The sequence below is a fragment of the Rattus norvegicus genome, chromosome 7, assembly GCF_036323735.1.
Source record: "Rattus norvegicus strain BN/NHsdMcwi chromosome 7, GRCr8, whole genome shotgun sequence".
Lineage (NCBI taxonomy): Eukaryota > Metazoa > Chordata > Mammalia > Rodentia > Muridae > Rattus > Rattus norvegicus.
Genome location: NC_086025.1, coordinates 87,765,850 through 87,910,028, shown reverse-complemented (window position 1 = coordinate 87,910,028; position 144,179 = coordinate 87,765,850). Strand labels below are relative to the sequence as shown.

Sequence of the window (144,179 nt, the reverse complement as noted above, 5' to 3'; positions counted from 1 at the left end):
GTTTTGTTGCTAAGCTGTATTCTCAAGATACATTGCTCAAGCATAATTAAGCCATATTTCATTCTAACTGGGGAGAAAAGAGTGGGCTTTAAATGAGATTTACTTGGAGATATTCAAGGAGCCATGTATTATATTCTTCTACAGATGTCAACAGGATGAGGGGAATGTACACTTGGACAATTTAAAGCTATGCTTGAAATGGAAACCCCCATTTTCTCAAGTACTTTTGCATCTCAAAGCACTCACAAAATACATGAGGCTAAAGAATTGAGGCTATCACACAGGACCCTGGAAAGGCGATCCAGTTTTGTGACAAGAAAAAGGAGGTCAAAACTCTTCAAATCACGGATATGAAGGAGAAATGGAAGATGCTCTAAGACCTGGAGAATGTGCTTACATGATCCCCGAGAAGCTCTGGGAAGGTGGGTCAGTGGTGATGCCTTCTGTCTTTCCTTCCTGGCCACATGGTTAGTCCCCTTATCCTCATTCTACCACTTAACCTGAGTACAGTAAGCAATTCATGACATATTCCCTTCACTGTGTCACAGTCCTTAAGGAACAATTAATAAACTAATGAAGTAAGTTATTTTACAGGCTATTGCAGGAGTCTGAAATGTTTGTTCTAGGAAAGGGAAGTTTGAAGCTTTCTGGAATATGTTACCCAATGTGGAGGAGGAGAAGAAGAAAAGAAGAAGAAGAAGAAGAAGAAGAAGAAGAAGAAGAAGAAGAAGAAGAAGAAGAAGAAGAAGAAGAAGAAGAAGAAGAAGAAGGAGAAAGAGAAAGAGGAGGAGGAGGAGGAGGAGGAGGAGGAGAACAATAAGAACAACAAGAAGAAAGGTGAGTGAAGTTTCAGTGGCTCAGTGTGGCATGAGCTGGGAGGTCAAATATTGTGATGTCTACAAGGATGAGCACTAAGTGCTATAAGGTGGTCAGAATCTCAGGCACTTGGAACACTGAGGTTGAATTTTGATTCATTGTGAAGAATAACATTCTTTCACTCCCCTAATCAATGGAATCGCTTTTAAGTAAGATCCTTTAAAATCACTTCCTTCTCAGTCTTTGATTATGTCTGCTCTAGAAAGTGGACACATCTCCAAGCCCAACTTTAGTACTTCCATAGTATATCAATAGCTTTCTGGGGTTATTCCAGTGATGGCCGTGCAGGGCTGACTTAAGGACCAGTGGCTCTCATATTATGGCACTTTTCAGAAGACCTTAGATGGTTCTCAGGAGAGACATCACTAGAAATTACTCCAACATTTACAGAGGGGTTGTTTTGAGATGGCATTGAAAAGAATTTGGAAGAGTATCACCTCATGGGTGTGACCTTAAGGTTTATGAAGTGCTTGCAAAATAGAGCAGTAGTCCAAACAAAATGAAAGAGGTTTTGATTTTGCCCTTGTCCAACTGTTTCAGGATACAGTATTTTGGTTCATGTTTCAATGGTTTGGGATTAACTGTGGCTTCCACTTGTCACAGTTATTTTCTAAGTAATAGTCATTCACCATCTTCCTAAAATTTTTCTAATAAAACCTCTTTTTATGTAGAGATTCAGGAAACCCAATATCTTCTAAATACATTGCCATAGTTATGTAGGTCTTATATTAAGATTCTTCAAGGAATAAACAACATATCTCAGTAAGATAGCATCAAACATGTTGAGGACAACTTTGAACATAGAATCATGGAAAACTCGTACTAAGAACCATTCCAAAAAATTGTAAAATTTTTGACTTGGGCTTGGAGTCTGTGACAAACATAATGAACGTGATCAAAACCATGAGTTTGGTGCAAAATAATATTGCATAAAAGTCATGAATTTTACACAAAATAATATTGCATGAAATTTATAGTTTTACTAGTTTCATATTTTACTCCTCTTCCAAGCTTTCTCAGGATTATAAAGTATAGAGGTTGTTATGACATAGGTTTGGGTGTCTGTACTATTACCAGATAATACATATGAATTTTGTTAAACCTTTCCAGTAGACTTAAGGAAAAATAGGTACACAACATGAGAAAAATCAGTGCCATGACATATTTCTCTTCCTGTGTTTTGGAAAATAACACAAAGAGGCAATAGTAATAAGAAGAAGTGTTCAGTGAGGGACGGAAGAGATGGAGCTCCCTTGCAAACCCTTCCATATTATGTATCAGTCCTGTGTATGATTCCTGTACTGTATCTCCCTGTAATCCCAACACACGGGAAATGGAGTCTATTTGAACAAATGCCTGGGAAGGTAGAGAATGTTCTGATTCCATAATGAACACATGTTGAAAATGGTGTCTTTTGTGAAAATTCTTTTAAACGAGGTACTCCTGACGTCTTTCCATGAATAATGTTCCCCTACAAGCTGAAGACCACTGATTTCTTGTCCAGTAGCTACCTCTTCTTTATTTTCTCTCTGATATATTCATTATTCCAAATCTTAGTTCCACATCTTCTTTCCCTCAAACTGTGACATTCTCCTCTTCTCTAATCATGTACTGTCTTTCCCTCAGTGCCTTCCAGGTGCCAACTGCCACAATCCATTTCTCCTATCAGTGTCTGTCTGTCACTGTCTGAATGCAGCATCCAAAAAAGTGGATGTGGAATCTGCACTATTGATAATTGAAAGTGGCAGAGGGTAGGCGAAAAGAAACTTGAAGCAAAGAGGCTTAGAGTTTTAGAATTTCTCTTTATGTGTATATATGTGTGCAGATGCCTGCAGAAGGTAGGAGGGACATTGGACCCTTTAGACCTGGAGTTACAGATGGTTGTAAGCTCTCCATCCTGGGATCTAGGATCTGAGTTTGTGTCCTCTTGAAAGGCAGTCAATGCTCTTCATTGCTGAACTATTTCTATAGCCTGGTGCTTGGGTTTGTGTCTACTTGTCCTCCTAATGGATGTACACACTTAAGGAACTGGCACGGCCCCTGTGACTCACTTTAGTCTTTATAAAATGAAAATTTCTGTCTTTGAGATTAATTATGAAGATTACCTGAGGACATGTATACAAATTATCCATTAAGTACTTGGCATGCAAAGCAATGTAATAAATGTTTACTAAGAATCTATTCCTATTTTTTCAAGCTGTACCCACTGTCATATATCTATGACCTTACCCATCGCTTGAAAAGTAGGGCTTATATGTCGCGCCCAACCTCGACCAGCAAGGAAGACACGACCAGCGAAGATCTTCAAGCAGTTTATTCAGGAACCTTGTAAAAGCCTCTGACCACGGGGAACACCCCCCCCCCACCACCACACTTAAATAACTAGAGCTGGCCAATCCTAGCAAGCCACGTGGGGATAGCGGCTAGGCTGTATCTATGCAGAAGCGACCAGGCTGAGCAGGCCTAGCCAAATAAGGACTTGTTTATCTCAGGGAGCGCTCACCATCAGGAAGGTGGAAGGTGGAAACCGGTGCCATCTTTGGGGTGCGGGACTTCACAGCTCCCTACACTTATATATGTCATGATACATAGAAAACAATAGAAAGAAAGTTTTTTTTTATAGTCAAATTTAGCTTTTTCCTTTACAGACGTTATGTAAATTCCTGCACTAATACCCATTGAATACTGGAGTTGTGGAATAGATTTGAAAAACACTGGAATCATAATATCCAGGGGCAAAGAACAGCCACAGGGACCTCGGAAGCTTTTCAGATCTAGGATAGTGGGAAACTGTTATGAATCCATGTCATACTTAAACTTAGTTCTAAATAAAGACAAACACTTGTACACTGAAAACAAAACCCTGTGCTTTAAAAAGCTGATGAAATGTATATGCTGGGGCCAGTCTTCATCTCAGTCTCTGTCTGCTTGTTGGTATACGTTCTGTGTCTGCAAAAACTGATGCATTCTTTTCTTGCTTAGTGTTTTCTTTTGAGTAGACAAAGAAGTCAAGCAGGGTAGAAGTTTAAAAGGTAAGCAGGCGATGGACATAGATGCCTTCACCTTTCTGGTAATCATGAGGTTGATAGTACAAAAAAAATGGTTGTTTAAAACTAAAGCTAAAAAAAAAAAAAAAAGAAATCATATGATTGTCTCCATTTTGATAATTGTATCTTTTACAGATCTTTCCTGTTTCCTACTTACCCAGTGGCTGGACATTAAAACAGGTCACTCTGAATTTCCAAGCTAATAAAATACACTAACTTAATGAGATATGAGCAGATCTTTTCAGAAAGGCACTTGCATTACTCTTGGAATGGAAGTGAAATTAAACCAGGTTTTATGGCATGGAATTATGGGTACAGGCTTGCCCTGTTTACAGATTGGGCTAAAACAGAAAATATCAGCATCCAGATTGGTCCCAGCAGATACATTTAAACTTGTGATAATACAGGATGATTCTCCCCATTTAATACAAATATTTTCATTTTTATGTAGATTAAATGTATTGGGTTATATTACACGCTGTATGATTTCTTAATGGTCTTTAACCAGACTCGCTTAATCTGCAATTTTTCAGTAACTTCTTTCTAATGCCATTTGTTTGCATTGTTGTCAATCCTGTTTTGATGTAGTTACCTCCAAACTGTGTTTGAATACAGTTATTTCAGAAAGGATTCATCTGGTTCGTATTTGTCTATCCAAAAGCAGCAAAATCCGATTTCAGGGTTTCTTGGACGTTACTTCTTGGACGTAGAATATGAGTTTGTAAAAAAACACGTAGGGTTCATACTAGACTTTACATTTTAGTCTGTGTTAATTGTGATTGATACAATCCTAGGGGTAAGGAGCATCGTTATGACCTCCAGGCTGTTGCCAGATGTACCGCTAGATGGCGCCACATCCACCTCCTCCCTAGTGCCATCATCATTTGGTGAAGAAGACTGATATAGCTATTGGGGGTTTACTTTTATTTTATTTAGAGGAAAGTTTTGAAAGGGATCCGCATGTAGGAAGGGGTATGGTGATTTCATTTTTACTAGTAGAGACACGAAGAAAAATTATTTGTGGTGCTCCAATTCTTTGTTTTTGTTGTTCTCGAGACAAGAGTTTCTCCGTGGAGAGCTGGTTGTCCTGGAACTTGCTGGCCTCGAACTCAGATATTCGCCTGTCTCTGACTCCTGAGTGCTGAGATTAAAGATGACAGCCACAACCGCCGGGCTGGTGTTCCATTTCTTAAAGACTGGATGTCAAGACATGACTGACATGGAACAACACACAACTGTAGGAATTACCTATGTTTGTTGGCTCATTAGTACAGGGTTAAGAAGCTTTCTCCGTTCATCTCACAGTGACGTTCACAGGAGAAATCTGGTGCGACTTTTGAAGATTTGAGAGGATAAGGGTTCAGTCACCAGAACTACAGCAACTGTGTAGACCACTCCGAATCCAGTTTTGATAAATAGCCAGTTTATAGAAGTTCGGCTATTGTCTTAGTCAGTGTTTCATTGCTGTGAAGAGACATTATGACCACAACAACTCTTATGGAGGAAAGCACTTTATTGGGGCTGGCTTACACTTCAGGTTTAGTCTACTGTCGTCATGGCAGGAAAAACAGTTATCCACAGGCAGGTATGGTGTTGCAGATTTACCTGAGTATCTATAGCTGGATCCACGAGCAGCAGATAGAGAGACAGACATTGGGTATAACATGGGTATTTGAAAAAAAAAAGCCCACACCCACTGACACATTTCCAGTAAAAAGGCCACTCCTCCTCCAACAAGGCCGCACCTCCTAATATCTGTCAAGTAGTGCCATTTCCTAATGACCAACCATTCAGACCTATGAATCTACGGGAGCCATTCCTATTCAAACGACCACAGTTGTGTAGAGCTATGGATTGCTTTTGTCTGTTTAACAATCTTAATATGTATTGTGTTCACATAAATGGGTCTGTAGGTTGACTACAGGTTGCCGTCCACAGGGGAGACTCTAAAGGCATTCAGAAAAGAAAGGTAGGGATTCTCAGGATGGAGTGCTTCTGCTCTCCAAGTCCACAGAATGCAGAACTCCTGTTAGGGGGCTCCATACACCCAGAGAGTGATTTATCTTTTCCAAAATCAAATCCAGAGCCTGGTGGTTGATGCCTATCTCTCTTTATACACTATTAGAATAAATATGAGTAGCAATAAACTTTGGTATCATATCTATAAATACTTCAAAAGATTTTAAGTTTTTCATAATCACTTAACTGCCTAAGGATGCCTTACCCAACACTGAGCAATAAGAGCCACACTGTTTATATGCACACACCGAGCAAAGGCAAAGACAGTGAATTTAGTGTACTATTTCTTTTAAAGCAAGGTGACTGTAGTCAATAAGACTATTTACTTAAAATGTGATGGAGGTAGATTTTAAGCACAAGTACACACATACACACACACACACACACACACACACACACACACACCACAAAACACACACACTGTCTCAAGTAGGGTTACTGTTGCTGTGATGAAATCATGACCAAAAGCAAACTGGAGAGGAAGGGGTTTATTTCACTCACAGTTTTATATAACAGTTCATCCTCAAAACGATAAGGTAAGGACAGGAACCTAAACAGGGCAGGATTCTGGAGGCAGGAACTGAAGTAGAGGCTATGGAGGTTGACATCCAGAGGAGAGACTCTAAAAGGTATTCTGAAGGTGTTCAGAAAAGAAAGGCAGGGACTGCTTTTCTAAAGGCTTGCTCAGCTTGCTCTGTTGTAGAACCAGGACCACCAGACCAGGATGGTATCACCCACAATGGGCTAGGTCATCCCACATCAATCTTTAGTTAGGAAGGTGCCTTTCAGGCTTGCCTACATAATCTAATACATGCCCACATACATTCATACATACATACATACATACATACACACACACATACATACATACATACATACATACATACATACATACATACATACAAACACACCTAATATTATGGAGGCATTTTCTTTCTTTCTTTCTTTCTTTCTTTCTTTTTATTTATTTTACACACCAATCACTGTTAACCCTCATGGTGCCCCCGCCCATGCTCCCTTCTCCTATTCCCTATCGCCCTCTCTGACAGAGTGGATATCCCCCTGGGTATCCCCCACACATGGCTTATCAGGTATCTGCAGGCTAGGTCCATCCTCTCCTGTTGAAGCCAGACAAGACATCTGAGTTAGGGGATCAGTTTCCACAGACAGGGAACAGCTTTAGGGACAGCCCTTGCTCCAGTTGTTTGGAATCCACATGAAGGGAGGCATTTTCTTAATTGAGGCTTCCTCCTCTTAGATGACGTCAGCGTGTGTCATGTTGACATAAACTATACACCACAAATTGTAACTATGGTGGTGATCTGTGTGTCAAGCAATTTGACCATTGTAATCAATACACAGATCACCACCATGCTCTACATGAATGTCCACTTCTGATGCTTTTAAATCTCAAGGAATATTTCCTAGTTGAATCTGAATTCTTTGAACTGAGTGTACTGGGTATCCCCAGTGACTAGGAGAGCTCAGTGAAGGTCAATTATGATTTTTTTTGAAAAAACTTTGTGCATTTTATGTGTGAGTGTTGTGTCTGTACATATGTCTGCACGCCAGAAGATGGCGTCAGATCCCATAGGACCACAGTTATAGATGGTTGTGAGCTGCCATGTGGGTACTGGGACTTGAACTCAGGACTTCTGGAAGAGTAGCTAGTACTCTTAATCACTGAGCCATCTCTCCAGCCTCCAGTTGTGTTATCTTTGTTCACTATTTCCGGGTGATTGAGTGTCTCCCTTAATCACCTCATCTTCAATAATGTGTGGCTCCAATGTCTTGGTATAAGTGTGCAAACACATGGTGCACACAAAAAGTAACCATGTAATCTCAGTTTTGGAAGGGATGTTAAGGAGCTTTGTAGTCTAGAAAGCCTTACTTGGTGATAAGCACTCTCCAAAACATTTCCAATTCTCCATAATATCTGAGCCCACCAGAAAAACACGCAGGAATGTGAACCTAACCTTCCCCCACAGTTATCAATTTCAATTATAATGTCGAATGTATTTTGGTTTGGCTGTGTTTATTAGAATTCTGTCTCTTGTGAACACCTCTCTGGGACCTAATGAACAGTTTTTGAAATAGAGATAGAAAAAATAGAAAAAAAAAACACTGAAGATCCTTGGGGAAGAACATTTTTGAGGGGGGCCTCTGGTTTTAACTTACCTGTCAATCCCTTCAACTCTTTCCATAACTGAACTGAACCCCCAGTGGACCCTCAGGGTAGAATATGAAGCCTCATGAAATTAGCAGATGCAGAAGGTTAGAAGAACATGGAGGCTTGCCACGACTAGACTTAGGGGAGTCATAGCCAGACACGGATGATGTGGATTTCCCACCTCTCTCTGATGTTCTTGTTGACAGACAATGTGAAGCTGGCCTCCCTCGAGCCCACGTCGAGCCTGCATCAACTGGACATGCAGGTGTTTGGCCTCATCCCACTTGTGGAAAACAATATAAATGGTTTCCCAAGGCACGCTCGGCACAGAAAGGTCTCATGTATCCTAGAAAACCAGAATGTTAGCGCGAACAGGAACTTCAAAGATGTTCAAGGCCCTTCTTGATTTGAGCTGCTTTTTATTTATATATTTTTATTTCTGTTAGAATTCTGTTATCCAGTGCTGACTTGATGCTGGTTTCTGTTGTGTGTGTTATCATTGGTCTCAGTACTCTACTCTTATTTCCTGTCATCAGTTCCTAGCTTAGAAGAGCTTCCCTCCACTCTCTCCTTTCCAGAATAAGTGCTCTTATGTATGGATGGAATGATGTATGGCTCCTGGGGGATTACCTTTTTATGTGAACGCATGTGCTAAAGTTTTATACAGAATGCTTCCTATCTTCTCCATTGGTGCCTCTTTGTGTGTTTATTTTCTCCACTGCTCCTAGCAGTTGCTTGCTAAGCCTGTGAATTCTCTTAGCCCTTTCTCCTGGCCACCCAGCCATCTGGGGAGTGCACGCTATGCTGTCAGTCACTTCTCATTTCCATGTAGAATGCTGGGGTAAATGTCTTGGATGTAGCTCCTTATGGGCATGTGGCTGATTTTCTTTTGGATACATAGGAAAGAGTGAGTTTTACAGAAGCAGGGACTCTACCTAAACCCACTGCCTGGCTGCCTGTGGATCCTGCTCCCCTAAAGGCCTTGTTTGGCTTTAGTGGGAGAGGATGTGCTAGTCCTCTAGCAACCTAGATGTGCCAGGTAGTGGGGAGATAGAGAGGGAAGGTGCAATACCTACAGGGGGCTCCCCCTTCTCAAAGGAGAAGAGGAGGGAGGATCAGGGCAGGGTGGGGAGGTTCTGTGTGAGGGGGTACTGGAAAGAGAGGGGGACCTGATATTAAAATGTAAAGTTAATAAATAAATAAATATTATAGAAAAGAGTGGGTTTTAGAGGTTTAGTGGCATGTTCCTTCATTACACATGTTTTAAAATGGCTCCTCAGGGTGGCCTTTATGAGATGTATGAGAGATCTATTCTTCCTCTCTACACTGATCTATTTGGCATTACCTTGTGTCTAATTGCTACAAATGGTACTTTATCCAGTGGGTATAAAGTATGGGAAGTAGTCTGATGGCATTCTGGGCTCTCCTTCTCTAGTTGTTCTTAGATATTGTATCCCTGGCCCTTATCTGGGACGCAGCACTCAGGAAGCTCCTCTCCAGTTCCATGATTGTAAGGACGTCCTATCATACTCCTGGCATCCCTTTTCAAGGTTAGCCTTAATCCATGTACTATCCACGGTGTGAGGGAGAAGTAGAGCTTTTCCTATTGTGGACCATTTTATTCACTCTTTTCTTAATAATTCATCTTTCACATTCCTTAGCGAGTGCTAACCTGATGACAAGTCAGCTCCCTGTCTTCTGTTCTAGGCTTCCCTTCGTGTTCTCTGTGTCTTTCACATTTTTACACTTCACACTAAGACCTGATGCTATGGCTGTGGTAGTTCGTCCGCCCAGATTAATTTCGACCTGCTCCTTATTTAAAAAAAACAAACTGGCAACTACTTGCATAACTTGCTATTTTTGCTTAATTTTAGAATGAGTCTATGAGCAATTTTGATTGGAATAACATTTGATTTGGAAATTATTTTCAGAACATGTAACATGTTTATTTGTAAAAATTAATCTTATTATTAAACAGACTATATGCTACCATTTTGTGCAAATTTTCTTTCAAGTGATTAAATATAGGTTAAATATTTCTCTGTGGGTACTTGATCAGTTCTTGTAAAGTAGCTGGTCTTCACAGAGTGTTTTAATTTTATGGTTTTACCTAAGATCTGGTGTAGCCCAGGTTGGCCTCAAACTTCCTACATTAATGGAGGATAGTCCGGAACTCTCTGAATCCCTTGCTTCCAGTGCTCCAGTGCTGGATTACAAATGTGGGCCACACACTCAGCTTTAGTTTAGTTTTCATATGTTGTTGTCGACAGAGGAAACTGTCTTCTTCATGTTAACTTAGATTTCTTTGGATGCAGTTTGCATCTTGAAATATTAAATTTTGGACATAAGGTGTATCTTGATAAATTCCATTATGTATTTAATAAAGTCCTAATAAACTCGAAGTTTTTAAAAAAATAAAAATAAACTTATTTTAGTATGGAATAGAGTTTACTTTGGGCATGGGAAGGAGAGTTGAGGGGGTAATAGAGAGAAAGGCAGAGAGAGAGAGAGAGAGAGAGAGAGAGAGAGAGAGAGAGAGAGAGAGAGAGAGAACACAGGACAGGAGTAGAGGCCAGTCATGAAAACATGGAGAGAGGGGGGAGGGGAATGGGGAAGGAAGAGGCAGAGGGAGAAGAGGGTAGGACAGCAAAAATAAACATTTTTGATGAGTGCCCATGTAATGGAAATTTAAAATTCTATTATAACCCCATCCTCTTTACATTTGAGATCTAGAACTCATGTGGTCTGCCTCTTCTGTTTTAGATCAGTCAAGAAGCTTATCACAGTACAGCTCATGAAGGAACTGTGCAATATATTAACTTTAAAGTAAATGTTATTGAATAATAAAATATTAGATGTAACATGTATAATGCTTTTTCTAGGTAAGCAATATAAGATAAATTCAGTTAAAAACATTTAGATTGTACTGAAAAGGATATTTTTGTCTATGAAAGAAAAATGTATCTAAGATATGGAAATGAAATGTAACAGATGCAGCAACAGTAGCTATGTCTGGATTATGCATTATTTTTTTATATTCACAATTTTTCTACATTAAAAATAAATGTTACTCAAATAAAAAGAGAATGACTTCAAAAATAAGCAAACTGTTTGGCAATTAAACTATTCATGAGGTCCCAAGAACATGAAGTTCCATTTTACCCTATTTATTTCCAGTTTAACAATCCTTTACTGAGCAAAGCATGATGCCAGACACCAGGAAAGAAGCAAAGGTGAGTGGAACCCCAGCCGTGCCCTTAAGAGGGTGCATAACCCGAAACGCTGCCAACTGACGCCTGTGCACGGCCTTGGCACTCCTGGCCCCCTGGCTCCACACTGAGATGCTGGCATTCATTTGAGATTTCCATCCCAGGAGAATGGCTGATGTTATTCCTCCCTGGAATAAGCGAATAAGAGCTGCTATCTAGGAAGAACACTTAGGAAGGAGCTCACAAATCTTCATGAGATGGAGCAAGGGAAGAGGGTTGGCGGGTGCATCGGAAGGTGACTTGACCAGATGGTTTGATGGGTAACTGCATAGAGAACATAAAAGGAGAAGTATATGGCCTTGGGCTATTGACTCTCATCTTCCTCCTCTTCCTCCTCTTCTTCCTTGTCTTCTTTCTCTTCCTCTTCTTCCTCTTCCTCTTCTTCTTCTTCCTCCTCCTCCTCCTCTTCCTCCTCCTCCTCATCATCACTGTTATCTGAGAACACATTTGTCCTGGTTAGTTTTATGTCAACTTGACACAAGCCAGAGTCATTTGGAAACAGTGACCCTCAACTGAGAAAGTGCCCCATTTGATCTGCTTCTAGGCAAGTCTATAGTCTATTTTCTTTTCTTTGTTTTACTTTCTTTTTTTAATGGTGCATTCTCTTGATTAATGATTGCTGTGGGTAGGCTAAGCTCACTGGGGGTGCTAGCACCTCTGGGCAGAATGATATAAGATGGCAGGCTGAGCAAACCATGGAGAACAAACCAGTAAGCTGTGCTTTTCCATGGCCTTTCAGGACCTCTATCCTCCTCCATCCATTGGAACAGTGAGGATGAGGTTGGATGAGGAGTGGTGAGGAATTGTTTAGGATTGGACAAATCAATCAAATATTTAAATTACAGAATCTCTGAAGCTCAACATTGGAGGAGCTTGTGAGAGATCATATGGTTATTCTTTCATCTGCACATAAACAATCCATCTTTTAAGACAGGAGTTATTTTAACCAAACCATTGAGTGCTTACCAGCACTTTACAGCAAGAGTGGAGTGAACATGTGAATTCATTACATAATTATATCTCCATTTTCTAGAAAGGTTAGTGAGACCTTATGAGGTTAAATAACCTGTCCAATGTTACAAAGTCAAGTAACTAGTCCAGTGTGGCAAATAAGAAGGGACTCACAAGATTTAAATCACCTGATCCAGACTTAAAGGTGCTATATATAGATCAGGCTTTTCACAAGATCTCTGAGTCCTTCCATCTTCCTAACCATCTTACTCAGATGTTTGTCTCTGAGCAGACCTTTTCCTCATTTCAGCCTTTCCTGTGAGAAAAGCAGCAGCCTTCTTAGGACAGCTGTCTCTGTTTCTCTAACTCAACCTCTAAGTCTCCTTCCTTATCAGTCCCAGGATGGAGATTAGGCCATCTGGTTGCATGATAAGCACCTTCACTGGACCACAAAACCATTTCATGAAGCTCAAGAAGAAGAACCACCAAAATGCGGATGCTTCAGTCCTTCTTAAATGGGGGAACAAAAATACTCATGGAGGAGATACAAAGACAAAGTTTGGAGCAGAGACTGAAGGAATAGCTATTTTGAGCCTGCCTCATCTGGGGATCCAGCCCATATACATATAGCCACCAAAACCAGACAATAGTGCTGATACCAAGAAGTGCATGCTGATAGGAGCTTGATATAGCTGTCTCCTGAGAGACAGAGGCGAATACTATCAGCCAACCATTGAACTCAGAATGGGGTTCCTATTGGTGGAGTTAGAGAAAGCTGAAAAGACGTTCAATCCCATAAGAACACCAATACCAACTAACCAGAGCTCCCAGGGACTAAACCACCATCCAAAGAATACACATGGACAGACCCATGGCTCCAGCTGTGTATGTAGCAGAGGATGGCTGTGTTGGGCACTAATGGGAGGAGAAGCCCTTGGTCCTGCCAAGGCTGGATCCCCACAGTGTGGGTGGTTGGGTGGGGGAATATCCTAATAGAAGAAGGGGGAGGGGGAATAGAATAGGAGGTTTATGCACAGGAAACCGGGAAAGGAGATAACATTTGAAATGTAAATGTAATTTGAAATGTAAATAAAAAATATCCAATAAAAAGAAGCCATTTCATGCCCTCTAGATTACACCTTTACAACTACTGCCAGCCTGGCTACCCTCCTCACCTCAACTTCAGGCATCTTTGTTCTACACAATTAGAAGTTAAATTACAGTCAGTGGGAATTTGTGTAAGTGCTGGGTGCATGAGTTTTGAGTCTCTTTATGTGTCTATGAAGGGCTGAACATGCTGAATTATACAGTAAGAATATAAAATTTTATTTTATGGAGACTTCCACATCATTTTACAAAGTAAGTGTACAATTTTGCATTCCACTAGCAGTGAAAAAATTCTATGTCCTGCATCCTTATTGCATTCTGTTCTGGTAACATCTGTGACTCATCCAAGGCTTTGAATCCCTAGTTGCTGATTCTTGGTAACTTGGTTTGATGTTTGCAGTTCTTTCTTGGATGGACTAAAATGCTTTGCTTCTATTTGTTTTCCATTCCGATACCACCTTAGGTGAGATGCACAGTTTGCCCTTTGTTTAGGCAGGCTATCTAGACTATCCATCAGTTTCCGAAGTACTCACTAATTGGCATTGGTATCTATCAGGCATTGACTTTTCTCTCTTTTCCACAGTGTCATTTTAATTTTTGCTGTGCACCAAAATGGAACCAGTGCTTATAAACTCCACTTCACAGAAGCATAAAGCAAAAGTATAATTTGCATAAAATTCTTAGGGTCTCATTGTGTACTGCAAATGAACACATCCAGTCTCTCCACGCACTGTTGGATTCTAAGCTTGCTGGGTCTATGAATGCTTGGTATTACGGGGGAGTAGATACTATACAGGTGGCTGTTAACAGTGCTCCTAAAGCCAGAGAAAGAGGATGAGATGTTTTTTTTTTTTATTAACTTGAGTATTTCTTATATACATTTCGAGTGTTATTCCCTTTCCCGGTTTCCGGGCAAACATCCCCCTCCCCCTCCCCTTCCTTATGGGTGTTCCCCTCCCCACCCTCACCCCATTGCCGCCCTCCCCGCAACAGTCTAGTTCACTGGGGGTTCAGTCTTAGCAGGACCCAGGGCTTCCCCTTCCACTGGTGCTCTTACTAGGATATTCATTGCTACCTATGAGGTCAGAGTCCAGGATCAGTCCATGTATAGTCTTTAGGTAGTGGCTTAGTCCATGGAAGGTCTGGTTGCTTGGTATTGTGGTACATATGGGGTCTCGAGCCCCTTCAAGCAGGATGAGATGGTTTTAATCCCAATTTTAAACATCCAGGATTATGGAAAATATAACACATGAATACTGGGCAATGGGGTTGAAATTGTCTGACCTCAGGGGGGCATGGTTTGGTAGCATCTGTTTCCATAGACACCCGGTGCTAGGCAGTAACCATGTCAGAAACTGTCAAAAGTGGCAGAGCTTCATCAGTGATGTGTTTCCTGCAGCCTTGTGGGAAGAAGGCCTTGGGCTTTAATCCCAGAAGGGTGAGGAGTGAAGTTGGGAGTTGGGTAAGTAGATTTTATTTGATACTTTCCCTTAGGAGTCCCAAATGCATTCCATATGGATTTTATGCTATGGTATATAAGAAAACTCTGGCACTTCAATTTTTACTTACCACAATGATCCCTCTAATTAAAAATAAGAGCAAATGATAAGGAATAGCACAAAATCATTACTTTAGATTGGTTTGATGTGATGCCACATAAACTTCAAATGTGCAAAAGAAGAAGGTAAGGTATTTATAGATGCAGACATATGGGACCAAGTGTACAAAGCTTCAGAGTTAATTTTCTTGGGAAAGAAGGGAAGAAACAGAGATCGGGAAGTCTCACACAGGAACCATGCCTCTCAGGTTGCTTTTCTTTCAAAGTAAAAAGCATTCTGTAAAGAACTGAAGCCGATGTGGCAGATGTGGCAAAATGCCGATCTTTGAGGAATCTGGGAGAAGCTGCAGTGGTTTTAGTTGTTCTCTAATTAGAAATGCACTTGAAATGTCTACATCTCCATTTCATCTCATTGTGCTATATATTTGAAATGATATAGAACAGGCAGGCATGGTAGGAAATGCCTTAAATCTCAGCATTTCAGAAGCAGAGGCAGGGGAATCACTATGGGTTCAAAGCTAGCCTGATTTACATAATGAGTACCCGGACAGCCAGGACTACATAGAAAGACTTTGTCTCAAAGCCAGAAACAGACAAGCAAACAAAAACATAAAAAATGAAAGCAAAGAGCAGAGTGGGTAGCCACTGCTCTCCAGCCTGTGTGAGGGGCAATGATAGTCTGTTGGTATTATTTACGAGCAGATCACGAAGAGAGGAGAAAGAATTAAACTTCAGCTTGCTTTAGAGACATCAAGTGAATATTCATATCTTATACCGCATAATCTATTCTTGCGTCTTTCTTTTCTTATCCCTTTATGTTTTTATGAGTTTTCTTGATGGCTAGGTATATGAAAATGGATGACCTTGAAAGGCTGTGTACTACTTAAAATTGGCTTTTATAGAATCTTCTTACTGCAAATGATAAGAAAAGTTTTATAGACCAGACGTCATGGTTGATAATGAAAGCTGATGTTCACCGTAAGAACCCTTTGAATAAGCATGTTATACTCTACTCATTTCGTCACTGTGGTGTTATGTAATAATCATTACATATTTGGTCTCTGATCCTGATTCCCAAATGTGTTCAGGGGTATGGAAAGAGGTTGGTACAGTACTATCCTTCAAGGTAAAATGCCACCATCTTCAGGAGTTCAACTGGATCTTTTCACAAAAGACCACCACAGCCAGGCCTGTTGACTGTCTGCTTCCCTCACAGAAGAAAGAGGTAGGGAGGATCATGGGTCAGCCACTCGTCCCAACCAGAACACTGTATACCTTGAGTTCTTGAGACTGAGGCTAGGAGATATAGGTGGGAAAGGACGAAAGGAGGAGCTCCATCTATACAGTCATCCCTGCTGGGTGCAGACCTTCCAATGTGGCTGCTTTGGGTTATTTATGTCCCCCATCCCTAACTTCTCACCCATTGTCCTGTAAGGAAATTTGATAAGCTTATTGCTTCCCCTAAGACTTAGACCCTAAGCAAACCCAGGTGGAATTGTATCTCAGTTTGTCACCTAAAGAGGAGGTGTAGACATTGTGTGTGCCTACCCCAGGTAAAGAATGATAGCAACAGTACATGTGTATGTCATGTTTAAGTGTACATGTGATGTGATGTAATGATGTTGAAGTGTGTGTGCTTGCATGTACTCCCCTCAGCAAGTGCTCGTGGAGACCAGAGGTTGGCTCAGGTTTTCTCCCTCTATTGTTTTACATCTTGCTTTAAAGATTTTTTAAATCATTTTATGTTACTTATACAGGTACAGATATGGAATCATGTGCATGTATGTATGTGTATCATGTGTTTATGTGAAGAGAACTGGAGAAGAAAACATGAGAACTGGAACTGAAGTTACAGATCATTGTGAGCTCTCACGTAGACACTAGGACTTGAACCCAGCTCCTCTGGAGAAGCAGCCAGTGTGCTAAACAGCTAAACAGCTGAGTGATCGTCTACATCCCCATTGCATCTCATTGTTCTGCACTAGCATGTCTCACAGAACTTGGCGTTCACAAATTTGGCTAGGCTGGCTGTTCAGGAACTACCTGGGATCGTTCTGTGTCTAACCTCCAAAGATGAGGTTACAGAACTGTGCCACCACACCTAGCTTTCACACAGGTGATGGTGATTGAATATAGGTCCTCATGCCTGTGCATCAAGCACGTTACCCACTGAGCCATTTCTGGAACCTGTTCCTAGTTCCTGGCACTCTTTCATCTCCCACTGCCCCCAGAAGCTCAGTGTTAAGGGTAGCTTTTGGATGAAAATCAGCCAGCTAGTAGTGAGGACTCCTAGGTAGCTTCTTACAGAGGAATGCTTTTCATCAGAAAGTCCCAAGCATGATTAGAGGGTTGTGACTTACAGTCCCATCTCTACCTTGTATATGGTAAATGGGCAAAAGGCTGATCCAATTAATGATGCAATGATGGTTCATAAAATCCCTTTATATGGCTTGGGAAGCTTCTGGACACAGGTTCCTGGCTGGCGGTGTGAACAGAGAAGACATGTCACTGAATACACCTTTTTCCATGCCTGGCCTATTCATAGGAATCTCATTGGTGTTTTCTGAGCTGTTCTGGAAAATTAAGAGAATTCAAGGCTCACACGAGTCTCCAGTTTAGAGGTGGGGATCATGTCATATGGGGTCGTATACATGAGTATTGGATTGGCACCTTAAGTGGTGCACAGCCAGTCAAGACTACATGTGACACCATCTTCAAGTGAATGGTATCAGAATCGATGTGAATTATAAGACACACAGCTAGTATGTATTGGGGAACTATTCAGTAATCAGCAGTGAAATGTTTGTTTTAACTAGTATGTCCGGTTAAAACCAAAAGGAGTCTTCCTCCTTCATTTTTAGAAGAACTAAGAAAACAGAGAGAGCTTTTGTCATTTGCTAAGCCTATTAAATAGTTTATATATTTCCTAGTTTAGTCGCCATTTCCTAGATGCTGCACCGAGAGGCAGTATAAAAGATGGTTGAAACAATGCCAAGCAACCAGAGCTTCCATGGACTAAGCCACTACCTAAAGACTATACATGGACTGACCCTGGACTCTGACCTCATAGGTAACAATGAATAGTCTAGTAAGAGCACCAGTGGAAGGGAAAGCCCTGGGAACTGCTAAGACTGAACCCCCAGTGAACGTGATTGTTGGGGGGGAGGGCGGCAATGGGGGGAGGATGGGGAGGGGAACACCCATAAAGAAGGGGAGGGGGAGGGATTAGGGGGATGTCTGCCTGGAAACGGGAAAGGGAATAATACTCGAAATGTAAATAAGAAACACTCAAGTTAATAATAATAATAATAATAATAATAATAATGATAATAATAATAATAATAATAATAATAATAAAGGTAGGCAGCACCCCATGAGCAAACTTGAGCCTCAGGACCACAGGTAAGACCAACTTTTCTGCTGCAAGAGACCTGCCTGGTGAACTCAGGACACACAGAGGCAAAATTCCTCTAGGACCGGGCACTTCTGGTGTTTACCAGGAGTCCCAAACCAGCAGATCACTGCCCGCAGCAGCTCTCTGCTCCCAAACCCCGTGGGAGAGAGACCTCACCGCCTGGTCAGGTGGGCACTCCTGAGGCTGCAGAGCAGAAGAGACCACCAACACTGCACACCCCTGCTCACATCCCTGGCCCAAGAGGAAACTGTATACGTCCTCTGGGTTCCCGTAGAGGAGGGCCTAGGAGCAGCAGGACTGCTGCGTCTGAGACACCACTAGAATCTGAAGGGACCTACCAGATAAACAGTTCTCTGCACCCAAATCCCGTGGGAGGGAGAGGTAAACCTTCAGAGAGGCAGACACGCCTGGGAAACCAGAAGAGACTGCACTCTGCACACATCTCTGATGCCAGAGGAAAACACCAAACGCCATCTGGAACCCTGGTGCACGGAAGCTCCCGGAAAGGGCGGCGCAGATATTCCTGGTTGCTGCCACCGCGAAGAGCTCATAAGCAACACCCGACGAGCAAACTTGAGCCTCGGGACCACAGGTAAGACCAACTTTTCCGCTGCAAGTGACCTGCCCGGTGAACTGCAGACACAGGCCCACAGGAACAGCTGAAGACCTGTAGATAGGAAAAACTACACGCCTGAAAGCAGAACACTCTGTCCCCATAACTGGCTGAAAGAAAAGAGGAAAACAGGTCTACAGCACTCCTGACACACAGGCTTATAGGACAGTCTAGCCACTGTCAGAAATAGCAGAACAAAGTAACACTAGAGATAATCTGATGGCGAGAGGCAAGCGCAGGAACCCAAGCAACAGAAACCAAGACTACGTGGCAACATCGGAGCCCAATTCTCCCACCAAAGCAAACATGGAATATCCAAAAACACCAGAAAAGCAAGATCTAGTCTCAAAATCATATTTGATCATGATGCTGGAGGACTTCAAGAAAGACATGAAGAACTCCCTTAGAGAACAAGTAGAAGCCTACAGAGAGGAATCGCAAAAATCCCTGAAAGAATTCCAGGAAAACACAATCAAACAGTTGAAGGAATTAAAAATGGAAATAGAAGCAATCAAGAAAGAACACATGGAAACAAGCCTGGATATAGGAAACCAAAAGAAGAGACAAGGGGCTGTAGATACGAGCTTCACCAACAGAATACAAGAGATGGAAGAGAGAATCTCAGGAGCAGAAGATTCCATAGAAATCATTGACTCAACTGTCAAAGATAATGTAAAGTGGAAAAAGCTACTGGTCCAAAACATACAGGAAATCCAGGACTCAATGAGAAGATCAAACCTAAGGATAATAGGTATAGAAGAGAGTGAAGACTCCCAGCTCAAAGGACCAGTAAATATCTTCAACAAAATCAAAGAAGAAAACTTCCCTAACCTAAAAAAAGAGATACCCATAGGCATACAAGAAGCTTAAGAACTCCAAATAGATTGGACCAGAAAAGAAACACCTCCCGTCACATAATAGTCAAAACACCAAACGCACAAAATAAAGAAAGAATATTAAAAGCAGTAAGAGAAAAAGGTCAAGTAACATATAAAGGCAGACCTATCAGAATCACACCAGACTTTTCTCTAGAAACTATGAAAGCCAGAAGATCTTGGACAGATGTCATACAGACCCTAAGAGAACACAAATGCCAGCCCAGGTTACTGTATCCTGCACAACTCTCAATTAACATAGATGGAGAAACCAAGATATTCCATGACAAAACCAAATTTACACAATATCTTTCTACAAATCCAGCACTACAAAGGATAATAAATGGTAAAGACCAACATAAGGAGCCAAGCTATACCCTAGAAGAAGCAAGAAACTAATCATCTTGGCAACAAAACAATGAGAAGAAAAGCACACAAACATAACCTCACATCCAAATATGAATACAACAGGAAGCAATAATCACTATTCCTTAATATCTCTCAACATCAATGGCCTCAACTCCCCAATAAAAAGACATAGATTCACAAACTGGATATGCAACGAGGACCCTGCATTCTGCTGCCTACAGGAAACACACCTCAGAGACAAAGACAGAAACTACCTTAGAGTGAAAGGCTGGAAAACAACTTTCCAAGCAAATGGTCGGAAGAAGCAAGCTGGAGTAGCCATTCTAATATCAAATAAAATCAATTTTCAACTAAAAGCCATCAAAAAAGATAAGGAAGGACACTTCATATTCATCAAAGGAAGAATCCATCAAGATGAACTCTCAATCCTAAATATCTATGCCCCAAATACAAGGGCATCTACATACGTAAAGGAAATCTTACTAAAGCTCAAAACACACATTGCACCTCATACAATAATAGTGGGAGATTTCAACACACCACTCTCATCAATGGACAGATCATGGAAACAGAAATTAAACAGAGACGTAGACAGACTAAGAGAAGTCATGAGCCAAATGGCCTTAACAGATATTTATAGAACATTCTATCCTAAAGCAAAAGGATATACCTTCTTCTCAGCTCCTCATGGAACTTTCTCCAAAATTGACCATATAATTGGTCAAAAAACGGGCCTCAACAGGTACAGATAGATAGAAATAATCCCATGCGTGCTATCGGACCACCACGGCCTAAAACTGGTCTTCAATAAAAATAAGGGAAGAATGCCCACATATATGTGGAAATTGAACAATGCTCTACTCAATGATAACCTGGTCAAGGAAGAAATAAGGGAAGAAATTAAACACTTTTTAGAATTTAATGAAAATGAAGATACAACATACCCAAACTTATGGGACACAATGAAAGCTGTGCTAAGAGGAAAACTCATAGCGCTGTGTGCCTGCAGAAAGAAACAGGAAAGAGCATATGTCAGCAGCTTGACAGCACACCTAAAAGCTCTAGAACAAAAAGAAGCAAATACACCCAGGAGGAGTAGAAGGCAGGAAATAATCAAACTCAGAGCTGAAATCAACCAAGTAGAAACAAAAAGGACCATAGAAAGAATCAACAGAACCAAAAGTTGGTTCTTTGAGAAAATCAACAAGATAGATAAACCCTTAGCCAGACAAATGAGAGGACACAGAGAGTGTGTCCAAATTGACAAAATCAGAAATGAAAAGGGAGACATAACTACAGATTCAGAGGAAATTCAAAAAATCATCAGATCTTACTATAAAAGCCTATATTCAACAAAACTTGAAAATCTGCAGGAAATGGACAATTTCCTAGACAGATACCAGGTACTGAAGTTAAATCAGGAACAGATAAACCAGTTAAACAACCGCATAACACCTAAGGAAATAGAAGCAGTCATTAAAGGTCTCCCAACCAAAACGAGTCCAGGTCCAGATGGGTTTAGTGCAGAATTCTATCAGACCTTCATAGAAGACCTCATACCTATACTATCCAAACTATTCTACAAAATTGAAACAGATGGAGCACTACCGAATTCCTTCTACGAAGCCACAATTACTCTTATACCTAAACCACACAAAGACACAACAAAGAAAGAGAACTTCAGACCAATTTCCCTTATGAATATCGACGCAAAAATACTCAATAAAATTCTGGCAAACCGAATTCAAGAGCACATCAAAACAATCATCCACCATGATCAAGTAGGCTTCATCCCAGGCATGCAGGGATGGTTTAATATACGGAAAACCATTAGCGTGATCCATTATATAAACAAACTGAAAGAATAGAACCACATGATCATTTCATTAGATGCTGAGAAAGCATTTGACAAAATTCAACACCCATTCATGATAAAAGTCCTGGAAAGAATAGGAATTCAAGGCCCATACCTAAACATAGTAAAAGCCATATACAGCAAACCAGTTGCTAACATTAAACTAAATGGAGAGAAACTTGAAGTAATCCCACTAAAATCAGGGACTAGACAAGGCTGCCCACTCTCTCACTACTTATTCAATATAGTTCTTGAAGTTCTAGCCAGAGCAATCAGACAACAAAAGGAGGTCAACGGGATACAGATCGGAAAAGAAGGAGTCAAATATCACTATTTGCAGATGATATGATAGTATATTTAAGTGATCCCAAAAGTTCCACCAGAGAACTACTAAAGCTCATAAACAACTTCAGCAAAGTGGCTGGGTATAAAATTAACTCAAATAAATCAGTAGCCTTCCTCTACACAGAAGAGAAACAAGCCGAGAAAGAAATTAGGGAAACGAAACCCTTCATAATAGACCTAAACAATATAAAGTAACTCGGTGTGACTTTAACCAAGCAAGTAAAAATTTGTACAATAAGAACTTCAATACTCTGAAGAAAGAAATTGAAGAAGACCTTAGAAGATGGAAAGATCTCCCATGCTCATGGATTGGCAGGATTAATATAGTAAAAATGGCCATTTTACCAAAAGCGATCTACAGATTCAATGCAATCCCCATCAAAATACCAATCCAATTCTTCAAAGAGTTAGACAGAACAATTTGCAAATTCATCCGTAATAACAAAAAACCCAGGATAGCTAAAACTATCCTCAACAATAAAAGGACTTCAGGGGGAATCACTATCCCTGAACTCAAGCAGTATTATAGAGCAATAGTGATAAAACCTGCATGGTATTGGTACAGAGACACACGGATAGATCAATGGAACAGAATTGAAGACCCACAAATGAACCCACACACCTATGGGCAATTGATTTTTGACAAAGGAGCCAAAACCATGAAATGGAAAAAAGAGCATTTTCAGCAAATGGTGCTGGTTCAACTGGAGGGCAACATGTAGAAGAATGCAGATCGATCCATGCTTATCACCCTGTACAAAGCTTAAGTCCAAGTGGATCAAGGACCTCCACATCAAACCAGATACACTCAAACTAACAGAAGAAAAACTAGGGAAGCATCTGGAACACATGGGCACTGGAAAAAATTTCCTGAACAAAACACCAATGGTTCATGCTCTAAGATCAAGAATCGACAAATGGGATCTCATAAAACTTCAAAGCTTCTGTAAGGCAAAGGACACTGTGGTTAGGACAAATCGGCAACCAACAGATTGGGAAAAGATCTTTACCAATCCTACAACAGATAGAGGCCTTATATCCAAAATATACAAAGAAGTCAAGAAGTTAGACCGCAGGGAGACAAATAACCCTATCACAAAATGGGGTTCAGAGCTAAACAAACAATTCAAAGCTGAGGAATGCGGAATGGCTGAGAAACACCTAAAGAAATGTTCAAAATCTTTAGTCATAAGGGAAATGCAAATCAAAACAACCCTGAGGTTTCACCTCACACCAGTGAGAATGGCTAAGATCAAAAACCCAGGTGACAGCAGATGCTGCCGAGGATGCGGAGAACGAGGAACACTCCTCCATTGTTGGTGGGATTGCAGACTGGTACAACCATTCTGGAAATCAGTCTGGAGGTTCCTCACAAATTTGGACCTTGAACTGCCTGAGGATCCAGCTATACCTCTCTTGGGCATATACCCAAAAGGTGCCTCAACATATAAAAGAGACACGTGCTCCACTATGTTCATCGCAGCCTTATTTATAATAGCCAGAAACTGGAAAGAACCCAGATGCCCTTCAACAGAGGAATGGATACAGAAAATGTGGTACATCTACACAATGGAATATTACTCAGCTATCAACAACAATGACTTTACGAAATTCGTAGACAAATGGTTGGAACTGGAAAATATCATCCTGAGTGAGGTAACCCAATCACAGAAAAACACACATGGTATGCACTCATTGCTAAGTGGCGTTTAGCCCAAATGCTTGAATTACCCTAGATGCCTAGAACAAATGAAAGTCAAGACGGATGATCAAAATATGAATGCTTCACTCGTTCTTTAAAAGGGGAACAAGAATACCCGTGGCAGGGAATAGAGAGGCAAAGATTAAAACAGACACAGAAGGAACACCCATTCAGAGCCTGCCCCACATGTGGCCCATACATATACAGCCATCCAATTAGACAAGATGGATGAAGCAAAGAAGTGCAGGCTGACAGGAGCAGGATGTAGATCGTTCCTGAGAGACACAGCCAGAATACAGCAAACACAGAGGCGAATGCCAGCAGCAAACCACTGAACTGAGAATAGGACCCCCGTTGAAGGAATCAGAGAAAGAACTGGAAGACCTTGAAGGGGCTCGAGACTCCATATGTACAACAATACCAAGCAACCAGAGCTTCCAGGGACTAAGCCACTACCTAAAGACTATACATGGACTGACCCTGGACTCTGACCTCATAGGTAGCAATGAATATCCTAGTAAGAGCACCAGTGGAAGGGGAAGCCCTGGGTCCTGCTAAGACTGAATCCCCAGTGAACTTGATTGTTGGCGGGAGGTCGGCAATGGTGGGAGAATGGGGAGCGGAACATCTATAAGGAAGGGGAGGGGGGAGGGGGATGTTTGCCCGGAAACCGGGAAAGGGAATAACACTCGAAATGTATATAAGAAGTCCCACACCCCCGGATCCCGGCCCCCAGCAGCTCTCTGCCCCCAGACCCTGTGAGAGAGAGACCCAACCGCCTGGTCAGGTGGGCACTCCTGAGGCTGCAGAGCGGAAGAGACCACCAACACTGCTCACCCCTGCCCACATCCCTGGCCCAAGAGGAAACTGTATAAGGCCTCTGGGCTCCCGTGGGGGAGGGCCCAGGAGCGGCAGGACCCCTGTGCCTGAGACACCACCAGAACCAGAAGGAAACAGACCGGATAAACAGTTCTCTGCACCCAAATCCCGTGGGAGGGAGAGCTGAACCTTCAGAGAGGCAGACAAGCCTGGGAAACCAGAAGAGACTGCTCTCTGCACACACATCTCGGACGCCAGAGGAAAAAGCCAAAGACCATCTGGAACCCTGGTGCACTGAAGCTCCTGGAAACGGCGGCACAGGTCTTCCTGGTTGCTGCCTCTGCAGAGAGCCCGTGGGTAGCACCCCACGAGGGAACTTGAGCCTCGGGACCACAGGTAAGACCAACTTTTCTGCTGCAAGAAAGCTGCCTGGTGACCTCAAGACACAGGCCCACAGGAACAGCTGAAGACCTGTGGAGAGGAAAAACCACACGCCGGAAAGCAGAACACTCTGTCCCCATAACTGACTGAAAGAGAGGAAAACAGGTCTACAGCTTTCCTGACACACAGGCTTATAGGACAGTCTAGCCACTGTCAGAAATAGCAGAACAAAGTAACACTAGAGATAATCTGATGGCGAGAGGCAAGCGCAGGAACCCAAGCAACAGAAACCAAGACTACATGGCACCATCGGAGCCCAATTCTCCCATCAAAACAAACATGGAATATCCAAACACACCAGAAAAGCAAGATCTAGTTCCAAAATCATTTTTGATCATGATTCTGGAGGACTTCAAGAAAGACATGAAGAACTCCCTTAGAGAACAAGTAGAAGCCTACAGAGAGGAATCACAAAAATGCCTGAAAGAATCGCAAAAATCCCTGAAAGAATTCCAGGAAAACATAAATAAACAAGTAGAAGCCCATAGAGAGGAGACACAAAAATCCCTGAAAGAATTCCAGGAAAACACAATCAAAAGTTGAAGGAATTAAGAATGGAAATAGAAGCAATCAAGAAAGAACACATGGAAACAACCCTGGATATAGAAAACCAAAAGAAGAGACAAGGAGCTGTAGATACAAGCTTCACCAACAGAATACAAGAGATGGAAGAGAGAATCTCAGGAGCAGAAGATTCCATAGAAATCATTGACTCAACTGTCAAAGATAATGTAAAGCGGAAAAAGCTACTGGTCCAAAACATACAGGAAATCCAGGACTCAATGAGAAGATCAAACCTAAGGATAATAGGTATAGAAGAGAGTGAAGACTCCCAGCTCAAAGGACCAGTAAATATCTTCAACAAAATCAGAGAAGAAAACTTCCCTAACCTAAAAAAAGATATACCCATAGACATACAAGAAGCCTACAGAACTCCAAATAGATTGGACCAGAAAATAAACACCTCCCGTCACATAATAGTCAAAACACCAAACGCACAAAATAAAGAAAGAATATTAAAAGCAGTAAGGGAAAAAGGTCAAGTAACATATAAAGGGAGACCTATCAGAATCACACCAGACTTCTCGCCAGAAACTATGAAGGCCAGAAGATCCTGGACTGATGTTATACAGACCCTAAGAGAACACAAATGCCAGCCCAGGTTACTGTATCCTGCAAAACTCTCAATTAACATTGATGGAGAAACCAAGATATTCCATGACAAAACCAAATTTATACAATATCTTTCTACAAATCCAGCACTACAAAGGATAATAAATGGTAAAGCCCAACATAAGGAGGCAAGCTATACCCTAGAAGAAGCAAGAAACTAATCGTCTTGGCAACAAAACAAAGAGAATGGAAGCACAAACATAACCTCACATCCAAATATGAATATAACGGGACGCAATAATCACTATTCCTTAATATCTCTCAACATCAATGGCCTCAACTCCCCAATAAAAAGACATAGATTAACAAACTGGATACACAACGAGGACCCTGCATTCTGCTGCCTACAGGAAACACACATCAGAGACAAAGACAGACACTACCTCAGAGTGAAAGGCTGGAAAACAACTTTCCAAGCAAATGGTCAGAAGAAGCAAGCTGCAGTAGCCATTCTAATATCAAATAAAATCAATTTCCAACTAAAAGTTATCAAAAAAGATAAAGAAGGACACTTCATATTCATCAAAGGAAAAATCCACCAAGATGAACTCTCAATCCTAAATATCTATGCCTCAAATACAAGGGCATCTACATACGTAAAAGAAACCTTACTAAAGCTCAAAGCACACATTGCACCTCACACAATAATAGTGGGAGATTTCACCACACCACTCTCATCAATGGACAGATCATGGAAACAGAAATTAAACAGTGATGTCGACAGACTAAGAGAAGTCATGAGCCAAATGGCCTTAACAGATATTTATAGAACATTCTATCCTAAAGCAAAAGGATATACCTTCTTCTCAGCTCCTCATGGAACTTTCTCCAAAATTGACCATATAATTGGTCAAAAAACGGGCCTCAACAGGTACAGATAGATAGAAATAATCCCATGCGTGCTATCGGACCACCACGGCCTAAAACTGGTCTTCAATAACAATAAGGGAAGAATGCCCACATATATGTGGAAATTGAACAATGCTCTACTCAATGATAACCTGGTCAAGGAAGAAATAAGGGAAGAAATTAAACACTTTTTAGAATTTAATGAAAATGAAGATACAACATACCCAAACTTATGGGACACAATGAAAGCTGTGCTAAGAGGAAAACTCATAGCGCTGTGTGCCTGCAGAAAGAAACAGGAAAGAGCATATGTCAGCAGCTTGACAGCACACCTAAAAGCTCTAGAACAAAAAGAAGCAAATACACCCAGGAGGAGTAGAAGGCAGGAAATAATCAAACTCAGAGCTGAAATCAACCAAGTAGAAACAAAAAGGACCATAGAAAGAATCAACAGAACCAAAAGTTGGTTCTTTGAGAAAATCAACAAGATAGATAAACCCTTAGCCAGACAAACGAGAGGACACAGAGAGTGTGTCCAAATTGACAAAATCAGAAATGAAAAGGGAGACATAACTACAGATTCAGAGGAAATTCAAAAAATCATCAGATCTTACTATAAAAGCCTATATTCAACAAAACTTGAAAATCTGCAGGAAATGGACAATTTCCTAGACAGATACCAGGTACTGAAGTTAAATCAGGAACAGATAAACCAGTTAAACAACCGCATAACACCTAAGGAAATAGAAGCAGTCATTAAAGGTCTCCCAACCAAAACGAGTCCAGGTCCAGATGGGTTTAGTGCAGAATTCTATCAGACCTTCATAGAAGACCTCATACCTATACTATCCAAACTATTCTACAAAATTGAAACAGATGGAGCACTACCGAATTCCTTCTACGAAGCCACAATTACTCTTATACCTAAACCACACAAAGACACAACAAAGAAAGAGAACTTCAGACCAATTTCCCTTATGAATATCGACGCAAAAATACTCAATAAAATTCTGGCAAACCGAATTCAAGAGCACATCAAAACAATCATCCACCATGATCAAGTAGGCTTCATCCCAGGCATGCAGGGATGGTTTAATATACGGAAAACCATTAGCGTGATCCATTATATAAACAAACTGAAAGAATAGAACCACATGATCATTTCATTAGATGCTGAGAAAGCATTTGACAAAATTCAACACCCATTCATGATAAAAGTCCTGGAAAGAATAGGAATTCAAGGCCCATACCTAAACATAGTAAAAGCCATATACAGCAAACCAGTTGCTAACATTAAACTAAATGGAGAGAAACTTGAAGCAATCCCACTAAAATCAGGGACTAGACAAGGCTGCCCACTCTCTCACTACTTATTCAATATAGTTCTTGAAGTTCTAGCCAGAGCAATCAGACAACAAAAGGAGGTCAACGGGATACAGATCGGAAAGAAGGAGTCAAATATCACTATTTGCAGATGATATGATAGTATATTTAAGTGATCCCAAAAGTTCCACCAGAGAACTACTAAAGCTCATAAACAACTTCAGCAAAGTGGCTGGGTATAAAATTAACTCAAATAAATCAGTAGCCTTCCTCTACACAGAAGAGAAACAAGCCGAGAAAGAAATTAGGGAAACAACACCCTTCATAATAGACCTAAACAATATAAAGTAACTCGGTGTGACTTTAACCAAGCAAGTAAAAATTTGTACAATAAGAACTTCAATACTCTGAAGAAAGAAATTAGAGAAGACCTCAGAAGATGGAAAGATCTCCCATGCTCATGGATTGGCAGGATTAATATAGTAAAAATGGCCATTTTACCAAAAGCGATCTACAGATTCAATGCAATCCCCATCAAAATACCAATCCAATTCTTCAAAGAGTTAGACAGAACAATTTGCAAATTCATCCGTAATAACAAAAAACCCAGGATAGCTAAAACTATCCTCAACAATAAAAGGACTTCAGGGGGAATCACTATCCCTGAACTCAAGCAGTATTATAGAGCAATAGTGATAAAACCTGCATGGTATTGGTACAGAGACACACGGATAGATCAATGGAACAGAATTGAAGACCCACAAATGAACCCACACACCTATGGGCAATTGATTTTTGACAAAGGAGCCAAAACCATGAAATGGAAAAAAGAGCATTTTCAGCAAATGGTGCTGGTTCAACTGGAGGGCAACATGTAGAAGAATGCAGATCGATCCATCCTTATCACCCTGTACAAAGCTTAAGTCCAAGTGGATCAAGGACCTCCACATCAAACCAGATACACTCAAACTAACAGAAGAAAAACTAGGGAAGCATCTGGAACACATGGGCACTGGAAAAAATTTCCTGAACAAAACACCAATGGTTCATGCTCTAAGATCAAGAATCGACAAATGGGATCTCATAAAACTTCAAAGCTTCTGTAAGGCAAAGGACACTGTGGTTAGGACAAATCGGCAACCAACAGATTGGGAAAAGATCTTTACCAATCCTACAACAGATAGAGGCCTTATATCCAAAATATACAAAGAAGTCAAGAAGTTAGACCGCAGGGAGACAAATAACCCTATCACAAAATGGGGTTCAGAGCTAAACAAACAATTCAAAGCTGAGGAATGCGGAATGGCTGAGAAACACCTAAAGAAATGTTCAAAATCTTTAGTCATAAGGGAAATGCAAATCAAAACAACCCTGAGGTTTCACCTCACACCAGTGAGAATGGCTAAGATCAAAAACTCAGGTGACAGCAGATGCTGCCGAGGATGCGGAGAACGAGGAACACTCCTCCATTGTTGGTGGGATTGCAGACTGGTACAACCATTCTGGAAATCAGTCTGGAGGTTCCTCACAAATTTGGACCTTGAACTGCCTGAGGATCCAGCTATACCTCTCTTGGGCATATACCCAAAAGGTGCCTCAACATATAAAAGAGACACGTGCTCCACTATGTTCATCGCAGCCTTATTTATAATAGCCAGAAACTGGAAAGAACCCAGATGCCCTTCAACAGAGGAATGGATACAGAAAATGTGGTACATCTACACAATGGAATATTACTCAGCTATCAACAACAATGACTTTACGAAATTCGTAGACAAATGGTTGGAACTGGAAAATATCATCCTGAGTGAGGTAACCCAATCACAGAAAAACACACATGGTATGCACTCATTGCTAAGTGGCGTTTAGCCCAAATGCTTGAATTACCCTAGATGCCTAGAACAAATGAAAGTCAAGACGGATGATCAAAATATGAATGCTTCACTCGTTCTTTAAAAGGGGAACAAGAATACCCGTGGCAGGGAATAGAGAGGCAAAGATTAAAACAGACACAGAAGGAACACCCATTCAGAGCCTGCCCCACATGTGGCCCATACATATACAGCCATCCAATTAGACAAGATGGATGAAGCAAAGAAGTGCAGGCTGACAGGAGCAGGATGTAGATCGTTCCTGAGAGACACAGCCAGAATACAGCAAACACAGAGGCGAATGCCAGCAGCAAACCACTGAACTGAGAATAGGACCCCCGTTGAAGGAATCAGAGAAAGAACTGGAAGACCTTGAAGGGGCTCGAGACTCCATATGTACAACAATACCAAGCAACCAGAGCTTCCAGGGACTAAGCCACTACCTAAAGACTATACATGGACTGACCCTGGACTCTGACCTCATAGGTAGCAATGAATATCCTAGTAAGAGCACCAGTGGAAGGGGAAGCCCTGGGTCCTGCTAAGACTGAATCCCCAGTGAACTTGATTGTTGGCGGGAGGTCGGCAATGGTGGGAGAATGGGGAGCGGAACATCTATAAGGAAGGGGAGGGGGGAGGGGGATGTTTGCCCGGAAACCGGGAAAGGGAATAACACTCGAAATGTATATAAGAAGTCCCACACCCCCGGATCCCGGCCCCCAGCAGCTCTCTGCCCCCAGACCCTGTGAGAGAGAGACCCAACCGCCTGGTCAGGTGGGCACTCCTGAGGCTGCAGAGCGGAAGAGACCACCAACACTGCTCACCCCTGCCCACATCCCTGGCCCAAGAGGAAACTGTATAAGGCCTCTGGGCTCCCGTGGGGGAGGGCCCAGGAGCGGCAGGACCCCTGTGCCTGAGACACCACCAGAACCAGAAGGAAACAGACCGGATAAACAGTTCTCTGCACCCAAATCCCGTGGGAGGGAGAGCTGAACCTTCAGAGAGGCAGACAAGCCTGGGAAACCAGAAGAGACTGCTCTCTGCACACACATCTCGGACGCCAGAGGAAAAAGCCAAAGACCATCTGGAACCCTGGTGCACTGAAGCTCCTGGAAACGGCGGCACAGGTCTTCCTGGTTGCTGCCTCTGCAGAGAGCCCGTGGGTAGCACCCCACGAGGGAACTTGAGCCTCGGGACCACAGGTAAGACCAACTTTTCTGCTGCAAGAAAGCTGCCTGGTGACCTCAAGACACAGGCCCACAGGAACAGCTGAAGACCTGTGGAGAGGAAAAACCACACGCCGGAAAGCAGAACACTCTGTCCCCATAACTGACTGAAAGAGAGGAAAACAGGTCTACAGCTTTCCTGACACACAGGCTTATAGGACAGTCTAGCCACTGTCAGAAATAGCAGAACAAAGTAACACTAGAGATAATCTGATGGCGAGAGGCAAGCGCAGGAACCCAAGCAACAGAAACCAAGACTACATGGCACCATCGGAGCCCAATTCTCCCATCAAAACAAACATGGAATATCCAAACACACCAGAAAAGCAAGATCTAGTTCCAAAATCATTTTTGATCATGATTCTGGAGGACTTCAAGAAAGACATGAAGAACTCCCTTAGAGAACAAGTAGAAGCCTACAGAGAGGAATCACAAAAATGCCTGAAAGAATCGCAAAAATCCCTGAAAGAATTCCAGGAAAACATAAATAAACAAGTAGAAGCCCATAGAGAGGAGACACAAAAATCCCTGAAAGAATTCCAGGAAAACACAATCAAAAGTTGAAGGAATTAAGAATGGAAATAGAAGCAATCAAGAAAGAACACATGGAAACAACCCTGGATATAGAAAACCAAAAGAAGAGACAAGGAGCTGTAGATACAAGCTTCACCAACAGAATACAAGAGATGGAAGAGAGAATCTCAGGAGCAGAAGATTCCATAGAAATCATTGACTCAACTGTCAAAGATAATGTAAAGCGGAAAAAGCTACTGGTCCAAAACATACAGGAAATCCAGGACTCAATGAGAAGATCAAACCTAAGGATAATAGGTATAGAAGAGAGTGAAGACTCCCAGCTCAAAGGACCAGTAAATATCTTCAACAAAATCAGAGAAGAAAACTTCCCTAACCTAAAAAAAGATATACCCATAGACATACAAGAAGCCTACAGAACTCCAAATAGATTGGACCAGAAAATAAACACCTCCCGTCACATAATAGTCAAAACACCAAACGCACAAAATAAAGAAAGAATATTAAAAGCAGTAAGGGAAAAAGGTCAAGTAACATATAAAGGGAGACCTATCAGAATCACACCAGACTTCTCGCCAGAAACTATGAAGGCCAGAAGATCCTGGACTGATGTTATACAGACCCTAAGAGAACACAAATGCCAGCCCAGGTTACTGTATCCTGCAAAACTCTCAATTAACATTGATGGAGAAACCAAGATATTCCATGACAAAACCAAATTTATACAATATCTTTCTACAAATCCAGCACTACAAAGGATAATAAATGGTAAAGCCCAACATAAGGAGGCAAGCTATACCCTAGAAGAAGCAAGAAACTAATCGTCTTGGCAACAAAACAAAGAGAATGGAAGCACAAACATAACCTCACATCCAAATATGAATATAACGGGACGCAATAATCACTATTCCTTAATATCTCTCAACATCAATGGCCTCAACTCCCCAATAAAAAGACATAGATTAACAAACTGGATACACAACGAGGACCCTGCATTCTGCTGCCTACAGGAAACACACATCAGAGACAAAGACAGACACTACCTCAGAGTGAAAGGCTGGAAAACAACTTTCCAAGCAAATGGTCGGAAGAAGCAAGCTGCAGTAGCCATTCTAATATCAAATAAAATCAATTTCCAACTAAAAGTTATCAAAAAAGATAAAGAAGGACACTTCATATTCATCAAAGGAAAAATCCACCAAGATGAACTCTCAATCCTAAATATCTATGCCTCAAATACAAGGGCATCTACATACGTAAAAGAAACCTTACTAAAGCTCAAAGCACACATTGCACCTCACACAATAATAGTGGGAGATTTCACCACACCACTCTCATCAATGGACAGATCATGGAAACAGAAATTAAACAGTGATGTCGACAGACTAAGAGAAGTCATGAGCCAAATGGACTTAACGGATATTTATAGAACATTCTATCCTAAAGCAAAAGAATATACCTTCTTCTCAGCTCCTCATGGTACTTTCTCCAAAATTGACCATATAATTGGTGAAAAAACGGGCCTCAACAGGTACAGAAAGATAGAAATAATCCCATGCGTGCTATCGGACCACCACGGCCTAAAACTGGTCTTCAATAACAATATGGGAAGAATGCCCACATATACGTGGAAATTGAACAATGTTCTACTCAATGATAAACTGGTCAAGGAAGAAATAAAAAAAGAAATTAAAAACTTTTTAGAATTTAATGAAAATGAAGATACAACATACCCAAACTTATGGGACACAATGAAAGCTGTGCTAAGAGGAAAACTCATAGCGCTGAGTGCCTGCAGAAAGAAACAGGAAAGAGCATATGTCAGCAGCTTGACAGCACACCTAAAAGCTCTAGAACAAAAAGAAGCAAATACACCCAGGAGGAGTAGAAGGCAGGAAATAATCAAACTCAGAGCTGAAATCAACCAAGTAGAAACAAAAAGGACCATAGAAAGAATCAACAGAACCAAAAGTTGTTTCTTTGAGAAAATCAACAAGATAGATAAACCCTTAGCCAGACTAACGAGAGGACACAGAGAGTGCGTCCAAATTAACAAAATCAGAAATGAAAAGGGAGACATAACTACAGATTCAGAGGAAATTCAAAAAATCATCAGATCTTACTATAAAAGCCTATATTCAACAAAACTTGACAATCTTCAAGAAATGGACAATTTCCTAGACAGATACCAGGTATCGAAGTTAAATCAGGAACAGATAAACCAGTTAAACAACCCCATAACTCCTAAGGAAATAGAAGCAGTCATTAAAGGTCTCCCAACCAAAAAGAGCCCAGGTCCAGACGGGTTTAGTGCAGAATTCTATCAAACCTTCATAGAAGACCTCATACCAATATTATCCAAACTATTCCACAAAATTGAAACAGATGGAGCACTACCGAATTCCTTCTACGAAGCCACAATTACTCTTATACCTAAACCACACAAAGACACAACAAAGAAAGAGAACTTCAGACCAATTTCCCTTATGAATATCGATGCAAAAATACTCAATAAAATTCTGGCAAACCGAATTCAAGAGCACATCAAAACAATCATCCACCATGATCAAGTAGGCTTCATCCCAGGCATGCAGGGATGGTTTAATATAAGGAAAACCATCAACGTGATCCAGTATATAAACAAACTGAAAGAACAGAACCACATGATCATTTCATTAGATGTTGAGAAAGCATTTGACAAAATTCAACACCCCTTCATGATAAAAGTCCTGGAAAGAATAGGAATTCAAGGCCCATACCTAAACATAGTAAAAGCCATATACAGCAAACCAGTTGCTAACATTAAACTAAATGGAGAGAAACTTGAAGCAATCCCACTAAAATCAGGGACTAGACAAGGCTGCCCACTCTCTCCCTACTTATTCAATATAGTTCTTGAAGTTCTAGCCAGAGCAATCAGACAACAAAGGAGGTCAACGGGATACAGATCAGATAAGAAGGAGTCAAATATCACTATTTGCAGATGATATGATAGTATATTTAAGTGATCCCAAAAGTTCCACCAGAGAACTACTAAAGCTGATAAACAACTTCAGCAAAGTGGCTGGGTATAAAATTAACTCAAATAAATCAGTTGCCTTCCTCTATACAAAAGAGAAACAAGCCGAGAAAGATATTAGGGAAACGACACCCTTCATAATAGACCCAAATAATATAAAGTACCTCAGTGTGACTTTAAACAAGCAAGTAAAAGATCTGTACAATAAGAACTTCAAGACACTGAGGAAAGAAATTGAAGAAGACCTCAGAAGATGGAAAGATCTCCCATGCTCATGGATTGGCAGGATTAATTTAGTAAAAATGGCCATTTTACCAAAAGCAATCTACAGATTCAATGCAATCCCCATCAAAATACCAATCCAATTCTTCAAAGAGTTAGACAGAACAATTTGCAAATTCATCTGGAATAACAAAAAATCCAGGATAGCTAAAGCTATCCTCAACAATAAAAGGACTTCAGGGGGAATCACTATCCCTGAACTCAAGCAGTATTGCAGAGCAATAGTGATAAAAACTGCATGGTAGTGGTTCAGAGACAGACAGATAGACCAATGGAATAGAATTGAAGACCCAGAAATGAACCCACACTCCTATGGTCACTTGATTTTGACAAAGGAGCCAAAACCATCCAATGGAACAAGATAGAATTTTCAGCAAATGGTGCTGGTTCAACTGGAGGGCAACATGTAGAAGAATGCAGATCGATCCATCCTTATCACCCTGTACAAAGCTTAAGTCCAAGTGGATCAAGGACCTCCACATCAAACCAGACACACTCAAACTAATAGAAGAAAAACTAGGGAAGCATCTGGAACACATGGGCACTGGAAAAAAATTCCTGAACAAAACACCAATGGCTTATGCTCTAAGATCAAGAATCGACAAATGGGATCTCATAAAACTGCAAAGCTTCTGTAAGGCAAAGGACACTGTGGTTAGGACAAAACGGCAACCAACAGATTGGGAAAAGATCTTTACTAATCCTACAACAGATAGAGGCCTTATATCCAAAATATACAAAGAACTCAAGAAGTTAGACCGCAGGGAAACAAGTAACCCTATTAAAAAATGGGGTTCAGAGCTAAACAAAGAATTCACAGCTGAGGAATGCCGAATGGCTGAGAAACACCTAAAGAAATGTTCAACATCTTTAGTCATAAGGGAAATGCAAATCAAAACAACCCTGAGATTTCACCTCACACCAGTGAGAATGGCTACGATCAAAAACTCAGGTGACAGCAGATGCTGGCGAGGATGTGGAGAAAGAGGAACACTCCTCCATTGTTGGTGGGATTGCAGACTGGTAAAACCATTCTGGAAATCAGTCTGGAGGTTCCTCAGAAAATTGGACATTGAACTGCCTGAGGATCCAGCTATACCTCTCTTGGGCATATACCCAAAAGATGCCTCAACATATAAAAGAGACACGTGCTCCACTATGTTCATCGCAGCCTTATTTATAATAGCCAGAAACTAGAAAGAACCCAGATGCCCTTCAACAGAGGAATAGATACAGAAAATGTGGTACATCTACACAATGGAATATTACTCAGCTATCAAAAACAACGAGTTTATGAAATTCGTAGGCAAATGGTTGGAACTGGAAAATATCATCCTGAGTGAGCTAACCCAATCACAGAAAGACATACATGGTATGCACTCATTGATAAGTGGCTATTAGCCCAAATGCTTGAATTACCCTAGATCCCTAGAACAAACGAAACTCAAGACGGATGATCAAAATGTGAATGCTTCACTCCTTCTTTAAATGAGGAAAAAGAATACCCTTGGCAGGGAAGGGAGAGGCAAAGATTAAAACAGAGACTGAAGGAACACCCATTCAGAGCCTGCCCCACATGTGGCCCATACATATACAGCACCCAATTAGACAAGATGGATGGAGCAAAGAAGTGCAGACTGACAGGAGCCGGAAGTACATCGCTCCTGAGAGACACAGCCAGAATACAGCAAATACAGAGGCGAATGCCAGCAGCAAACCACTGAACTGAGAATAGGTCCCCTATTGAAGGAATCAGAGAAAGAACTGGAAGAGCTTGAAGGGGCTCGAGACCCCAAAAGTACAACAATGCCAAGCAACCAGAGCTTCCAGGGACTAAGCCACTACCTAAATACTATACATGGACTGACCCTGGACTCTGACCCCATAGTTAGCAATGAATATCCTAGTAAGAGCACCAGTGGAAGGGGAAGCCCTGGGTCCTGCTAAGACTGAACCCCCAGTGAACTAGTCTATGGGGGGAGGGCAGCAATGGGGGGAGGGTTGGGAGGGGAACACCCATAAGGAAGGGGAGGGGGGAGGGGGATGTTTGCCCGGAAACCGGGAAAGGGAATAACACTCGAAATGTATATAAGAAATACTCAAGTTAATAAAAAAAACAAAAAAAAAAAACAAAAAAACAGAGCCTGCCCCACATATGGCCCATACATATACAGCCACCCAATTGGACAAGATGGGACAGGATGAAGCAAAGAAGTGCAGACCGACAGGAGCCGGATGTAGATCGCTTCTGAGAGACACAGCCAGAATACAGCAAATACAGAGGCGAATGCCAGCAGCAAACCACTGAACTGAGAATAGGTCCCCCGTCGAAGGAATCAGAGAAAGAACTGGAAGAGCTTGAAGGGGCTCGAGACCCCAAAAGTACAACAATGTCAAGCAACCAGAGCTTCCAGGGACTAAGCCACTACCTAAATACTATACATGGACTGACCCTGGAGTCTGACCCCATAGGTAGCAATGAATATCCTAGTAAGAGCACCAGTGGAAGGGGAAGCCCTGGGTCCTGCTAAGACTGAACCCCCAGTGAACTAGTCTATGGGGGGAGGGCAGCAATGGGGGGAGGGTTGGGAGGGGAACACCCATAAGGAAGGGGAGGGGGGAGGGGGATGTTTGCCTGGAAACCGGGAAAGGGAATAACACTTGAAATGTATATAAGAAATACTCAAGTTAATAAAAAAAAATAAACAATTAAAACGAAAAAAAAGAAATGTATATAAGAAATACTCAAGCTAATAATAATAATAATAATAATAATAATAATAATAATAATAATAATAAAAGATGGTTGAATTTGAGTTTCAGTTTGCCATCAAATAACCCTGTGGTCCTAGGAAGACAATTGCTCTAATTTTCAATTTTCTCTGTAAGATTGACTGCAACAAAAAAGTGCTTGTTTGTGAAGAAAAATGAGGGAATTTCTCACAGAGCACTTAACACACTTTGAGTTCTGGCTATGACACTACAATGCAATGTCAAGAGTGAATGACGAGCTATTGAGAAAATAATTTTGCCTGGGACTCTTGAGGTTAGATTTTCCATGTCACTCCCATGTTTGGACTTGCTTTCTGTCAATTACAAGGGGAACGACAAGCTTGAAGATCATTTCAGGATGGACTTCTGTTAGCTTTCATGAAGTGGAGAGCCAACTTCTTGGCCTCCTTTCTCTTATTCAGAGTCTGCTAAGTTCGAGACCAAGTTCCTTTTGACTTTGGGAGAGAGGTGGAAAGGGATAACCCTGTTGATGGCTAATATTATTCCATATATTCGGTTTTAGACAAGTAATTCCCTTACAGTGGATGTACTGTCACTGTTAAGCAGGACATAGTGGGGAAGCTCCCAATAATTCCGTGACAGATTCTTCTCTCAGAGAAACTTGCCAAGCTTACTTGGGCCCAAAGGAATAGTTAGCATGCAGCCAAGGGGAACAGCTTAAAGCACTTAAGAGCTTTTAAAATACAACTTTTCTCTTCATAAATATAAAATAATGTTTATTGTAGGAAATTATAAAACAGATGCTATGAATTAATGTGTCCACTAAAAGTTCATGTGTTAGAAACACAATGCCCTAAATCACATGTTAGGACTATCTAAAGACAGGCCACTGGAATGCAATCATGATTAAAGTCATGGAAAATCAGGAAAGCTGGACTCATATGATGGCTTTGCAAGAAGAGGAAGGGAGACCTGAGCTGACACATATGCTCACTGTGTTTTACCATGCAATACTCTCCACCATATTACGATGCACTAAGATGACCATACCCAGATTCTACACAGACACAAGCAGGATGTTTTTGGCTTTCCGGTCTTTAGAAATATGAATATAACATCTTCTATTCTTGGTCACTTACCTGGTCTGGGACATTTTGACACACCAATAGACTTCCTGTGTGTTTTAAAATAAGGACACTGTAAGTCAGTTTTTGTTATCTTACAGATTTATTTGGGCTACACAGCTAAGAGGAAGAAGTATTATTTTGAGAATCAATATTCCAGATGCTTATATGGCTGCTGCATATTTTCAAGTTTTCTGTGTTGGAAAACTTCTTTATGGCATGGTATAAAGGCAACATAATATAGATTCTCTATCTATCTATCTATCTGTCTGTCTGTCTGTCTGTCTGTCTGTCTATCTATCTATCTATCTATCTATCTATCTATCTATCTATCTATCTATCATCTCTCTCTACATTTATTCATTGTCTTTCTAGCCATCTACCAAACCTTTTTCAATTTATACCTGTCTCCTATCATTTATATCTATCATCTACTTACCTATTTATGTACCTATCTATCATCCTTGGCGTCAGAAAAACATGCTTACCTTTAAAAAAATACGTAATGAAAACTTTTTTACTTATTCACTTTACATCCCATTTACTGCCTGCCTCCTGGTCACCCCCTCCCATAATCCTTTCCTTTCTCCCCAGTCCTCTTCTCCTCTGAATGGGTGGGGTATCCCCCCTACCCTGGCACTTCAAGTCTTTGCAAGGCTAGGTGCTTCCTCTTCCACTGAGGCCATAGAAGGCAGCCCAGCTAGAACATATCCCACATATAACCAACAGCTTTTACAATAACTCTGGCTCCAGTTGTTCAGGACCCACATGAAAGTCAAACTGCACATCTGCTATGTATAAATCAGGTCCAGCCTGTGCTTTGGTTGGTGGTTCAGCCTCTGAGAGTCCCAAGGGTTCAGGTTAGTTGACTCTGTTGGTCTTTTTATGGAGTTACTATCTCCTTTGAGACTCACAATCCTTCCCCCTTATTAGAATCTCCAGGTTCTATCCACCATTTGACTGTGTGTGTGTCTATATCTGTCTGAGTCAGCTGCTGGGTGAAACCTCTCAGAAGACAACATGCTTCTATGTGCAAGGATAAGAGAGTATCATTAATAGTGTTAGGGATTGGTGCTTGCCAATGGATGGATCTCAACTTGGGTCAGTTATTGGTTGGCCATTCCCTCAGCCTCTGCTCCCTCAATCTTGAAAACAGGTTTATTTTTTAAAATGAAAAAAGAAAAGAAAAGAAAGAATGTGAAGTGATAATTTTTTTATCTGGAGATACCAGAAGATCATATTTTACAAAGTAATCATAAAACACATTATGAATTGAGTCCCTCAAACAGCCCAACCATTCAGAATGACTTCATTGCTTGACTTTAAGACAGAATGTGCATTCAGAATGGCACAAATACTTGGTTTTCCTAAAGTTTGAGAAAATTATTCCCAGGGTACATGTTTTAAAACTTATCTTCCATCAATTCTGTTTTCATTGCCCAGAAAAAATCTTGGAAAGCTGGAAATTAAAATCTTTCTTTCAGATGAAAAGTTTGATTTCTGTTGGGTCACTGACCCTGGTCTCTTCCCTGGGCTGCTGTCTACTCTGAACAAGCAATGGATAGCATTCAGAGTCATCTGTCAGGTACCAGGGGAGAAGGGGTGCTTTCAGACTTGGTAATGCCAGGGGCATGTGCTTTATAGAAATCCAAGATTTTCTATTTAACCCTGTAGCAATAAAAAAAGTCAAAAATGAAAAATGTCAATGTATAAAGCACACAGGTCAATCTTAAGGAAGCTTTGGGAAAAAGGAAAGGAAGACAAGGATTTAATGGAAACAATTTTAAATAACTTAGTGATTTTCTTAACATATTGCTTTACCTGTAAGTAATCCCTTTTGGGTGACAATTTGATCCTCAGTTTTGTCCAGAGGAAAAGGCTGTAGCAATTAGCTAAGTTTGTTGACACATGGCTTATTTTTAAGACTCTGCTGAACTCCAAGTCTCATTTGCCTTTTGAGGAAACTACTTGAACTCATGTTTATCAGTGGAAGATAATAGAATGATAAAGACAAGGCTGCCATTTATAACTATTTCATTTTAAACTATTTGTTATCTCAGGTCAGAGTCTTTGAATATGGATGACAGGGAGTGCAAAATGAAGTGAAAAGAAAATAGACTTCTCAAAATGAATGAACTAGGTGTCAGGTCAAATATTTCTCTCATGACAACTAAGATGAATCAATAAAGGAAATTAAAGACAAAACGAATATGGGATCTTCTGAGGCTTTGGGGTTTTGTGAATCCTGGGAGATAGGATGGTATGAGAGCTCAACAGTAAGTACCACTTTCCTTTGTAGCAGAATCAGGGATGAAGTGCATTTTGGTTAATCATGGGCTTGGCAGCGCCATTGATGGAACCTGGAACTCAGCTGGTTATGAACTGAAAACAGAATAAGTCTCCTAAGACAAAGACCCAGCTTCAAGTGTAGTCAGTGCCCAAATAGACCAGACAAGATGCCAGCCAGTGATAACTGTCTTCCTGTTAAACAGTTCCCAGAGAGGCCAAAGTCAACACCTCCCTTGGGCTTTGTTTGCTGTCGTCTCTTCAGCCTACTCTGTGAGTTATCCTTTCTCTCTCCTGTACTCAGTGCCACACTGTATTTTTTCCCAAACATTTGTTTTAAAATTCGTTTGGTGGGTATTACAGCGTTCATGTGAACAGATTTTTAACTCATCAATTTTTTGAGTTAAGGTATGGCTGCATATATACCTTAGCTTGTGTCAATATCAAAATCTACGTCAGACTCCTGCATGCTAGGATGTGTCACCATGCCTGGCCCTAGGGAATTTTCTTAAGTTGATCTTCACAAAAAATGTGTCTTTCAATAGAATGGCAAGGTAAAGAGACGTAGGGATTTCTTGGAGCTATCATCTTCTTCCCAAGACAATGTTCTCAAATATGTTTTCAGATATTATAGCATGCTTGGCATCTTAATTAAACATACTGGTAGATTGATAAAGTTTGATACCATTGCATATGCGCTTAGCATTTAGTAGCAAGGCTCTGCGTTCAGTCCTCAGCACCAGAAAAAAAATTGACAAGTTTCTTGTTACTCTCAGCAGAGATCAGCATGTATAACCCTTATTCTACCTAGTACGTTCTCACAAGTTAGCTGGAAGAGGAGCAAACGGGGCTCTGTTGAGCATCACCATTGTAAACGCTGCTGATGGAATACCCCCATGTCGTTCAGTTTTCCTTCTGGATACAACTGCGGGCAACAAAGCACATGCAGAGGTTGCATTTGGGTCTGAGTATTTAGATAATAGTATTAACCACGAATGACACAGCTTGCTCAACAATTCACAGTATAATGGGGCATTGGATGGGAAATCTAATTGCTCATAAGCAAGCTTATGATTCTCAAAATGACAGCAATGTAGGTTACTGACTAATCCTTGCGAAGAACAAGGTAAAAGCCTGAAGAAAACCAAGGTAAAAGCCTGAAAAAATTTAAATTTCTAAGGCTGAATCAAATTCTGGTGTATTCCTCTTGCTTGTTTCATTGTGCACAGTTCTTGAACATCTTCAGTACAATCTACTTTATATATCAGCATGCCAGCAGTCAGGAGAGTGGCCAGATGTTTAAGAAATATCCCAGGCCCTACAAACATGTTCTCTTTCTTGGACTCTAATTGGCTAGCCAATGCTCACGAGTGGGCACCACATCACAGTTCCAAGGGTGGCCATCTTGCCATCTTTCAGGTGTCTGCCCCACATTACATCTCTGAAATCTGAAAACTTTGATCACTTGTTGTCTTCTCTTCTATTATTACATTTTTGAACATTCATTTTATTATTTTACATAAATTATAAATTATGCACATATTATTGTATCTTTATATTTTGTTATTATATATTTTATGTTTTACATGTATTACATATTTTGCTTGCCTGTATGTCTGTGTAACACATGCTTATCTATTAGCTTGGAGATAAGACAATAGCACTGGATCCTCTGAAACTTGAGTTGCAGACAGTTCTGTGCCACTTTGTGGGTGATGAGAATTAAACTTAGGTCTTCTGCAAAAGCAGCATGTGTTCTTAATTGTTTGACCTAATCTTCAGTCCACCATTTTCATAAATAAATTATAGATAAATAAAATTAAAATATAATACAAAAACATGTAATATAAGAATATAAATTATAATACAGTATAATATATGACATAAATATAATTATACATAAATATAACATGTTGTAATGTGATATAAATATAATATAAAATATACAAATATAATATACAGTATAATGCAATAAATATAACATTTTATTATTATATGATTATGTTATAATTTATTGTAATTCTATTATATTATAAATTAAAATAATATGATTTAATGTAATAAATATATTATAATTATATTATATTTTATATGTACATATTTTTTGCAGTGTTGATCTGGCTGTCCTGGAAGTCACTATGTAGAATGGGCTGTCTTGCAACTCACAGAGATCTTCCTGCCTGTGCCTCTCAAGTGCTGGGATTAAAGGTGTGTGCCACCATCTATGGTTTTGTTTTTATATTTTCAAAAAGTTTTCTCTTCCTGCTTTGGTCCCAGATTCTTTTCAACTCCTTTGCATTTAATTTGAAAATTTATCGCATATATAGAATGTATTATTCTGAAATCATCCCTTTTCTCCCTTTCAATTCCTCCAAGTCCACTTACCAACTTCATGTTCTTTTATCATGACCCTCTTCCCGTTCCTGCTGAAATTTTGACTGGCCTAAGCAGGTAATCAGAACTTCCGTTCATGATTCCAACAACCATGTCACATCCATCGCCAGAACTCCTGTCTGTCTTCTGGTTCCTACATTCTCCCCACCTCCTCTCCCAAGATGTCCCCTGAAACACGTGGTTTGAGTAGACACAGTCTACTGTGTACTTTTTCCATTCACTCGGCCCAGATAGCTTTAACAAAATTACTTCAGGGGTTCCTCCTAAGAGGGATATTATTTGTTATGGCAAATTGAGTTTGATCATCTGTGCACAACGTTCAATCTATGTTTTTGACCATGTAGTTGCTGCAGAACTCCAGATCTAAGCCACTAGTTACCCATCTGTTCCTATCACCGCTAAGGGTACCACACTGCTCCCTCGTAAGTCAGTGAGAAGGTCACCACCTTACTAATTACACAAACTTAATGTGCAAGTGCACCATGGAGTTTCATCTTTGTCCCATTCACTGTCCACATCCAATTCTCCATCAGGAGAATGTGATAAAATGCCCGTCCATCCCATTTCTCTTTACTTCTTGATATTACCTTAATTTGGGGTCTTAAAATAATTTGGTGCCACCTCTTCTCACATTTTGAAATAATTACCCTCAAATGAGTCTCACCTGGAGCTGGAAGAATATTTTTAAAAAATTAAATCTGATTATAGAATTTTCCTAACCCAGTCTATATTACCTTTAGAGTAACACACTGACATGAGACTATTTTAACTCTGTCCTTCTTGGTTCCAACTCTTTTCCATTCTCATTTTTTCTGCTTCAACCATTCTGAAGCATTATATCAATTTCTGAGTAAATCATTCTTTCTCTTACCTCTAAGGCATAAATAGAAATTCTGAGCAAGAAGTCTCAACTCGATTTGCATATTTGAGACAATTCATCCTTTGCCAATAACTGTTAGTCAATTTGTTCTGGTGAACTCTACCCCTTCTGGGAAATGAGAAATCAAATCATGTCTCAGACTCATCAATAAGTTCACATTTGCTTCTTAGGAAAAGCAATCTGAAGTTGGGATAGCCAGCTGACTAACTGCTTTCTTGGGCAAAGGTTGGGCATAGCTTCTGTATGCTATGCTTATTGGCTGGTGTTTTCTGTATCACTGTGTGTAGATTGACTTTAATGGTAGCCCTTGCCTTTTCACTGTCTTATTCTGAATGTACTGGTAGCAGTGCACAAAGGGATGTGTGTGTGTGTGTGTGTGTGTGTGTGTGTATGCGCGCGCACGCACGTGCCCATTTCCAGTGAGTGGTATTGTGGTCAGGGTCCAATCTTCTAATAATCACTATTTCTTTGTTTTGTGATTTTACAACTTGAAATATTATTGGGGAAGTTGGATCCCTAAATTATGGCTACAGTCACAGTTGGCTTTTGAAATGTCCTCTGCATAAATCAAGACTTGTTTGTAAGTAAGAAATTAAAAATATCCATGTATATTTATTTGAGCCTAGGATTCACTCCTGTAGAACCAATTTTCCCATCTAGACTGTTGGCTGATCGCGGCCAAGAATTTACTGATAAGACAGTGGTGTGGTTTGTCCCCTCTAGTGTGATCTGACTTGGTAACCCAAGAAATCCAGAGCTCACGGAAGAAACATGTGTTTTTCTTCCTGATGGTATTACATTACTTTTTAACTTGAGATTTCCACTTTTATTAGTTTGCCCCATTAAATGGAGTTAAAGCCATTTGAGATAATGAGAAAAAATTCCATCAGGAAAATGAAAGCATGGCTCTGGAAGATGTTCCTTCTCCTGAGCATAGCACAGACTTTAAAGGTCAACAGCTTGAGTGGATGCTCTAGGAGCTCAATAAACTCTCCAAAGTAACTTATACATCGGCCCCAACTCTATCCAACTTGGTATATGCTTGATGTTCATTATTTAACATTTATTCCTAGTACATTTTACTGAACAAGGAGAAGAGATAATTATTCAGCTTCCTGATCCTCCTTGAATGTACAGGTGGGCATGTGAGAAAGAATTGGTCAATGAGATAAGTACAAAGCCTTAAACCTCAAAGCAAAGGTTCACAACAGGAAAGGATTTTTCCCACCCCTTCAACCTTTGTTCCCTGCAGCAGTTGGGAAAGCTGACTCCAGGGTCACAAGAGTGGGATAGCTGGACCTGTGCCTCACTAACTGTAGCACTCAGGAGAACAGGCCCTGCACCTTACCTGGGTAGCACAGCAGAGCTGTCTCTGGTGGCATGGCTTCTGTATGCTGTGCTGATTGGATGTTGTTTTCTGTATCACTGTGTGTAGATTGACTTTAATGGAAGTCCATGCTTTTTCACTGTCTTATTCTCAATGACTGCTGAGTTAGCCCAAAGGCATGAGAGAAGGGGAGCTGGCCTTGCCCCTTGAGGCCTGCAGCATTAGGTAAGCTAACTGGGACAGTACTGGAAAGCTCACCCTGGTGGTGCAGGGGTATAGGAGAACAACTCAGCTACCACACAGGCTTGGATCCAGAATTTAGAGTTAGCTCACCCCAAAATCTGACTCATCTGTGAACTGCTGGAGTGTGTGAAAGGGCCAGTCCTGCAGATGCAATGCTGCAGGATCTCCATGACACAGGGCAACAACAGGAAAGCCTGGAGGAGTCCCAGGAAGAATCCACTATTGATGGTGTAGCAGGAGCCAGAGGCCTCCAACCAGAGTACTGATGCATTTACAAGTAAAGAAGTGTGGACAAAAGGCTATATGGTGTGACATACTGTGACACACTATAGATTCCACAACTCTGCCTTGTTTTATTTTGTTTGTTTTTTTTAATTTTCTTTTAGGTGGGGGAGATTGCAAAGCAGAGGGTTGGAGATGAAAAGACAAGGAGATGAGTCAGATTGGGGTACATGGCATAAAACTCACAAAAAATTAATAGGTTCTTTTTAAAAAGTGTTTTTTCTTTTTCCCTTTTTATTCTATTTAAAAATGAAATATTGTATTTAGAAAGGAAGTTTGATTAGCAATCCCCTTTGACAATGTGTCCATGAAAAAGCCTAAGACGCTGTCTTGAATCATTGCTAGCAGCAGCAGTTAGTAACCCTGGGATTTCTGTGAGTTGAAGACTCTATGCCCCTTTTTAAACAATTATATGGAGTTGCTGTTATTGTAGTCAATGTAATCAGGCATCTAGACTGAGGGACCCATAAACCATTAGATCCACTATCTTAGTTGGAGTTTCCATTGCTGTGATAAAACATGACGGCCAGCTGCAGAGATAGCCCAATAGGTGAGTGTGCATGCCACCTCCAGAAGATCCAACTTCGATTCCCAGTAGCATGTCATATGGTTAACAACTGTCTATAACGCTAGCTCTAAACCAGAGTCTCTGTGGACAACTGCAGTCATGTGTATGGAGACTTACACATAAATAAAAATAATAAAAAATATTTTATTAAAAAAGGTAAGGCATGCGATACACATCTTAATCCTAGCACTCAGGAGGCAGAGGCAGATGGATCTCTGAGTTCAAGGCCATCTTGGTTACAATAATAAATTCCAGGACAGTCAGGACTACATAGAGCGACTCAAAAATCCAATCCCAAGCCAACAATATTTTTTTTACCATGATCCAAAACAACTTGTAGAAGAAAGGGTTTATTTCACTTATACATTCATACTACAGTCTGTACTTGAAGGAAGTCAGGGCAAGAATTCAAGTCAGGAATTTGGAAGCTGAAACTAAAGCACAGGCAATGGGAAGTTGCTACTTACTGACTTTCTCCTTATGACTGTCTTAGAGTACCCAGGACCACCATCCCTGTGCAACTGCCCTCTATGGTGAACTGGGCTCTCCCACATCAATAATCAATCCGGAAAATGCCCTGAAAACCAATGTGGTCAGGGTATTTTCTTAAATGAGACTCTCTTTTACAAAATGACTCAAGCTTGTGTCAAGTTGACATAAAACTAGCCAACATATCTGCAAACACTCTCTTTATTATTATAGAAAAACAATAACTTTCTAAGCATGGAGATGGAGGCTTGAAGAATTTTGCTTTTGCATTAATAGAAATTAATATAGAAGTTGCAATGTTGTGGAAGCTTTAGAAGTAGAAGCCTACCTGTTGGGAAAGGGACATAACCTGGCTCCGCTTTGGGTGGAGACTTTTGCTTCCTGGTCCACTGTGGTGTGAACAGCCTCTGGCAGATGCGCCCACCACCATAAATATACCTTTCTGTTATGACAGACTGAAACCTGACACCATAGACTTTTTCTCTCTTGGTTTGTCGAGTATGTTTGTCACAATGATTTAGACATAACTCATGCAGGGCATATAGCTCCTTTTAGACAGCTCTCCACCAACTTTCTTCCCTACTAGTCTCTTTCCAACATTCATGTCTGTTTCACTTGTGTCTCTCCAGATATAGCCAGCGCTGTCTATATGTCCTTTGGGGCCAGAGTCTAAGGGTGTCCCAGTGGGAACAAAACTCAAGACAGCTGGTACAGAATCCATCAGTAGCCTGTAGTTCAGCAGTAAGAAGTGTCCCATAAGCTCTGCCTCCATTCGGGTCTGGCTGTGGAAGAGCTTCTCTTAGGTAGACCTATAGCTGGAATGTCAGATTACTTCGGTTGCATCCCATCTAGAGTACAGTTTTCCAGTTCCTCCTTGCCTTTCAGCTGCTCTTTCTTTTGCTGATTCTTGCTCTCTTCCACAAATTTCTCTGCGCCTTGGATGGGCAGTATAAATCACTTCTTTAAGGCTCAGCCTTCCTCTGTCACTCTCTCTCAGCATCTGTGGCAGGCATGAGTTTCTGCATTCACAGCAGTTCACTGCAAATAGCTTTTTGATTAGGGCTGAGAGTAGCTTTTGTGCAAGGCTATAGACATAGAGAGTTAGGAGGCAGATTGACGTCCATTTAGTTAACCATCACTAGTAGTGTTTTTTCTCTTGGGGCATGGGTTTGTTTATTTTTTAACCAGGCCTCAGTTAATTTTTTTTGTTTTTATTTTTTTAACTTTCTGGTGGATCCTCGATCTTGGCTTGTGAAAACAAAACCTCAAATTCTCTGTTCACCTTCCCATAGCTTTCACCCTGAGTTACCATATCACACCCCTGGATCTTAATATCATCTGGAGTTCTGAAATATATTTAATTTACTTTGTGAGTGTGTAGTGTGGGAAGGGAGGGTTCCATGGAACAGGTGTTGTTAGAAGGCAATTTGAAGGAATTTGTTTTCTCCTTCTATTATGTGGGTCCCAGGGACTGAACTCAGGTTTGCTCACAGATTGGATTTAGGGTGATTTCTAATTCTGGAGCAGGATTTCTTCCCATGGACTACATAGATTAATTATGTTTAAATGAATCTTTATGTGCAGATATCAGGAATTAGGACCAGTATATGTTTTAGACACAATTCATCCCTCTAGGGTGGGGATTTCTAGGGCTGGGATTTCAGTGTTTTCCTGGGTCTACTATGAGCCTTGGGTTTATCTGCCCAGAACAAAATGATTTTTAACGTGTTTCAACTGTCTTTGTATTCATCTTTAGATTAACTGGGGTTAAAGGTAAGGTATTTACCACCCCTATGTATTTAGCCCAGTGTCTGGAACATAGAAGAAAATTGATAAGTATTACTAAAATAACGGGTTTCAACCAGTATGTATAAACACCGAGGAGGTACCATTCGGGCTAATTAAAGTTACACGGAGAAATATTTTTTTACTTTAAAGCTAACTATGGTTTTACTTGACCCTTGTTTGCGCCAATGCTAGCATTAATGAAAGAAAAAAGCATTTCTTTGCATACAAATTCCCCAAAACCAATATGCAAATACACATTCCCAAACTAATCTGCACAGAAGGTGGACTGTGAGATTATCTCTGTTAGTAAAAGAAGACTACATGCTGTTAGCTGATAACCATGGCCGTGGGAGAGAGAACATGGGAAGGAACGCTGGCAGAATGGGTGGGGGAGAGAGTTGCAGCACAGAGCATGAGCAAGAACACGGGCAGTAGGCTCAACAGAGTTGCTTGATGAGCAAGAGTTAAACCCCATTGTTGCATTTGGGTAAGGGTCTGTCTAACTGGACATTCTAGTGGCTGTCCGGTAGCCCTGCCTGCCTTTTCATACTTTGTGCTTTGGGAAATGAAATGTAGGCTAATCCCTGCACAACTGTAACATAATTATGTAGCAAGTTGATAGCAGCTTTTGTGAACAAGGTGAACAGATGTCCATGGTGCAGTCAACCTGAGCAGGCATCCAGAATGAAGGAAAGGACATTGCAAACATATGAAATAGGAGCTTGAGACATCTTGCTTTTACATTAATGGGAATTTGTACAATGGCTATTCACTACTAGAGATTTAAAAGATGGTTTAATTGCATGTGTGAACATATGTGTGTACACACACACACACACATGCACACACATACACATGGCACACACACACCTTTTTCTTTTAATTTTTAAACAGTCTAAGATGTATTCAGGAAAAAGATGCAATGGATGCTTTATCACTATAGGCAAACAAGCACAACTAAAAGACAATGGATAGGGACATCGTGTTGGGTGTGGTGAAAAGGAAGTCTGGGTATAGGCCAAAGACAGATGCAGAGCCCTGCTATTAGGACATTCATGTATCTGCTGCTGCTTTGGGAGGGTTGACCTTATTCAAAAGATTTCAAACAATCCCTTTAGGCAGTTAGAGGATAGACGGAGAAAACAGTCAGATGGTTTCACATGACATAACTTTGCTTTTTTTCATCTCCCTCTTTTCAGTATGAAACACAACACAGGCAAGCATTGCAGACACAGAGACTAACCCAACTTGCCATTGCTCACAACTACCTCAGATATAGGTTTCTCCCTGATCAGTCTGTGACTGACTGGGTTAGTCCTATGCTACTTTTTTTGGTTGAATTTACACTATACTGATAGAAACACTTCCGGCAGGGAATTGCATATTTTCTTGTTCTGTGATAGAGACTGAACGTAAGTCTCACATTTGCTAGGTAAGTGTGCAACATGCATCACACCCTGACTCAGGCTGTTGGTTTTTTAATACTATTAACCATGCTGCAGTGACTCTAAGATCCTAGGGCTCGGCCTGGGAGGCCAGAGGAGACTGCACTCTGTGCACGTCCAGACGCCGGAGGAGGGTACCGAGCGCCATCTGGAACCCTGGTGCACGGAGGCTCCTGGAAAGAGCGGCGCGGATCTTCCCGGTTGCTGCCACAGCGGAGAGGACTTAGGCAGTACCCCACGAGCAAACTTGAGCCTTGGAACTGCAGGTAGGACCAACTTTTCCCCTGCAAGAAACCTGCCTGGTGAACTCAGGACACACAGAGGCAAAATTCCTCTAAGACCGGGCACTTCCTGTGTTTACCGGAAGTCCCACACCCGCGGATCCCGGCTCGCAGCAGCTCTCTGCTCCCAAACCCCGTGGGAGAGAGACCTCACCGCCTGATCAGGTGGGCACTCCTGAGGCTGCAGAGCGGAGGAGACCACCAACACTGCCCACCCCTGCCCACATCCCTGGCCCAAGAGGAAACTGTATAAGGCCTCTGGGTTCCCGTAGGGGAGGGCCCGGGAGCGGCAGGACCCCTGCGCCTGAGACACTGCCGGAACCTGAAGGAAACAGACCGGATAAACAGTTCTCTGCACCCAAATCCCGTGGGAGGGAGAGCTGAACCTTCAGAGAGGCAGACATGCCTGGGAAACCAGAAGAGACTGCACTCTGTGCACATCTAGGCGCCAGAGGAGAACACCAAACGTCATCTGGAACCCTGGTGCACGGAGGCTCCCGGAAAGAGCGGCGCAGATTTTCCCGGTTGCTGCCACAGCAGAGAAGACTTAGGCAGTACCCCACGAGCAAACTTGAGCCTTGGAACCACAGGCAGGACCAACTTTTCCCCTGCAAGAAACCTGCCTGGTGAACTCAAGACACAGGCCCACAGGAACAGCTGAAGACCTGTAGAGAGGAAAAGCTACACGCCCGAAAGCAGGACACTCTGTCCCCATAACTGGCTGAAAGAAAACAGGAGAACAGGTCTGCAGCACTCCTGACACACAGGTTATAGGACAGTCTGGCCACTGTCAGAAATAGCAGAACAAAGTAACACTAGAGATAATCTGATGGCGAGAGGCAAGCGCGGGAGCCCAAGCAACAGAAACCAAGACTGCATGGCATCATTGGAGCCCAATTCTCCCACCAAAGCAAACACGGAATATCTAAACACACCAGAAAAGCAAGACCTAGTTTCAAAATCATATTTGATCATGATGCTGGAGGACTTCAAGAAAGACATAAAGAACTTCCTTAGAGAACAAGTAGAAGCCTACAGAGAGGAATCGCAAAAATCCCTGAAAGAATTCCAGGAAAACACAATCAAACAGTTGATGGAATTAAAAATGGAAATAGAAGCAATCAAGAAAGAACACATGGAAACAACCCTGGACATAGAAAATCAAAAGAAAAGACAAGGAGCTGTAGATACAAGCTTCACCAACAGAATACAAGAGATGGAAGAGAGAATCTCGGGAGCAGAAGATTCCATAGAAATCATTGACTCAACTGTCAAAGATAATGTAAAGCAGAAAAAGCTACTGGTCCAAAACATACAGGAAATCCAGGACTCAATGAGAAGATCAAACCTAAGGATAATAGGTATAGAAGAGAGTGAAGACTCCCAGCTCAAAGGACCAGTAAATATCTTCAACAAAATCAGAGAAGAAAACTTCCCTAACCTAAAAAAAGAGACACCCATAGGCATACAAGAAGCCTACAGAACTCCAAATAGATTGGACCAGAAAAGAAACACCTCCCGTCACATAATAGTCAAAACACCAAACGCACAAAATAAAGAAAGAATATTAAAAGCAGTAAGGGAAAAAGGTCAAGTAACATATAAAGGCAGACCTATCAGAATCACACCAGACTTTTCGCCAGAAACTATGAAGGCCAGAAGATCCTGGACAGATGTCATACAGACCCTAAGAGAACACAAATGCCAGCCCAGGTTACTGTATCCTGCAAAACTCTCAATTAACATAGATGGGGAAACCAAGATATTCCATGACAAAACCAAATTTACACAATATCTTTCTACAAGTCCAGCACTACAAAGGATAATAAAGGGTGAAGCCCAACATAAGGAGGCAAGCTATACCCTAGAAGAAGCAAGAAACTAATCATCTTGGCAACAAAACAAAGAGAATGAAAGCACACAAACATAACCTCACTTCCAAATATGAATATAACGGGACGCAATAATCACTATTCCTCAATATCTCTCAATATCAATGGCCTCAACTCCCCAATAAAAAGACATAGATTAACAAACTGGATACGCAACGAGGACCCTGCATTCTGCTGCCTACAGGAAACACACCTCAGAGACAAAGACAGACATTACCTCAGAGTGAAAGGCTGGAAAACGATTTTCCAAGCAAATGGTCAGAAGAAGCAAGGTGGAGTAGCCATTCTAATATCAAATAAAATCAATTTTCAACTAAAAGTCATCAAAAAAGATAAGGAAGGACACTTCATATTCATCAAAGAAAAAATCCATCAAGATGAACTCTCAATCCTAAATATCTATGCCCCAAATACAAGGGCACCTACATATGTAAAAGAAACCTTACTAAAGCTCAAAACACACATTGCACCTCACACAATAATAGTGGGAGATTTCAACAACCCACTCTCATCAATGGACAGATCATGGAAACAGAAATTAAACAGAGATGTAGACAGACTAAGAGAAGTCATGAGCCAAATGGACTTAACGGATATTTATAGAACATTCTATCCTAAAGCAGAAGGATATACCTTCTTCTCAGCTCCTCCTGGTACTTTCTCCAAAATTGACCATATAATTGGTCAAAAAACGGGCCTCAACAGGTACAGAAAGATAGAAATAATCCCATGCGTGCTATCGGACCACCACGGCCTAAAACTGGTCTTCAATAACAATAAGGGAAGAATGCCCACATATAGGTGGAAATTGAACAATGCTCTACTCAATGATAACCTGGTCAAGGAAGAAATAAAGAAAGAAATTAAAAACTTTTTAGAATTTAATGAAAATGAAGGTACAACATACCCAAACTTATGGGACACAATGAAAGCTGTGCTAAGAGGAAAACTCATAGCGCTGAGTGCCTGCAGAAAGAAACAGGAAAGAGCATATATCAGCAGCTTGACAGCACACCTAAAAGCTCTAGAACAAAAAGAAGCAAATACACCCAGGAGGAGTAGAAGGCAGGAAATAATCAAACTCAGAGCTGAAATCAACCAAGTAGAAACAAAAAGGACCATAGAAAGAATCAACAGAACCAAAAGTTGTTTCTTTGAGAAAATCAACAAGATAGATAAACCCTTAGCCAGACTAACGAGAGGACACAGAGAGTGCGTCCAAATTAACAAAATCAGAGATGAAAAGGGAGACATAACTACAGATTCAGAGGAAATTCAAAAATCATCAGATCTTACTATAAAAACCTATATTCAACAAAACTTGACAATCTTCAGGAAATGGACAATTTCCTAGACAGATACCAGGTATCGAAGTTAAATCAGGAACAGATAAACCAGTTAAACAACCCCATAACTCCTAAGGAAATAGAAGCAGTCATTAAAGGTCTCCCAACCAAAAAGAGCCCACGTCCAGACGGGTTTAGTGCAGAATTCTATCAAACCTTCATAGAAGACCTCATACCAATATTATCCAAACTATTCCACAAAATTGAAACAGATGGAGCACTACCGAATTCCTTCTATGAAGCCACAATTACTCTTATACCTAAACCACACAAAGACCCAACAAAGAAAGAGAACTTCAGACCAATTTCCCTTATGAATATCGACGCAAAAATACTCAATAAAATTCTGGCAAACCGAATTCAAGAGCACATCAAAACAATCATCCACCATGATCAAGTAGGCTTCATCCCAGGCATGCAGGGATGGTTTAATATACAGAAAACCATCAACGTGATCCAGTATATAAACAAACTGAAAGAACAGAACCACATGATCATTTCATTAGATGCTGAGAAAGCATTTGACAAACTTCAACACCCCTTCATGATAAAAGTCCTGGAAAGAATAGGAATTCAAGGCCCATACCTAAACATAGTAAAAGCCATATACAGCAAACCAGTTGCTAACATTAAACTAAATGGAGAGAAAATTGAAGCAATTCCACTAAAATCAGGGACTAGAGAAGGCTGCCCACTCTCTCCCTACTTATTCAATATAGTTCTTGAAGTTCTAGCCAGAGCAATCAGACAACAAAAGGAGGTCAAGGGGATACAGATCGGAAAAGAAGGAGTCAAATATCACTATTTGCAGATGATATGATAGTTTATTTAAGTGATCCCAAAAGTTCCACCAGAGAACTACTAAAGCTGATAAACAACTTCAGCAAAGTGGCTGGGTATAAAATTAACTCAAATAAATCAGTAGCCTTCCTCTACACAAAAGAGAAACAAGCCGAGAAAGAAATTAGGGGAACGACACCCTTCATAATAGACCCAAATAATATAAAGTACCTCGGTGTGACTTTAACCAAGCAAGTAAAAGATCTGTACAATAAGAACTTCAAGACACTGAAGAAAGAAAATGAAGAAGACCTCAGAAGATGGAAAGATCTCCCATGCTCATGGATTGGCAGGATTAATATAGTAAAAATGGCCATTTTACCAAAAGCAATCTACAGATTCAATGCAATCCCCATCAAAATACCAATCCAATTCTTCAAAGAGTTAGACAGAACAATTTGCAACTTCATCTGGAATAACAAAAAACCCAGGATAGCTAAAGCTATCCTCAACAATAAAAGGACTTCAGGGGGAATCACTATCCCTGAACTCAAGCAGTATTACAGAGCAGTAGTGATAAAAACTGCATGGTATTGGTACAGAGACAGACAGATAGACGAATGGAATAGAATTGAAGACCCAGAAATGAACCCACACACCTATGGTCACTTGATTTTTGACAAAGGAGCCAAAACCATCAAATGGAAAAAAGATAGCATTTTCAGCAAATGGTGCTGGTTCAACTGGAGGGCAACATGTAGAAGAATGCAGATCGATCCATGCTTATCACCCTGTACAAAGCTTAAGTCCAAGTGGATCAAGGACCTCCACATCAAACCAGACACACTCAAACTAATAGAAGAAAAACTAGGGAAGCATCTGGAACACATAGGCACTGGAAAAAATTTCCTGAACAAAACACCAATGGCTTATGCTCTAAGATCCAGAATCGACAAATGGGATCTCATAAAACTGCAAAGCTTCTGTAAGGCAAAGGACACTGTGGTTAGGACAAAACGGCAACCAACAGATTGGGAAAAGATCTTTACCAATCCTACAACAGATAGAGGCCTTATATCCAAAATATACAAAGAACTCAAGAAGTTAGACCGCAGGGAAACAAATAACCCTATTAAAAAATGGGGTTCAGAGCTAAACAAAGAATTCACAGCTGAGGAATGCCAAATGGCTGAGAAACACTTAAAGAAATGTTCAACATCTTTAGTCATAAGGGAAATGCAAATCAAAACAACCCTGAGATTTCACCTCACACCAGTGAGAATGGCTAAGATCAAAAACTCAGGTGACAGAAGATGCTGGCGAGGATGTGGAGAAAGAGGAACACTCCTCCATTGTTGGTGGGATTGCAGACTGGTAAAACCATTCTGGAAATCAGTCTGGAGGTTCCTCAGAAAATTGGACATTGAACTGCCTGAGGATCCAGCTATACCTCTCTTGGGCATATACCCAAAAGAGGCCTCAACATATAAAAGAGACACGTGCTCCACTATGTTCATCGCAGCCTTATTTATAATAGCCAGAAACTGGAAAGAACCCAGATGCCCTTCAACAGAGGAATGGATACAGAAAATGTGGTACATCTACACAATGGAATATTACTCAGCTATCAAAAACAACGAGTTTATGAAATTCGTAGGCAAATGGTTGGAACTGGAAAATATCATCCTGAGTGAGCTAACCCAATCACAGAAAGACATACATGGTATGCACTCATTGATAAGTGGCTATTAGCCCAAATGCTTGAATTACCCTAGATCCCTAGAACAAAGGAAACTCAAGACGGATGATCAAAATATGAATGCTTCACTCCTTCTTTAAATGAGGAAAAATAATACCCTTGGCAGGGAAGGGAGAGGCAAAGATTAAAACAGAGACTGAAGGAACACCCATTCAGAGCCTGCCCCACATGTGGCCCATACATATACAGCCACCCAATTAGACAAGATGGATGAAGCAAAGAAGTGCAGACCGACAGGAGCCGGATGTAGATTGCTCCTGAGAGACACAGCCAGAATACAGCAAATACAGAGGCGAATGCCAGCAGCAAACCACTGAACTGAGAATAGGTCCCCCGTTGAAGGAATCAGAGAAAGAACTGGAAGAGCTTGAAGGTGCTCGAGACCCCAAAAGTACAACAATGTCAAGCAACCAGAGCTTCCAGGGACTAAGCCACTACCTAAAGACTATACATGGACTGACCCTGGACTCTGACCCCATATGTAGCAATGAATATCCTAGTAAGAGCACCAGTGGAAGGGGAAGCCCTGGGTCCTGCTAAGACTGAACCCCCAGTGAACTAGACTATGTGGGGAGGGTGGCAATGGGGGGAGGTTTGGGAGGGGAACACCCATAAGGAAGGGGAGGGGGGAGGGTGATGTTTGTCCGGAAACCGGGAAAGGGAATAACACTTGAAATGTATATAAGAAATAGTCAAGTTAATAAAAAAAAAATAAAAATTTGCAAAATCATGATGCAAAAAAAAAAAGATCCTAGGGCTCACTGCAATGCAAAGTAACTTTTAATTTCCATTATTTCTATGGGTTTACTCTAAAATTAGGTAATTTTTGGGACATAATAGCAGAATGGAGGATGTAATACCTTTCCACACGTTGAAACAAGGTCTGAGTTTGTCCTGTGTGCAACCCCAGTCTATATTGTTTATGGAGTGTCTACTCAGTGAGTTACTGGTTCCTCAGGAACCTTCAGTGGGTTTGAGTTCTGCATGCAAAAATTCCTGGTAACTATTCCTTCCATCACAAACAAAATTCTATATTCACTTTCTCTGAGAGAGACTCACAGTGTTCTACAAATTCCGCCTGGCATTCAAAACAGACTTAAAATAAAGTTCCAGATGGAGACACCTACATAAATGTACAGAGTGAACAGCTAAAGAAAACAAGTAAATGTCATCACCACCTTAGGAGTTAGAAGTTCTGTAAAATATTGCATTGGTAAGTTGAGGGCACATACTGAATCTGTAGGTTATCCTAGGTGGTGTGGACATTCTAAGAACATTAAACTTTCAACCCACAGGCATGGGATATCTTTTTACTTATTTATATGTTTATTCACTTTTAAAACCAGTTTTATATATTTCAATACATGATTTCCCTGAATCTTAGATTACGTTTATTTCTAAGAGATTGACTTTAGTTTTTCACTATTGAAAATGGGATTATTTTCTTGATTTTTGAATAGTTCATTAGCAGTATGCAGGATAACTATAGAAATGCACTGACTTTGTGTCTTATAATTTTGTTGCTCTCAGTTACTAGTGGAGAAAGAGAATGATACACACACATACACACAAATATGGGGAGGGGAGAGAGAGAGAGAGAGAGAGAGAGAGAGAGAGAGAGAGAGAGAGAGAGAGAGGAACTTCAGTGTATCGTATGTGTGAAAGCATGTACTCTAACAAGATAATTTCATTCTCCCTTTTTAGACTTCCCCGTTCCTCATTCCTTTCCCTTGCCTAATAATTCCTAATAGTTCCAACTGGGACCAGTCTAGCATTATAATGACTGTTTAACTGGCAAGAATGATGAGTCTTTTTCTGATATTAGCAAAATAACTTTGAAGTTTTTATCATTTCATGTGATGCTGTCTGTGGGCTTGTCCCATTTGGCTTTTGTTGAGGGGGAGGTTCCAGCACTTGGGGACATAGCAGGAATAAGAGAAGCAGCATTGTAGAATGAAGGGAGGAGAGTGTTGAATGATGTGTGTTATCTCTCCCCTTATCACAGGCTGCACAGAATACGTCCTCCACCTAGGAGAAGAGAGTGTGATGAGACTTTTCCTTGAAGTCTGAGGCTATCTCAGTGAAACTCAGCATTGGACAAACCCATGTCCTCAAACTTCAGAGCAGTCCCTGAAGGCAAACCTCCCAGACACATCTCACCGCCATATTAGATACCGTAGCCTTTTGTAGCGCCACCTTGTATACAGAAGCCACCCAATGTATCAATGCTTGAGACTGGAAAACCCAGACCAAAGGAACTACACTGTCACCATGATTACAGACTTCATTGGTCTACTCGCCAGCTAGTAACAGAAGAGCCCCTGGCAGGGATGACACGATGGCTCGGGACGCTCTGTGCTGGGAGGAAGCAACATGAGACAGCAGCTCCTCAGTTCCTGGAAGACAAGGAAGCAGAGAATGCAGGTCAAGAGAGAACCAGGGACAATTCACCCATGAACACACTCCAGCAGCCCACTTTCTCCAGCTAGAGGAAGGCTGTGCTGGATAGCTTTATGTCAACTTGACATAAGCTAAAGTCATCTGAGATGAGGGAACCTCAATTAAGAAGATGCCTTCATAATATCGGGCTGCACACCAGTCTGTAAAGCAGTCTTTTGGTGATTGATCAGGGAGGGTCAGTCTATTGTGGGTGGTGCTATTTCTGGGCAGGTGTTCCCAGGTTCTATAAGAACGCAGGCTGAGCAAGCCATAAGGAGTAAACCAGTAAGCAGTACTTCTCCATGGGCTCTGCGTCAGCTTTTATCTCCAGGTTTCTGCCCTGCTTGAGTTCCTGTCCTGACTTCAATAATGAACAGAGATGTGGAAGTGTAAACCAAATAAGCACTTTCCTCCCCAAGCTGCATTTGGTGATGGTGTTTGATCTCAATAGTAACCCTAATAGAGACAAAGTTCAATGTAATATCACCATCTGGGTGACAAAGTTTAATTCATGTGCCTTTCTAATTCAAACCATATCACTGTGCATGGGAGAAAATAATGTCATATTTTTATTTCTTGCCCTCTCTAATGTTACCTTCTGTCACCCTGAGTTAGTCCTCCTCAGGTATAGACTTCTCTCCCTTCTTCCCTCTTCTCCCCCTCTCTCTGTTGCTGTCTCTCTCTGTCTATCTCTGTCTCTGTCTCTCTCTCTCTGCACATGTGCATGTCCATGCATGAACACTGTGTGTATAACAGAAAACATGAGCTGTTTGTCTTTCTCACTTTGTCTTCTTTCATTTGTCATGATGCCCTCCAGTTTCATCCATACTTCTGCCAATGAGATTGCCTAATTCTTCTTTACGACTGAATAAACACCATTGTGTTGAAGGAATTGTTTCAAGTTAAGAACAGGAAAGTTGGGTGTTTCTATATTTTTAATGGTAAAAAAGACCATTACACTATTTTGAATATATACCACACTTCTTTTATCTATTGACCTGTTAATGGGAATCTAGGCAGATTCTACAACTATACTATTGCTGAACATGCAGCAATAAATACAGAAGTGCAGGTATGTCTGTGGAACCCTAACACACACACACACACACACACACACACACACACACACACACACACACACTACTACCTAGTAGTAGGGGGAGGAGGGGAGAAAGATTCGGTATAGCTAGATTATATAGAAGCTCTATTTTTAGGTTAAATTTATCTTGATTTTTTTCAGAAGCAGATTGCCCTCTATATACATATACATATATATATATGTGTGTGTGTGTGTGTGTGTGTGTGTGTGTGTGTGTGTGTGTGTGTGCTTTGCCTATGTGAATGTTGTTGTGTGCCTGGTATCTACAGAGCCAGAAGAGGGCACAAAATCCCCTGGAACTGTAGTTAAGGACAGTTGCAAGCCACCTAGTGTGTTCTAGAGATTGAACTGGAGTCCTTTGCAAAAGCAAGGACCACTCCTAGCGGCTGAGCCATCTTTCTGGTTCTCTTGGCTTTTAGTTTTTTGATGACCTTCCATACTGACTTGCACAGTAGTTATACTAGCTGTGTCTTAGGGTTCCTCTTTCCCTGCATCTCCACTAGTATTTGTTTCCTCATGGCTGCCACTTCGAACTTTGTTAGGTGGACTCTCAGTTGATAAGGTTATTGAATAGTTTTTCAAATAGATGTTAGTTTATATTCTGAGAACTTTCTGCTCAATAAATTTTTGTTAACTTCTTTTTTTAAATGAATTGACATTTCCATTTTAAATTAAAATACAATTATATCACCTCCTACTTCCCTATTTCCTCCCAAACCTTCCCTAGTCTACCATAGACTCTCAAAGTGAAAGCTTGTTTTTGGTTATTGTTACATATGTATTCTTCTAGTCAACTTTCCCTTTACCTGTTCTAGATTTTCCACTGGATGATATTCCTCCTTTTCTACATGACAATCAAGTTGTTTCCAACCTGGAAATACAATGTACTCAGTTTTCTACCTTATATTCAACAATGAGGCACTCCTGGTTTATTTCCAACCAATTCCCTGCTATCAGAATAAAGGAAGACTGCCATAATTCTCAGCCACAAAGTACCCAAGTACCCGTATGGGATGTCACCTGAGCCATAGACACTTAACCTATCTTTAGTAGAAAACAAGAGGCTTCAGAATAATAAGCCTAAAATTCTCCAAGAACCCCCAAGAACAAAACCAGCCTAGGCTGGTCTCCTGACTTTTTCTATGGCTGCTTTCATGAAGGAATGCAAAGTATTTTATGGTGATGAATTGTGGTAATTTGACTTGGCACTTTGGACAAAGACTGTAGGGCTTATTTTTATGAAGGGATAAAATGTTGAGGGCTGAGCTTGGGTAATTCATCCAACACTTACAACAAACTGGCTGCAGGAACCTCTGTGGAGTCGGTCTTCTGACCTCCATTTTCTCACCTTTTCTGTGAGTTCAACCACTCTCCCTTTTCTGAGACTACCCCCTCATTGGCAGGTTGATAGTGTGAAGCTGGATGACTAGGAAGTCACAGAGAAAAGTCCTGGCTCCAGCTTGTCTTCTAGAGACAGCCGAATGAGAGCTGTAAGTAACTCACTGGTTTGCTGGTCACTCCGCCTGCAGCCAGTTCCTCTACCCTGCAAGTGGCTTACAAAACATGTGTGCAGCCCATTTGTTCTTGTTCTCAAGGAGACAGCCATAGATATTAGCAAAGTACATTGTAGTAGAGACTCTATTTTAAAAGCAGCAGTTGGATCAAACTATGCTGAAAAATCCTTGGTAACCTGTCATACATTTAATACTTGTGAGTACAGTCAATACTTTTCAAATGCTAAAGGTATAAAATATGGTAAAAAGTTTGATAAGTATAGTTCTTAAGGAAGACTCTTGTTTTCTCCTAGCTGTGGAATCCTTATCTCAACATTGTGGACTAAAGGAGCTGGTCTATAGAAACCATGTAGACTGACGATGTGAATGAGCCTTTCTCGGCTGCAGATGTGGATAGACTACCTTTGCTATTTGTAGATCTGTTGGGCATATGGAATCCTTTTTAGAGCTCTGCACACCAAGGATTCTGTCTTTGTTTCCTTCCAGACTGAAACTATTTCGACTTAATAATTCTCAAGAAAATCCCTTTTTTACTTTTAAATACAAACTTAACATTTCTCTCAATGGAAGCAAAGTGGGAAGGAATTAAAGAACTCTCTATAGAAGCAGTGTTTGTTTTTTGTTTGTTTCTTTTCTTTTTATATTCAGGACAACCAAATCAATTTTGTATAAAAATCAACTAGCAACCCTGGTCAAAATACAAGTTATTTTGTTTTGATATCTTATGTTGAAGTTTAGTGATTGAAACATGTAAGTGGGTTTGCAAGTGGTTGCCTTCAAGAGTATGAAAATGAAATTATACTAGTGATGCATATGCTTAGAAAATATATTTTATTTATTCACCATTGTGCTTATTACATCTCTATAAATTGTTGCTATATATGAGAAGTTCACTGAGATGCTGTGCTATCCATCACTGTGTGTTTGTTGTCCATGGTCATATATTAAAGAAATGGGCAATCAGGGTGCAAGAAGAGAATCAGCTCTACAATGCTGCCCATTGGCCTCCACCTGGGCACCACGGCATGCACACACCCCGGGATAAATACATAAACAAAGTAATAAAAAATTTTAAAATAGGCAATCATAATGTGCACTGTTAAAAGCCATGTGAGGGACACATGCAGAGTGCAATGGACTCTGGCAACATAGCAGAGCACGTTCATGCAGTTATGTTATCATTCTCCTGTCCTTCCAGGCATTCCTCCTGCCACTCAAGGACTGTCTATACAACAGGCACTAATCAAGGGGCTGGAGATACCTCAGTGAACACAAAACCAGTTCCAGTCCTTGAATAAAATGGAATAATAGACAAAAGTAAATTATATATATATATAATACACACACACACACACACACACATATATATATATATATATATATAATCATTATAAGAGGTGCAAAGGAGTTTATCAGAATGCTATGCTATAAGATAGAATAATAATGTACAGGATACTGGAATATCAAGCTGGGGACCGAACCCAGGGCCTTGTGCTTGGTAGGCAAGCGCTCTACCACTGAGCTAAATCCCCAACCCCCAAAAGAGCTTTCTAATATCAGGGAAGGCTTGTACAAAGGCCCTGAGGTATGAAGAGTTTGACAAGATCAAGATATGGTAAGGGATATGATATAATAAGAATAAGAAAGTAGAATTAGAGAAGCAGTAGACATAGACTTACGCTTATGCCCTCAGGCTTAACCAGGGAACCCTCTCTTCCCAGTGAGTAGTGGTGACTGCTGAGACTGTGGCCGTAAAAGACGCTGGAAATGTGTGATGGAGCAGTGTTCAGTCTCAACAGAGATATTTATACAATCTACTCTAAAGCCCCAGGGACTACTGCGGAAGGGGTGGTGGGGAGAACGTAAGAACCTGAAAATAGGGAGAAGGGTCGTGAAGAGCCATTCTCTGGGTAACACAGACACGCTACAATCATGAGCTCAGAGCAACTACAGAGGTGAGCGCTGGAACTGGCCAAGATCAGACAGACCAGGAGTAAGGCGAGGATGACGAAGCAGCTCCTGAGTCTCCAGTTCTCAGTAAAGAACTATTTGCTACTGATAGCTCTAGGGAGAAGTCATTCTCTTCAACTGAGTGCCCATTCATGACCCCACCAGGCGACTATGGGCAGTTCTGAGTCACTCTCAGAGATGATACGGTCAAATGAAATGAGTCATAAAACAAAGCCAAGTCACATATCTGAGAAAGTGAATAATAGGGAGAGATTAACATGGATGGGAGAAAGATCAGCAAGGGTAGGAAGAATAAAATGATCAGAATACATTGTGTGCATGTGTAAAATTGCCAACGATTTTTTTCTCAAATTTATTTATTCACTTTGCACACCCAAATCAGCCCTTCCTCTCTTCCCAGTACCGCCTCATACAAGTCCTCCCCATGACACCTTTTGCTTCTCTTTTGAGAAAGGAAAGACCCCCCTCCCCCCATCAAGTTGTTGCAGGACTAGGCATATCCTCTCTCATTGAGGACAGACAAGACTGTCCATTTTTAGGGGTGATGGATGCACAGGCAGGCAGCAGGCAGCAGGCTCAGAGGCAGCCCCTGTGCCAGTTGTTAGGGAATCCACATGAAAACTAAACTGCTCATTTGCTGCATATGTTCAGGGGGCGGGGCCTAAATCCAGCCCGGGCTTGCTTGCTCTTTGGTTCGTGCTTCAGTCTCTTGGAGCTCCCGAGGGTCGGTCCAGGTTAGTTGACACTGTTGGTCTTCTTGTGGAGTCCCTGTCCTCTTTGTGTCCCTCAATATTTCTCCCAATGCTTCTATAAGACTCCCTGAGCTCTATATATAAGCATTCTTAGATATGAGTCTCTGTATCTCTTCTTATTGGCTACTTGGTGGAGCCTCTCAGAGGATAGTTATGTTAGGTTCCTGTCTGTAATAATAACTGAGTATCATTACTAGGGTCAAGGATTGGCTCTTGTCCATGGAATGATTCTCAATTTGTGGCAGTCACTGATTGCCTATTCCCACAGTCTCTGCTCCATATATTTCCCTGCACATCTTGCAGAGACACATTTTGGGTTGAAGGCTTTGTGGATGGGTTGCTGTCTTTATCCCTCCACTGGGGACCCTGCCTGTCTTCAGTCAGTGGTCACTTCAGGATCCACAACCCACCCTCTATTAGGAATTTCAGCTTGAGTCACAGCCAAAGAATTTTAGTCAATAAATAATTTAAAAATCCAGAAGCAAAAGTAGAAGTAAACATGGGGATAATTTTTTTTATTTATTTTTCTACCTACCTATTTATTTATTTAGTCTTCTCTCATGTATTACATCTCAACTATAATGTTCCCTTCTTCCTCTTCTCCCAGCTCCTCCTTCACCTTCTTTCTCCCTCAAACCCATTCCTTCAGTTTCCTTTCAGAAAATGTCAGGCCTCCCAGGGATATCAACCAAACATGATACATCACATTCAATAAAACTAGGTACCTACCCTCATATCAAGGATGGACAAAGCAATTTAGAAGGAAGGAAAGGCTTCTAAAAGGAGGCAAAAGAGTCAGAGACAGCCCCTACTCTCTTTGTTACATGTTCCACAAGAAGTCCACACTACACAACCATTGACTATATTCACAGGGACTAGGTCAGACCCATGCGGGTTCTGTGATTTTCCTGTGAGCCTCTATGAGACCAGTTGATTCTATGAGTTTTCCTGTGGTGTGCTTGACCTCTCTTACTCCTAAGATCCTTCCTCCTCTTCCTCTTCCACAGGATTTAGAAATGCCTTATCCTTTTCTCCTAAAGCTCAAATAGCTTGGCAACCTGTGGTTTGTCTCACCTAAACAGTGGCTGCCACACGAGAGAATTTATATAACTTAGACCTTCCTGCACAGTTTCCCCTACACTTTGGAGGTCCTGAGCTGGTACTTTCCAGATGCAAGTCAGGTAATTATTCAGCTAAATGCCTGGATGTGTAGATGGACATCTTAGATATTCAGTTTTTCCCCAGGGTCTTTTTACAAATCAAAGCTCTCCCTTTGGTTTATAAACTCATGTGGAGTCGAAGGCAAACAGTCTGGTGCTTCTGACTCATCTGCATTTAACTCATTACCATGTTATTCTTTTACAGTGGTCTGAAGTTTAAGAAATCTCTTGGGACTTATTTATTTAAACAAGAAAAAAAACTATTTAACTTTAAAAGCCCCTTTTAACTTTTTCATCTTAGGAGCAGGAAATTATGATTTCATAAACACAAATAAATGAAAAAAAAAACCTAAGTCAGTTGGCAGTATAATGATCCAAGATGCTTGTGTAGCTCTTAAATTAACCAAATACATGCCACAGATCCACAATACAAGAAAACAGCCTTGATCTCACAACCAAAATGGAGCACATCAGGGTGACACAGTTTGCCCACTTTATTTCTTCACTTTTTCTTCATGTTAGTATGTCAAACTTCAGAGATTCCTAAAGCATCAGTCCTGTTAAAAAAGACAGCCAAGTCATGATTGCAAGCAAACTGGCATGGATGGAATAGACCTTTGTAAGAAGTCATTTCATTTGGTTAAAGAACTTGAGGTTAAAAGACCATTTTTTTTGTTTTTTTTTTTTGTTTTTTTAAAGATTTTTATTGGTCTATGTGACACCAAAGCTCACAGCAGCTCAAACGAGAGTCTCAAATTTAGAGATGCTAACAGCATTGTTGAACGCCTTCCTGCAGTGGCGACATGGTTAAAGTAGTTTGACAGATGATGTCAGGTTCCAGTGATAGACTCTAAGAGCATGACCCCGCCAGCATCTCTGTAATTTGAGAATCTCTAGGTCTCAGACTGGCCAGAGGACCCTCCTAAACCACGCACTATGCTGAAAGCTTATAGTTCCTTGACTGGCCTGTCCTTAGCAGTGTTCCACACAGGGAACTGGTGGATTGACTGAGCCTTGCTTCACTCAGCAGGATGGAGATGGAGAAGGGACATTAGTTAGGTAACTCAAAGCATTGTTTCTACAAGAAGGGACAGTAAATACTGAGTAAAAGCTGTCCAGCAATGCTTAATGAAAGCAAGCAAGCTTAAAAAGTCATAGATAAGCAAAAAGTTATATAAATGGTCATACTGCACACATTCATCTGACATTTGAATCTTGATGGAGAAAGTGGGACCACAATTTGGATCAAAGTCCCCATTTTGTCATAAATTACCTAGTCCACACTGCCAAGTCCTTTCACTTCCCTGCGCCTCAGTATCCTCATTTCTAAAAGGAAGGGCTTGAACTCAGTGTTCCCTCCAAGTTTTCCCCCCTGGCTCTGAAATGGTAATGATCCCCAGCTTGCCAAAGCAGAGAGGGAAGATTCTCCTGGCCTAGGATTTCATGGAAAAGAAAACGGAAGCAGACCCAGGTGCAGGGCAGAAAAGGGAGCCAGCAGCCCCTGGGCTATAAAGTAAAGGAAGCAAGCAGGATGCTCTGGGGAATGAGGTCAACTTCAGGACAGGACATCTTCACGAGCTGGGGAGCACCCTCCAGGTTCCTTGGGGCTCTGTGGAATGAACACTCTGGAGCAGTGGTGAGAGTTGCCATAGAGAGGGACAAATAGACTGTTGTTTGGTGCAGTAACTTGGATTCTGCCAGAAGTCTTCTCGCACTCAAAATAAATATTATATATGGCTTCCATCAGTGGTGCTTAATCCAGAAAGAAAAAACATATACAGTGTCTTTTCTGAGGTGTTAGAAATATAATAATTTAGGAGCCTGAGAGATGGCACTGTGTTTAAGAGCACTCACTGCTCTTCCAGAGAATCTGAGTTTGATTCCCACTACCCATGTGAGGCAGCTCACTCCTGCTTGCGACTCAAGTTCCCCAGAATGCAACACCCTCACTGGCCTCCCTTGAACACCTCCACACATGTAACATACACCCACACAGAAACATTTCCACACATACAAATAAAACATCACTGTGAAAAAGAAATATACTAATTTGACATGCCCTTACTCTAATGTAGAGTTCTTGAAATAATATGCATTTTTGAGGCTGAAATTTTGTTTGTATGCTAAAAAGACGACATGTATTACACATGAGAATCTTGTATATATATATATAGGTGTATATATGTATGTACAAATGTATGTATGCATGTATGTATGTGTGAATGTGTATGTGTATGGATATATGTATGTATATATTAGTTCTCCAGTAATATATATATAGTTGCTTCTTGCATTGATAGAGAATGGCTTGAAAGAGCTTTTAGTTCAGGTTATATTGTAGTTTTGAAATAAATATTACAAGAGTTTTTAGGATTTTGAAATGTTGGATAAAAATCTATGGGCTGTATATACACCCAGTTAGTTGACATTACACCAAGTAAGAAAAGAGGAATAGAATCTATGATGTCATTGAATACATAGTTGTTTTCTCTATTATGTCAAGGTATGTGGAATTCAGTACCTCGCCTCTCTCCTCTGTGTGACTTGGTGCTGGAAACAGATGGTCCTACCCCAACTTCCACACTCCCTGTGTTCTCATGTCATTCCCCAGTTTTTCACTGACTGGCTCACATCAGTCTATGAATGACACTCCAGCATGGTGGGCTGAGTGTTCTCCCTGGCTCTTTCTTTCCAGATTTTATTCAAGAGGTACTGACTCTCTGTGCAGGGTCTTCCTTTGCTTTCCTTCTCCCTGCTCTGCGGATGCCGTTCCTCTTCTCTCGAGCTGCATGTTTTCATTAGTGAGAGCCTACTTACTTTATCAACTTTCCATTGCTCGAACAAAATACCCGAGATCAACACCTTAGAATGAATTACTTTTGGTTCACAATTTGAGAGATTTTTGGGCAATGGTTGGGTTTTGCTGACCTGTTCTTTTTGGGCCTGTGGTATATACACCCATCTTGGTGACAGTACTTGACAGGCTGGGAGACATGTGGGAGCTAAGGTCCCAAAACTTCTTTCAAGGGCATGTCCCAAATGACTACAAATTCTTTCACTCTACCCCTTATTTTATTGCCCTCTAGTAGCTCCTCAGGGTGAGGACTAAGTCTTCAACATATGGACCTTTTGGAGAGACTTGAAATCAAACCAAGGGCCTCTTTCTAGGTGTTTCTGTCACTTGCCTATTCACGTATTCAGCTTGTAGCTCTGACTCACGCAAACAAGATCAGGCCTTCAACTAGACTAATGAGTTTAAATCAAGGTTATTATATTTTCCTTCCTTCTGTCCTTATACCCTCTGATCCCCCAACCCTAGACACAGACATAGAAGCACAAATACAGACACGACAGAAAAACAGATGATGAAAAGACAGACAGACGACAGACACACACATTTCTTTATGCACAGCTACATAGGAATAATTAGCCATCCATTTACTCAAGAGATACTCCTGAATGCAGCCTATAAGTTATATTTAGATTATCTTTCCTGTACATGTCTCTTCTCCATCATTTAGTTCACCATTTTCTTTACTCATAACTTCTTCACCTACCCATTTCACGCAGCAGCCTCCTAACTTCCTTCCCAGTGCTCAACAACCTCTCCATAGTTCATTTTTGCCAATGCTGCTAGCGTCTTTCAAGATGTGACCAGGCCAGCACTCTGCCTCCATGTGTGATGTTCTGCCCCTCAGGACTGAGGCCACAGTTCTCACACAGATAAGATATTAGGCTTGTAGCTACCATGGTCCTAGATTCTCCTTTGGGTTCCCACTGTGTAATGCGATGATAATGACTATTTATAGTTCTCCAAAGTCAAACCTCACGCTCCTTGTTCCCCTACGGCTGTCATTCTCTTTTTCTAAAGCTACTTTTTCCTCCCAGAGAATTAATTAATATACATTTATGATTCAAATTCAGCTGAGACATCTGTTCCTCCAGGAAGATTTTTTTCTGATCATGCCCAATTAATTAAAAACAAACCACCCTTCAGTAAGTTCTAGATCAATATACAGGACCTCCTCTGAATATCCAACAAGGCTGTATTTTTGATCCTGTTATATCATGGTTTATAAAATTTATTTTCTTTTACCAGATTCAAGGTGCATGAGTAAAGGTCAGGAAGATCGTATCTTCATTTCTGAGCCCTGTCATTTCTTTCCTTAAAGATGGAACAAGTACACCTATGCATGTGCCTATATGCATGTGCCTATATGCATGTGCCTATATGCATGTGCCTATATGCATGTGCACAGAGTACACACACTAAGCCTTAAAAAGACATTGACCATTCATTCTGGGACATGATGTTTTAATTTTCATAATTCAAGTGATTTGCTCAGGATAGGTAAGCTTTTTTTTTTTTTTTGTGACAATTTCTACTCTCAGAGGTCTCATAGCCTCAGCTCTTTACATGGCCCCAAGCAGGACAAGCCTAACTTGTGCCTAGCATTTTGAAAATATCTGTAATATTTGCCAATCAGAATTTTAGAAGTGAAGACTTTCAGTTTGTTTTTCTATATACAGGGATCCGCATCAATGACAAAAAGTAGAGTTTAATCTCCTGTATATGTTGAATTAAATAATATTCCAGATAATGTGATTCATTTTCTCTCCTATATTATTATTGTTAATCCTTAGTTGTTTGGACCTTCAGATAACTTTTGAAGATGGCTTAATTAATTGCATGTGTTGGGTAGAATGTGAAGATGAGATGCATGTATACAGTGTCTTGCGATGAAAACGGGACCAGATGTCTCCTTTTCCAACCACAGATTTTAAGTCAACTATCAACATGCAGTAACTGTGCTCATTGATTGAATATGGTGTGATATTTGAGCATGTATTTAGTGCCCATTCATCAAACCAGGGCAGGGATGACACTCTTGAAATCTACAGATTTTTGTGAGCTCTGGTCACCCCAGAGAGGGGTGTTTCCATTACCTATGATTTTGGTACCTGCAATTCAGTCTCCATTTCTTTCAAATCATCACCAAGTTTTTTGACTTGGCCCTCCCTGGCTAGCCCATAGCCAAGCATCACAAGAATTCTTCCTTCTTCCTGTCCCTCCTTACCCATCACCCCCTTTACTCTGGATGGTTGCGCAGCCTGCTGCTGTTACTACTTCTCTCTCTCTCTCTCTCTCTCTAATTTGATACATTGCACCCGAATATTCTTACTAAAATCATCCTTTGGGTTACCGTGTGTCTCATAAACTCAGAAAAAAGAAGGAAATCTAAAGCTTATCGCTCAGTGCCTGCACAATGTTTCCAAAGTCCATCGTGACGTTATTTTCTCGTTATCTTCCTGGGAAAGCCTTTGGATCATGCTTTAGACTCTTGGGGGCCTTTTCTTTCTTATCAGTCCTCATGTAATAGGGATGGCCACTATCTCTCAGGGATGTTTAATGATTGAATGAAGTAATATTTGACACCCAGTCTGCCCTTGGTATTATTGTGTTGCAGTTAAAAATGCATATTATATGTTTCTGCCACTTCCATTAACATCTATTGTCAGCATCCACACAACACACTAGTGTCAACATTAAATCTCTAGGATTTGTTGAGAAGAGCAAGTTTAATAACGGGCACAAAAATGCTGATCCCTGGAAAGCTCCAAGACAAAACAGCCAGAGCTCTGTTCTCTACAATGTGTGACTCCAGTTCTCATCCTTCAAATATTGGCAGGCCCTTGCTGTCTTTAGTTTTGTTAAGTTTCACTGAGACTGCCGATGACGAAGCAGCTGCTCTAAGGTGCTAGCAGCCAAAAGATGGGAGAACCTGTCTCAGTGTCTGCCAGGTTCTCACGGGACTACTGCATTCTCCCCTTTTAGCAAAAGAACTGTGAAAGCCTTTGGTTACTTCCTAGTGAATTCATAAGTTTAAATCCATTGTATTTCTTTTTCTTAATTTTTTTTTATTAATTCATTGTGAATTTCACATCACGCATGCAGATCCCAGTCCTCTCTCTGTCCCTTTCTATCCTCCGTCTGACCTTGGGGAGGGGAATCCCTTCCCACTGAGAAGGAAACAAAAAATTAAAAACAAACAAACAAACAAACAATTCGTTTTGCCATGGAAGCTGAGGTGTGTCACACAGTGTACCCTTTTGCCTAAAGAGCTTTACTCACAAATGTTCATCTCAAAGAGTCAGACCGAATGGCCAAAGGTATCACACCACATTCTGGTTCATTTACTGAGGACAAGGGTCACACACACTTGCCTGTCCTTTATAAATGCATTCAGACTTAATTGCTTGTAATGGTGCTATAAAAATGATGTTATGATATACAAAACAATTGAACTAGGAGCTCTAGAATCCTGGCTTTGAGATTTAGTTAGTACCCTAGTCCACTGTAAATAACATATGCCTTCATTAGTGATGATGGGAAATAACATATGATTGTAGTAGTTTATATTTAAGTCAAAAGTTTCACACACACATGTTACACATATGCAATGGAATATGCAATATCACTGAAAACACATTTTTAGTATATCTGTGATACTGAAAATATTGTTTCTTTAAAAAAAATTAAAATTAAATTGTACCTGTTTTGTGTGCAAGTGTGTATGCGTGTGTATGCCACAGAGCTCCTGCTTAGTCCAGAGAACAACTTGGAGGAGTTGGGTCTTGGAGATTGAACTCAGTCTCTCAGCATCTGACAAGAGATGACACGTGCTTACCTGTCCTCTCTGAGCCTTTTTGCTAGCCTCAAATATTGTTTAAGAACCATGTAATATTTTTTCCTAAGATACAACTTAGTGTCAACTGTTGCTGAAGCTAACTTTTTCAAAGTTGCCTTTTTTCCTTATTGTTATTGGAGTTAGCATTCTGAATGGGGTTGGGGGGATGTGGAAGTGCTGTGCTATTTTTATTGAGGAGTCTCTATTCACCCTACATAGGGAAGGTATTGACAGAAATGCCTCTACTCAAGTGTAGCTTTTTGACGAAGGGAGTTTTACTGGGGTTACTTAAACAATTATGGGGGAGGGGTTACTAACATGGTAGTTATGCTAGCAGGAAGAGTTTCCTGCTTAAGGCAATTGTTAACTGCTTACATATCCTTTGGGAGGGCCAGAGCCTCACTTAGTAAATAGCTTTGTGACTGCACTCCTCCTCCCACAAAGGAATGTTAGTGGGTCTGATCCTACGTGATCACAATTACTCTGACATGCAAAGTGGAGGAGGGGTACGTGGGCACAGGGCTAGGGTCAGCACCATATAAAAATCCAAAGTATGTGGGACATGTATGTAATTCCAGAGAAAGAGGGGAGATAAAAGCTCAGGGGCTTGCTGGACAGTTAGTCTAGCCAAGCAATGAGCTGCAGGCTTAGTGAGAGACCTGGTCTCAAAAACTAAGGCTGAGCACAATAGAGGAAGATCTGATATTAATACTGGGCCTTGTGAACACCCATGCAAGGGTACATCTGCACATAGCAAACACAAATAAAGCAAAAGGAAAAAACAACAAGACGTGACGACATCCATGCAATACATGGAGGGCAGAGCTCCGCAAGAAGAAAAAGAATTGATATGAAGGAGGGAATTTGATGTGAATAGCGGTTTTAGACTTTAGGTTTAGTGTCACACCCACCTCATCCAGCAAGGAAGACGCAACACGGTTGGATTCTTCTCAACAGCCTTTACTGCAGGACACCTTCATTGCTGATACGGGGACAACGAGCGGCAAAGTCGCTTGCCTTATATACACAACAGTATGCTAATATTCTTTCAGGGATTGGCGGGGCATGAGTCACCCCACTATCACCCCACTGTCATCCTAGCTACTTGTCCTCCAGAGATTGGTGAGGCATGAACCACCCCATTTGCATAGTATCGCCCCAGCCAGACTGACGCCAGGAGCAAAACCCGCGCATGTGCAGTACTGTTGTTCACCACAGGAGGGCGCCGGATCACCTTATTATCTTACGGCCGGCCTAGCAAGGGGACAAGCCTGCGCATGCGCCGTAAGTTGTCTACATCCAGACGGGGCTGGATGTCGGTGCCATCTTTGTTTTGCCGCACTGCTCCCTACAGTTTAGAGTGAGAGGGAAGTTTGACTTTTACACCTTAGAAACCAGAACTATCTGGGCAATGTTAGCCTTAGCCGAACAAAGCACAGCCCAGATAGATACCTCTGGAGGGAGTCACTGGTTAGAGCCAGGCTGCCTTACTCAAAAAACGAGCCAAACACAGCTGCCTGGACAGACTCATTACCTAGACTGCAGTGAAAAACTGAACTAAAAATTAGGAGGTGTGTCCAAGAAGATATCCCCAAGATAGAGTGGAAGGTGTTTTAGCTGAAACTCAATTGTGTTCCTTTTCTGGAGCCGACAGACAGAGCTACCTGGAGAATAACTGATTCTGGTCACAAAGACAAAACAAGACTTACCGTGGAGCACAGCACTTTTTCTTCTGCATGTGTTCCTATTGTGGAATGCACATTGTCTTTCAGAGTGCATTGTTAGTAACTTGATCACTATGAAGGGTTTTAGCAAAGGAGGGAAGAATAGGGGAAAGCATGTTTGCTAAGGGTGCCCACTGTATACTGTCCAAATTGTACCTGGGATCATAGTGAATGATACTAGGTGTTGGGAAGCCAGCTTCTCATGGTGACATGTGAAGTGCCCAAGAATACACAAAACGCTGTTATGTTCAGTCTCCAAACCTCTGAGTCCACCCCACCACTCCCTTACTGCCCTGTGAAAACAGGTGTTCTAATCATATTCCAGCCCTCCATTGCTTTTCAGCATTGAGCTCTGGTCGGTGCCTAAAGAGGGACCAAGGTTCTTGGCTCTCACCAAGAGTAGCATGTTACATACTGCCTTAAAGTTTAGATTTTTCATATTACCCAGAGGAAAGAGACTCAGAATGGAAAATATTGTTGAAGCTTCCCACCCTTGCTTGAGCAGCTGCCTCCGAAATTTCTAAAATATATCCTGAGCGCCCTCTTCTGGCTGGAGGGAACCATAGCGTATGGGACAGTAAGCATCTGTTTTGTTGTTTGCTTGTTCTTTGACCAATCTAAATAGAAACGGAAGTTGTTAAGTGACCGCAAGAGAAAAGCAGTGAGGCCTAAGAAGAATTTTCACTTGTGGCTTTGCAATGAAAATATAAGGCCTGCCTAACCGGTTTAGTGAAAAAGTATTCTCATATTGGTCTGAAGTCTTCTTTGGGGACATTTCATAAGTAGGCTTGATCAACTGACCACAGATAGCTACTGTGAGTGACCAGAACTCGTTTAGGTTCTAGGTAGGGTCAGCAAGGCTCTATAAATTGTAAAACAGAACCCAATGGGAGCTTAGAATTCAGTGTTACATTTTAAAGGATTAAAATATTCACTTGGGAGCTTAGTGACCATTAAAGTACTTTAGGGAAGAATGAAAAGATCATCAGGCTGGGGTCTGAGAACAGAGGAAGACAGAGATCAAGAGAGAGGTCTTCTTTTTTATTGTAAAATACTCTGTCATTCCTTCATCACATCCATGGTTTGTGATGAAGATTAGAAAGTCTGTCTTCTCAGCTCTTGCCACTGGTTCAGAACTGTTACTTTTCAAGGCTTTGGATACCATTGCTTGCTATCTCTGGCACAACACTTCACGACATTGACATGGGTATATTCTGGTTGCACTACAGTCTTAGGTGGAGTTTCTATTGTTGCGATAAAATATCATGTATGACCAAAAGCAAGTTGGGGAGAAAAGGGGTTATTTCACCTTACACTTCCACATCACAGTCTATCATTAAAGGCAGCCAGGGAAGGATCTCAGGGCAGGAATCTGGAGGTAGGAACTGAAGTAGAAACTATGGAGGGATGCTGCTTACCTTCTGCCTTGCTCAGTCTGCTTTCTTGGGTAACTCAGGACAGCTTGCCTAGGGCTGGCACCACCCACAGTGGGCTGGGCTCTTTTACGTCAATCACAAATCCAGAAACTCCCTCACAATTGTTTTACATGAGTCTCCTAGCTTTTATGAGACTCATTTCTACATTGATCAAAAATGATGGCCATGATATTGAAGACAAAACCTACATAACTCATTGAATATGAAGTCAAGCTTGTGTCAGCCAAGAATCTTCATTCCTGACCAGTGTTCCTGGCACTAGAAGGCACTGTACACTACCAGAAGACTAAGGTAATCTTCAACCCAGCTACAAACCTTTTATATACAATGATGACCTTCCTGAGAAATTTGGAAGTACAATAGAGGCACGAAGTTTGTATGAGTAACTGACCAACATCTGATTGGATTTAAAGCTCATTTCTCAGCACTGCTGGGGTGGCCAAGAACCTGAGACTAGCTAGCTGGACATGGGGTAAAACCGAATGCTACTATTATCCTAAAGAAGTAGTTCTCTTTTGAGGGATGTAACACCTTTGAGAATTACATGTCAGATATTTTACATGTCTGATATTTATATTACAGCTCAACAGTAGCAAAATTATAAAGTAGGAACAAAATAATTTTATTTTTTTACATGAGGAAATGTATGAAAGTGTCACATCATTAGTAAGTTCGAGGACCACTGTCATAGGTTAGAGCATTGATGAGCCATCATCCGAGGCGTCTTCTTTTGTAGTTGAAGGGTACAAATACAGACAGCCACAGACAGACAATGCAAAGGATGAGAGATTTAAAACATTCAGTCTAAAAGGGGACGTCACCATGAAATCCTTCCTCTCAGGTAACAGAAAAACCCAAGGACAAGGAGAAGGAAAGAGGATAAGAGTCTCAGAGGATGAAAAAGAAAGATGGCCATGAAAGAATATTAAGTTTGATGTATGCAGAATTTTTAAATTAGTGACTAGCACATAATGTATGCTATTTTTTATTCTGTAGCCAAAAGAGGGGAATCACTCAGTTGTTCAAAGCTCTGTTTAGTGAAAGAAACAGAATCTCTTTTTGCAATCCCCCTGTATAGCAGACCATAGAATTATAGTAATTTAAAAACATTCTTTGATTTAATTCTTTCCAAGGTTCTCACAGCACAGGAATGCAGATTTGTTTTGTAAAACAGGTAAAATTATTTTTAAGTGTTTTTTCATATAACTGTACCCATTTCTTGGGTATAGTATGTTATTTCAACATATAAATTGAAGGCCTGATAATTGCAAGAGGGGAGTTAGCCCATGTATAAGACAGCCTATCTTTCCCTGTTTTGAAATATATAATTTGTTTTGTTAATTTCAGTCTCCCATTGTGCATGAGAACATCAGGACCCTAATCCTGTCCAGCTGTTATTCTGTACACAGTACCTAACTTCTCCTAATCTTCTCTTTACCCTCTCTGTATCTGGAAAGCCCTGTTTTACTCTCTGAAGTTGATTATTTAAGTGCCTTCAGATCCAGGCTCTAAAAGACAGCTAAAAATGTCAGAACTGATTTGAATTTTATAGATTAATGGGAAATTTTAAGGAAGGCATAATAAAAGTCCCTATGATGGGTAGGGAAAGAAAGCTTCATTATTCAAACTGAAGAGGAAAAAAAACATTCATTCAAAGTAGTCCGGCAATAATTAATACCCTAGCAGCTTCCCTCATCCCTGTTCTACATTTGCTTTCCTTCCTCTACTGTCAATCCAGTGGTTCTGACTACAGAAGACTGTGCACTTGATTATGTCACACGTGACATATCTCAAAATTGAAAAGTAAGAGGAATTTCAGGCCTATCATTTCAGAAAAGGGACCACTGTTAGCCATAGAGTTGTCGTATTAGAATGTCACTTCACTGTACACTGTGGATGTCACTCAAGGGATTATGGGATTGAGCTGGAGTCCACTAGCACAAAGCACAGTTCCTCAGGCTGACCTGGATGCTTAACCTCTGCTGACACATACCACAAGAGTTCTGCAGGGATTATCCTCTTAGTCTCCATGCGCCAGCAGAGCGGACTCTCCTGCCTCCCTAGGCACAATCTCTTGAGGCTTTACAAGTGGATACTGCTCTGTCATAACTGCTCCATTTAAAAAAATTATTGGATATTTTCTTTATCTACATTTCAAATATTATCACTCTTCCCGGTCCTCCCCTACCCCCACCAAATACCCTATCCCACCCCACCCCCACCCCCTGCCTCTATGAGGATATTCCCCTATCCACCCACCCACTCCTTACGGCCCCCTGGCCCTGGCAGTACTCTACACTGGAGCATCAAGCCTTCACATGACCAAGGTCCTCTCCTCCTATTGATGCCCGACAAGGCTATCCTGTGCTACATGTGTGGCTGGAGTCATGGGTTTCTCCATGTGTACTCTTTGGTTGGTGGTTTAGTCTCCAGGAGCTCTTGGGTGTCTCGTTGATTGATATTGTTGTTCTTCCTATGGGGTTGCAAATCCCCTCAGCTACCTCATCCTTTCTCTAACTCCTCCATTGGGGACCCTGTTCTCAGTTCAAAGGTTAGTTGTGAACATCAGCCTCTGTATTTGTTAGGCTCTGGCAGGGCCTCTCAGGAGACAGCTGTATAAGGCTCCTGTCAGCATGCACTTCTTAGCATCTGCAATACTGTCTGGGTTTGGTGTTTGTATATGGGATGGATCCCCATGTGTGGCCATCTCTGGATGGCCTTTCCTTCAGTTTCTGCTCCACACTTTGTCTCTGTATTTTGTCCCCCCTTCTAAGAAGGACTGATGCATCCACACTTTGATCTTCCTTCTTCTTGAGCTTCATGTGGTCTGTAAATTGTATCTTGGGTATTCTGAGATTTTGGGCTAATGTCCATTTATCAGTGAGTGCATATTATGTGTGTTCTTTTGTAACAGGGTTACCTCACTCAGGGTGATATTTTCCAGTTCCATCCATTTGCCTATGAATTTCATAAAGTCATTGTTTTTGACAGCTGAGTAATATTCCATTGTGTAGATGTACCACCTTTTCTGTATCCATTCCTCTGTTGAAGGGCATCTGGGTTCTTTCCAGCTCCTTGCTATTATAAATAGGGCTGCTATGAACACACTTATGCATGTGTCCTTGTTATATGTTGGAACATCATTTCGGTACCTGCTCAGGAGTTAAACAGCTGGGTCTTCAGGTAGTAGTATGTCCAATCTTCTGAGAAACTGCCAGACTGATTTCCAGGGTGGTTGTAGCAACTTACAATCCCAGCAACAATGGAGGAGTGTTCCTCTTTCTCTACATCCTCGCTGGCATCTGCTGTCACCTGAGTTTTTAATCTTAGCCATTCTGACTGATGTGAGGTTGGCTTTACTTTACCTTTGCTCCACTTCCATTGCAGCCACAGTGGAGTAAAGAATGCATCATATCCAGCTCCTGGATGACTGTGTCTGTGTCTATCTGTCTTTATCTCTGTGTCTGTCTGTTTCTCTCTCTCTCTCTCTCTCTCTCACACACACACACACACACACACACACACAGAGAGAGAGAGAGAGAGAGAGAGAGAGAGAGAGAGAGAGAGAGAGAGAGAGAGATGCCCACATGTAGAGGGGATTGAATCTCAGAACCTTATGAATATTAGACTGTCACTCCGCTCCTGAGCCACCTAATATTTCCCCTGCCCAATGGCTTCCCTGACAACACAGAAAGAGTCCTTGCAATTGATGAGAATTTCTTTCTATGAGCTTTACCTGAACCCTGCTTCCTTTTTTTTTTTAAAGATTTATTTATTTCTTTCATGTGTGTGAGTACACTGTTGCTGTCTTCAGACACACCAGAAGAGTCGTTGACTTCAGACAGGCCCATTACAGATGGTTGTGAGCCACCATGTAGTTGCTGGGAATTGAACTCAGGACCTCTGGAAGAGCAGTCACTGCTCTTAACCACTGAGTCATCTCTCCAGCCCAGAACCCTATTTCTTTCTTTCTTTTTTTTGTTTTTTCTTTTTTTCTTTATTAACTTGAGTATTTCTTATTTACATTTCGAGTGTTATTCCCTTTCCTGGTTTCCGGGCAAACATCCCCCTAACCCCTCCCCCCTCCCCTTCCTTATGGGTGTTCCCCTCCCCACCCTCCCCCCATTGCCTCCCTCTCCACAACAATCACGTTCACTGGGGGTTCAGTCTTAGCAGGACCCAGGGCTTCCCCTTCCACTGGTGCTCTTACTAGGATATTCATTGCTACCTATGAGGTCAGAGTCCAGGGTCAATCCATGTATAGTCTTTAGGTAGTGGCTTAGTCCCTGGAAGCTCTGGTTGCTTGGCATTGTTGTACATATGGGGTCTCGAGCCCCTTCAAGCTCTTCCAGTTCTTTCTCTGATTCCTTCAACGGGGGTCCTATTCTCAGTTCAGTGCTTTGCTGCTGGCATTCACCTCTGTATTTGCTGTATTCTGGCTGTGTCTCTCAGGAGCGATCTACGTCCGGCTCCTGTCGGTCTGCACTTCTTTACTTCATCCATCTTGTCTAATTGGGTGGCTGTATATGTATGGGCCACATGTGGGGCAGGCTCTGAATGGGTGTTCCTTCAGTCTCTGTTTTAATCTTTGCCTCTCTATTCCCTGCCAAGGGTATTCTTGTTCCCCTTTTAAAGAAGGAGTGAAGCATTCACATTTTGATCATCCGTCTTGAGTTTCATTTGTTCTAGGCATCTAGGGTAATTCAAGCATTTGGGCTAATAGCCACTTATCAATGAGTGTATACCATGTATGTCTTTCTGTGATTGGGTTAGCTCACTCAGGATGATATTTTCCAGTTCCGACCATTTGCCTACGAATTTTATAAAGTCATTGTTTTTGATAACTGAGTAATATTCCATTGTGTAGATGTACCACATTTTCTGTATCCTTTCCTCTGTTGAAGGGCATCTGCAGAACCCTATTTCTTAACCTTACCTCATCCAGTCCTTCCACTCCTGATTCTCTAGACACAAGATGCTTTTCTTGCTGGAGCTTGATCACAGCAGATGATTTCTTAACAGGACCAGGTCATCACCCTCTCATTCAGCTGCAGGATTCCTCTTGTTTATTCAGTATTAGTCTTTCCGTCCCATCAGAGCTTAGAGAAGATTGTAGTTCCCTGCCCCTGCCCATCCTATATTTTACTTATTCTGATTTCCTTTCTTTAGCACTCATGAACATTTACCTCAAAATACACAACAGCCAATTCTCAGACTCCATGGGAATTTGCCCCAGGACACTAGATGGAAACAAATCTTCATATACTTAAGTCTCGACTATAAAATGGTCATATTTGCATATAACCTGTGTACATCTTTCATACACTGTAAATCATCTCAGCCTTACTTATGCATTAAATGCTATGTGAAGAGCTGCTGTGCCACATGGCATAAAATATAATAGCAAGGAGATTTTGCATATGTTTAGTTCAGATGTAATTGATTCTTCTTTAAGTTTCTATCCATGTCAGTTGAGCCTTCAGATATACAGAACCTCAATCTACAGAAGGGTATTTTTGCATATTTTTGTGACTCCTTGCCATTAAGTGGGAGCCCTGTGAGAACAGGCACCTCGTTTTCTTTACATCTAGAACACATATAAGAGTTATAGATACAATAAATATATCTTAAATGAGTGGATGAATGAGAAATCTCTTAAATCTTCTGATTTTTCCCCCCTCACTGGAAAAAAATTCAGAAAAACAGAGTTCCAAATAAATGTCTAAATTTTGCAATTTTTAAAAGCAAGTTTACTCTGTACTCTAGCAATTAATTTACAACAGCTAATAATCTGAGATGAACAACTTTAACAATTTAATTTCCTATTTACTTGAAATGAACAATTGATTTGAATGTAAAGGAGCCAGAAGCAGGGAGAAGATGTCTAGATATTTCAGGATTTGGTGCTTACTATTGTGATGGTTTGTATGCAAGTGGCCCCCATAGGCTCATAGGGAATGACACTTGGAGGTGTGGCCTTGTTGGAGTAGGTGTGACCTTGTGGAGGAAGTGTGTCACTGCAACAAGCTTTGAGGTTTCAAATGAACAAGTCAGGTCCAGGGTCACTCTCTCTTCCTGGTTCCTGTGGATCCCAATATAGAAGTTTCATCTACCCCTCTAGCACTGAGTCTGCCTGCATGGCACAATGCTTCCCGCCATGATGATAATGAACTAAACAGCTGAACTGTAACCTAGCCTCTAATTAAATGTTGTCCTTTATAAGTGTGTGGTCATGGTGTTTCTTCACAGCAATAGGAAGCCTTAGACAAATATTAAGACATCAACTTAGCATATACTGTAAGTAAATATGATTGAGTGAAGATCTAATGAGGAGAGCCATGTATACTAATTTGAAGGAATCCCTCACAATGTCCCTGTACTTTGTTTTAGCTAGATATCTGAATTCATTTTCTGTATTGGAAAGCTAAGTCTGTTCAAGACAACAACAACAAAAAGAAGAAGTAGAGGAGGAGGAGGAGGAAAAGAAGAAGGAGGAGAAGGAGAAGGAGGAGGAGGAGAGGAAGAGGAGGAGGAGGAGGAGGGGAAAAAGCTAGTTAGTTACTAGAAACACAGCAGATTTATATGATCTTTAAATGAAATGGTGTTTCTTTGGTTAATGGTGATTCCACTTAAAAAAAGATTAGATAAAAATTTAAAATTTCAATTGCTTTATTCAGTAAATATGACTATCGTAACAGAGAATAGGGACATGTGAGGGACACCATGGTTATATTTATGAGCATTTTTGTAAGCTCACCTGTAATATAGAGGGTTCCAATTTAGTAATTTTCCTTAAAAAAATGTAACCACTGTTGCCAAATGCTAGATCACTTCTGCTGAGGCTTGAACTGCATTTCCTGATGGCTATATGTGTTGACATCTAGTCATGTCCTTGCTGGCTGGTCATTCTTGGCTCTGCTTTGGACTTGTTTCATAAAGTGCTTTGACAAATTTTAATTTGGGTTGTCTGAGTTACAAAAATGCTTTATATATTCTGTATATATTCCTTTAAGAAGGATAATTTTTCCCCATTCTGTAAGTTACCATATCACATCCTTATAGTGCCGTCCCACATACAACCTTTTTCTTGTTTGTCTGCTTTATCTTAAAGTTTATTTTATCCATTTCTTTTTGCTATTGTTGTTGTTGCTTTTGTTGTCTTTTCAATGTTACACATGAGAATCTGAGGCATTTGCAAGGTCACAAGTATATTCCTCTTTTGTTCCCCTGAGTTTTATCTTATGCACCATTTGTGAAAGAAGAATGTCCTACAGTGAGAATACATACATTTGCAAGACAGTGGGCTTCTAAAAGGTATCACTTGAAAGGACGTCAGACTCAACTCAGCAGTCAACCAAGGTGACATCCCCATGAATTTGTCATCATCACATCACATGATGTACCTTCCAGAAGCAGCTGCTTGAGTATTGGGGTGATCTGGTAAAGGCATAAGGCACCAATACAGACTCTAAAGTTCAAGTGATGTTTCTGGTTGTCATATACCTATGGAATTGGAGATTTCTATAAGACACCAACTTTCCAAATGAAGAACACACAGGTTGGGAAAAAAAGAGAGATGGAAATAGAGGTCACTCCATCTGCTCATACTACCAGTGACTTACCATGGACTTGGTGCTTTCGGTCCTTGATATTTTGGGTTCTTTCTTCTTGGGGATCAAAATAATGATTCATTCACGAGCTGTGAGTGATGGTGAAGCATTCTAGACTCTTAGGAATTAATGCATACAATGGCATTTGATCTTTTTGCGGGTAGTCAGTACGTACTGATAAAGAGGACAGCTGTAAATATATACATATTCAATGGCCCCATGTGCAAAACTTGTCAGAGATTAAGACCCCTCAAGAAGACAGGTTGCAAGCATACACCAGATGCTGCACAAAGGCTTGTAGAGAAAGGTGAGTGATAGCAAATTCAGAATTGATTACTGAGAGGGAGGGAGATGGTGAAAAGTACTTGTGGTTCCCCAACCATCCCCAATGATATGGCTCCATTTATCTACTAATGTCTTTTTAAGTAACTTCCTCCTGAGAAGAGTCTCACAGAGGAATGGCTTCAAAGGTATGGAGAGCTGAGTTTATTGGGTAGAAGGAACAAAAAGCAGAAGATAGGATGTATGCTCTTAGACTCGTACACAGAGGCCACATTCAGTCTGACAACTTCTAACTACAGGTGCCTATGAAATCTTTGTTAGGGTTTGAGCCAATGAGCTGAGGCTACACACTTTTTGAGCAAGCCATCACCAATGAGAGCTCATGATGATGGGGACAGGGCTTGCCATGTTTAAGTACTTGAGACTTTTCTGTGGTCTATCTAATGCTGGAGTTCATGATTAGCTCAAGAAGACTTTCTCAGGAGAGCTCAGGCTGAGGATCTTCCTACCTGAGGATCTGCACTCACAAGAGCTATCTGTGTGTGGGGAACAGGACACCTTCTTATATTCATTCTTAGTCATTACCTCCAAAATCAACTCCAACCTAGTTCCTCTTTCCCAGGGACCTGCTCAGAGACTTACAGGATTACTAGTGGGTCATATGGGAGGTACAAATAGGTAACGGTTAAAAGAAGTATTTTTCTCTTCTTAAATGTGTCTCATATTTATAACCAAAAAGTTATGCCCATGCTATGTGAGAAATTTTTAAATTGTCACAGATAACCCTTGAGGCAAAGATACACAACAAAAAGTAAAATATATTGCATTAGGAAAGAGCATGGACTCATGCTTCCACAAAGAAAGAATGGGGCAACTATCATCTCTTTTGGAAAACCAAAGAACAGGGTTCATGATAACAGTTAACACCTAGGACCACCAATCCCCAGGTTACACACTTCAATTCATTTTCTTCTCCACAGCAAACCATCAAACAAATATATGATGTTAATCCACTTTCCATGATTTGATGTTGGACATCACACATTAGAAAGGTTTGTCGAGGAGAAAATTTCCTAAACAGAACACCAATGGCTTATGCTCTAAGATCAACAATCAACAGATGGGACCTCATAATATTGCAAAGCTTCTGCAAGGCAAAGGACTCTATCAATAGGACAAAACAGCAACCAACAGATTGAGAAAAGATCTTTACCAGTCCTACATCTGATAGAGGGCTAATATCCAGTATATACAAAGAACTCAAGAAGGTAGACTCCAGAGGGCCAAATAACCCTATTAATAATGGGGTACAGAGCTAAACAAAGAATTCTCAACTGAGGAACACCAAATGGCTGAGAAACACCTAAAGACATGTTCAAGTGCTTGTTGACAGGAGCTTGATATAGCTGTCTTCTGAGAGACTCTGCCAGAGCCTGACTGAGAATGGGATCCCCAATGGAGGAGTTAGAGAAAGGACTGAAGGAGCTGAAGCGACTTGCAACCCATGGGAAGAAGAACAATATCAACCAACTAGACCTCCCAGAGCTCCCAAAGGACTAAACCACCAACCAAAGAGTATACATGGAGGGATCCATGGCTCCAGGTACATATGTAGCAGAGGATGGCCTTGTTGTGCATCAGTGGGAGGAGAGGCCCTTGGTCTTGTGAAGGCTCGATGCCCCTGTGTAGAGGAATGTTGGCGCTAGGAGGCGGGAGAGAGTGGGTGGGCGGATGGGAGCAGGGGGAGGGAAATGGGATGGGAGTTCTGGAGGGGAAACTGGGAAAGGGGATAACATTTAAAATGTAAATAAATAAAATATATAATTAAAAAAAGAAAGGTCTATTGAGATCAGTTTTAGGAATTGCTATGCAATTGGGCCAACTATTGGAAAATAGCTGACTCAGGATGAAGTATGAAGTTCATTGAAGTGTCTCCCGATTCCTTTAACCTATTCCCTTCCATACCAAGATGAACAGACTAAAGAATAAGGCAGTCAAGAACTCATGGGTCTGTCCAGACTATAGCTGCCCAATAGTGCCCTCTTCATGCAGGCTTGGCCTGGATTCCTTCTCATTCTTTGAGATAAGGTTTTACACATTCCAGGCTAGCCTTGAACTCACTATGTAGCCAGTGATGACCTGAAGCTTCTGATACTTCTGCCTCCAATTCTTGGGTGGAGGGATTACAGGCATCTTTTGTGATTCTGGGTATCAAAACCAGAGCTGTATATTGGAGACAAGACTCCAACCACTCTCCTCCTAGGTTGGCCTATACTAGTTTAATGAAAATCAGGGGTCTCGTTTAGGACAAAGAACAGTCTAAGACAAGACATGACTATGTGATTAAACATTCTCTTGAATACTTTTTTTTTGGGGGGGAAGGAAGTAAAAATCTGGGAGAATGGAGGCTTACAGAGAAATCGAGACAGATGCTCTGAAGCCTACTTTCTCATGGTAAATGGAGGGCTCTGGCTGTCCTCCAAGGTGTTTTTGTCCCCTAATCTTTAAAATAAGGTAATGGTATCCAGGCCTTCCAGTAGTTCTAGTGAGTTGTAGGGAGACAATATTTTTTAAAATGCATTAAATGCCACCTGGCGTACACAGCACATGGACCAGATACTTTTAAAATAAAGTGGAGTGCACGTCTCGCTTTGATTTCCCTCTCACGGTACATCTCCAGATTTTACCTTGATTTACTGACATTTTCTGAGAGATCCCATTTAAACAGAACTATAAAAAACAAAGCCCACTCATGGGCCTGGAATTTCATTCTGATTCCTACTAAAAAAAAAAGAGTGACCCAAAAGGTTATCAAATGAATACTTTATTAGAGTTGTAACACTTATAAAATAAATTTATCAGATTTTAAGACCAACCAACACTTTTTCATTTTTATAGCTAAGATACATAACGAGAATCTTAAACGCCATCATCTCTGTTCAAGTGCTTTGTCATTCAGCTCACAAATGTAGAATGTAGTTCATCTCCAGTTCTAAGTATTCACAGTCAGTCAGCTTTGGGCTTGGTCCTTGCTAATCTAGTAGCAATCCATTTATAGAAGTCCCACCAATACATCTGAATGAATTAATTAGTTGATACCACACTGAACATGGCCTGTTACACCTTGGGAAAAATAAAACCTCCACTAAATTCTAGTGTACTACACTTTAGTGATTCCAAGTACAATGTACAATGTATCTTTATGGCACATTTGTGACTTCATAGTATTCATAATACAGGTTTCAGGTGTGTGGTCTGGAGCTGGAAAAATATGAAGGAAGTCAGGCATTTTAGAAGAGATAAGACATGAGTGTAAGGCCATAAGACTGGTTTCATCACGCAACATATAGAAATATATCTCTTCTTCAGCTGTGTTACAAACTGAGCTTCTAGTTGGTTCTTCTTCTGGAGGAGTATTAGATAAACAGCACTTGATCACTGGGCATTGGTTATGTTATTCATTCATGTTTTTCACTGTGTTCCAGGGAGTCCAATACCCCAACCATGCATGGCACTCTTAGGTGATGAGTCAGCTAGAAAGCAATTGTCAAGCCTCCATTTCCAGAGGCAGCCCTGTTAAAACAATAGGGACGTCCCCTGTCTGAGAATGCTGTAGGAACTGTGGCCAGTCGTGTTATGTTGCCAAGCCCATGACACATATAGGTGGACTAGGATTGTGTCCTATTCAGCTAGATCTCGTTTTTGTGTTAGCTGTTCTGCTAAATTTCCTTTGCCTGTTTGACACAATGTAAAAACAACATAGATATCTGGGATATTATCAAAGCATGTAAGAATCTATAGCTTTATGTTATAGCTGATGTTACTCAAATTTAGTTCAGATAGCAATGCAAAAACAATCAGAAGTTAAAAGTTCAACTCTTCAGAGAGCTATCTGGAAAAGCTTTACACACATAAATATTTATATGTTCATGCACAGGGCAAACAACCACAGTCTATGGCATAAATAAACCAATGTTAGACATCAGTAGCAAGATACTAGATCCAGTAGTGATTAATTGCCTCTGGGGATCATGTTTTAAGCACTCTCGTGTGAGTGCCTTGCTGAGCTGTTAGGAAATCATTAGTTTGGAGTTTATTTACTACCTTATTTTGCTATACATCCAAGGCTCTGCCGGGGTTAGCTTGAGAAACTATATGCCCTTCCAAGGGTAATATTTGACTATTACACAAAGGCAATGTGATTGTTGCATAACAAAACAAAATATGTTACGTGGCTTTTCTAGTGAGGTTGATAAACTTTCATGATTGGTTCAGTAGAATGCAAAACACCTAAGGTTTTTATGGCAGTAGTTGATAAAGTTGTGGTCTGCAGACCATCCAGTTTCGATCCCTTTTTGTAAATAAAGCTTTATTAGGATAGACATTTATTTACATGTTATCTGCAGCTGCTTTTGTTACCACAGGATGGAACAACTGCCCCAGAAGCTATAATAAGGCTTATTAAAGCCTATGCAGGTGCTGCCTGGTCTTTTGGTTAAAAAAAAGTGTATCATTTCCTGTTTTACATTAAAGATAGAATTAAATGAGAAGTCTGCTTGAGATGTTTTAGTTTTTACTATTATTAAGGTTTGGGTGACTTAACCAAAATCATAAAAAAAAAGGAATACTATTGTTTTGTGAACAGTGCCTGTATATTTTAAGAATATACAAGGGAAATGTATTTAAAAAGAAAAGAGATGAAAAAACAAAAGTATACTTTTCTAACATTAGAACAAAATGAAAATCCCGCCCATGTAACAAACTTGGTTTCACTGAGGTTCTCTCTGTACTAAGCAAATGATGTTTGGAATGTTACATTGGGACAAATGGTGCCCAAGTGATCAGACATGTAAAGCAGACAAATGAAACTAGCACACAACTGTCGGTTTCCAAGGAGTGTTACGGTCGCCATCTTCGCAAAGCCAGACACAAACTGCAACCATAACAAGCCGTGGTCATAAAGGCGAAAACCTATGAAAAGGAGAGAGATGCTGTCATCAGATTCACAACATGGACTTTTAGAAGTTGCATCCTGAGAGACCAAACACTCGCCAACTGACCTGTAGATACTTCAACACAGGACAATATTTTAGAGCAATCTGTGTTTCAGTGACTTTGTTTCATTGCCTCACAGCACTGGTCCTCCCTTTGTACACTATAGCTCTTAACTTTGAAATCTACAGGCAGCCTTACGTTCACCATTTGCTCAATGTCAGGCTCGCTTGTTAAGTATTTATGAAACCCCAGGCAGTGTATTAAAAAATTCAGTCTGAGTTATCTCATCATCCAATAGTTTCATAGCTAAGAAGACAGTAACTATCAGATCCTAAGGACACATCAAATCACTTCTGTCATTTTTTTTAGAACTCAGTAGACAAACCCCATAGGAATCAGTTTTGAGTTCTACTCCTTCTCATGTGGGAGACAGTTGTTGCAGCCTAAGTCCTGCTTGGAGCTTTTTTCTTGGTGTCATGGTGGATGTCACTAACCCCAACTGTGCATACATCACTGTGTTTGGTGCAGATAAGCACATAGTCCCCATTGTCCTCACATGACATTCAGGGGCTTGTGAGACAAAGAAAAGATTACAGGCCAATTCAAAATGACAAAATGTGACTATCTATGGCAGAGATTCCTTTGTTTGTTTGTTTGTTTCTTTGATTTTGAAGACAGGTTTTTTTTTGCTTGGTCCTAGCTGTCTTGGAATTCATTTGATAGAGCAGGCTGGTTTCAAACTCAGGGATCCACCCGCCTTTGCATCCTAAGTGCTGGGATTAAAGGTATGTGTCACTACCGCCTGGTGTGTGGCAAGGGCAGAGAATCCTAACCAGGAGACTGTAGACAGAGAAGGGAACACAGATCCATCCACAGACATTTGTCACAGTTTAATCAACCCTTCCCATTTCGCCTGTTTTTGTAATATACTTTTAATATGGACAATGTCCTCTGGGTGAGAATAATTGTTTTGGGAATCTATCAATAGTGAGAAGGAATTACCCTCATTTTCAACTATACTGAGTGAAAAAGAAAAGCAGAAGATTTAACTCAATGTGACACATGAATGGCTGATCAACTTTAGCTACTGAAAACTCACGACCTGGAGTTCTGACTGGACTGGAGAGGGTGTAAAGAATGGAATGCCATGAAAGACTCGAAGCACTGGTCTACACATGGAGCTGGCGTCCCTCTGGCAGAGGGTCAAAGAGACAGAATTTCAGAAGAGGCACATCTAGAAAAGAACCGTCTAGAAAATTCTAAAAGTTGGACCCTTTAGGGGTTAAAGGCTAAAGAGGATAAGACAATAGGTTCACTAAATAGGAACTATTAAATATCAGTCAAGATACTATTAAATATCAGTCAAGATACTTCATTTCAGAAAGTAGTTACAATCTGTGGTCGTTTTCAAAATTATCCAGGAAGTCTGTGACCATCCTGGTCTACCAAGTGAGTTTCAGGACATCCAGGCTGTTAAACAGCGAAAGCCTGTCTTGAACCACCCTCCCCTCCAAAATTATCCATGAAAACAAAATTATCCATGAATCTTTGCATTATTTAATACAAAATGACAGGTTCACTATATTGTATGAATGAAAGTGGATTCATGTTTTAAAATCCCCACAGAAGGCTTACTCCTATATCTTATCTGTTAAAATAACTGCTGAATTTGCCTTCCCACTCACCAGCACTGACCCCAACAATAAGAAATGAAACTTATTCATGTCAGCCCCACCCTGAGAAAACACCCTTCTACTTGACCAGTCCATAGTGCATACTGGATATAGTCCCAATTGAAAATGGACACAAGGTTGAAAAGAGCAAAGTCCCCCTTCAGGTCTGAAAATTTAGAAAGAAAGAACACTACAGTGGATTCTCCTTACAAAATCAAATGCTCTAGACTGGTTGCCTTCCCAGATAATGCCAACAGCTTTGAGCTACAGTTGAGTTGCCCACAATGGGAGTGATGGGAAGACTTTGCTCACACTGAACAGATAAACAACTAATACACATTTGATTCTAAAGGCTACCATTATAAGACTGCTGCTGCCTGAGGAGTCTCCTGGATGCTGGAGACCATGGAAGGACGATGCTTTCCTCACGGAGCACTTACTGTGGCAGCCACGTTGATGTTGTACTGGTTATCGTTCAGTAGCGGCTTCACAACCATCGTAGTGTTGCATTGCAGGTCATGCAGGGAGGTGGCCGCTGCTTCCAATAAAAAGGCGCCGAAGTAGAAGACAAAGACTATGAAATGGTAGGCAAAATCCTGAAAGAGTAGAGGAGAGGAATTTAGAGGTAATAACTGTAAGATGCTTTCCTGCTCTTTATTTTAAATGAAACTTTAGACAGGGAAGCTCAGACCATTTAATCAAATGGTCTTAAGTATATCCATTGTTTATTTTGAATGCTTTAGCAAAGTTAGACCATTAGAATCAATATAAGCCCATGCTTAACTGCAGAGGGATAGCAACTGTTAGCTGCTGGGAGAAGGAGTGATAAGTTGACCACTTTCCAGTGGAAGGCCACAGGTTCAAAAACATTTGGGAGCACAAATTGGACTTAAAGCACATTTTTAAAAGAGGTGATACAGAACTCCATGCCTTGGGTGAATATGATCAAAACATGTTGTACGAGCAGCTCTGAAATCTCAAAGAACTAATCAAAAATATCAGTGAATCTATTTTACTTGCTACAATAGTAAATTTTCTCATATATTGAATTTTCTAATAGAATATAATATCAATTTAGATTAATACACAGAGATATTCACATTAATTACAATAAGATAAAAGGTCTTATTAAACTGCCTGAGGATCCAGCTATACTTCTCTTGGGCATATACCCAAAAGATGCCCCAACATATAAAAAAGACACGTGCTCCACTATGTTCATCACAGCCTTATTTATAATAGCCAGAAGCTGGAAAGAACCCAGATGCCCTTCAACAGAGGAATTGATACAGAAAATGTGGTACATCTACACAATGGAATATTACTCAGTTATCAAAAACAATGACTTTATGAAATTCGTAGGCAAATGGTTGGAACTGGAAAATATCCTGAGTGAGCTAACCCAATCACAGAAAGACACACACGGTATGCACTCACTGATAAGTGGCTATTAGCCCAAATGCTTGAATTACCCTAGATGCCTAGAACAAATGAAACTCAAGACGAATGATCAAAATGTGAATGCTTCACTCCTTCTTTAAAAGGGGAACAAGAATACCCTTGGCAGGGAATAGAGAGGCAAAGATTAAAACAGACACAGAAGGAACACCCATTCAGAGCCTGCCCCACATGTGGCCCATACATATACAGCCATCCAATTAGACAAGATGGATGAAGCAAAGAAGTGCAGACCGACAGGAGCCAGATGTAGATCTCTCGTGAGAGACACAGCCAGAATACAGCAAATACAGAGGCGAATGCCAGCAGCAAAGCACTGAACTGAGAATAGGACCCCCGTTGAAGGAATCAGAGAAAGAAGTGGAAGAGCTTGAAGGGGCTCGAGACCCCATATGTACAACAATACCAAGCAACCAGAGTTTCCAGGGACTAAGCCACTACCTAAAGACTATACATGGACTGACCTTGGACTCTGACCTCATAGGTAGCAATGAATATCCTAGTAAGAGCACCAGTGGAAGGGGAAGCCCTGGGTCCTGCTAAGACTGAACCCCCAGTGAACTAGACTGTGGGGGGGAGGGTGGCAATGGGGGGAGGGTGGGGAGGGGAACACCCATAAGGAAGGGGAGGGGGGAGGGGTTAGGGGGATGTTTGCCCGGAAGCCGGGAAAGGGAATAACACTCGAAATGTATATAAGAAATACTCAAGTTAATAAAACAAAAGTAAAAAAAAAAAGTAAAAAAAAAGTAAAAAAAAGATAAAAGGTCTTTAAATTAAATTTAAAATTAAAGTGCCATCTTTAAAGTTCAAGTAAAATTATATTAATTTCATACACTTAATAAATATTTTATTATTTGTTATTGAAATTATAATTATATACTATTCTATATTCTTCAAGATACAGAGTTAGTGATAGAATTCAATGGCATATAGCCTTATATTTCATTAAAAGCAAGGAATATATACTACTGCAAACAATTTTAAGTTATTTTGTGCAGGACTGGAATTAATATGAAGCATAACCTTTCACAATCCAGTTCTACTTGAAATACATCATCTACATATTCTATATTTATAGCTGCCACATTCCAGCATCGTCATCTCACACACTCACCCTTTAAACGGTGAGAACTCTCAAAGCCTACTCAGCAATATTCCAGAATAATTGTCATTAACTAGAGTGTGTGCTATAGAGCCTGCGAAGGGACTATTTCTTGCTGAGTTATTGAAATGCTTTGGCCAATACCTTCCAAATCTTCGCTCCCCAACAGCTTTCACAGCCATCACTTTACTCTCTATTTCTCTGAGTTCAATTTTTTCACTTTATACCAATTAGTGATGTCACGATGAACATCATTTGGTGCCTGGCTTATTCATTTTACGGATCCTCCATGTCCACCTGTCTTCTTGAGAATACCAGGATTGTCTTCAATTCTAAACAGGCAAATAGCTTTGTGTATATACGATATGTTTTATTTACCTATCAATGACTAGTGAAAACTTAAGCTGATTCCATAGTTGGTTACTATGAACAGTCCTGCAAGGAAAATGTGGGCACAGACAGACTGACTTCATTGCCTTTAAATATACATATAGGAAGATTCATGGATCGTATGGGCATTCTATTGCTAGGTTTTGGAGAAAATTCCATAGTAACAGTGCTAATTTGCATGTTTGAAAGCTCTCTTCAAAGTCTACCCTTCACCTCTCAAATTATATTACTAACAAAATTGCAAAAGGGAATGTTGTACTGTCTTTGTAAATGTCCACTCAACAGCACTGACCATAGAATTGTTCTTGTTATGCCTAGAATGCTAAGTTAAATTTAACCAGGGGGAGATACATAAAGTATCAATGGAAAAATGTTTTCTATGAAATACCTGTCATTGTGAAGTGATCCACATAGCATACATACTGACCATACATCTAACCCATACCCAGTGCTCAGACACATGTGGCCATGCGGCTACTCAATAAATTTTCATGGGCAAAGGTTAGTGGGCTCATGAATTAAGTGTATCTTACTGGGTTATTAATTATTAATAGCTGTAAAATTGAGGTACATTGAGATTGACTATTAGTCACTCACTCTCGAGAATGTTTAGTTTTTATCCTAAATAGCCAAGCTGGGAGCTACGACAATAGTTCAGAAAATAAAGTCCTTAACATGCAAACACAGGACCTATCCTGACATGTTAGAAAGCCCGGAATGGCGGCATACATTTGTCATCTCAGTATTGAGGAGGTGGGGACAGACAACAGATCCCTGAGGCTTGATAAACCGCTAGTCTGGTTGAGTTCCAGATCCCAGAGGGGGATTCTGTGGAGGTCTGGTCTGTTACTATGTACTGCAATGCTAAAAACCTGACCCCCAAGGTCTGCTTGCTCCCAGGAAGGAGGTGTAAATCCATTAGTTGAATAAAGATGCCTACAGCTTTTAGATGGGCAGAAGAGGGGCAGGTGGGGTTTTGGTTCCGAGGGCTGGGGGTCTGAGGCAGAGACCACAAGGAGAGAAGAGAGAGGTGAAGGGAGGAGAAGATGCCATGGGGTAGGTGAATCATGAGTACATGGTCATGAGGGCTGGCCAATTGGAGTAAAACACTTTAGGCACAACATGGCATGCTATATTGTGGGGTTATTGATAGTGAAGTAGACAAATAGCTCAGAGGGTTGATATCTGCCCAGCTCTAGTGGTCTTGGGGCTTATTATAAATATAAGGTTTTGTGTCTTTTAGTTGGGAACTGCACGATCAAAGGTGGAACAGAGTTCATTTTTACTACAACAGGATTCTGTCTCAAAAAGCAAGATAGATGGCCCCTAAGAAAAAGCAATACCCAAGACACATGCATACACATGAACACACATACATAGCCATCCATATACCTCTGACACCTTTCACACAGAAAGGCAAAGATACAGTTTAGTAACATGACTTGCAACTGTTAGGTAATTTCCTGCTTATTCTTTGCATGACTCCATACCATCAGCTTTTGTGACGTGATTTTGGTTCTTATGGTACTTTCTTTCTGGGGTTTCAATAGATGTGGGATATGCTTAAGTATCTGAAACCAAGTCACATTCTCCTTGGGTGGCTCTCAGGGAGTCACAGTATATTTGGCCGAACCTAGTCACTGTGCACAACACAGAATCTCGATGGTGTTGTGGATGGTGTTGTATTCTCTCATATATTATATCCTGACTGCAGACCCCCCTCTTTCCTCCACTCTCAGTCCTGCCTCTCACCCCTCCTTCCCATCCACTCCTCCTTTATTTCCCCCCAGAAAAGGGCAGGCCTCCCAAGGATATCAAGCAAACATGGCATATCAGGTGGCAGTAAGATTAGGCACCTCCCCTTACATCATGACTGGATGAGACACCTCAGTAGAAGCATGAAGTCCCCAAAGGATCAGAATCAGCCACCCATTCCTTCTGTTAGGAGTCCCACAAAAACACTACACAACTATAACATATATGCAGAGGGCTAGGTTAGACCCATGCAGGCTCCCTGATAGTTCAGTCTCAGTGAGTCCCTATTAGTCCAGGTTTGTTGATTCTGTGGATTTTCATGTGTCCTCAACCCCATTGGCTCCTACAATCTTTCCTTCCCTTCTCTGCAGAATAAACTAGGTTGTGCCTTGTGGTTAGCTGTGGGTATCTCTCTACATTTGTTCCATGAGTTGCTGGATGGAGGCCTCTGCAAAATCTCCTTTTCTAAATCTTTCTCAGAGCCTGTTACTTAGTAGCTTTGAGATTACTTAACTTTTTTTGTTGTTTTCAATTTTTGACCACTAAGTAGTTTTAGATAAGTTATTAACTGCATGATGATTCCTTTGGTGCCTTTGCAGAAACATTTTGAAAGCCTCTCACAGGCCTGTGCATCCTGACCACTAGAGAGCTACACACCATCTGACCACTCTGTTTGTCTTACTCTAAGGCCTAATGTACACAGGAGTCACACAAAATATCTTCTGCTAGGTTCACTCATGGTTTGGAACACTTGAACTAGATTGGAGGTTCTCAAACACTGGAACAAAACAGAGCCATCTAAAGAACTTAAGCAGAGACAAATGAGCATCACCATCGAGTTTTGGACTCAGCAGACTGGATAGGGTTGGCTGAGGCTATGCATTTCTGACAGGCAACTGGGTGATGCCAATGCTTTGCTTGGGGGCTATGTTTCAAACCACCATCCTTGACCGTTCTTCATTAAGGTAGGCCTCTTCCCATTCTGAGTCTCATTTGCATGCTCGGTCTCCTTACCAATCCTGCTAGCACTCGCACACCTCAGAGCCTCCCTTGCCTCTTCTCACTTTTATCAAGCAGCCTCAACCTCAAACATTGCTTGGAATTTTTTCCAACCCACATGGCTATTTTAAAAATTCCAGTCTTGAGAAAAGTGCTCCGCTCTTTTGTTCAGGGATGACTATTCACTAAATAGCTTGAGGAGAAGGGAGAGAGAGGGAGAAGAAGGAAAGGAAAGGAAAATACCTGTACACTTATGGAAAATCCTGGCTCCATTGCAGCCTGGAAAAGGGAAGACACCCACTAAAACCTGAATTTTACTATTGGTAGCATACAGCATAATCCCAGCACCTAGGAGTCTGAACAGGGAGGCTCACCAGTTTGGGCTACAGTCTGGTTTACATATATGTAGCAAGACAGTCTCAAAGGAAAAAATAGAAGTGTTCAGGTCAAAGTGGCATAGAATGTAGCCAGGCCATTTAAATTATTAAGTGATATTCATAGCAGGAATCTAATTAAATGTATGCCTGCTAGACTTTTGTAAAATAAAGTGGGGTTTATTTAATTGTTTATGATGCAAACCTTTCTCTTAAAAATATGCTTCCTTAGCATATTTCCTCTAATTTCCCCTAACACAATTTCTTCTTCAAAGTTACACCTAAGTAGTATGGGCAGGGAGAAAGCCCCTAATCCTCCGTTATATCAAAATCAAAATTGGCTTCTTATCAGGGCAGACTTGTGATCCTAACCACTTGGGAGGTTGAGACAAAAGCAAGTTCAATGGCAGCCTGGGAAAGAAAGACCCTGCCTCGAGATAAAAAGTGACAAAGGCCTGGAGATGTAGCTCAGAGATGGAAAGCTTGCTTAGCACGCAGTAGCATGCAGAAGGTCTCCTGAGGGTCAACTCCACTATTAGTCAGAAACAGAAAAAGCTTGCCTTTCTTCAAATGGAGAAACAGTTTTGTTTTTAATGAACCAGCTATACCCAGAATAGAAAGCCTGTAGAAAAAATACTAAACATGTCTTGCGTTATGAATGTGAATTTAATAACAATTAGTAAAAAATAGAAAATGTGCCTAGGAAATGACTTAGTGGTTAAAGGGCTTGCCAGGTAAGCAAGAGAACCAGAATCAGGATTCCCTAGTTCCTACTTAAATGCCTAGTGTGTGTGGTGGTCCACTCATATCCCAATCTCCAGAAGGCAGAGGTCAGGGAACCCCAGAGCAAGCTGGGTACCAAGACCTACCCTTTAATCATGGAGCTCTGGTTTGAATGAGACCCTGCCTTACAGATGAATGTGGAAGAATTATGGAGGCCGATTCTTGACATCAACTTGAGTTCACAGGCTTAGGTACATACATGTATGCATACCCAAACATATGTCCATGCATGTGCACCCACATACATGCACACCACATGCACACACTGTAAATATAGAAAATTTTTAAAAATCACTGTGTTTACAATAAACACATGTTGAGAGTAGATTTTTTTCTAAAACGCCCTCCTATCTCTCTCAATTGGAGTACAAAGTAGCGTTGAATTATTCCCAGGGGGAAATAATATTTTATCAGTTAATGTCTAATAATTATAGAATGCAGCAACTAGAACGTGTACCAATCTGATGAGGACTCTGTGATGACCATGACTCAAAAACCATCATGGCCAGGGAGCGCACACCAAGCATTACAACACAATGTAAGGCTTAGATATGTGATCAAAACACACATCCATGTGAGGAAAGCCTCATAGAACACGGGAAGGAAATCTTTGTCTAACCCTAAACAGCATGTAGTAAACTCTACGAAGTCAGGAACCCTTACAGCTGCTGCGTGGTGGACAACGTTAACTGGAAAATATGACCTCTGAAATGGTCCAGACATTGAAACATTTGAGTATTAAAGTTTGTACAAATATCCTCAAATTTTAAAAGTTTATGCATTTGAGACACTTTTGGTTCTAAGCACTTCCCTCAGCCCATACCTACTTCTTTTCCTTAACTGACAGATAGACAGGAACACAGAGTAACCTTCCCAAATGAATTACAGGGCAAAGCTTAGAGGTTTCCTTCATTTGTTTTGTTTATTTGTCCCTTTGATATAGTGGTGAAATTAAAACGAGGAGAACATTTGTGGTATATTGCTTGCCAATTACATGGAATGCTGCAAAAAGGAAGGAAAATGCAAAGTTGGGAAGACCAATAAACTACTAAGAATACTTTAGCAGGGGGAGGGTTACAGTATGGGTATCTGTCTAACAAGATCAGGAATGACTTGGCAAAGTATTTAAGCATTTAAAAGGTACATGTATCAACCAAATAGAAAGACTACAGGATACTGCATGATCCTAGAAACATCTCCAGATTGAACACTCAGTTGCTAGGACATCAGGAGATCCAGGACTCCCATGGGAATGGTCTGGTAGTGTGTGATACAGCACTTAGAAGAGTCAGTGATTAGTAAGAATCCCGAAGTACCAGCAGGGGCAGAGTAGAACAAAGACGCCTGGTATGGTCTTTACATCTGATGCCAGGCAGACCTGCTGTCCCTTAGTAACCTTGGAGATCTGCTGATTCATTGCAGAACTCCTCATGAGAAAGCCAGGCACTTAGGGAGAGGAGCTGAACGATCCCCTGAACCCTAATTTGGGACTGTGGATTTTATCACACGATGAAATAACAAATGTTGCAATTAAGGAAAATGTAGGAAAACACTACCTTAGCAACTTCAAAGAACTAGAGCCCTCAAATTGCAGGTCTCATGTCTTTAAGGAATTAGAATTATTGTCGATTATAACCCCCCCACACAATGAACCATTATTTCTATTAACACTATGAACAGTGCTATGAACACATTATTTCTATTATTCTTTAATGGCGTCTGGTACAGCACTTGCTATTACATCCATCTTACAGAGTAGGGAACTGAAATATAGAGAAATTAACTATTTTGTCCAAGGCAAATCAGGCTTCATGTGAAAGCCCGTTGAGGGCTGTGACCATTACACAAGACTGCTTTCTTAGTTTTATCTTAACCCATGCCACCATTAGCCTGTACGCTGTCTTAGAGGGCAACCCTATTTGCTGGATGCTTCTGCTGAAAACATTTGGAATTATAGCTCTCCTGAAGTTTTAAATAAAAACAGTCCCCTTTAACATTTCTCCTGCTGTTATGCTTAAAAGCAACATATAAAGATCAAATGATGGTCTGGCTTAAGTTTCAAAACACCCAAGTGTGATTCCGAATCTGATGGGGTTCCCTATGAGCATCACTAAAGCCCCATCTACCGTGGGTTGGAATCATCCCCACTGGTTTTTTAAATGTGCCCTAGAGAATGAAGGGCCAATGGTATGAAAGAGAATCTCCATATAATACACAGGAAAATACAATGTCAGTGGATTGCAGTGAATGGTAGTTTATCTTAAACATTGAGTTTTACATCGTATTATCAATTTATCTTTCGGGACTCAGTAATTAATTTTAAAAAATGTCTTAGGGTTTTACTGCTGTAAACAGACACCATGACCAAGGTAAGCCTTATAAAGGACACCATTAAATTGGGGCTGGCTTACAGGTTCAGAGGTTCAGTCCAGTATCATCAAGGAGGGTGCATGGCAACATCTAGGCAGGCATGGTGCAAGAGGAGCTGAGAGTTCTATGTCTTCATCTGAAGGAAGCCAGGAACAGACTGGGCATCCTCAGGCAGGAAGACCTCCAAGCCCACCCACAGTGACACACTTCCTTCAACAAGGCCACACCTTCTAATAGTGCCACTCCCTGGGCCAAGCATATTCATACCATGACAGAGAAGAACTAATTATAAAATATTCTCTTTTGAAAAACAATACGGAGTTATGTGTTTTCTGAAAAGCTTGGACACTCTGCCCACTTCTGTGTCTGCATTTCCTGGGTGTGAATTCAATTAATCATGCATTGAAAAGAGTCAGACAAATCTGTGTCATACTAAGTATATACAGACATTTTCCTATCTTCATTGTCCAAACAATCCAGTGTAAAACTACATGCAGGGACTGGAGAGATGGCTTACTGGTTAAGAGCACTTGAACTCTGGCAGAGGACCTTGGTTCGATTCCCAGCAACCTCATCACAGTTCTCAACCATCTTCTGCCCTCCACAAATACCAGGAAGGTACATAGTGCACAGAGATGCACACAGTGCACAGAGATACACACAGGTAAAACATTCACACATAAAATACAATGAATGAATCTTTTTTTTTCAAAAAAAAAAAAACAAAACAAAACGCAAGCTATGTGCATGGCATTTACAATATGTATTCTAAGTAACTACAGATGACATAAAGATTATAATACAATGCATGTAGGTAATATGCAAATTAAAGCTGTATGCTTAATTATATATTTACATATATACAAACATATGTATTATGACTTGAGAATCTATAGATGCTAGTATTCCAGGTGAGAGGGTATGTCGTGCGATCAGTGTCCCTCCTATGAAGGTATAACTAAGCCTATTTAAATATTGGAAGAAGAAATGAATGGAAAATTTCAAGACATATGTGACTTGGTTCTCAAAGGCATCTGTTCTACTGTTCAGTCATAATTCCATTCATTTTTTGCATGATATGAAATAATTTTCAAATAAATCATAATAATAGCTGTGTGATTTCTTAGTTCTATCAGTGTGGGAACTTTACAATCCAAGGTCCTGTTGCCCACCAAACCCACACATGGGCACCACAGTGACCTCCTCATGTTGACATATCTTCCCTTATATGGAGCAACAGAAAGAGGAGAGATTCAGGCATTTTTGAGCAGGATGAGGTATTTGCACATTTATTACATTTTCTTCAATAGAGTTACTATAAAAATTTCTTACCAGAAAGTTCCAGTTGGCATCAATCTGAGTCACCATACCAGAGAGGAACAAACCCAGGAAGAGAAGCGAAAAGAAGAAAGCTGTCACAGATACAAACATGACCCATCCTTGCAGCAGAGGTAGAGGAACATTGGAAGAAGCGACCAAAATCCAGACAAGTCCCCCAAGTACCTGAAAGAAAAAAAGAACACAGTAGCAGCTTTGTATTAGAGCGCTCATCTCTGTGGAGTTAACACCATTTTCACCCACTTTGCTCTCCTATTCTTACCTGAAGCCCCTGTACTCCTCCCTGCTACCCCAGCTTTCATTGTTTCCATATCGTTACACAAGATGTGTTCTTCCCGTCAGTGAAAAAACACCAGAGTTCAAATCAATTCTGGACTTAGATTTTCATGTTGGATTCTCTTCCCCACCCAGGTGTTCTCTAGTTATCCACACACACACACACCTGTAGTGTTCCCTAGCCACCCTCACACACCTGCAGTGTTCCCCAGCCACCCTCACACACCTGCAGTGTTCCCCAGCCATCCACACACACCTGCAGTGTTCCCCAGACATCTGCACACACCTGCAGTGTTCCCCAGCCACCCTCACACACCTGCAGTGTTCCCTAGCCATCCACACACACCTGCAGTGTTCCCTAGCCATCCACACACACCTGCAGTGTTCCCCAGACATCTGCACACACCTGCAGTGTTCCTCAGCCACCCTCACACACCTGCAGTGTTCCCCAGACATCCACACACACCTGCAGTGTTCCCCAGCCACCCTCACACACCTGCAGTGTTCCTCAGCCACCCTCACACACCTGCAGTGTTCCCTAGCCATCCACACACACCTGCAGTGTTCCCCAGCCACCCACACACACCTGCAGTGTTCCCCAGACATCCACACACACCTGTAGTGTTCCCCAGCCAACCCCACACACCTGCAGTGTTCCCTAGCCATCCACACACACCTGCAGTGTTCCCCAGCCATCCACACACACCTGCAGTGTTCCCCAGCCACCCTCACACACCTGCAGTGTTCCCCAGCCATCCACACACACCTGCAGTGTTCCCCAGACATCCACACACACCTGTAGTGTTCCCTAGCCATCCACACACACCTGCAGTGTTCCCCAGACATCTGCACACACCTGCAGTGTTCCCCAGCCACCCTCACACACCTGCAGTTTTCCCTAGCCACCCTCACACACCTGCAGTGTTCCCCAGCCACCCTCACACACCTGCAGTTTTCCCTAGCCACCCTCACACACCTGCAGTGTTCCCCAGACATCTGCACATACCTGCAATGTTCCCCAGCCACCCTCACACATCTGCAGTGTTCCCCAGACATCCACACACACCTGCAGTGTTCTCCAGACACTCACACACACCTGCAGTGTTCTCCAGACACACACACACACACACACACCTGCAGTGTTCCCTAGCCATCCACACACACCTGCAGTGTTCCCCAGCCATCCACACACACCTGCAGTGTTCCCCAGACATCTACACACACCTGCAGTGTTCCCCAGACATCTGCACACACCTGCAGTGTTCCCCAGCCATCTGCACACACCTGCAGTGTTCCCCAGACATCTTCACACACCTGCAGTGTTGTTCCCCAGCCATCTGCACACACCTGCAGTGTTCCCCAGACATCTGCACACACCTGCAGTGTTCCCCAGACATCTGCACACACCTGCAGGATTCTTCAGTCATCGCACACACCTGCAGTGTTTCCCAGCCATCCACACACACCTGCAGAGTTCTCCAGACACTAACATATACCACCCAGTGATGATGCTGCCTCTTGAAACACCTCTTGTGGATGGGTTTTCATTCCAGTCAACATCATACTGCTTGGTCATCATTCGCTCTCCTTCCTTTCTCACTGACTGTTGGAGAGTTTCTGAGAGAAGCACAGCTGTAACTCTAATTTCCCACCAGAAGTGCTCATTGTTCTATGTTTATCATACCTACTTTTACGTTTGGCATCAGTTCCCACCTACATAACCATAGCACAACTGTTTTTCAAGAGAGTAAGCAAGGCAAGCCATCTGCACTCACTGTCTGCCATGTGCTGGAAATCAAATTTGTAGCTTAGATTCAGGTAACAATTGATAACTACCAATAACATCCAGGCACTGTGCTAGGTGCTGGGAACAAAATCAAGCTGCACTGTCCTCAATTACAGAACTGTGTCTATTCTAGGAAATGGACAGCAAAGCGAGTGCTGAAAATACTGCTGAACCAGTGCCAGAGCTGGCAGAAAACTGGACAGTATACTTTCACTAAGTAACTGCTCCAGATGCAGATCTGAGCAGTCAGGAAATATATCCTAGAAGTCATAAGCCCCAGGACAGGACCTGTGTGGTGTAGAAGGAATTTAGGCAGGAAACAAACCTGGTGGAGACAGCATAGGAGGAAGGACAGCACCTTAGCACAACAAAGAACACAGATCAGTGTTACATGATGTTAGCACTCCGGCCCACTGTTAATAAGCTGGAGGACACACAGAACAATTCATTTCATGGAAGGGCAATGGAGGCTAGGATTGTCTTGATCAGGAAGTAGCATATTCAAGACCTGAACCTGGAAGGTCTGCTGGCTAGAATGTGAGAATGGACTGAGTGGGGAAGGATGCTGGAGGGAGAAGGATGCAGGACTGAAGGCCACAAGTGATAAATATAAATAGCATAGCATAAATTATCATGGAGGGATGGAGAACAGAGAGGAGGTAATGGATTAGCTAGAAATTTCTAGGAATATGATGATAGGGTTTGAAAAGATCTAGGACATGGCAGGAAGGAAATCCCTAGATTCTGGCAAAGGGAACTAGGATGACATCAGAAAACAGGGGGAGAAACAGGGGTGCCAATACTCAGTCTTCTCCAACTTGCCATCAAAGCAAGGAAAGTGGCATGGCCCTTGTACGACAGAGTAGGCTTTCTGTGGTCTTACCAGTCCTTTACATCCCTTTCCTTGTAAAAATAACTTATTTTTATTTCATGTGCATTGGTGTTTTGCCTGTATGTTTCTGTGCGAGGGTGTTGGACCCCTGGAACTTGATTTACAGACAGTTGTGAGCTGCCATGTGAATGCTGGGAATTAAACCTTGGTCCTCTGGTTGAGCAGCCAGTGCTCTTAACTGCTGAGCCATCTTTCCAGCCCTTCTTTTATCTTATGCCACCAAGCCCTTTACACTTTTTTTTGTATATGACAGAAATAGAAAAAAAATCCACAGCTCAGAAACAAAGCTCTTTCAAGTCTGAGTGGCTGGCACTGCCAGGCCAGAAAGTCACTGGAGTGTGCTTGAGTCCCTAACTCATACGCAATCTTGAGCCATTATCTTTTAAAAAAAAAAATCTCTGCTGAGCTCTACCTATTCTCAGCTACCCTCTCCCCTGACAGCCTCCCTAAAGGGATTTGAATACTGGGCCTTTTCTCTGTCTGCACTACCAGACTTTCTTGGCAGTACACTACTTACATCTCTGCATCCAGTCATTTATCAATCCCATGGGAATTCTTTCCTAACCACCGGACGAGGCCATATTGGGCAACACAAAAAGTTTGCTCACATCCTTGCTTCAAAGTTGCCTTGGGCAGGTAGAAACCCTTCTTCCTGCTCCCCCACCCCCACACCCCCATACAGGATGTTCTCAATATTGATTTAGTGAACATACAGACTGTAGAGTTAGGCAAGTGCTTGTATGAGAGCAACTGAGCTCCAACCCTGACTCATGGCATCTGCATGTGGACTTCTTTGTATTTAGGTAATATACAAATCGTACAAACCACAAAGGATAAAATAATTTCAAGTTTTAAGACAAAGGGCTCAAGCTAGGTGTGGTGGTATGTGCCTTTAACCCCAGCAGAGGCAAAGGCAGGTGGATCTTTAAATTTAAGGCCAGCCTTGTCTATAAAAGTGAGTTCCAGGATAGCTAGGGCTACACAGAGAAATCCTGCTCAAAAATAAATAAATAAATAAATAGCTAGACAAAGGGCTCAGTCATATATTTTGATGATGTACTCTGAAGAAATATTCTACACACACCATAAATTACCACTTGCGTAATGATAGTTCAATTATCCATTTAATAAACTTATAGCTATTGTAATATATCTCAATTCCTATTACTTTCAAATAAAAAATTAACAACCCCCAATACTTTATACAATAAATTTAAGTAATGAATATTAATATATGTAAATTTTAACGGTTACTTTATTAGTTATCATGAAAGTTAGAATAAGCTCGTTCTCCTCTCTTACATCCTTACTGCATACTCAAAGGCAATAAGAATGTCTCTAACTTGCTTCTCAGAGTTTTTCTTTTTAGTAGTCTTTCCTTATTCTCGACCTACAAAATGTTATATTACTTTAAATACAACTTATAGGTTGTGAATCATTATTAAATTTCAATTAATGCAGGCATCACTTCCTGCAAAGCTCTGTGCCAGGCTAATGAGGAATCAGGAACAACTGGTCATCATGTATTTAAGAGGCAAATTGAACAGAGAACACTCACATAACTCAGGCGTTGTGGTAAGTGCACATTGCTAAATAATTCTTTGGAAAGAAAGTAGTATTGAATAAACCTGAACTCAAATAGATGGGTCCCAAATCTACTCTGATAGATGCAGAGCAAGAACATTCAAGAAAACACAAACACACAAACAAAATAAAACAATACACCCCAACAACAACAAAAACTACAAAGAGGTGAGATTCCAGCTTTTAGCATTCTAACTGAGGGAGAAATACACACCATTAAACCTGATTGGAGAAAAGATTGTGGCAAGTGCTATAAAAAGAACAGAGCACAATGAGTCCTGTGCTATGGGAGGGAGGACCAGAGATGGATCAGGATCAGGAGGGATCCTGAAAGGTGGGCAGCACGGTGGATTTGACATCAGACTTGAGCAGGGAGACTAACAAGAAAGTATGGGTTGACCGCTCTTTCAAACTCTAAATCGTAGCCTTTCCTACACCTTGAGCTTTGAAAGAAAAACTGGGTACTTACAGAAGAAGTGATCTGATTGGCCCCATTTGTGGAGTGTGGGAGGCATGGCAACGGGAAGGAGAAAAGGGAATGAGTGCTAGTTTCTTCTTTCTCAATTAATCCCACCCACATAGCAACCCTAGACATCTATGTGTTTGTTCTGCTCATGGGCCAGCTTTGAATGGCAGTGGATCAGTACAATTAAGCACTCGTTTACATGAATGAGTGGATGGCACAAATACGCTCACATTAGTTAGTCATTTTCCCACTTCAAGAGTTTCATTAACTATCATCTGCCCTGGGTTTGATATTCATTCACACACACACACACACACACACACACACACACACACACACACACACGTGTGTGTGCACACACAAATATCCAGCAGCAGATGGAAACTTATGAAGAGACCCATAGCCAAACTCTGGGAGTCTTGTGGAAGAGTTGGAGAACTGAATGAGCCTGAGGGGTAAAGGACACCACAAGAAGACCTACTGAGTCAACTAGCCTGATCCTATACAGGCTCAAAGAGACTGACACACCAACTAAAGAACATTCAGGCTGGACATAGGCCCCGTAACCTTTTGCAGCAGATGTGCAACTTGGTCTTCATGTGGGTCCTCTAACAACTGGGGATGTCTCTGACTCTGTTATCTGTATTGGATCTCTTTCACCATACCTAGACTGCCTGAGTGGGCCTTCATGGGAGACGAGGTGCATAGTACTCCTGTGACTAGATGTCCTAGGGTGGAGTGGTGCCCAAGGGGGTGCTCCTCCTTCCTGTGGAGAAGGAAGGGGAAAGAGGGGAAGGGATTTGTAAGGGTCAGATTGGAAGGAGAAGAGGGGGCTGTGATTGGGATGTAATATGAATAAATAAAATAATGGAAAGAAGGAGGAGGAGAAGAGAAGAGGAGGAGGAAGAGGAGGAGAAGAGGAGGTGGGGGAGGAGAAGGAGGAGAAGGAGAAAAGAAGAGGAGGAGGAGAATAAGAAGGGGGGATGGAGAAAGAGGAGAAAGAGAAGGAGAAGGAGAAGAAACAACTTTGCTTTTATAGAGGTCACTATGGCTTTCACCCAAGTATCTTTTCCCGTTTTCTGATTTTCTTTCAAGGTTAGCTACCTTCCTTTCTAAGCTTTTCTATTTGGCTTCAACATCAATATGTGAGTTTCTGGTGAGGCTGGCTGCGCTTGGAATACTGGATTCCAGTTCTGGGCTTCAGTGAACTTGAAACATTTCCCAAATAAGTGATAATTGCCAGTGTCCCTGTTTAGGGGAGGAAGTCCTGCTATTAGGGATGAACAAGAGAACACTGAAATGGTTAACATATGAGAGAAAAGCACTGATAAAGTATCCTGGCAACAGCAAGTGTGCAAACTGCAAAGAAAGGTATTGCAAATGCCATCACGCACCCACATTCTGAGACCACATTCTGACCTCATGTTTACCTCTGCCTGCTGTTGCTCCCTAGTGTTCCGAAAAGCATGATAATTATGTAGAAAATGTGCTTTCTCTTCAAATTTCTGTAGGGAATTAAATCAGGGCTCATGGATACAACCAAGCTTCAAACTCTAACAAAGAGTCTCCTCTACATCCTGGTAACACAAAGGAAAGAACCTCCTAGAAACATCCTCCAGCTTCCCTGTTGTTGGCTGTCCACATCTTCTTGGGCCAACTTTATGAGCACCTGGTACACATGTGTTCAATTATGTTCTCAGGTGAAATTATTAATTTGTTTCCTGTTAGACTTTGAAAGTACAGTGTTCACCTGAGGCTGTGTTGGGTGGCTGTGGAATCTTTTGGAAGAAGTGGGTCACTGCAGGTCATCCTTTGAGGGTCATAGTCTAGTCTCCTTTCTGGCCTGAGCTCTCCTTCTACTTTTAACTTGCTGGTTAGAAGTGATCTGAGGAGTCTTAGTTGCACAGAAATCCACTAAGATTCCCCACTATGATGAACTGTATCCTCCCAAACCGTGAGCCAAAGGAAATTCTCTCTCCTTTAAGTTGCATGAGCCAGGTAGTTTATTATCACAGCTAATGGGAAATAAAAGCAATAGACTACTCATTTCTAAAACAATAGATACTTTTGTGGTTGAAAATACATTTGCCAATTACCTTTTGTCTCTGTAGACCAGAAGCCTTCCTCCTAGACTTGACTAGAGCCTTCCTCCCACCATAAAAATAAGGGGTTGGATAGTCCCCTATAGATCACAATACACAATTGGAACCCTCACAATTGGATTCAAGCAGTTTTCTAAGAAACTACAGGCTGGTAAAAATACACAGTCCCACAAGAAAACATGGTCCTGGCAGGGGCGAGATACCTGTGATTTTGGCTGTGTGGATTTCAGACTTCCCATCCTATGTCCTGTTTGGATAGCTCTCCTATGCTCCCAAAGGAGTCCTCTTTGCAAATATCTCTTCTCTTATCCAAGGACACCAATTTCCTTCCTGACAGGTTCTGACATTTTCACTAATAACTCTCCAACTTTTTCCAACTCGACACCTCCAATTTTGTATACCTTTTTATTATTGTCTTAAGTAAACATATACATTTCTAATGTTTGAGAGAACACCAATCTTAAGAGGCAATTTCCCAGATCTATTGCCCTAGAGAAAAATACTTGGTTATTTAGAATTTTCTGTGTTGTATTGTTATCTACACAAATGGCCATGCCATATCTCTTCTGCAATAGGCAGACTGAACAACCAGCAGGCTTGGGGGTGGGAAGTAACTTTGTTTCCTAGGGTGGCTTACAGAATTAATTTGACCACGAACTTGGCAATAATACAATCACAGAAATATTAACTAACATATACTGGATTTTTATGGCCACGTCTGTTCTAAGGGTTTTATTTTTTATTAACTTAATCCTTACAGAGCCTGAGAGATATTATGAGCCCCCTTTTATAGGGAAGTTAGTTGAGGGGCAGAACTCTCATTGCCAAAGCTGCACAGTTAACAAATGTGGGTTTTGGACTTGGGGCTGGGTTCTAGAGTTTTGCTTTATCAGTATAATTCTTGCCTCTTTAAATGTGAGTGTTCATTCTGGTCATAGATTTCTACTAACTATCCAAATGACTGCCTTCAGTCATGTAAAACTGGCAAGTTTCACCCAAACATTCTGAACCCCTCACCTACTTATTAAGTGCTTCTGTTTTAATGAGTGTCTATTTACTAGGTACCTATTCAACATTGTAGTTATGAAATATGTTTAATATAGCTAGAATTTATCACCCACATAAAGAGAGAATCTACAGTAATGTCATGTTACATACAACTTATATCTTGAAGTTATTTTTTAAAAACTGGAAACATACTTATATCAAGAGATACACTATTTCACTGATAGGTACCTTTACAGGAGGGGCCATAAAATACAAATTCACTTACAATGTAGCTGTGTCCTGTGGTAGCCATACTAGAGAATTTGGGCACCACCCATCTACCCCAAATCTCTTTCATTCTGTAAAGTTCTTTTCTCCATCCCTTTTCTCTGCATTCCACTCCATTATTTTATCCTTTACACACAAAGAATGAGCCACACTTGTCCATGTGTCTGTCCAGCATGCCACAAATGTCTGCATAGCTGACTATATTTTCCCAGAAAAACTTCTCTGGCCAGAAGCCATCCTCTGTGTTTTTGTAACTACTGATGCATGCATCCTTTTGACCATTTACAACATCTAAATTGAAATCATAGACTCACATGCCTTTTACTCACTGGGCTGTGAAGTCGGAATTGGTGACATTTCCTTAAATGTTTCTGAAAACTGGGAACCCAGGTGGTTCTTTCTACATAAACTGTTCAATGGGGCCCTGCTCCAAAGGGACAGAAAGAAATCAGTGAGAAAGATGTGCACCTTGAGATCCAAGGAGCACCTGGCTGTCTGAAGGCCAGCTCACTTTCTGGTACATGGTGGATGTCTAAGACAGGTAAGACGAACAAAAGCATGCCCTTCTCAATTAATTTGCTAGTAATTATTGGCAACAAGCCCCACCCACGACAAGGTCTTTGGATGCTCGGGAAGATGGTGATGGGAAAATGGTCATGTCTTGCAAACATACCCACTAACACCAATTTTCAGTCTTTTTTGGTCCCCATTTGCCAAAATACCCTATTAGTGCTGCAGCTGCCACTGTTAACTTTTGATCACGTTAGCCCCTAGGTACCTGTCTGCCTGCTCCCTAACCATGTTGACATCCAACCAGATTGCTCCTGGATTAACCTTAGTACAAGTTACAGATCCTACTCATCTGGAGGTTCGAGTCAGAAAGGTTTGTTACTTCTGAACTAGGGAAAGAATGACTTCTGAGAAGCAAGAGCAGAAAAGGCATATGTAGACTTCGTCTATGAACTCGTCTGTTAATTACACAATAAGTTTTACTTTCTTTTTTTTATTTATTTAATACTTAATAATAATTCTTTGGTTTCCGGGCAAACATCCCCCTTTTACTTTCTGGTTTGTATTTGAATTACGTTTGTCAGTGCTATAAAGTAATCCCTTCACCTCATATGACTCGAACTTCCAGGTCAGTTTTCTGAGTAGCTAATGCAAACCCTAAAATAGAAAGCATCATTTCCCTTGCTTTCTGAATCTCCTTTTCATGGATGTGGGTAACTCACTATCATGTGCATTAAACATGCCTACACGACAGTGTTCTGACCAGAACTAGCAGACCATTACCCTCTTTTATTCTATTGACAGCTTTCCTTCTGAAAGTCTTTATAGGAAAGTTAAGAATGTCAGACAGGGTTGCTATGAGGAAACTCAGTCCTCTTTAATAAAACAAGCCAATGAGGAATTCATGTCAAACTATCTATCTGGGAAAAATATTAGAATTTGCAACCTTAAACAGCATATCTGCTCCCACATTGCCATTTCTTCTAGGATATTCTTACACACTGTGTTATCAGCCAGGAGCATGTGTGCTGCCTTCTGCATGTGTGTCTTACTAGCCGGGCACCCGTTCCTCCTCACTGGCCTTGTTAATTCAATCACATCCCGGCAGCTCCTATTATGAGGCACATTTTTACACAGCCACAAACGGCAAATCTCTTCCCTTTGACCTTTCCATTTGCAGTTCAAGGTCAATCCTTTCAGCAAGTTGGTTCAAAGCCTTCCAAATTTTAGTTCCTCTTTCCTACAGGGCTGTGATTCAGGGAGGATGAATGGTGAACAAAGAACTCTGGAAGGGGCACTGGCTTACTTTCCTTTACAAAACGTTAAAGGGTCTTTTCCTGTGATAGAAGACAATCAACTCACAGGTACATTATTTACAGGATATAAACGTATCTAGAGAGACAAACGCATTGGTTTCTGGGCCTTCTAATCTACTGTCACTCTGCAATCAAAATCTATTTTCTGGTCAGGGAAATACTAGTACATTTACATGTAAGTAAGACTATACTCAGAAACATTGATTGGTTAAAAATAACTGGAAATATCTTCCACAGAGTCCCCTGCATGACTGTACCTGCCTCTGCCTCTTCCCTCTCCACAGCCTCCCCTTGTGCTCCTCCTCAGACACATCTTATATTTCTGTCTTGTTCAGTAGCACCTAAGAGAACATCTAAATTCATATACTAGTCAACCCGCCAATATACGAACCACTAATATATGACCAACCCACTAAGCCTCCAGCTTCTTCCCTTTACTTTTTCCATCCTTCTTTTTCTTGGTATTATTTCAGGATCTTATAAGTTCTTATCTGAACTACAGTAATCGATCATTAACCTCCTGCCTTTTTAATTTTAATCTCTGTATTTTACAAAGAAATTTCATTAAAGATTTCTAAGACGCAAGCCTGGCCATGTTTGACCCTGTCCTCAGCAGTGCTCTGTGAAGGACAGATTCAAAGCCAGGCCTAGCCTCTGTCAGCAAACCACAGCTTCAACCTGGTTAGTGGTGTCTTCCTTCTCTCTTCCCATCATCTCATCTGCCATAGCAAAATACTAACAATTGCTAGACATTTCAAAGTATGGCCTGATTATTTTTCTCTTTTCTTTATTTCTGAGGCTTGTACACGACCCTCTTGCTATCTGGAGTTTTGTCTCACCACTTCAGGCTCCCCTCAAATGTTACTGCTCCTCTCCAGCTTCTTCTCCTACCGCTCCAGTAGCTAAACACTCACTTTCTCATGGGGTTTCCATAAGCCTATTTCACAAAACTGCAAATGCCTTTAGACCTTTTTTTATCATGCTACCTCCCTCTCCACCTCTCTCTCATCTATCTATCTATCTATCTATCTATCTATCTATCTATCTATCTATCTATCTATCTATCTATCTGAAACAAGGTCCCACTAGGTAGCCCTTGGCTGGCCTGGAACTCACTTAAGGAAACTAACTAGCTTCCATTTCCCAGAAATTCACTTGCCCCTGATTCCTGGGTGTGGAAATGAATGGAATTCAGCAGTATGCCCAGCATACACAACTTCTTTTAAAGGCAAGGATTGGTTGTCAGATTCTGATAACTGGATATCAGATTCTCGGGACATAAAAGAAGGCCATATGAATGGCATGCCCTTTAATATATTATTATGTTAAATAAAGGAAAAATAGTTATGGCACTAAACCCACTACAGTTAGAATGTAGAAAATGTGTTCTAGAATTCCTCTCATAAAGAGAAATGTAAACAAACAATTTGAAGGTGTTTTTTAAACAGTGAAGCTTCGAGAACCCTTGAATAAATCAGTGTTGCTGTTTTCCACAATTACCAGTGTTATGCTTGATCTTTCTTACACATTTTTGTAAAATAATGTCATTGAGAACAGGAGCCTATCTCGTGAATCCTCTGAGTAAAGACACTCTATCATTACAGCTAGGCCCAGACAGAAAATGTTTTTCAATTGCGTTTCACCTTTCCTGACAGCTTTTCTTCCCCAAATAGAAGTGACATTTTTTTTTCTACAACCTCTTAACTAGATCATAAGGGCTTTCAGGTGCAGAGGCATTGAAACGGTTTTGTGCACACTCTGTAGTCAATAAATATTCACTCTAGAAGCACTGAGAAGATTCGACAATTGTAACTTTTGTTCATGAGAACAAGTGTGGGCATTTCACGGCGCTGTGCTAGTGTGGACAGCCTTGAGTGACAGACCCCACTGTTCCCATTATTTGAGACAGGGTCTGTTTTGCTGTTCACTGTTGTCTAGGTGAGGCTCTCTGGCTCATGAGGTTTCTGGGATTCCTTTGCGTCTACCTCCCATCTTACACAGGAGCAATGACTGAAAACACAAACTACTTCAGAGACCAGCATTTCAAGAGTTCTAGTGTTCGAACACAGGCCCACATACTTCTGCATCAAATTCTTTACTCTTTGGGCCATTGTCCTAGCCCTGAAAATGATAATTTTGGGAGTTAATATTTTCTGTCTGAGCTAAAAGCTTGGCTTTGAAGGTGGGATGGATCCCTAGGTGAAGCAGTCTCTGGATGGCCTTTCCTTCAGTCTCTGTTCCACTCTTTTGTCCCTGTCTTTCCTTTGAACAGGAACATTTCTGGGTTAAAAATTTTGAAATGGGTGGGTGGCCTCGTCCTTCAACTGGGGGCCATGTCTATTTACTGGAGGTGGCCTCTACAGGTTCTCTGTCTCCTTTGTTGGGTATTTCAGTCATAGGCTCTAGAGATCCATCTCATCTGCAGACAGCAAACCCCCACACTATTGCTGATGTCTAGAAGCACTTGCTGACAGGAGCCTGTTATAGCTGAGAGGTTCTGCCAGCACCTGACCAATACAGATGCAGATACTCAGAGCCAACCATTGGACTGAGCCTGTGAACCCCCATGGAAGAGTGAGGGGAAGGACTGAAGGACCTGAAGGGGATTGTAACCCTATAGGAAGTACAATATCAACTAACTGGACCACCCAGAGTTCCCAGGGACTAAATCACCAACCAAAGATTATACATGGAGGGACCCATGGCTCTAGATACACATGTAGTAGAGGATGGCCTTATGTGACATCACAGGTCCCTTGGTCCTGTGGAGGCTTGATGCCCCAGTATAGGGGGATGCTAGGGCAGTGAGGAGGGAGTGAGTGACTGGGTGGAGGAGCACCCTAATAAGGCAAAGGGGAGTGGGGAGATGAGGGATGGAATGTGGGGCTCTGTGGAGGGGTAACCGGGAAGGGGAATATCATTTGAAATGTAAATGATTAAAATGATTAATAAAAAAGGCTTGTCTTTGCAACTCTAACTTTGTATTAAATATTATAGGTACATGATAAGGATACATCTGGAAAGAATAACTTAGGCCAAAACCAAAGGGCTGGCAAGTCAGGAAACCATACCTATCAAAAAAATTTTCATGAACTCAAAGTTGGAATATGCCCACTATGAAACAGGTGTTGTAAATTGCCCTGCTTGGTTCCAGTGGGCAGGCACTGTTTTTCTTCTTCTTCTTTTTTTTTTTCCGGAGCTGGGGACCAAACCCAGGGCCTTGCGCTTGCTAGGCAAGCACTCTACCACTGAGCTAAATCCCCAACCCCGCAGGCACTGTTTCGAGCCGTGAGTGGAGTGCAGTCCCAGAAACTGGGATTAAATTCCTTGAGCAAAGTTAGTGTGAGAACTGAGTTTTAAGATCACAGTCTCGTCAGCAGATGCTGGCGAGGATGTGGAAAAAGAGGAACACTCCTCCATTGTTGGTGGGATTGCAGACTGGTACAACCACTCTGGAAATCAGTCTGGAGGTTCCTCAGAAAATTGGACATTGAACTGCCTGAGGATCCAGCTATACCTCTCTTGGGCATATACCCAAAAGATGCCCCAACATATAAAAAAGACACATACTCCACTATGTTCATAGCAGCCTTATTTATAATAGCCAGAAGCTGGAAAGAACCCAGATGCCCTTCAACAGAGGAATGGATACAGAAAATGTGGTACATCTACACAATGGAATATTACTCAGATATCAAAAACAATGACTTTATGAAATTCATAGGCAAATGGTTGGAACTGGAAAATATCATCCCGAGTGAGCTAACCCAATCACAGAAAAACACACATGGTATGCACTCATTGATAAGTGGCTATTAGCCTAAATGCTTGAATTACCCTAGATGCCTAGAACAAATGAAACTCAAGACGAATGATCAAAATGTGAATGCTTCACTCCTTCTTTAAAAGGGGAACAAGAATACCCTTGGCAGGGAATAGAGAGGCAAAGATTAAAACAGACACAGAAGGAACACCCATTCAGAGCCTGCCCCACATGTGGCCCATACATATACAGTCATCCAATTAGACAAGATGGATGAAGCAAAGAAGTGCAGGCCGACAGGAGCCAGATGTAGATCGCTCCTGAGAGACACAGCCAGAATACAGCAAATACAGGGGTGAATGCCAGCAGCAAAGCACTGAACTGAGAATAGGACCCCCGTTGAAGGAATCAGAGAAAGAACTGGAAGAGCTTGAAGGGGCTCGAGACCCCATATGTACAACAATGCCAAGCAACCAGAGCTTCCAGGGACTAAGCCACTACCTAAAGACTATACATGGACTGACCCTGGACTCTGACCTCATAGGTAGCAATGAATATCCTAGTAAGAGCACCAGTGGAAGGGGAAGCCCTGGGTCCTGCTAAGACTGAACCCCCAGTGAACTAGATTGTTGGGGGGAGGGCGGCAATGGGGGGAGGATGGGGAGGGGAACACCCATAAAGAAGGGGAGGGGGAGGGATTAGGGGGATGTTTGCCCGGAAACTGGGAAAGGGAATAACACTCGAAATGTATATAAGAAATACTCAAGTTAATAAAAAAAATAAGTAAGCCCCAATTAAATATTTACCTTTATAAAAAAAAAGGAAAAAGATCACAGTCTCGTTAGCAGAATCTCCTACTGATGGATGAAACCATCTTCACCGAACACAGTTTGCATAGCTTCAGAGAGCAACATGACCCAAAACGAAGAAATGTTGAAGATAATGGATTTCAAAGGAAGGTCAAAATTTAAAGGGGGTTGAAGAGATATCAAGAAACATTAGCAGAAGTTAAAATAATTGGTTCTCAGTGTAGAGTTCACTTATTATTTGAGACTGTGCCTCGGGAATCCTCACACTAGTTTACAGGGAGAAAAATGTTTGAAGAGGATCCATGGGAGTCTGTGACTTAGGAATCAAAAAGGAATAAAAAAAAATCCTAGAGCAATGGTGAAATTTAGGGATCAGGGTGCTTCGAGTGACTCACTTAGCTCTTGTCTGTTTGCTCCTCAAGGCGGGCCTTCTCTGAAGAAGACCACAAAGGTGATCTGCTGGCTGCTTTCTGAATCTTATGATCCAGTATCACTAAGCATTCCAGAAGGACAGGGGCCAAAAAGGAACTGTTGCTTTGACTCAATGTGGCCTCTCATTTCCCTGAGGTCACTGGTTTCATTGATACATTTTGATCCTCCCCATGGGGAGAGGTAACAGAAGTTCAGGGAGAGGTAAAAGGTAACTCCGACTTAAATTTGGAAAGACATTTTTGCCCTGAAAAAAAAATTAAGGTTGGAAAAGTACTTTAGTCTTTAAGTCCTGACTTCAATCAAGGATGCACTTAAGCTGTGGATGTCGATTTGTGATCTTGGTGCTAGACAGGCAGAGACAAGCTGAGCCCTGGCCGGCCACCCTATTCTACTTGGCAAGTTACAGGGCAGCAAGAGAACTGGATCAGCCCGATCCCCATCCCACCCCCCAACCCCCAAAAGAGTTGACAGGATGGTGAGATGGCTCAGTGGGGAAAAGTTCTGACCTCAAGATTGTGAACCTTAGTTTGACCCCTGAGACCCAAGTAATCGAAGTAGAGAACCCACTCCTGAAATTTGTCCTCTTTCTTCCATAGAAGCATTGTGGAAATGAGCATGCCCTCCACTCCCCTCAATGAATAAGCAAAATATAAAAAAGAAACAGTGCACAGTCCCTGAGGAATGACACACAAGGTTGTCCTTTGGCCTCCATATGCACTTTTGAGCACGAGTGGACGCGCGCGTATAGCCACACCCACACACACAAATGCACAAACAATAGTGCAAATTCCATTGGCTTTGGAAAGAGACCCTTCTATCTGTATAAGAGTCTGAGCAAATGTCAGGGTTAGGTAAGCTGCCCGAGGAACAGACGTTTAAGAAAGCAGGCAACAAGTCCCCTTTCTGGAAATGTGTGGATACTTCCCCACACTTCCAGGATCTAATCATCCTATCTGTTCTAACAAACGGAAATATTCACATTCGTGAGGAGATTCTCTTTTTCTGCACAGCCTCGTGCAAATACTCTCTCAGTGGGTTGTAGCTAAGCTATGTATTAGAATCTCCAGAGAACCTTAAAAAAAATAGCTGACTCTGTGTGCTCCTCTAGAGACTCTGATTTAATTAGGCTGGGCTGCCAACATGACTTCTAAAAGCTGCCAAGTTATTAAGTACAGCGCTGAGAACTAAGTACTCTAGTAGATAGGAAGAGGAGAGAGCTAGGAGGGGTTCAGTAAGTCACCTCTTTGATTTGTTAACCTTTAGACCTAAATAGTATTCCATAAAGTATGGCACGTCCACAGGTGGGTCCTGAGTATCATTTGATTTAGCAACACATAGGTAAGACTTCTGTACGTATATTTTTCCATATATATAATGTACATAAATACATATACATTATATACATTTAAGAGACTTCTGTGTGTATGTTTGTTACATATATATTTGAATAACTATTGGGAACCAACACATCAACTTGGAGATTCAATGTATATTACTGCTGAGAATGATTGCTAACTTCTACCAAAGTTCAGTCTGTGTGCCTATGTATGCGGATCTTCTGTAAATCTCAGGATAAGTAGGATGTAAGTAAAGCCGTGGGAAGAACTCCTGAAAGAGGAAGCAAGCCTGTGGAACTTGAGGAACATGGCAGGAATGGAGCCCAGAATCTGGGAACTCTTCCTCTGCAACGTTTCCGATTTTAAAGGCTCTGTCCCTCCACGCCCCGGAGTCGGATCCAATGCCATCTCCTCCCTGTTCCTCTCTCACGCATACCTGCCACCCACCTTAGTCATTCTTCAGATGCTGAATTAGGCTCAAACCTGACCCCATGCCAGGGTCTTCTAGTGTCACACTCATTATCTGATCTCAGTTGTCTCAGCCTGTGCCTCATTTCACTTGGGTCTCTTCTTTCAGATTCAAATCTGAGCTAAACCCAAAGTGGCTTGGCTATCTAGGCATAATGGGGCAGAGAACCAATGCTCACAAGGTTTTCAGCTCGGCAGCACAAGAGGGAACCCCGAGTGACCTAGATCCAGGTTATGCAAACTCGCAGGAGTGGATGAAGCTTGACATGAAAACCCTAAACAGAGCAAACAAAACCAGCCTGCAGGAATGACACTGCTTTGCTGACATTTCTTTCTATTTGACATTCTCCGGGCATGATGCAACCCCAGTTGCCCAATTTCTATTTGCACATTTCCCCCTTGTCCACAAGGAGCTTCGAAAGCTCCCAACGCCACAGCATTCCTTTCGTTAAGTTCAAGTGTCTAGTTCAACAAGGTTGCAGGGCAGGCCTATGGAATCAACTTGACTTTGGGCGGAGCAAAGTGTTCTAGGGTGGTTTGGAATTCTCAGGTAAACTTAGAAAAGGACGAGGTGCAAAGGCAAGAGCTGTGGCTGACAGCCCCACTTCCACTTTGTCCCTCCGTTTTCACACCCACTTGATTACACACTGCCTACTGCACTTACAACCTCACCTTTCTCCCTGCCCTGTTCTTCCCCAATCCAAAGGGCATTGGCGAAGGCAAGGGTGAGTCTGGTGAAAACCATACCCACGCTTCAGCCTCCTCTTCTTTTCCCTGGCGCCTCTCGCCAAGCCTTTCCTCATCCTAACCTCTTCCTGGCCACTCAGTCATCAGTACACCTTTGCACCACCCAACAAAATGGCAGGTTGGCGACGGGAGAGACAGAGGGTGCTGGTTCCTCTTCTAGCCAAGCGCAGTTCCTGTCCAAAGCCCTGAGTACCCAAGATCGCTCCAAGAATATACCTGAGAGGGCTCCTACCCAGGTCCCTAATCATGGGCCCCTCGCCTGCTCGGTCTCTAGGGCACATTTCCATTCCAGGCCAGCGAGCAGGTGTCCGCGTAACAGGTGCCAGGCAAGAGGCCCCGGTACTGCGTGGAGAGGACCCTGAGACCGACTACAGGGAAAGGCCACTTCTAAAGGAAAAAGGCTGAGGGAGGGTGCAGAGGGACCGGCCTGGGCTGGGGGCAAGGATGCTGCCTGTCCTTGCTCCCGGGGCTCGATCGTCACCTATGCTGTCCCACTTACAATCTCCAGGCAGACGAAAGCTCCCGAGTAGGTCCTCAGGATGTCAGGGCCAGCCGGCAGGGTGATCCGGGGCGCCGGGAAGGACACGGCAGGGTTCGGGGGCGGCGGGACTGCCGCTCCGCCGGCCGACATGCTGCCGCTGCTACGTCTCCGCGCACCGCCGCCACCGTCGCCACCGCCTCCCGCGTCCCGCCTCCGCCTCCCGGGCTTGGCCGCCGCCGCCGCCGCCGCCGCCGCCGCTCCGGTTCGCGGGGTTCAGGCGTGCTGAGCGCGGAAAGGGTGTGGCTACGGGCCCTCTGCCGACAGAGCCCCGCCCCGTCACGTGAGCACAGGTGAGCGCGCCTCCGCCCTGGCGCCCGTCAGGGTCACCAGCGCAGGTGTGGTGCTCCCCAGCCTCAGCGCCAGCTCCGCAGCCCTCCGGGATCTTCAAGTCACTTAAGCTCCTGAGCTTACTATCCGCTGGCTGATTCTCACCTGCCCATCCCACCCAAGTCTCAACGCTGGTCCTCACCCACTTTCCCCAGTTGGGTAGGAAGACAAGAGCCTGTGACTCCGAAGGAAAAACACCAAGTCACCAGGCACAGCTGGAAAAATGGGGATTTTAGTGGGATTTTAAACAACACCAGGGTCATGCGACACATTGGAGTTGGTGGCAGTGAGACCCCGCAGGACTGCCTTGAGTCACTCCTGCTCTTTTCTCGAAGATCCGTATGAGAGTGTCCGCCAAAGATGGACAGAAGAGTTCAGTGTACAGGAAGAGATGTAGCTTATAGAATGGCAGCTTTTCCCCCCAGTTTTGAGATCTATAACCATACACGTAGTATTACCCTCATTCCGTTTCTGCACAGACCCTTTTAATTTTACTCTCAGAAATCTACTCTTGGCCACTGTTTTTAAACACCTAACAGTTATTAAAACAAAACAGGATGCTACTGTACCTGAGTTCCAAACCTCGGCTTACCTCCCCGCATTCCCATTTTATAGGTTTGGCTGTCAATATTCTGTAAGTGGAATAAACGGAGGGACATTTCTCAAAGATCATCTAAAGATTAGTTATGTTACACAGATCAGCACACACATAGACCAAGTTGAAAAAACCTGACCCAGGCATGCGGGCACATGCCTGGAATCATAGTACTGCACAGGCTGTGGATTGCCCCGAATTTGAAGTCAGCATAGACTGCAAAGCAGGGAATAGGACAGCTTGGGATACCTAGAAAGGACCTGTCAAGCAGCAAGAACAACAACCAAATATATGCATACATAGGTGTGTGTCTATTATACACATATATACACACACAAATCTAGGCCAACATCGGACATTCTCCAAATCGAGTCTTGTTCCAGTCTACCAAGTTTAGCTCTTGAACTGTGAGTCGCTCCATGCATGGATTGTCAGCAGGTTTTACCCTATGTCTTCATTATTTTAATAAGCGAAACTCATAGGTGTGGTGGTGGCACCCGAGTGACAGCCACAAAGGAGGGTGTGGATGAAACCTTGTATGTACCTCTTCACCACCACCTGTTAGTCACAGTTTCTGGCAGTCTGTGTGTGCCGGATGTCTAACAGGCAACCTCAACTTTTCTCTGTTGATTTGTTTGATTGGTGAACTTTTCTGTGTCCAGACCCTGATTTTTCTGCCTAGGCAGCACTTAAAGGATGTTCAAGGTGAACTTCAGAACTACGGAAATTCCCACTAACCATCCAAAGTGTGCTGAGTGAACTTGAAATGACCTTGGGCTTTTCGGGGACCTATTAAAGAGTTAAAGCCTCACATGTGTTTATTTTAAAAGCGTCATCCAAAGAGGCCGCTTGTGACTACATCCTTCCCAGCACCTACTTTGCCATAACTGGTTTTCCCATTCCATATCTACTTTGGTATTCAGTATGTTCAGGAGAATGAGAGACTGCTAGGTACCCCCTCTTCTATGTTAGCAAATCTGCTCGACAATGAATGCTTTCTTCTAGAATGGGACTCCCTTCTCACGATCACTACCTATACCAATGTTTTCTCTTGATGATATCAGTTTCATCAAGACCTCTAGCATCCTTTCCCTCCATGCTTATTTCTTACTCCACAAAATGGTCTCTGATTTCTTAATAGTGTCACCCTCCTCATCCTTTTCTGAACTCCAGCATGTCTTACTTCGTTGAGGTTTGGTCTTTTACTATGTATTGTAATGCTGGCCCCCAAGACCTTGTTGCCCCAGGGACAAGAGAATCTCCATGAACACAAAGTGATGGCATGTGACATTGTTGCTTAATTTAGAGCTATTGGTTGAATAAACATGCCAACAGCCTATAGCTGGGCAGAAGAGAGATAGGTGGAGTTTCCATTCTCGGGCTGGGGAGTCTGAGGAGGGACCACAGGGAGAGAGGAGGTGAAAAGTAGGAAAGATGCCATGGGACAGGAGAGTCATGAAAACATGGCCATGAGGGCTGGCCAATGGGATGTAAGAGCAGCTTAGATGGAACATGGCAGTTATAACTCGGAGTTATTAATGGGAAGTAGATTCTAATAGCTTAGAGGGTAGATAACTGCCCAGCTCTACTACATTAAAGGCTTATTGTAAATATAAAAGTTGTGTTTCATTTATCTGGGAACTGAATGATCATAGGTTGGGTAGAAACCCCTGACTGAAATTAAATAATTACTACAGCATTACTTTGCTTGTAGATTTTCTCTGAACTCCCGTATGGGACTTTTCTTAACTCCATCCATCCTTCCTCCCTCCCTTCCTCCCTTCCTTCCTTCCTTCCTTCCTTTCTTCCTTCCTTCCTTCTTTCTTAAAACAATTCTCTATATGTATTAGGTATTGAATCTGGGATTTTGCCCATGCTAGGAAAGGTACATCTCCACTGAGTTAAAACCATTAGCTCTCTTTTAATATTTTGTGGCCGTGTCTTGCTTAAATAACTCAGTCTGGCTTCAAACCATACACAGCTGCCCCAGCCTCTAAAAGAGCTGGAATTACATGGTGCTCTTTTCCATTCTGCTCAGTGTTCATATTGGTGATGTTTCCAGTAGCCCTGCTTGCCAGCCCTCTGCTGTCTTTATAAGGATCAAGCACACTTTACTACTGGGAAATTGGTGAGCATCATGCTTTCTGATGGACACTCCATTCCTTTATTTCTTCATCACTATCGGTTCCGTGGTTTCTAGCTATCTATCCTGTCTGTGTTCCCTGACTGGCTCATTCTGGCATTTCTGGCATCTCTATCCACCTTTTGTCATGAGGAGGGAATTAGGTAGCGTTTGCCTTGGGCTCACAAAGTGCTCCTCACATTCTCCTTTTCTTCTACCTTTAATGTTCGTTAATTTTCAGCTCATATCCAGTCCAACTTCTCCATCTGTCCCCTCTAATGTTATCATGCATCCCAGGGTTCCTAAACGGGCATTAGAACCATGACTATAGGTTTCGGCACTATGCATGGTAAGTGGCCTTGGTTGGGCCTTATGCATTCTTCCACCCAACCCCTTTCTCTTGGTTATTATTCTAAAGCTTCTGGCTTTTTTCAGACTCTAGACTTTGTGCCTCGAACAAGTAAACAAAATGTTGGGTGGGTGGATGAAAGCGAGTCTAGACTATTCAAATCTCTCTTACTTCTCTTATTTTACAAGGAGTTTAAGAACATCTAATCAACAGTATTACTTTCATTGAAAACACGGCTGTCGATGCAATTATCCAGGACAAACACATGGACATCTCTGGTCACTGTTCTCTCTCAAGCTACAGCGTTAGTGAGCTACCACATGTGGATTATACTCAGTATGATATATCCAGTTCTCCTCATTCTCATTGTCTCATTCTGCCTTACAGAACACAATCGCTTCCCACAGTGAACACCCTATCCATCCAAATGTTCTCATTTGTGTACTATATTCTGCCATCAAACTGATTTATAAACACAAAGGTGACTACTATTAATCCTCTACTTATAACTGCTCTAGAATCCTATGCTTTTCTCTGGGTCAACTCCAAATGCCATGGAAGGCAAGTGTTTCTGTGACAGGACTGCTGATGAACGTTCTTGCCGCCCAGCTCTATTGACCCACTTATAATCCCAGTAACAGCCCTGTCTCCAGACTTCCCACACATTCTTTCTTCTGATAGGACATCCTTCCTTTTGTACTACTTCCATACCCTAAGGACTCTTTTCTAGAAGATTCCTTTGGGTCATAGGGACAGCTTTCCCTGGTCCAAGGCTTCACAGGACCTGTCCCTTCAGGTGTATTCCCATAACTTGATGGGCTGATTCCCCTTACAGCCATTAGCTTGCTGAGTTAAAGTTGTGTTTGCTTGTCTCCTATCCCTTAGCTAGAGTTGTGTAACAGGATATTAATTTCAGAAGTTCAGTGGTAGCACCAGGAAATGTTGAGTATCGGGTATCAAGGTGAGCTGTGTATCAGACTATTGGAAATTTAAAGTGGGGTTGACTGCAAGCTCATTAGACAATCTGTGGACTACCGTCTTCTGTTAAGAATATTTCAACCTCAGGTATGAGAAAGTTTGAAAGGGTGTTTGTTTGGGGAGAGGTGGAAGAATCACACTTCCTCCCTTCTCCCTCTTCACCACTCCCTTTCTAATTACAGGAAGTTGTTGACCTTTAGTCACATTGCATAACGCAAGTTTGAATACAATCAGCTGCCCTGGTGAACTCTGCCTGCACATCTCTCGGCTTCGTGGTCATTACTTTCTCTTGTCCTCTCTCTGTTCATATGATTATCTGAAGTCTGCCTCAGCATATCATTTCCCTCTTTTCATTTCCTTCTGGAAATGAATCCTTCAATTTCCTTTCCTTTTTCTTTTTTTCACTTTTCAATTTCCCCTCTTTGTTCAGTCTTTCCTCCTGTATAAATGCCTTCAAATTCCCCTTATTACCTCTAAACAGGAGAACTAATATCCCTGAATAACAGGGAACAACTAAAATCTTAGTGGGAACTATGTGAAAACCTGATTTTTGGGGGCTATGCATAGCACACAGAGCAGGATTGTGATTGGACAGGAAAGTAACAATGGCAGCCCTATGGTTTGCTGAGGTTGAAGAATTTTCAAAGTGATGGAGGGAGCCATCCTTGGTAGAGGGCTGCAGTCTCCTTGAGTTTAGTTGATGGAAGCTTAAAATTTAAGGAAATGACAGAGTTAGAGTCCATGGGGTACTGATAAGGAAAAGTTGTATGTATACCAGCCAAAACTGAGGAGTCACAAAAAGGTCCCTGAAATCTCCAGGGGAGTACAGATGCTAATCTGGACATTATGTACATATTATCAGCACATGAAGGTGAGATATTGCCCCGACGCCAAGGCTGGAATACCTCAAAGTAGCAGACGTTTACACAGGGCCAAGAATAGTTCATGTTTCTATTGTACACAGAAGGGAAATTCCCAATAAATGGAGTACTTGATAGACTGAGAGATTTGCCTCAGTACTATCGCCATGTTCTAGTTGGATAAATGTCTGCTCTAGTCCAACATTACAAATCTTTTATTAATCTCTCTCTCTTTTTTTGAGGTACAATCTTTTAGCTTATGGTTATACAATGGTTAACCTTAAATTCATGATATGATTCTCTGGTTTCTGTTTCTCAAATGCTGGGGTTGGAAATATGAGCCAACACATCTGGCACAAATCTTTAAAAAAATCATCAAAAGTGACAGGTAGTGGTGGTGAATAATTTTAATCCCAGCACTGGCTAGTTAGATCTCTGAGTTCAAGGCTAGCCTGGTCTACAAAGTGAGTTCCAAGATAACCAGGGATATATAGAGAAACTGTCTCAAAACAACAAAACAAAACAAAACAAAAGCAAACAATCCCCTCCCAAGCAAACAACAATCAACCAACCTAAAAGCCACAAATAAACACACAAAACCAAAAGAAAGAAAGAAAGAAACAAAATTCAACTTACTGACCGACCAACCAACCAACGAACCAACCAACCAAAAAAGCTTCAAAAGGCCTAACTTACTGAAACGTAGAACATAGCAATATTTGGGAATTTTGAGGGAAAGCAAAACCACATAGCAAACAGCAAGATAAAGTTCACAGTGTCAGGTATTCAGTGAAAAGTTGCCAGTCATATGGAGAAGGTGGGGATAATAAAATATACTATTATGTATAAAATCATCCGTTATATGGAGGCCAGAAATCAGCCCGGATGATTATTTTCAGTGGAAGAAAACATGAAGATAGTTATTATAAATGGTTGTCATATGTTTAAAAAGAAAAGTGGAACACATTAAATAAAAACAATGTAATCAAATTGAAGTGGATGTGAAGACTATAACTTGACGGACTAAAACTACTTTGTAGAAGATTAACAGTAGGCTAGGTCCTACAGAGGATAAGACTATTCAACTTGAAGATGTGTAAGTAGAACCTAAGGTTGTATACATAGTGGGAAATGACTGAAAAAAATGTGTCCATGAAGTGTGTAGTTGAAATGTTTTAATATCTTTGTCTCAGAAGAGGATGGATATTTAAAGAAACAATAATGAATGGTATCCAATTAAAAAAATCATACCAACAGAGCTAACAAACTCAACAGATTGGAAACCTGAAGAAATCTAAACCAAGTCAAATGTTAATCAACTTGCTTAATAGCCATGATGAAAACCTTTGAAGTAACCAGAAAGAAACCTCACAGCATCCAGAGCAAAAGAGATAAGAAGAGCAAGACTGGACATGGGAAGCAATTTAAGGAAAATGATAGCAGAATGATGTCATCACTAAACTACCAAAAGGAAGAAATAAATATGGTCCCTCTATAAACAAAAAAAAATGTTTTCAAAACTGAAGGTGAAGCATAATTTTTTTCTTTTCTTTTTCTTTTTCTTTTTTTTTCCCGAGCTGGGGACCGAACCCAGGGCCTTGCGCTTCCTAGGTAAGCGCTCTACCACTGAGCTAAATCCAATTTTTTTCTTTTCATATAAGAAAACATTTCAACATGATTGAGAGCAGAAAATGCATTACAGGAAAGGACACATGGAGTCTTTTAGGTTAGACAATATAGAAGACACCAAAATTTAATTCTACACAGAAGAAATACATAGAAAGAATGCACATTCATGTGTGCATGTGTGTGCGCATGTGTTTGTGTATATGTGTGTGTGTGTGTGTGTGTGTGTGTGCGTGTGTGTGTTTGTGTGTGTAAGAGTGCCAGTGGAGGCCAGAATCTGAAATAAGGTGGCTTCTTCCATTACTTTTTTAATTTTGAAATCAATTTATAATATTTCATGTATTCCTTGATAATTTCATTCGTGTCTATACTTTTATCATATTCACCTCCAACACCTGCTTCTTTTTCCTTCTCATACCCCCAATCTTCCCAACAATTCTTTTCTCCCATTTTCATATTTTTTTAAATTCACTATTTGTGACCACTGAGATGAATTTAAAACTGGTTGCTTGCAAGATTGTGTGTAGGAGATTATATACAGGAGCACAGGCACCTTACCAGGCTACACCACTGAAGGCAGCAACCATTAACCAACCATTAATAGCTTTTCAGGAAGACATGGGGCTTCACGAACTTCTCTCTCATTTGGATGGACTATTGATAGGTCCAGTCTTGAGCCAGTTAACCACAGCTGCAGTCATTAATGAAGACAGACGTATCCAGAAGACATTGTTGCACAGTGCTTGTCCTCGTTCTTCTGGGGCTAGCTGATTTGTCTAGCCTGTCCTGCTAGTGAGCTCCAGGAATCTGTGTGTCCACCTCTCCAACACTGCTCACGGATATGCGCTACTGTGTCCAGATGAGCTCACAATGAAGACCAGTCTCACTTCAAACTCACGAGAACTACCTCCTCTTCCTTTTGGTGCTGGGATTAAAGGTATATCCCACCAGACAAAGCTTGAGCCCTATTTTTTACGTGAATGGTGCCGATCCAAGCTCTAGACTTTATGCCAATGTGGAAAACATTTTTCGATCAGAGTTTATATTTTAGCCATTTCCTTAAGATACGTTAAATTTAAATTTTTTATTTTACATTATAACTGGTAAAATAAAAATGTGACAGTTTAATATTTTAAGGTTTATAATAGATCTGAGACATATACTGCACCTGTATAACATCACAGAGTTCTTGAGGCAGAAATACCAACTGTAGCCTAAAGTCCTTCTGCTTCACTTACACTGCCTAACTAGTGCATAAAGCTAGATTATGAAAATGTAGAGATGTCTTCTGTGAACTTGGAAAGCACAACAAAAAAGAAAGAAGCTGCAGCCAGTAAGTAAGCAAAGGAGCCATGCAGAGTTCACAAAGCATCTATGATTAGCCCAAAAGAAGCCAGGCAAAGTCAAAGAGGAGACCAAAATCAGACAAACTTATTGTCTACGAAAATTTTACTTTAAATAAAACATAAAATTATATAAAAAGCTCGGTGGTGGTGGTGGTGTGCCTTTAATTTCAGCTCTCAGAGGTTGAGGCTGGGAGGTACCTGAGTTTGAGAGTATAAAATGGTAAACCATAAGAATAATAATTAATAAAAACTCTTGGGATGCCTTTATTAGGCTAAATATTTTTCAATATCACGAAAGTTATCAAGAGTAAAGTAGATCAGTGAATAATGATAAAAAGGCCAATTTACTAAGAGGGCTTAAGATTTCCAAATTCTTATATGCTTTATAGTATTTATAAAATGTATCATGTGGAAAAATATTTACAAATGTAGAAAGACATAAAAGATCCACAACTGGAATGAAACCTTTCATTGCCACCTCTCTCAATAACTGGTTAATTAGAAAGGTCAGCACTGGTACGGAAGACTTATCCCTCCCATCCAACAACATGTCCAGTCCTCTAGAAGGATATTTTTGTATGTAAATAATTGATACATAAATGCCACTGGAGAAAACTGGGATAGAAATAAGTAAAACCTAGAAACTGAGGAGGCTAGGAAAGGGTGTGTTACCTTAGGCAAAGTCAGGGTGACACTGACACTGCTGAAAAGCTGGAGTGGAATTCTAAAGATCTTCTAAAGCTCTTCTGTTTCTCAATCTTACTGACTACTAAAACAATGAAATGGGAATTTCCCCAGGAATCGCATGCTGGGAGAAGGAAAAGGCATCAGCCAGAGGTGCAGCTTGTTGATCAGGAAAGAAGGTCACAGAGTTCCAAGTACTAGGATGAGCCTGACGGCCAGACAAGGATGGATCAGTGGTTGTCCAAAGTAGGCCTTGATGAGACCGCTTAGATTTGCAAACCCTTGGCTCTTCATTTCAAACTTTAATGTCACTTCAGAACCTCAACAAATGACTTGTGGGCATTCCCCAGTTCTTCCCTCCTCTTTCTATTGTGCCCAAACTGGATACATCTTTCTTTTCTCTGTTTTACTAGCGATTTGATTCTTTTTCTTGGCTCACTGAGGAAGGGTGGCTAAACTCAACTGAGGGCACAGGCTGAGACGTCAAAGTTAGCACTTCCTCACCCGGCTGTCATTGGAGAAGGCGAACTGCCTTTCCCATGCATTTGCACATAAAACCAACCTATCCCTCTCTTCCGGGCACTCACCTAGGGTACTGCTGCAGAAGGCACACAGGAGGGTGTACAAAGGGATTCACCTGGGCATGCAATGGCACCAGTTCCCTCATTCCCTAGTTATACCTCAACCTCCAGCCTCCAGCTCAGATTTCAGGCTTCAGTCTTACGGGATGACCTTGCACCTGAAGCTCAACATGTCCTACATTAAACGTTTCCTTTGGGTTCTTCTGCTGCTCTATTACTGTATTCCCAGTCATTCAGTTCTGAATTTCATTGAAAAACACTTTGCTCTGTTGAACTTCCCATTTCTAATCATTTGTTTGTTTTTTATTGATTATTGTATTTATCTTTCCTGTTTCCCTTCCGCAAAACCCCTCTCTCATCCCCCTCTCCATGTTTCTGTGAGGGTGCTCTTCCACCCACCCACCCACCCACTCCTGCCTTACCGCCCTAGCATTCCCCAACACTGGGGCATTAAGTTTTCACAGGAGGGCTTCCCCTCCCACCAATGGCCATCCTCTGCTACATATGCAGTTGGAGCCATGGGTCTCTCCATGTGTACTCTTTGGTTGGTGGTTGAAGGGGTTGCAAACCCCTTCAGCTCCTTCAGTCCTTTCTCTAACTCCTCCATAGAGGTCCCGTACTCAGTCTGATAGTTGGCTGCAAGCAAGCATCTGTATCTGTATTGGTCAGGCTCTGGCACAGCCTCTCAGGAGACAGCTATATCAGGCTCCTGTCAGCAAGTACTTCTTCTTTTTTTTTTTTTTTTTGGTTCTTTTTTTCGGAGCTGGGGACCGAACCTAGGGCCTTGCGCTTCCTAGGTAAGCACTCTACCACTGAGCTAAATCCCCAGCCCCTAGCAAGTACTTCTTGGCATCAGCAATAGTGTCTGGGTTTAGGGTCTGCATATGAGATAGATCCCCAGTTAGGGCTGCCTCTGGATGACCTTTCCTTCAGTCTCTGCTCTACTCTTTGCCCCATATATGCTTTAGACAGGAGCAATTCTGAGATAAAATTTTGGAGATGGGTGGGTGGCTCCATTCTTAGCCAGGGGCCTTGCTTAACCTTTGGATATGGTCTTACAGATTCTCTCTCCCTTTTGTTGGTATTTCAGCTAATGTCATCCTAGTTGTGTCCTGAGAACCTCTTGCTTTCCTGGCATCTAGAACTTTTTGGTGGCTACCTCCAGTTCCCCATGTCCCATTGCTACACACCTCTGTTCAATTTCCTGACCCTCAGTACATCTCCACTATCTCCTCCCATACCTGATCCTGACCTCCTTTTCCTCTCTCCCTCCTTTTTTCCTCCCAAGTCCCTCCCACTCTCTACCTCCCATGAGTATTTTGTTCCCCTTTTAAATAGGACTGAAGCTTGGCCTTCCTTCTTCTTGAGCTTCATATGGTCTGAGTTGTCTCATGGGTATTCCAAACTATTTGCCTAATATCCACTTAGCTGTGAGTGCATACCATGTGTTTTCTTTGGTGACTGAGCTACCTCCCCAAGGATGATATTTTCTAGTTCCATTCATTTGCCTACGAATTTCATTGTTTTTGATAGCTGAGTAGTACTCCATTGTGTAAACATAGCCTATTTTTTTGTATCCATTCCTCTGCTGAGGAACATCTGGGTTATTTCTATTTTCTGACTATTATAAATATGGCTGCTATGAACGTAGTAAAGCATGTGTTCTTGTTATATGTTGGAGCATCTTTTGGGTATATGCCCAGGAATGGTATAGTTGGGTCCTCAGATAGTACTATGTCCCATTTTCTGAGGAACTGCCAGACTGATTTCCAGAGTGGTTGTCCCAGTTTGCAATTCCATCAGTACTGGAGGAGTGTTCGTCTTTTTCCACATTCTTGCTAGCATCTGCTGTCACCTGAGTTTTTGATCTTAGCCATTCTGATTGGTATGAAGTGGAATCTCAGGGTTGTTTTGATTTGCATTTCCCTCATGACTAAGAATGTTGAACATTTTCTTAGGTGCTTCTTGGCCATTCGAGATTCTTCAGTTGAGAATTCTTTGTTTAGCTCTGTACTCCACTTTCTAATAGGGTTATTTGGTTCTCTGGGGTCTTCTTGAGTTCTTTTTATGTACTTTGCAAATTAGCCCTCTATCAGATGTAGGATTGGTAAAAATCTTTTCCCATTCTGTTGGTTGCTGTTTTGTCCTATTAACAGTGTCCTTTGCCTTACAGAATCTTTTCAATTTTATGAGGATCCATTTGTCAATTGCTGATCTTAGAGCATAAGCCATTGGTGATCTGTTCAGGAAAATTTCCCCTGTGCCCATGCGTTCAAGGCTCTTACCCTCTTTCTCTTCTATTAGAGTCAGTATAGGAGGCATTGTGCAGTCTCTCCTTACACATCTTAAAGTCTGTATTAGACTCCGTTTGTTCTCTTTCTTAAGTAATCCCTCCTTTGGCCTTTGCATATACAAATCTGAGCTGTTCTTTAACTTCCTGCTTGACAACCACAATGCCTGAAGCCACATTTGAACTTTTCCATCTTACCAACAGTTTCCACATTCTCTCTAGCAGCCACCCATTAGTTCATATACATATGAATATATAATACACATATTTATAGCAATTCACATCATTTCTAATGTACATCACTATTATTTTTGCCCTTTGTGTAATAGTGCTTTGCATGTTATTTGTTCCTTTTGTGTATTTATCCATTGATTGATTAATTGGTAGTGTTTGTGTATTGAGCTTAAGGTCACATGTATGCTAGGAAATATTCTACAATTGAGCACGACCTCCTTTTTTCCTCCTCCTCCTCTTCCTCCTCCTCCTCCTCCTCCTCCTCCTCCTCCTCCTCCTTTTACTTTTTTCCTGAGACAGAATCTCATTAACTTTCAAGTGTGGCCTGTAACTCACCTTGTTGCCTACATTTGAATTTGAAATCCTCTTGCCATGTTCTCTCTAGTTGCTGAGATTACAGGCCTGTACCATCAGGTTTGGTTTAAGTCATCCTTTTATTCCACAGATTCATTTTGTATTGTGAGCATTCTGTCCCAGGCACTGGAGATATACTGGCATATATGACTGACAGAAACTTACTCTTCATCAGCCTTCTAGTTTCAGGGGTGAGGCAGACATCAGTGATACAAAAACCAGTTTTAAATTGTAATAAATATTATGAAGGGCATTGATTAGGATTCTAAATTGCAAGCAATAGAACTGGAATGTAGTTGGTTTAAATAGAAGTACATTTTATTGAGAAGACTTGTAGAAATTCATAGACTTGGCAGGCAGGGTATAAACCCAAATTAAGAAAATGATAGAAAAATAGAGCAGGTATAGAACCACAAATCACATACAAAACTCAACTAGGGGTTGTCTAGTGCTGGTGACATGTCCTTTTAACTTTGTATTTTTTATTATTCAAAGTTTCTGTAGCCCAAGCTGGCCTAGAACTTAATGTATAGACCAAGCTGGCCTCAAATTCAAGTGTATCTTCTGGCCTCAGCCTTCTCAAAGCTGCAATTGTTACTGTGAACCACCCCGCCTAGCCAGGGCTCTACTTTCTACTCCACTAATCACCAAAACAGTTCACTCTTGTCATAACTAGATTCTTGATTCCACCACACAGTCCCTTTGTCACCAATGTCTCCTTAAAATTGGAGCTGCTGCCACCACCTGCTTCTTTGAGCGATGTGTTCTTATTTACAGCCAGAAGCCGGTTTCTCCGTCCTGCTAAAACTGTGGTCCAGCTGAAAGGAAGATGAAGAGCATGGATCTCTGCTTTTAGACTTACACAATGAGAAGTGGCTTCATGGCTCAGTGTAACTTCAAGTTGGGAAAACTGGTCAGATAAATATTTGGTTTGCGTACTGAGCTGCTATGATGACAACAGCTGATGTTCCTTATATGGAGAAATGCAAATATTTAGCTGAGTATCTTTATCCAGTGTGAGAAACTGGGGGATCTTTAATCAGTAAATGTCTTAGAGTCAAAGGTGAATATGAGCTGATTTGAAGGATAGAGCTATAGGGTCTGCTAGATGTGTGCAGAAGGCCCAACATGCAGAGTAAACATCTGGTGTGTGCTAAGCATCATTAACAATAACACATGTATCAAAGAAATTATCACTGAAAAAACTCGATGGTTTGTATCGTGGCACTTGCCAAATTTAATCCAACACACGATGATTTTTAGAGTATGTAAAACAAAGAAATGGATTAATGTTTATACAAAACATTTATACAAGAGAGAATGGGTGCTGCCAGGAATTTTACTTAAGAAAAGCCGTTTGAAATAGCTAAGTTCATACCAAGTACTCTGTCCCACCAAAAGAGAGAAAGAAATGCTTTTCTAGGGTTTTGTACTTTCCATGTTCTTTAAGACTTAGGCAGAAACAGATTCTACCTTGCTAGAAAATTATTCCATGATATATAAGGCATATTAAGCTAATTTTCTTCTAATTATATTACATTTATAAGTATAGCCTCTAGGCAGGTCTTAGCAGAGACCAAAAGCTTTTGAGGATGTAAGATTGTGATTCTATTAGAACAGTTTTAGGTTCACAGAAGAACTGTGTGGAAGGTATGAATATTTCTCACTTACCCCCCCACTTCCACACCTTGTTCTCACCCACAGCCCATGGTTATCATAAAAACTCACTGTCACAGTTGTGCGTCCTATGAATTTGAAGAAATTGTGTGATGATTAATGCTATCCACTGTGGTATCATATAGAGAAGTTTTAATGCCTTGAAAAATGGTCTGTGTGCCACCTGGACATCCATCCATTCTCTAAGTGCTTAGCAACCATTCATTTTGTTGTACTGTAAAATTTTGCCTTTTCCAGAGTAAATCCATAGTACACCAGCTTTTCAAACTGACCTCCTTCTATAAACAACATTCATTTAAGTTTTCTTTATATCCTTTCATAGTTCAGTAATTTATTTCTAGGACTGAATAATATTTTATTGTCTAGCTTACAAATTATAAAAAGAATATCCTTAAAATGTTGTTTGTAGAGTAAGAAGACCTCACGTGTGTACGTCAGGATCAGATTTTATGTTCACAAAAAAACCTGTTATTTTGGCAGTAGGTTGAGAGGGTACAACAAAAGGTAACAGAAGTCTCATCTGGTAGAAAGAGAAGGTTCTATAATGGCAAAGGTTTAACCTGGGTGAATGAATTCTTCTGCTCCATCATTTGCTTGGAGAACTCTGGCTATGTATAATGCAGAAGTATGTGTAAGCTTGGCAGAATGATCTTACATAAACTGGCAAATAGTTGAATGATGCTAACTATTAACTTTAAACGATGCTAATAAGCAAATACATTTCTCCTCTTCCAACTTCCCTGCAGCCTTCATGTTCATTGTCTCTAACTATCTTTGGGATGTTACAAAGTGGTTTACAGTGTGTATAATTGTTAGAAAGCAGGTTTCTTTTTAATTAAACATATTCCATTATAGTAATTAGTCTGCTATGTTCTCATTAAATGGAATTATCTATCACTTTTCCTAAACATTGCTTTGTTCACAGCCTTAAACTGTCTCAGGGCTCCTCCCACACTAAGTGTTCATTAACCTGCTCTCTTTAAGTGTATCCTCACTTGAGCCTTAAGGATCTGTCTTCCCCTTTTTGTTCTTCACAATGGATCCAATGTTATCCAGATAAAACTTATCTCCCTTATCTTTATGTGAGAGCTGAGTTCTGATTTTTATAGGATCTGGTTTTTCAACTGTTATCATTAGTAGATATCAAAATAGCCGTTGTAATGATTGAGATGCAAGTGTATTTTTAGTCTCAATTTCACACAATTATTATTTTTATATGTAAAATAATAAACAATAAAAACTGTTAAAAAAAAGTGAGTTTCAGTGAAATTGTGGTACCAAATTTTTCATGTTGAGTGAGTGCTTATATCAATATAAAAATCAGAAATACAATTTATATTTGATTTATTTCACTTATGAGATCTAACACATATATGTACAGAGGTGTGTAGTTGCTTGGCAGTAGATTGTAACATTTAAGCCAAGTATTAAATTGTAATTTCCAAGTTCCATCGTGTGTGTGACTTCAGGCAAATACTTTTTCTGTACAATGCATAGAGTTTCTTTTCCATAGAATAGAAGCAATGCTTGTAAAATCCTTAATTAACGAATAATCCTTCCTATAAAATCCACAATTAAATGAGTATTAGCATTTAATCAAAAAAGCAGGAACTGTTTGACTGTGACAGAGTATAGAATACAAGCTGGAGGAGAGATAAGGGAGGGTAGCAGTTATGAACATAATCACCATTAAGTAGATGAGATGTGGAGAGTGAAGTAAAAGTTAAGAGAAAAGAACCAACCTACAACTGACAACTAATTCGACTTTAAGAATGTGTTCAGGCATTCAAATGTATACAACTATTATGGGAGTAGGCAGAAGCAGAGTTATCAAAAACATTATAAAAGTTTGTCATGCAACCCTGCCAGGGGAAGCAAGTAGGCAAGGTCCAGCTACTGTAGAAAAGTATGGCAGGTGATGGATAGATGTGGCCCTGGCTCTGCTAATTCTCAATGAGCTATGCGTGAGGTAGTTGCATTACTGGAGAAACTATGGGAGAATCTGATCAGAGTCAATCTGGATTCCAGCCAAAACACATTTTGGTGCAAGTATACGTCAAATATTACATTTATACTTTAAAGGTAATTTCTGTGTAACTGAAGTTCAAGTTTAGCTCAACATTGTTATATTTGTGTTCATTGAATCTGACAGCCCTATTCTGTGTTCAGTTTTGGTCAGCACGGCCAGTAGCTGAAACCAAGATCTAGGGACAGAGCAAGGAAAATGAGGAATAGATCAGAATTCTTGCCAGATAATGAATTCCTCACTAATATTTGCCTGGAGGGTGTGTTTTAGTTTCAATTTCCAGGCATCTATCTGATAAACTGTGTCGGAATAAGTTCATATGCATGCAATATATATATATATATATATCACAAGTTCATATGCATGTGATATATATATATATATATATACATACACATATCACAGACAATGGCTAAACTTCTTTTGCAAGAAAGGTCACTTCTAGTGGATACCGGAAGTGTCCACAAAGATGGCACCTTCCATATCTCCAGCCTCCCCTCTTTTTCCTCTGTCTACCCTCACCCCATCTCTTACCACACATTTTATTCCTGTAATGTTTACTATAACCTTAACTGCACCCAGTCATGATATGCTCTGCTGACAACTTCAGGATTATCCTGAGGTGCACAGCAGTGGTTTGTCTGTTTACAAACTATCCCATTGTTTTGGAAACAGGATTTTATGTCTTTTAATGAGCTATAATTCCCTAGTATTACTCTAAGCAGCTTTAATGAGTTAAAAGCCCATTTCCACGTGCAAGCTATGAACACAGAGAAACCTATGCAGTCTTCATGTCCCTTCATAATCCAGACTGATTCTGTGAGATGAAATCTCAAGGCTCCATTGCTCGCACCAAATTGCTACACTAGGGTATTCTTTCTTTTTCATTTTAAAATATTTATTATTTCATGTGTGTGAATGTACGGTTGCATGTACAGCTGTGTGTTACTTATGTACCTGTGCTTTGGGGACTAGAAGATGGGGGCTGTAGTCTCTGGAGGATTGTGAGGTGCCATGTAGGTGTTGGGAACCAAACCCATGGTCCTCTGAAAGAACAACTTAACACTAAGCCCTCTCTCCAGCCCTTACCCTTTTCTTTTTAATTTAGGGTGTGTGTGTGTGTGTGTGTGTGTGTGTGTGTGTGTGTGTGTGTGTATGTGTGTGTGTGTATGTATGTATGCACTGGCATGTGCACACACACACATGCCTGTGTACATGCATGTGTATGAGTCTAGGGCGATATGTTCAAGAAGTCAGAAGACCATTTGGCTTTGAGTTCTTATCTTCTATCTTTTCAGACATGGTCTTCTATATTGTTTTTGTGTCTGCACTGTTTAGTCCGTGTTAACTGGCTAAAGAGCTTCTGGGAAATTCTTTAGTCTCTGCCTCTACTATCTTGCCATAAGAGAGTTCAGATTACAGATGTGCACCATTGCATAGAGCTTTCTCCATGAGTTATAGGGGAAACTCAGGCCATCAGGCTTGTGTGGCCTGCTGATACACCTTCCCAGTCAAAGACATTCTTGAATCTGGATATGCCCATGATCCGCTTATGGAGTTAGCTATGCCAGAAAGCAAAGTCAACACAGGGATTCAGAGTAGGGAAGAAAAGTTATGTCGTAAACTCATTTGGGGATCTTAGATCTGCTGTTCCATTCATAGCTTCCTCCATTTCTCTTTGAACGGGTTTGGATAGACACACATGTGAACCTAGACAAGGTGGGAACCAAGACAACCTGGTAATTCTGTAAGAAACTAGTAAAGATACAATTCCTGGCAGATTAACTGAACCACATTTAAATTTATAAGGCAAATTACTTACAAAAGAAAGTCAAAGGTTGGATCTCTGGCATACGTTGTGGTGAATGTTTCAGAGACACAACCACTTATAAATGTACCAGGGTTGAACATTAGATATGTGTTCTTTAATGTAGAAAAATGTTTTATAAGAAATGAAACATAATATGATTTAAGGTTTGAAAAACAACCCCAAAGGAAAAGCAGACAGAATATTCCTTCCAAAGTGAGATGAAAGAAAACAGACACTTAGTTGCCGAGGAACTAATTTTAGGTACCAGCTAAATTTTGTTATATTTTGTACCACTCTCTGAAGCAGGAGGGACAAAACAGCCATCTCAATATATAACCAGAAGAGGGAAGGAGGCACAATGTTTAGGGAAGTGGACTCAGAGCCAACTCACAGAGACTGTGTCTCATGTTACTGGAGAATTGTGTATTTTGTCAAAACTCAGAGAGGCTGTGTTCTCATGGATTCATCCCTGGCCCCCAGAATACCACGCTATACTTCCACAGTACCCCAATGATGTATCTCTTACAGTGGATATTTATGGTCCTTCTTTCCTTCCTTCCTTCCTTCCTTCCTTCCTTCCTTCCTTCCTTCCTTCCTTCCTTTTTCCTTCCTTCCTTCCTTTTCCCTTTTCCCTTTCCTTTTTTCTGTTAGTACAGGAATCTCCTTCTTAAAATTAGAAAATCCCCTACCTTGAGATACAACCTACTACCCAATTCAGAAGCTAAATATTCTAGCTACCCATTACCTGTTCCCTTTGTAATCTCTCAACCATCATACCATGGTTGAATGTATTGTGTAAGTTATGTCTTAGTAGGTATTTGTGCTTCAGAGTTTCGCACAGACTATAGTAGGTGAACCTGAAAAGACACAGAATCAATCTAACTGGGTGGCCAATTGTGCCTCCCCGCCCCTTCGACATGATTGACTTCAGTGGTCACTGTTCCAGGGACAGCTTCACTATCAAATGTGTGGGCAGAGCCCAGTGGAGGCCATGGTGTCTCCAGCAGAGGTTCAAAGTGGTTCACAGATTTCTGTGTTTCTTTTCAGTTTTATGTTTAGATTCTCTGAGGTACGTCATATGCTTTAATAAAACCATTTTATGTTTATAATACAGAGTTCTTCTCTCAGAGACTAATAAGAATCCTATTGATACACCTCCCAAGACAAATTGTCCTGACTTGCCTCTGGCCCACCTCTTACCTCTTACTGTTTTAACTCCAGGTAACCATGTATGTATGACTTTGGATCCTCAAATTCTTTAAGAAGTACAAAAATGCATTTCTAAAACATGACATTTGAGGAGATGTGTGTAAAACGGCTTGCATTCATCTGAGTGTATTTTTACTCTTCTGTTGCTGTGCTAAAACACCACGACCAAGGCAACCTGTAGAAGCAAAGGTTTATTTGGCTCATAATTCTCGGGAGACAATCATCCATGATGGGGGAACAGAAGTAGCAGGGAGTTGGGGCAGCAACTGAGAGCTCAATTCCAACTACAAATGGGGATTAGAGAGGTAGAGGTGAGGGTTGGGGATGAGGCACAAGTGTTGGTTGGGTAGGTAGGTGGTGGGGAGAGTCACTGAAAACAGCAGATGGCTTTTGAAACCCCAAGCCTGCACCCTGAGACATACTCCTTCCTGCAAGGTCACATCTCCTAAACCTAACTTAATAAAGTCACCAACTGGGAACTGAGTATTTAGATACCAGAGACTATGAGAGTGGCATCACATTCAGCAAATATAGAAAACCTAAGAGTAAACCACGGTTATCTGCAGTCACAACAGCTGGCACATCTGTTATCCCATTCATTTTTCTCTCTCTATTTGCATACTGATGCTAACTGTACTCCAACCAACTCAGCTGGCTATGTCTCCCATCAACTTAACACAGAGTCATCTGCATGGAGTGAACCTCAATTGAGAAAGTGCCTCCATAAGACTGTGCTTCAGGCAAGCTTGTAGAACATGTTCTTAATTAGTGACAGATGGGGTTAGTGGGGCAGCCTATTGTATATGGGACCACCCCTGGGCTAATGGTCCTGGATTCTGTAAGAAAGCAGGGCAAGCATGCCTTGGAGAACAAACCAGAAAGCAGTACCCCCTCTTGACCTCTGCATCAGCTCCTGCCCCAGGTTCCTGCCCTGTTTGAGTTCCTGCCCTGACTTCTTTCAATGACTAGCTGTGATGTGGAAGGATAAGCCAAATAGACCCTCTCCTCCCCACATTGCTTAGGTCATGGTGTTTTATCACAGCAATAGTAACCCTGACTAAGACAAACTCCTTCATTCTCTGTTACGAGATATTACAAGCATTTTTCATGTTATTCTAACACAGTTCAATCATCTTATCACTTTTTCTGGTTGTGTTTTTTAGTATTGCACTGTTATTAAAAAAAAAACAAACCTATGAAGTTAAATATCTCTGTAGATAAGATCCTTTTCAAAAGCCACGTTGTCAAGTAAAAGAACTGAAATTACTTTGACACATAAATGTACTTTCACGAGGAGGCCTTTTACCCAAAGGGCCTTTCACTAGCTGCGTGAGGGCGTGGTCATGTACTATGTGTGTGGTCATGTACCACGTGTGTGGTCATTTAAGGGGTCGTTTGTGTTAATCAGCTTCAGTTGCTGGGATGAATCACTTGAGAAAGTCAGCTTATGATTCCAGAGATGAGTCCATGTTTGTCTGGCTCCATTGCTCTTCAGCCTGGGATGGGGCAAAATTATCATGGCAGAAAGATGGGGCAGAAGGAAGCGCCTCCCCCTAGGCAGCTGAGAAGCAGTGAAAAGAATCTCGAAATCAAATACTCTTCATTTAAAAGCATAGCCCCAATGAGTCTCTCCACTTAAGACCCCAATAACATATTCATGTATTCATTAGGTCACAAATCTTGCAATCAAATACCTTTTCAGGGCATCATTCAAAGTAAGAAGCAAATCCACACCCCCAGGGTGACGTCACAAGAAGAAGAGAGCGCAGCTTGATGTTATCCAGACATGAGTTTTAGCGCAGCAGCTTTACTTCTCCAGATCACGTTTGTCTTTGCTGAAGAATGACGCCCCCTCCATTTCTCCTTGACTATGATATAGGCCAGCATTTTTCTTTGTTGTTATAAAAGGCCTTCTCCTTTCTTCTCTTTGCATTGGTTCTTTGAGCCAATCTGTCTTCCCGATGCACGTTCATTGGATCGTTTTCTGAGCGCACATTCTTTCTTTTCCTAAACACACAGCTGTTCAAGTTTCTTCTCTAGCCTTCCTTGCTTGCTTGCTTTCTCCTTGTCTCCTTTTGATCACTAGTCTTTAATTATTATCTTGCTTTTTATTATCATCCTTGCCTTATTCATTTCTAGTAATTAAACCCAAGGTGTCACATATGTTAGACAAGCACCCCACCTTTAATCTTTTGAATGTTTAGCTTTTTCTCTTACATATATTGTCTATCTCCAGTTTTTTTTTTAAAGACAGATTTTCCAGGTTATATTTATTTTCTCACCTTTGATATAGGATCTCATAAATTTAAGGCTGGTTTCCAATTTCCCATGCAGTCATGGGTAATCTTGGGCTTCTGCTCCTCCCGCATCCCTCTCCTTGGCGCTGGGGTTAGGGGTAGCAACACACCCCATTTATTTAGTGCTTGGGCCTGAACTCAGGACTTTGTGCAAACATTCTGCCAACACAACTATATTCCAAATGCAATGTTTAAATTATTAAAGTGAGTTGCCAATATTTTAACATGGAAAGAGAGGTCTGTGAGGGTGCCTTAGCGGTTAAGAACACTTTCTCTCCCAGAGGACCTGGGTTCCATTGCCAGCACCCACATGTTGCTTCACAGCAGCCTACAACTGCAATTCCACAGATTCCAATCTGCTCTCCTGGTCTCTCTGAGCATCAGGCATGCCTATAGTATATAGGCATACAGACTAAAAACTCCCATATACATAAAATGAAATGATTTTAAAAGGTGAGAGTTTATTCACAATATTATAGTTCAGCTTCTTCGAGAAAAAAACTGAAAATCTTGGACCAATAGGCTGATACTTTTCTGAGTCAGGAAATGCTGGGCATGATGATGGTTGTCTGCACCCCTCCGGAGCAGTCTCATGGCCTTGCATTGTTTCTGGGCCCTGAGCAGCCCATTTCCTTGTTTATATTCATCTGCAGAAAGGAAATAAAAGTTTACACCCTAGTCACACTGCCAGGCTGTAAAAGTTGCTTCTATCTACTTGATAATTATATATTCCTGGTGATTTTCCATGACTTTAGGTGCCTTAATGCTCTTTCTACAAAGGAGAGTCAAGAATGTCCATCTTCTGAACTGCTGTGAGGGTTAAATACATTTAAGAAATGGTTTAGACTTGTGCTGCATAAAGATAAACAGGTTCCCTATTGTTACAAAGCCACCTGGGCTTTGTAAGAACTACATTCACAGCCATTGTTACACTGTCTGCAGATGTGGCTTGAGCATGCTCTGTTCCCCCTTCCTCCAAGACAGGATTTCTCTGTGTAACCCCTGATTACCTGGAAATCACTCTGTAGAGCAGGCTAGCCTCAAACTCAGAGATCTGCATGCCCCTGCCTCCAGATTGCTGGGATCAAAGGCATGGGTCACCCCAGCCCACTGACAATGCTCTGCTTTCAAGACTATCCTTTTTGTTGTTGTGTGAGTGCTGTCACTTTTCTTCTTAGCGAGGAACTCATTGAGGTCACTCTCTCGTAACAGCGTGCGCGAGTGCGCGCGCGCACACACACACACACACACACACACACACACACACACGGGGAAGGGGACAGAGACAGAGAGACAGAGAGAAACAGAGGGACAGACACAGGGAGAGACAGATAGACAGAGACAGAGATACACACAGAGAGAGAGAGAGAGAGAGAGAGAGAGAGAGAGAGAGGGAGGGAGGGAGGGAGGGAGGGAGGGAGGGAGAGAGAGAGAGAGAGAGAGAGAGAGAGAGAGAGAGAGAGAGAACACAGAAGAATCTCCTGGTATCAAAATGAGTGGTTCTAAGTTTCTAGGCAGGCTGAGAGAGCTGTGATTGATGTGTCTTCCGCTAGTGCCCACCAGCTAGCTCCTAGACTGTGAACTGAACTCAAACCCAGAGTATTTGTTTTTTAATTCTTCTTTTTCTAATATCTGAAAAGTAATGATATCAAGACTGAAGCTAAGCCAGGCATGGTGGCTCATGCCTTTTACCTCAGTCAGCCCTCTAGATGCTGGTGAATCTCTGTGAGTTTGAGACTGTTCTGATATACATAGAAAATTCTAGAACAGCAAGAGCCACATAGAAAAACCCTGCTCAGAAACCAAAAGAAACAAACCCACCTTCCACACAGCAGCCTTAAGATCAATCCCTTTCCTTTTCCAGATTCCATTTATTTCCCTGTCTTTCACTGTGAGCTCTCTTTTACCACCCTCCTTTGTTCTTTCTCTCCCTCCCTCCCAACAGGCAATAGAACTCTGTTCTCAGCACTAATGACTTTGTAGTCTGAAACATTAGATTTGATTAGTCACATCTTATCTTGGGCCAGGAAACACATTATGACTAGTTAACAAGTTATTCATGTTAATATCAAAATTGAACTGTGCTATACAGTTGTGGGTGCGACATAGGAATTTTTCAAATTAAGTACCTGCTTCAGGAAAGACTCCCCTCATTGTAAAAACTATTCAAGCCCCCTTTTCAAGATGCTTTCTCCCATATAATAATCTCCAGTATGAACAGCCCTAGGTGAAAAATAGCTTAAATAGTTACCTAAACTTTAACAGAAAACCACGTATCATGAAATCTCTTTGTCTAAGCCTCTGTTCCTCTCTCTCTCTTTCTCCCTCCCTCCCTGCTTGTCTGCCAGTTTTAATTATGTTCCTTCGTGAAGGGAAGAGTAAGGTAAATGGCCTTTCAGAATGCTCAGACTTGCAATTCTCTGCCTGTGTTTTCTGACCTAAATTTACCCATAAGCTCTGTTTTACTGACTGTATTCAATTTGTAAGAAATGATTGGACTTAATTGGACCTGCGATTTTAATAAAAACAGAAAGCATTAATACTTCATCACGAGGCTCTTTTTTATTTGTTTTTGGAATTTGTTTTAAATTGGCCAATGGTACAGGAGGAGAAAACAGAGCATGCTCTAAAGGTCTATACTACTGGAGGGTCTGAGAATGACTGACAGGCCTTGGAGTGGAGTGGGGGGCATAGAGGGATTTGGAACCTGGAAAGATCCAGGTTTCCTACCTGGTGGTATTTGGCAGACAGAGGTTTTTTGGAGGGTCAGTGGGGCAAAGTGGAATTAAAATATTGAATCTGGGTGAGCTGTTTTGATCTGGCTATAAGCCAAAGAGGAAGTGTACACAGGTGGGCACTCAGAAATCAGCAGGCTACAAGCACCCAAGGACAAAGTAATATGAGGACTCACTCCAAAGTCTGACTGGGCAGGCAGCCATCAACTCAGGGTGCCACAGGGAGGGAAAAGGCAGGGACAGCTGGGGAACCAGGAACTGGGCAAGCTACATGAGCACTGGCCCGGGAAGCAAAAAGACCTTGATAACAGATACCAAACCCTGTTTATGATGTAGTCGGAAAGGCATGAGCAAAGACTCTATCCTTAGGTTCCTCCCAAACCAGGCACTGTGACCCAAGACAGCTTTCCGTGGCTCAGTCCAGGGCTTGGCATAGAGGAAGTGAAAATGTAGCATTCAGAGGCTCAATGTCTGTGTGCAGACATTGGGAGTTTTGCATACCTTATTCTGTAAGGATCAAATTGAATACATACCTAA

At 41.4% G+C, this 144,179-nt stretch overlaps 1 protein-coding gene across 1 annotated transcript; it reads right to left on the bottom strand.

The window, feature by feature from the left end:
* Positions 1–86,809: 86,809 nt before the first annotated feature.
* Mal2 (mal, T-cell differentiation protein 2) lies at positions 86,810–119,790 on the bottom strand. The gene is made up of 4 exons (NM_198786.2): positions 119,501–119,790; positions 101,233–101,403; positions 91,110–91,265; positions 86,810–88,972 (listed from the first exon to the last, which is right to left on the bottom strand). The coding sequence occupies exons 1-4, from the start codon at positions 119,630–119,632 to the stop codon at positions 88,901–88,903; spliced, it is 531 nt and encodes a 176-aa protein (NP_942081.2). The 5' UTR covers positions 119,633–119,790; the 3' UTR covers positions 86,810–88,900.
* Positions 119,791–144,179: the final 24,389 nt, after the last annotated feature.

Coding starts and splice junctions, on each gene's coding strand:
- Mal2 (NM_198786.2), bottom strand. CDS start 119,632: ATGTCGGCCGGCGGAGCGGCAGTCCCGCCGCCCCCGAACCCTGCCGTG. Junction 101,404..119,500: donor CTTTCGTCTGCCTGGAGATT/GTAAGTGGGACA, acceptor TTTTTCTTTCAG/GTACTTGGGGGACTTGTCTG. Junction 91,266..101,232: donor ATGCCAACTGGAACTTTCTG/GTAAGAAATTTT, acceptor CTACTCTTTCAG/GATTTTGCCTACCATTTCAT.